Below are 144,179 nucleotides of genomic sequence, written 5' to 3' on the forward strand. Positions count from 1 at the left end.
ACATCAGCGAAGGATTCTTAGATTTTGTTATGTTTCCCTCAAACAACCAAAGGAAGATGAAACCATATGGTTTTGGCGGTACAGGGATGAGCGATTTTCAGGAAATTAGCATACAATAAAATAATCTATGTGTGAGGCAATGTTCAGATCTCAGATAAACAAATGCAGCCAATTAGGCAGAATAATCCAGTCTTAACCGACACAACCGTTTCCATGTAAGAAGCCACACCTGCCAAACTCAGAAAAACAGGTCCTTTGTGATGTTTCCTGGAGCCTTGGCATCAGGGAGCTGCCAGGGGAAAGGAAAGGAAGGCCCTTTTCAGCGCTCTTTAATTCCTTGGCCCCGCATCCATCAAGATACTGAACATTTTCAGAAGGGCTCGGCTGCTTCCCATCATTCTCTGCCCCAGACATTTTGCTCTCTAGAGTCTATTTAATGAGACATAACCAAGTTTCAATTTCCCCTGAAATAGCAACTGGCTTTGTCTTTGAGCTTCACTCCGAGCCTTAGCTCTCCAGTTTCTTGTTTAGTGTCATAATTAGAAGAATGTCCTGATTGAACAGATTTTGACCAGCCAACTAGGGAGGCATGTCTTGGCTTCATCCTTGGTCTCTCTGCATCCATGGGCTCCCATGGGAGACGAGGCTGGGACCTGGATAGATACCAAACTGGCTGGAAGAAAGCGTGTGACTTTTGCATGGGAAGGGCAGCTTATCCCTAAAAAATGAGGGTTTCCATGCTCTTCTTCATCAGCGGGAAGGATCTGCTCTCCCCTACTCCTTCTTGACTTTCCTCTTGCCTCGTCTCCATGTTTGTCCATTGAAAGACATGCAATGTGTAGCCCTCGACAGAACAAGGTCTGATCAGAAAGTGTGTGGGGCAGGGGAGGGGGCTTTGGATGTTGCTCAGTGGTAGAACATTTGCCTACCATGCCCAAGGCTTTAGGTTCAATCCCTAGTGTGTGTGTGTGTGTGCGTGCACACACACACACACACACACACACACACACACACACAGACTTTTAATTTTAAAATAATCAAAGTGACAAAAAAAAGTTCTGAAAAGGATAGAGGAAATCTCTTCTCAAGGAACTTCTCAAGACTTCAGAGATGTAGAAGGAGACAGGAAATTATTTCCAGTATGATTTTTCTACATTATTTTTCAGGTTGTTGTCAACATGGCTTGTCTTAATGGACAGGCATGTAAGTCTACTTTCCTGGAAATATCACATGGTTCCCCTAAACCCTTTGAATTCATGATTGATTCTTCTGTTTACCAAACACTGCACTTCCACAGTGTGCAATCTCTTAAGGAAACACAAGTGGGTATATGCATGCCTCTCAGAATGTTTAGGCTTACATGGAATCTGGTTCAGATCATGGGCATTTCCACTGGGTGGAAGTGACTTGCTTCACCTCCCATTACATCGTATAAGATAGAGCCTGGGCCTTATAATGTTTGGATTCAATACCACCTATTCTCATAGATAAAAACAAATAAAGACCTTATCAATACCTATTGTGTCATCTCGTTTGATAATACCAGAAGAATGCAGCCAAGGCTGCATGTAGTTACTGATGTAACTGAGTTTGTATCTGGTCATGTGTAACTATGCCTTTGCTTCACTTCTTTTTTTCTTTTCTCTTTCCATATGCTTCCTTACCTTATATTGGATCAATATGACAACTTTTATTGTTTTTCCTATGGTTGTGCTCTTTTAAAAGAGATAACTCTGGATATTATAGCCCGTGGCATTTGGTTGTTACAGTTAAAGACTAACAGACTCGGGATGGAGTTCAGTTGGTGGAGTGCTTTTCTAGCATGCAAGAAGCCCTGGGTTTGGTCTTTGGCACCACATATGCTGGCCATGGTGGCAATCACCTGTAATCCTAGCCCTTGGACTGCACCATAGGAGAATCAGAAGCTCAAGGTCATCTTTGGATACATAGTGAGTTTGGGGCCGGCTTATGTTTATAAATAAGCCAGCAAATAAATAAATAAACATGTTTTTTATTTTATATGAAGGGCTTAAAGATATAGCTCACTGGGAGATCATCTGTCTATCATGTAAGTAGCCTTGGGTTCAATGTCCAATACCACCACCACCACCACAAAAACAAAACAAAACAAAACAAAACAAAACAACACCCTCTTTATCACTGGGCTGGAACTGTAAGGCAATAGAAGAGAGGCTGCCTACTGTCTTTGAGGCCTTGGGTCTGATCCACAGCACAGGTAAACAAAACAAAACAATTGTTTTTACCATTCCCATGTAGCTAGACTGCCTTAAGTATTCACTTCTCTTTTGTGAAACATTAGTTTTATAATTAATTTTAAATATTTTTAGACTCCACAAACAATTACATTATTGTCTTTTAAAACAAAAAATTTGCCCTCACATTTGCCTTTTTTCAGTGTTCTTCATCTTTCCCCGAGTGTCCATGTTATCATCTGGGATGACTTTTCGCTGCGTGAGGAACACTGTTTGCTGCTTCCTTGGGATTGCCAAGTTCTACTCTCGTCTTTAAGTGTCTTTCCACTGAGTATAGACTTGTCTGATATTTCATTCTCTGAGTGCTGCATGTAGCCTGTATCTCCATTCTATTGTCTCTTGACTTTCATAGTGTCTGTTGGAAAGTCAGTTGTCATTTTTGTTGCTCTTTGGAAGGCACACAAACTGTCCCCATGCCCCCTTGTCATTGAGCTTTGCTTTTTATTCCCAGTTTAGATATCTATGCTTGGATATACTTTCCATTTGTGTTCTTCCAAATACATGCATATTTTAAAGCTCAATGTGGTTTTTTTCTGGTTATGAATATTTTTAGTCATTATTTTTCCCAACATTGCCATCTTCTCTATTATTTCTTCTGAAATTTCATTTGTATTTGTGTTCAGCCTTTTGGCAAAACTCAAATGCCTCTCACAGTTTTTCCTATCATTTGCCTTCCACCCCATACCTAAATCTGCACCTTCTTGAGTTACTACATTCAGACATGGTATCTTTAATTTCTAGAATACTTATTTGATGCTTTAAAAACACATATAATTTCGGATTGCTTCTATGTCTTATTTTCTGCTACCTCTTCCTTTGTTTTCTTGAAAACTTTGAGTACATTTATTTGAAGTGCTTCACTTTTAAATTCAGTGCTTGAATTATTTGTGGTTTTCCTGCTGTTATGGTGTATGCTCTGTGTATGAAGAACTGCAGATTCTCCACTTGAGATTCACATCTCTCGAGAGAGCTCTTCTTTCCTCTGTCTGGTAGAGCAGGAAGTGCTTGATCATCTCAGCACAGCTCAGTCTGGGTTAAGACCCGTCTGCCTGCATCTCTGTGAGCTGCCACGTGTGGCTCTTTGGCTTTTAACTAAGAGTCTTACCCTTGAAAATCGGAGATATTCCATTATGATCTTCAGATTTCCCATACAGTCTTGCTTCCAACAAACCTTCAAAATGGGGTGACTGTTGAGTTAGCCTTTCTCCTTTTCATTTCCCCTACCACTCTATCTTACTATATCTTTCTGCTTAATTCTCTGGAGTGTTTTTAGTAGGCATGGAGCTCATCGAATGTTTCATAAGCACGTGTCTTTAACATTCTAAGTGTTTAACAGGGACCTTCAGGCCCGAGTGCCCTCCAATGTGCCTGCTTCTCTTCCCTTCTGAAGTATTCTGTTTCTAGACAGGACAACCCACGTCCACGTCTCACAGAGACTTACCATCTGGTCCCAGTGCAAAGAAATGATGGGGTTGGGCAGATCAACTTGAAATGTGCTCCTGTCTCTGAAGCTGTCATTCTAAATTGTGATTTTTATGGTGTATGGGTTAGGCAGAGGGAACAAGGACCCAATGAATATACTTTATCCTGCCCAAAATTATAAACAAGATTCTGAGGCATGATATGATTGGTTGATTCTAGTCATTGTCCACCTTCCTTGTGAGCTACAATAATTACACAACATGACAAAATGTACAGAAACATCAAAATTGAACCTGCCCATTATTTCATCATCTTCTTTATTAAATTTATATTTAAATATAAATACTTATATATTTATATAACATTTATATTAATATATTTTATTTATATTGAATTATATATCCATATAAGAAATTAAAACTGAATATAAAATTATACATTTTAAAACATATATTTATGTATAATATATATAGTCTTCATTTATAGGCAGTCAATATTTAGTCAGTTTTTCTCTAAGAAAGAACATATATTCAATAGCTAACATAAATTATAGGATAAATTTGAACTTCAGTTGGTAATATCTCATAACTTATTATTGAACTCATAACATTCTGTCTAGGTTCATATATCTAGAAGAATATGACTACTTACAGATCTTTAGAAAATTTTAATCTACAGTTGATCTGTAATAGATACCATATATGAATCAAACCTTCATATGGTGTTTTTCCTCTTGAATCTTCATCCTTGGATCTTTATTCTATTTCAAAAAGTCAATATTGAGTGGAACCATGTGACAATACTGTACAATACTTTTGAAGGCTTCAATTTAGATTGTATTTAGGGCTGTGAGTTTAGTTTTCAATTTTATCAAATGACATCATATTGAAATAAATAAGATGTATGTACAGATACAGCAAAGAATAAAAATAACCTATGATTGTATAATATATTCTGATAATACTATTCCATTCTCAGAATTAACTTTAAAGCAGATATAAATTGCAATTTATGCAAAAAGACAAGTTCAAAACAGAAATATTTATGTGTGGCTGAACTTCTCATCAGTTTACAACAAAGTGTAGAGAAAAATAGTTAATCTTGGAATTCAGGGAAGCATATTTTGTAGCTATTTCAACTCAGTAGTGCTATTTCTAAGAGTTAGGAATTCCAAGTCAGTCACATCATTAAGTGTGCTCCCTCCACCCCCCCTCTCTCTGTGTGTGTGTGTGTGTGTGTGTGTGTGTGTGTGTAACAGACATGTTAAACAACCAGTTGGAATATTTTTCAATGCTAACAGTCTTCACACAAAACTTTGTGATGGAACATTTTGAGAAAACAAGTCCTTTTGAGTCCTGGGAGTGTTTATTTTAGAGACCTCTCCTTTGCGAGTAGTAGGCAAAACCCTGTGGAAATCTAGTCAATTCTTCTATGAAGATTTGGAGCTTACCCATTTGCTCAGAAAACCTCCAACCAGAACCAGCTACTAGAGATTGCTCTGTGAACATGACCTTGAGCTATGTTCTGTCAACATTTAGCAAAAGCTTCCCTCACAAGACAGGGTCTGAATTCTGTGTTTGATACAAATTTGTGTAGCTGGATCAATAGGTACGCTCACCCTTTCATCATTGTTTATTTAAAATTATGCCACCTTGGCTTCCTTTTGTACAAAGGAAGATTTTGTACAAAAATTTCTGAAACGAATTTGAAATAATTTGCTCCATTCATACTATTCTTTGTGATCTATAAATTTGGTTTTTTCTCCTTGTCATACTCTAGCTGTTTTGATTTGGTTTTTTTTGTCTTTGTTTTATCCAGTTTTTATGATATTGCTTATATTTATTTTGTAAGCTGCCTCAAATCCTACTGTGAAGTAACATATAATATGTAAAGAAACTAAGTGTGAATCTGTTCAGCAAACATTGAATCTATGTCAGCTTTGTCTACATCTCTGTATTGCAAGTCATTTAAGAGCTCTCTAAATGATCACAAAGACATTCTACATGTGTGTGTGTGTGCGTGTGTGTCTGTGTGTGTGTGTGTGTGTGTGTGTGTGTGCGTGTGTGCTTCTAGCTCTCGCAACTCTTCTTTCTCCTTTTCTCACAAAGTTTGCTTGTATGAACACTATGGTTTTGAGTTTGCATTAAAGCCTAATCCCTGAGCTCAGCTGTGGGTCCCTGCATCTGTTTCCATCTGCAGCTGGGTGGAGCCTTTCAGTAGACAGTTATGCTAGGCTCTTATCTGTAAGCATAGAGTATCATTGATAGTGTCAGGAGCTGGCTCACTCCCATTGGGTGGGTCTCAAGTTGGTCCAGTCATTGGTTTGTTGTTTCCTCAATCTCTGCTCCATCTTTCATCCTGGCACATTTTGTAGGCAGGACAAATTTAGGTCGAAGTTTTTATAAGTGGGTTGCTGTCACCCTTCCTCTGCTGGAAGTCTCATCTCAGGGAGCTTCATGGAAGAAGGACTGAGGGAGCCAGAGGGGTCAAGAACACCACAAGAAGACCTACAGAATAGTCCAACCTAGGCCTATGAGGGCTCACAGGGCCTGAGCCACCAACCAGAGAGCTTGCATGGGCTGTACCTAGTCCCCCTATACTTATGTAGCAGATGTGCACATGCTCATCATGAGGGTCCCCTAACAATGAGCAGAGGCTGTCTCTGACTCTGTTCCCTGCCTTTGGACACCTTTCCCCTAGCTGGTCTTCCTTATCTGGCATCAGTGGGAGAAGATGCACTTAGTCCACTGTGACTCAAGGTGCCAGAGTGGGTTGGTACCTTTTAGGGGTCTCCTTTTCTTTGAGAAACAAGGAGGGGTTGGGGGGAGGAGGACATAAGGAGTGGAGTAGGAGGAGAGGAGGAAGGGGGGATGGGATCAGACTGTAAAGTGATTAAATCAATAAAATTTAAAACAATTTTAAAGCCCAATCACACCTGACTGACAACTTGGCAGGGCCTAGACTCAGTTAGAGACAGACCTCTGTGGGAGAGTTTCTAGACAGGGCCAACTGAGGTAGGCATACTTACTTTAAATGTGTGCAGCAGAATAAGGTCCAGAACCAAATAAAGGGAAAGTAAGATGAGCTCTGGTATTTATTGCTCTCTGCTTTTTGTCTGCTGACACAGTGTGATCAGCTACCTCAAGCTCCTATGGCTTTACTGTCTGTGGCATGTTGGACTCCTCCTGAAACTGAGCTAAGATGAACCCATCTTTCCTTAAATCACTCCTCACTTAGTATTTGGTCACAGCAATGAGAAATGTAATGACTATATAAACTAATACAGTCACTAGTCAGTCAGTTTTCCATTGCTGTGACAAAACACCAGAGAGAAACACTTGAATGGAGAAAGGTTTGTTTTAGGTCACAGTTTCAGAAGTTTCAGTCTTTGTTTCTAAGCTATGGTATGGCAGGACACATGGATAGCAGGCAGTGGTAGAACAAAATATGGAAAGTAAATTGAAAAGAGTTAGGAAAGGGAATATCCTGGGAAAGAAATATCTTTCAAAGATGGCCTCCACTCACCTATTTCCTTCAAGGGGGCCCTATACTTCCTAAAAGTCCATCCAGCTCTGAACGGACGGATGAAATTCGTGCTCTCATAAGCTCATCTCCTCTTACTAACATTACCACAGCAACTGGCATCAAGCCTTCAAAACATGAAAACTTAGAGACATCCTATATCCAAGCTCATATTCACCAGTTTAATATAAATCAAATATATAGGCAAAATACATTAAACAAACCAGAGAAGACATTTGGGAATAATAACACTAACCAGGTTGCTTAAGTGCCTCTTTTAATGGTTGAAGAAAGAGAATTTAAAAAAAAAAAGTAAAACTCTAGAATGTACCAGAGTCATCTAAGCCTTGGAGAATCCACAGGATGGAGCCTGGCCAGATGCAGGAAGAAGGTGTTAGCTGATGTTGAGATGCTGTTTGGGTTGGAGCATCTTCCACTATGAAATCTTGGTCAAAAGAAATGATTCCTAAACCAGATGCCAAAATTCAGGCCAGAATTAACACAAGGACAAACTTTCCATTTCAATGCAACCCCCAGAGCAGTATGAAGGAGGTAGTATCACAGTGACCAGTGCTAGTTACTGGCATTCTCATTAGGGCCCATCTGTAATAGGGAAGTGATCCCTTGAGAGGCCGGTGGGCACTGCTTTGCCATGAGAGCCAGGAACAGGAAAAGGCTTGTTTCTGAGCATGAGAAAAAGGGCCAGTGAATGAACCAAGAAGCCATTGCTTTATGAGCACAGGTGAGGCCCAACTGGCCCTCATGGAAAGTTCCTTCAGACAAGCTTGGAGGGAGGTGTGGTGCAGCAGCAAGTGTGATGCTTCTCCTGTGGCCAAGTGTGTATGGAGCAACCTAGCATCTGCCTTCCTTCCAACTCCATAAAAACAGAGTCAAATCATACTAAAGCATCAGCATTGCTCTTCAGGTGACAGCTCTTGGGGACTAAGTGGGAGGCCAATGATAGGGTTCCAGGACTACTCATTCTTTCTGTTGATTGGTTCCCAGTGTGAAACTCTTCCCAGCCTGATTTCTTGCTCCAGAAACTAGTTATTTTTTTTTTTAAAGAAAAAAAAAAAAGAGACGAGCGAAGATTTCCTCCATTGTCTTCCACATGCAAATTTTCTGGGGAAAAGAACATTCATGGGTGGACAGGAAAACACAAAAGAGACAGTGTCTTTCCTTGAAGTAAAATTACTTTATTTATGAACACAAGCAATTGTATCCAAGTACTCACCAATTACATAAGAAGTTACTTCCCTTCTTCTTCTTCTTCTTCTTCTTCTTCTTCTTCTTCTTCTTCTTCTTCCTTCCTTCCTTCCTTCCTTCCTCTCATTCTCCTCCTCCTCTTCTTCCTCCTCCACCTCTTCTTGCCCTCCTTATCTTTCTCCTCTCTCTCTCTCTCTCTCTCTCTCTCTCTCTCTCTCTCTCTCTCTGTCTCTCTGTCTTTCCAGAAGAAAGCATTAAGAGGTAACAGAATTTCCTTTCTCAGAGAAGCCTTCCTCTGTGTAAAAAGAAAACTGGACACTGACTAGTGAGACATAGCAACATGGGGACTGTATACTGACAAAGGCAATCTTTTGATGCAAAATATCATTATTGAGAGTCATATCTGTGGAACCATAATTAGAAGCCATTTCCAAAATCACTAGGGTATGACAGGCCAAGCTATGAATGGTTCCCTGAAGGGCCACAGGCCACTTGGCTCTGGCCAAGAGGTCACAGTGGTTGAAATTGGAACCGAATGCCACTTTTCTTCTCAGGTGTGACATTTTCCAATCATGAGTCAGCCCTTGTGGTAAGAAGTCTCTGAGTTGTCAACACATCCCTCTCAAAGGGAGTGGCTCTTCAAGGTCACCCAATGGGATTGTTTTTGGGGACAAAAGCCTGCTGAAGCCATTGAGTGTGAGGGCAGGGAAGCATAAACTACAGAGCCAGGGCAGGGGTTGAGGGGACTGTAGGTGTCATAAAATGGGTCTGGACACTTGTTGTGGAGACTCAGGAGGCTTTAACAAAACCCACGCAAACTATGTTAGTGACTTCATTTTTAACTGCTGTTAGAGCTCTGGGCACAAAACCCTACAAAGAAGGTTACAAGTTGGAGTTGGTTCAAATACAATAAACTGACACCATGGTACTGGGGTTCAGAAGGAAGCTAGATGGCAATTCAAATACCTACCCTAGAAACAGTTCACACTACCTCGTCTCTTAGGGTCACTAGTAGGTAGATCCAAGCAGTGATGGTAGACTACACGTTGTCTTAATACTTGCTTCCTTGCTGTAACAGAGCACGCAGACAAAGGCAGTTTAAGGATGGAAAAGTTTACTTAAGCCCACACTTTCAGAGGACAGTCAGTCTTCCATGGCAGGGAAGCCATAGTGGTGGGTGCCTGAAGCAGCTGGTCCCAGTGTGTCCACAGTCAGAAAGAATGGAAGGATGAATGTCCACACTTAACTTCTTTTTTGTGCTGCCTAGGACCCCAGGCCCAGGGATGGTGCCACTCACTTTAAGGGCATGTCTTCCTAGCGTGATTAACCTAACCAAGATCACTTCTTGCAGGTGTGGCTGGAGGCCTGTCTCCTAGGCCATCCCAGATCCGGTCAAGTTGATGGGCAACATTAAGCATCACACCAATCAATCTCCATTTGGAACAAAGAAACAAAGTAGTGGACAGAAACAATATGTAGGGCAAGCATTGCCACTGTCAGAGAAAACAGATGTCAGTTGATTCTTCCTTCTTTTCAGAGCAATGGCTTCATCTAGAGACAGTAGGGAATCAGGAAAGGTCTTGAGGCAAGATCTCCACGAGGCCCCACTGGCTAGCCGATTGGCTGTGTGAGAACAGCTCTGACATTCATAAAGCAGAGGATGCAACAGCGACCAAATGAAATGCTTAAACTACATTAACAACAAAACTTATACCCCACAATACCTATCTTAAATTATTCATCAGTAGGGTGCAAACCCATGGGACAATGCCAAATATCCACACCAATGAAAAGAACAGGACTCAGGATGTAGCTCTGTGGTAAAGTGCTTGCTCAGCATGTGCAAAGCACTGAACTAACTCTCCAGTGCTGCCCAGTGAGAAGAACTGAAAGAATGAGCATTTAACTGCTGTGCTGCTGACTGGAACCCCAAATGTAAACCCGGCTGTCCCTGAGTGGCTCAGGTGCTCATCCAGTAGCCGCTTGGGTTGGATTTGGTTTATGTATGGAAGTATTTTGCTTTGGATTTGCTTTGCTTTGCTTTGCTCTGAGGCCACAGCCTGAGTTCACGCAGCCTGTTTCTCTCAGGCCACTCTCTCCACCTGGAACTCATCTTGCTAGGGCCTGTCTGATTGCCAGTGTGGGGCCCCAGAGGCCTGTCTCTGAACCATACAGAATCTGTTTTCTCTCCAAGAGAGCTAAGTGTTAACACTGTCCTGAGAGCATTAATCTTGCAGGAAGGTGGACAGAGTTCAGAGTGCAGCAGATAAGCTTGCCTGCGAGGAGCAGGAGAGGGGTGAGCAGTGGCAGCGGGACCTAGAGGCAGAGGGAACCCAAAAGATTACTCTGAGAATTTCTTCTCTTCCCTCCTAGCACCTTTTTTTTTTTTTTTTTACTTTAAATACAATTTGATGTCTGTATAGAAATGTCGAGATAGGGCTGGAGAGATGGCTCAGCCATTAAAGGCGAGGCTCTCAACCAAAACTATAAGAGATGTAGAGTTAGATGAAGAAGCTCAACCATACAAGATGCTAAAATGTACCTGGAAATGCCGCAAGATGGATAAAATTGCATTTCCCAGAGAGAGCACCCACGTTGTTGGCAGGGTGATGAGGACAGGGCATGCTCGGGGAGGAGTGCAGGTGCAGTTAGACAATCTTGAGAGCCTCAGGGGTCTGCTTGCGCAGTGACGACTGTTAGAATTCCTTTCCAAAGGAGGCTGAGTCTTGTTGACAATGTAATTCGTTTTCCTAAGAGAATGTGCAGCAAATTATTTTACAAAGTGATAGGCAGAGAACATCCACCGAGGGCCACTGGCTTCCATTATTTCTCTGTGTACGTTTACATAAGTCAGAAAGTAGACATTTGCAGGAACGCGGCAAAGCATTATACTGTTAGGAGCATCTGTGCCAAATTCTACCTCCAGTGGCTTTTCAACCTGGAAATCTTGCTTCTAAAGTGGATGGATCTTTCAGGCAGATGTTTCTACATTCCATATAAAATCTCTTGTGTTTTGTTGTTTTGTTTTGTTTTTGTTTTTGTTTTTTCATGCAGCCTGAAACACTTGAGGTGATATGCCCGCCTTTACAAATGCATTTTTATCAAGTTATCAACTGCAATTCGGTTAATTACTCATTGTTTCAGGAACGCCATGGACTGCCTATAATATCAGGTGCTATCTTTTCTTAATACTTCTGCCACCACTACTAGTGGTCACCATGACAATGACAGTGCTCAAAGAGAGAGCATTTAGAGGATTACTGAAGAGGCACAAAACAATTACCAAGCATCCAAAGCATTCTCCTATCAGAAAGTGCTGTCCGCCAATTCAGATTCTACCATTTGGGTAGCAAAGAGTTACATCATAAGGCAGAACCTGATAGGCAATAGAGAAAAGATGGTTTGTAAATTAATTTGCACTCAAAATGTCAGCCTCCCATGCGGCCCTATAACATGAACGGTTTTCAGAGAATGAATGAATGTTTGCCCATTTCCCCCTCATACTCTGAACTTAGCCTTTCTGCATGGGGCACTTGGGGGCTTATGTGATGAGGATGTGGCTCTGAAGCTAGGACTCATGCTCTTAGCAGAAGGAACCATCATTTGGAGATGTCTGCAGTTCAGAGTGACCTATGGAAGACAGCAGCAAAGCCAGCAGCGCAGCTTGAGCAGACAGTCTACCTCAGATCAACCTGATTCTCACCTGCCGCCCTCCAGAACTCTGAGGATTTAACGCTGGTGTTTAAGCCACCCACTCTGTGGCAGTAGTAGGCCAGGTGGACTATGATGATCATTTCATCCTGTACACTTTCCATAGCAAGATATTTGGACCGGTTAGAGGGTTTTCACCGCTGACTCTACAGCATAGGGTTTCTCCCCAACTCTTTGTTCCCCACACTCTGAGACACAAAGCTTGCTGCTTGGTTTAGGAGTTTTAGGCAAGTGGCTTTGCTTCCTCTGCCTCTCCTTCATATCCGTGTAGCCATGGATACGTGAAGGAACGAAGACATAAGCATCGCCCCAATCCATGCCAAGGGACTAGAAAGTTCCCAGCTGAGGATAAACCACAGACCAGGGGAATGAGGTTGCTGAGAATGAACTCACTCTAAGGAAGGGGCCACGGGGACTAACAAACAAGGCTCCGCCCCCGCAGTTAAATCATGAGAAAGCAGTACTGAAAACAAACACGGTGCTGCTTAAGCTGGAACTCACCCAGACCTAAATGAGCAGGTGTGTCCTGTGAATGAAGCGATGGAGCTATTTTGACTTAAGTAGGGCCACACGTTGGCATTCGAGACGTGACCTGGAACTCAGAGAAGACATATTTTGTTGTTGTTCACTGCATAGGGCTGGGAAATGGATCCATGTTTTTGTTATCTCAAGGTCACCTTCCCTTCACACATCATTGCTTGACTGCTTGGGAGATCACATGCATGCCTGGCTCCTCTGTGTCGGTCTTCTGCTGAATGGAGCAGCTGGGCTTCTTCCATGGTTATAGGCTGAGCAGGAAGGATCCATTCACAGTTCCAGCAGCATCTCTGGACTAGTGAGGCGAAAGAACACTGCAAAGAGCTAGAATTCCAGCTAGCATCGTGGCCGGGGTCATAGATATATCTGTAGCATCTGGTTTAGCAACTGCCATTTGAAGAAGTATACAACACAGTGTGACCAGGTCTATCCTAATTGTCTGGGACACATACTTATCATCTTAAAAGTGGAAATGGAACAAAAGCATAGCCATAGGCTGTTGTGATTTGAATGTGAAATGATGCTCACATGTTGAACCAGTCATGCCCAGTTTGGGAACCAGTTGTTTGGAGGAGGTCAGGAACATTTAGGACTGTGGCCTTGCTGGAAAGAATAAGTTTCTGGGGATGGACCTGGGAATCTGCCTTTATTCCAGCTAAACACTCTAGAGCTCCTGCTCCTGCAAGATACGAAAAAGTCATGCTATAACCTCTCAATGTCACCGAACGAGCTGCTTGAGCCCCACCATGCATTTCTTGCCATGATAAACTGATAACCTCTGAAAGACTAGTTTTCAACAAGTGGGCCAAGACCCCTTTGGGGTTCAAGGACCCTTCCGCAGGGGTCACATATCAGACATCCTACATATCAGATATTTACACTATGATTCGTAACAGTAGCAAAATTATAGTTATGAAGTAGCAACATAAATAATTTTCTGCTTGGGGGCGGTCACCACAACAGGAGGAACTGTATTAAAGGGCCAGAGCCTTAGGAAGGTTGAGCACAACTGCTCTAAAACATTATCATTGTGTCATAGTGTGACGCAATGATCAAGGTTAACTGGACCAGATCTGAACAACACAACACTCAAGTCAATCTGGGAAGGCTTGTCCCATTCTTTCACTCGTTGTGACTTACAAATTACATGTATTGAGAAAGCATCTACCCAGACTCCTAGCTAGGTTAGTCCATGGAGCTAACCCTGTTCAAGGACTTGGACATTTTTGTGAATCAGCTTTGAAAGGGATGGATTCTAAAGAGCAGAGAATAGAGTGCATTGTGTACGATCTCTAGCACCTGGCATTGGCCCCTCTCCTCCACTTCATACGTTTTCTCCCTTTAGACAGGTTATGGTGAAGGAGATTCTGTGCAAAGGGAGAGAGAGCAAGGCTTTCAAAGGAAACAGGTCCCTATTCAGGGAAATAAAAGCTTTTGAACCCTCTCTGCATTGCCCGTTAAGCAGCTCTCCAAGACGCAGGCTGGTTCTTGCCCTGTGGAAACTCCTCACCATGAAGGGTTAACGCAGGACCTTTTAAAAGTCCCTCTCATTTCCAAACTGAATAGTTTGTCTTGTAGGAGGGATCTTGTTTTCTTTTCATTCTGAACCTAAACTTGGCATCCTATGGACGTTTTATTGCATGGCATTCCATCAGAGCTCAGCCAAGTCCCCCAGTTCAGGAATAGTAGCCGAGGAGGGTAGAATGAATGGCCTATTTCACATCTTTGGTCCTTTCCTTACTTCCATATGTTTCTCAATTTCTCACTTATAAACTTAATTAGATAAATATTTTTAAATATGGAGGGTGGAGAACGTGAGAAGTGGATGGATCTGAAATAAACTCCTGTGGCTACGGCACTTTCCTGCCCTGCTGTGCATTTCGAGAAACAGGTATTGGAGAGCCTTTGTTAAGAAGATGGATCAGGGTTTACTGGAAGAAAAGAGAGACCTTCGTGCCTAACCATGGGGGTAGAGAAGCCATAGGAATGTGGATAGCCCTGGGAGATAACGCTCTTACAATAAGCGGGTAATTGTGTTTATGGGAATGGAGATATTTATGATTGGTTTCTTGGATTAACTTCGGGGAAATGAGAAAGCCCTCACTGAGTGTTTACTTGGAATTTCATTAGAGGTGTACTTTGTCTCCGTGTCAGTAGCAGAGCCTCAGGAATGAGAGTGCAGATGTCTTAGACAAGGTTTCAGGGAAATGCCTCAAAGCAAGCCAAGAGGGGAACAAGCCTCCAGCCTGATGCTTCAGGAGGCGCTAACTCGGTATTTGTTGACTGTGTGGCCTTCAGCCAGTAAGTGAACTGCCAATCGTTTCCTGGGCTTTTACAATGAGGCTTGCTTTTCATGGAGGTGTGGGCGGGATGGGCTTAGTGACTCTGAAGTTACCCTGTTAATGCTAGCACTGGATTCCCCTCACTTTCACAGATGATCATTCATTATGCACGTGTTCCTGATAAAGGGCAGAACGAATCCAGGGATATCAGGTTAGGGCGTGGCACTTTGAACACAGACCTCCAGAGGAGCTGACTGATGTGTCTGGTTATTAATACAGAGATGGATGCCTGAGGGCAGGCGTGTGCTCGTGTGTGTTTATATTCTAGTTCTGTCCTTTTAACGGGTCTAACACTAATGAGTCATGAAGGCAGTGAACATATCAGGCATCCCGTCTTGGTTCCTGAACACATTCTCTACTAAGAGGAATGTAAATTCTTTGAAGAAATGGTAGATTCTGTGGCCAGGGGAGAGAAAAAAAAAAGAGCCAAGCCTTCAGTATCTTTTCATTTTAAAAAGTATCAAGATGCCCAAAGAAAAAATCGAGGAAAAGACTGAGGTTGCAGCTTGTGGGAGCTTCTATTGGCCAACTCTGAGATAGATTAGATAAAAGAGTTAACTGTTTTTAAATATTATAGACTATTAACTAAAAGTTGTCAGACTACTGACAACTAATGGAGAGGGAAGGAAAGCCCATCTTTATGTTGAGAAGCCAACCAATAAATGAAGAAGGGATGGTAAAATTAGAAAGTTGCCATTTGGCAGAATAGAGAGCATGTGTCTAGACAGTGAGGTTTTCCAAGCCAGTTTATAGGGCCTCAGTGAAGCTGCTGACTGACCTTTGAGAAGCAAAGTATTTGAGGTTTTTGCAGCACTAATTATAAGCCTGGGCAGTGGCACGTCTCCCTAATGGGACTGTGTCAAAGCCTTCCATTTAGGATGATGGGCTGGGTGTGGATGTAGGGTCCCTGCCCTGCCATGAACACTGGTGATTTCACCCCACGTTCATACTGATCCTTAACATTGGAGACGAGTTCAAGAAGCCCTTTATAACTTAGTCAGGTCCTTTGGCCTCGCTCAGAGGCAGCAAGCACATACTGTCTCATCTATAGAACTTTGAGCTGTGTCATATTTATAGAATGAATTGGGGGGGGGGGGTGGGGGAATTGGATAAAGTAGTTTGGGAGATGGCTGAGTCATAAAAGTGCCTGTTATGCAAGCATGTGGTCTTGAGTTCAATTCCCCAGAACTCACATAAAAGTTGGTCACAGTAGAATGCACTTGTAAGTCTGACACTGGGAAAACAGAGACAAACAGATCCTTGGGTCTCTCTGGTCAGCTGGCCTCTCCAAATTGATGAGATCTAGGTCCCAGTGAGAGATTTGGTCTCAAGAGAAAAGACACCTGAGGTTGACTTGATAAATTAGTCATCAGGGAGACAGGAGAAATACTTGTTTCCATGTTGTAATCTAGTTTTACTACATGGTGAAAAGGTTGGGGATATTGATTCTTACAATCTAGAGAAATCTACAAGATCATTCAGCTCTGTTCAATTCTGTCTTCTCTCCTGTCTGTGAACGACAGGGAGTGTACTCTGTGAAATGGAACCCTCATAAAAGCTAACTGAATTTGAACAGTGTGTTGCTTGGGATTCTGAATGGCCCTAGGTAGACTACAGATGGGGCCAGGGTATCTGGAGAAAGGAGGGGACAAGGCACATACACATGGTATGTAAGCAGGTCAGCCAACAACATAGACACCTAACTAGAAACAGCCACGGAACCCTTTAGTGAAAGGTTAGGTGTCTGGAGCCATCAGATTGGGTGGGAAGGTGATTACCCCCTCTCCCAGGAGGCTTTCCTAAGGATTTGTTGAGATGACAAAACTGAGGTTGAGAAGTAGGGAGACTTGATAGCCTATGACCATAAAGTGGGGGAGAAGATCCCCCTCAGTCATGGACCAAGGGGAGGGGAATAGGGTGAGGGTGGGAGGGAGGGAGGAAAGGGAGGATACAAGTGATGGGATAGCAATTGAGTTGTGATCTGAGTAAATTAATAAAAAATTAAATTAAAAAAAAGTGGGGAGACAGAAGGCCTTATCCTGTCCTGAGTATTGAGTTCCTGCGGACTCTCAGAGTCTGCTTACTCTTGCAAAGTCACGCACTTTTCTTTATGTCACTTACAGTGAGACAGAAAGAAAGCTGGAGCGCTGAGGGGGGAGGTGGGCATACTAACCAGGAAGAAATACAAATCAGACTTGACCAGAGGGAAGAGAAGCCTCAGCCAGCTGCATGGGAACAGGAAGGATGTTACATGCTACTTTAGCTGGTCTCTTTCCTGCTGGGGAAAGTCAATGCGTAAATAATAAAATTTATAGTGCGTGGAGGGTTGAGAGCCAGACTCAAGGCGTTCAAGTCTGAGTTTCGGTCCTGAATAGAGTGCCTATTGTCTCCCCCAGATCCCCCACTTCCAGTGAATTGGTCTGCTGCTGAGCGGCATCACAGGGTCTTCTCACAGAGTAGGGCTTTGTTTTGAGAGTGAGAGACTGACACTGATTTTAGTTAAAATGATCTCTTCTCCGCAACGGTATGTCATGGCATCACACATTTCTAGAACAGAAAGGGTCTTAGAAAATGTGGAAACAGAAGGAAGAGATATGGCCGGGCAGGAAGGATTGTGTACAAGGGCTGGAAAAACCCAAATCCCGACCCTAAAGAGATCATATGACAGATGCAGCCTTGCCATGTATACACCTGGATCATCCATCTTTCATGTCAGTGTCAACTGTCAACTGAAAAATGCCCAGCTTGACCACTCACCCGAGTCACCTAACAGATCGGGAGCCAAATCCACTTTCTCTTTAGGTGTCACGGGATGGTGCGCCCATTCTGTCCCTTGACTTGGGCCTGCCAAGACTCTGTGGACTTGAGAAAAGGAATTCTAGAGAATTTCTTTTGTTTTTTTGTTTCTAAAACAATGGGGACTTTGTTTGGTCCAATCCTGAATCCTCAAAAGTAATGTGAGTGTAAGGGGTGATTGTGGACCATGTGACTTAAAATGGAGTCTGCATATTGGTCCTGCCTTTGAAGGAGGAGAAAATGAAATACTGGGAGCAAAGCACTCAGCACTGTTTTTAGACTAAAATAACCACCATTCATTTAAAATGCACTGATACTGCCTCATCACTTCTGTTTCTAGAATAAATCAAAGCCAGCATCTTGACAGCTGTTTAAAGACGCATATGCACATGTGGAGTGGGCAGAGGTCATCATTGGGTGTAATCCTCATCAGATTGCTTTCTACCTTGTTGTCTGGAGCAAGGTCTCTCTCAAAACCTGCAGTTCACTGACTGGACAAGATCAGCTGGCCAGTGGGATCTAGAGACACTTCTGTCTTTGCCTTCCCAGTGCTGAGAGACAAGCCTGTGCCACCTCGCCCAGCATTTTACATACTTAATGGGGAATCTCAACATTGGTCTTCCTGTTTATGTGGTAATTACTTTAACAACTGAGCCTTTTCCTTAGCTTTCCTCTGATAACATTAAAAGGCCAATATAAGGGCAAGGGAAATGGCTCAGCAAGTAAAGACATTTGCTTGTGCTGCCAAGCCTGATGATTTGAGTTTGATCTCCTGGGCCTACTTCTTGGAGAGAAGTGACTCCGGTAAGTTGTGCTCTGTCCTCTACATATGCACTGGGACACCTGTGCGTCCCCAAATAAAATAAATAGATGCTTGAGACAAGAATTATGCATACATTTCCCTCTCTTGGTGTCCTTGTGTCCTCTGCCATCAGTCCTGTGAATGAATGCAGGCAAATCTGTTGGAGAATTAGAGACACAAGTCCTGCGTTCCCCATTGCCCTGACTGGCAGTTGGTGATAGGCAGACAGTGAAGTGGGACCATCTCAGATCATCTAACCATCTGCTGATCCTCCCTCCAATTAAAGGTGCTCATGGAAACGTGGTAAAGACCCGCTAGGCTGGCCTACAACTGAACTGCTCAACCAATCTGTAAACATCGAGAGTTAAACGAGTCGTTGCTGTTTATGCCCTCAATCTTTAAGGTGGTTTGTTGTCAGCCCAAATTAACGATACAGAACCTTTATGTGTTCATAGCCCAAATAAGCGGGCAATGATATATAATAAAATGTTAAGAGACCTCCCTCTGTCTGGTCAAATTCTTTTTTCATCAGAGGAGGTAGATTTGTACAGTGTTAACTGTTATATTGTCCCTTCCCCTCCCATTTTCTGATGAGGACTGAAATTTGTGACCCTAGAAAGGAGGCCTTTCATTGGGTGGGGTAGGGAACTAGGATATGACCTGGCTGGTTAACAACATGCCCTAAGTGACTGAACCAATCAGCCTGTCTTTGCCCTCTTGGAAACTCTTACCACCCACTGTGTCCCAGACTAGAACACCCCACCCTCCCTAGTCCATCCTCCGAAACAAAGATGCATGTGAGCACGTAGTGGAAATGTCAGGCAATGAGACTTGGCAGAATCCGGGTTCCCGACACTCTGTGTCAGGGTTCCATGAGGGCAAAAGTGCCAAGATGGAGTCCCAGATGCCAGGAAGATCCCGCTTGTGGCTACCTCGCTTTCCTGTGAGTGGCTCTAGAGAAACTCCAGGCCTTCAGTTCACTTTTACCTTTCAACCTTCTTGCTCCTGTTGTTACTGTAACCTATTTTCTTTATCTCAGTCCCCCACCATATCCCTTGCCAATTTCACTGGTATTTAATAGTCAATGACAAAAATATTCTTTGATTCTAAGACATCAACCAAACTCTCCCATCCTCTTATTTCCACTATGTGAGAGTAAAAGAGGTCAAAGTTATGTCCTTGGGTAGGCTCGATTTCTGTCATTTTCCTTCACTGTTGTGTATCCCACATGCACCTGCCTGTGTCTCTCATTGGCATCTAAGAAAATGGCACCCACTGGAGAGGTGTGTGGCAGTTGTTCCAGGGTCACCCCTCCTGCCCTAACTTACTGCTGCCTGCCTCCTTCTGTTTCTCTGGTTTTAAGTTCTGACCACTGGCTGCCAACTATCCTCTTTGTTTTTATTGGTTTCAACTTTCTACTCTAGCTTTCCTAGGTCTATTTCTGTTGCTGTGATAGCACAGCCCTACAAGAGACAACTTAGAGGAGGAGGATTTATTTCAGCTCAGAGTTAACACTTATAGTCCATCATAAAGATAAATGGAAGATAAAATGGTAAGGAATTTGAAACAACTAGTCATGTCACATCCATGATTGAGATAAGAGAGAAATGGATGCCCATGCATGCTTGTTTGCTTGTGGTAAGCTCTATTTTTTTTTCTATCCAAGACTCCTGTCTAGGGAATGGCATCACCTACAGTAGGCTGGCTCCTCCTCCATCAACTAACTTAATAAGACAATTCTTCTGGACCTGCCCACAGGCCAGTGCAATATTGAAAGACTTTCTCTGCGTGATTCTATGCTACGTCAAGTTGACAAAGCTAACTGTTACACTGAGTTTAATATAGTCTTCCTTCTGATTTAATATTTCACCCTCAGCCAATCGAGAGCCCCTATTTCATAACTGATGTCCCTAACCTATTTGGGAATGCTTTGGTGTTTTACCATCTCAACTTCAAGTCAGGGTCCAGAAAATTTTCTCAATAAAGGGCTGGATGATAAATACTTTGGTCTTTAAAGATAGTGCCTGTTACCTACCCTTTGCCTGTGTTAAAGACTTAAACACCATTCTTTGCTTAGAGCTGTGCATTCTTTGCTTAGAAACAGAGGGAAAGGTGAGTTTGGCCTGTGGACCACACTTTGCCAACCCTTTCCTTTGAAAGCTGAGCTGATTCTTAAAACACAGGCTTCCTCTGCAAAGGAGAAGGATAAAAGCAACAACCTTGTGTGACTCATATACTAATATACTCATATACAACAACCAAGTATCTCATATACTTGTTTTCTAGTTTCAATTGGGTGGACTATGTTTTAAATAAAGGAGGGAAGAGATTCTTCAGGCCAAGTAATTATACCATGGACAGGCAGAATGACCTTCCCAGGGACCCCAGGCAAGCCAAAGAGAAAAATGACTCAATGATGCCGTATCAGAGGTTATTGCCAGGATGATAGTCAAAGTATTTAGCACCCAATAAAGCCCAGGTGCCCACATTCAAAGGTCACTGGAGCTTGGATGCCCGGTTGTAGCACATCTCCCATTGGGTTAATGCCCTCTTTTAAGGCAGGGAAAATAATTCAGCCTAGCTGGACTCACTCTTTAGATTACCTGGAGTTCTGTTTAAGTAAAATTTAGAGGCTTTCACTGAAGGCAGCCACAGGACTCCAAGCAGAAGCAGGCACCATGGAGAGCGGCCAAGCCAAAAAGTAAAGAAAGTGGACTTTGGTCAGGACTTCTGCTCTCACCCGCTGTGTGACCTCCCGCACGTCACGCCTCCCACTATAAAATGAGAACTTTGCAACAGATGATGGTGACGTGCAGCCTCGCCATCCTGCGGTTATGATGGAGGGTTGGGGCCTGACCTGGTCCTGACTTCCTTTCTAGGCAGTTGCTAAACAGGAAGTGAGCTCACAGGGAGGGAACCACGGGAAGGCTGAGGGTGGAGATCTCCTGTAACAGCCACCGGAAAGCCTAGCAGAGTCCTACCTTGCCAGAAAAAAGTTAGAGCCCTGTGACTGCAAGGAATCTCTTCAGCTCTTACCTCCGGGGCCTTCCAAACATTAGACAATTTCTCATCTTTAGCCTGAATAAAACCAAACCATGGTGATGTTCAGAGGATTCAATACGCAAAGAGAAATAAGGAGTGAACTCACAGATAAGCAAAAGTTTATCTAGAGGCAGTCAGTCATTTTTGCAGTTGTGAAAACGACATTTTATCTCTGATAGTATATACAAAGCCAAGAACCACAGTCTTCCTCCCACCACCACCCCTATTTTTTAAACTAGTTTTTAAAACTAGCATACACAGTAGCTTCATTATGGCATTTTTGCACACACTTTCTTCTTGTGGATCTCCCACTCCCCTGACCTTTCCTTCTGGTCCCTCCCCTGCCCGATAGCCCCTAATTTGCCTTCAGATCACATGTAATCCTCTTTTGTCCCTTTCACTTAAGACCTCATTCTCCTGGATGTAGGCTCTTTTAAATTTTATGATCTATATAGGCATACATACAAATATACACACATGCATGCACACACGCGAACACATCATAAATATGCACTCATGGAAAAATACACATACACACACATTAAAAATTAAAAGTACCCATATGAGAGAAAACATGCAGTATTTGTCTTTCTGAGTCTGGGTATCTTGCTTAATATAATTTTCATATTCATCCACTTTCTAAGAATAATATTTTTCTTTTTACAGTAGAATGACACTCCATTGTGAATATGTACCACGTTTTTTATTATCTATCAACCTGCTGATGAACATCTAGAGTGATGCGGCTTCCTTGCAGTTGTTATTAGAGTGGCAGTTAACGTGATGTGTAGGTGTGTCTGTGGCATGGTATGGAATCCTCTGGGGATATGCCCAGGAGTTGTTAGATGGTAATTCACTTCTCTTTTTGTTTTGTTTTGGTAGTTCTGTTTTTAAATTTTTGGAGAAACTTCCATACTGATTTCCATGATGGCCGTACCTATTTACTTCCTTTCGGCAGTGAGTAGGGGCTACTTTCCCCCATCATTTCATCAGCATTGGTTGCCCTTTGCTTTCCTGATAACAGTCATTTTCACTGGGATGAGGTGGACCCTCAAATTTCCCTTTGCATTTTTCCCGATGGCCAAAGACATTGAATATATATTTTTTTTTAAGTGCCTGGACATTTGTCTTCCTTTCATTTTTTTTCCATTTTGGAATTATCTAGTTAGTTCATTAGCCTATCTACTGATTAGAATATTTGAGGTTTTTAAAAATTATTTTTTAAATTCTCTGTATATTCTAGATGCTGACTCCTGTCTGAAGTACATGCTGTGGGCCTCCTCTTTCCTCTGGTGTTTTTTTCCTTTGCTGTAAAGAAGCCTTTGAACTTCATGGAATCCCACTTACAAAATCACAGAGCTATTTTTGTGTTTGCAATCCATTTCAGAAAGTTCTTACCTGTATCAGTATCTTAAAGTGCTTTCCCTGTAGTTTTAGTATTTTAGATCCTGCATTAAGGTATTTGATCCATTTTTTAGTTGCTTTTATTGTGAACAGGATGAAAGATGTTGACAGAATTTCATCCCTGGATGTGTGGATATCTTTTCCAAGCACTGGTATTTAAGGGGGTGCTCTTTTCCTCTGTAAATGGTTGACACACAGTTAGCTGGCTGTAGATGTGCGGATCTATTCCTAGAACTTCTATATTATCTTCATCATTAACTTGGGCCACATGTCTGCTTTTGTCACTATGGTTCTGTTGTATAGTTTGAGTTTAGGTATTATGAAACCTCTAGTATTATTCTTTTTGCTTAGATTTGTTTGGTTACTCAGATCTTTTGTATTTCCATATGAATTGTAGGGGTTTTTTTTCTAGTTCTGTGAAGAATATCATTGGAATTTTGACTGGGATTGTTTTGAGTTTTATAGGGCTTTTGGTGATATAGTTATTTTCACAGCTTAATTCTGCCAATCCATGGGCATGGAGGGTCTTTGTATCTTCTAACGTGTTTCTTAGTTTCTTTCTTCATCGTCTTAAATTTTTCATGATAGAGGGCTTTCATGTTTTTGGTTAGAAAACTTTGAACCTTAATCTGGACTATGAGAACACTATCTGAGAAATCACCTTTGAAAGACAGATGAAAGTAACTTTATGCCTCACCAATACTCTTAACACCATCAAGATCATCAAGAAGCACTGGGAGGTGAGAAATCCTACAGACAACAGTAACATAAAGTGTCACAATGATGAAATTTACTGTCAGTCTAGATAGTATCCTACAACAAGAAAAAAAAAAACCTGAGCAATTCAGACTGAGTTCCACTCACAGTTATGTATCAATATTGTATCATTAACTGTTAACAAATATATCTTACCTTTCTACCAATTTGAAACTATTATAAAGAAAAGTTTCCTGAAAAACAAAACAAAATGACAGCAGCAGTACCTTAGTCTGGAGAGATGGCTCAATGAGCAATGGTTGCTCTTGCAGAGGACCAGGGTTTGGTTCCCAGCAGGCATACAGTGGCTTACAACTCTCTTTAAATTTCAGTTCCAGGACCTCTTATGGCTTGTTCAAGCTTTGCAGACATCAAGCATACATGTAGTGCACAGACATACATTTGGGTACGTAGGCTTAAATTGTTCAAAACCCACTTTAGGCTTTTTAAACACTTCAACCTCACTTCTAACCCACTGGCCAGAGGAAGGGGAGAAAGAATGTAAACAGAAAAAGGGGGTTGTGAACCTGTTTAGATGTAGTTCCTTAGGCCAATTACACTCTGCGTTGTCAGGACACCAGCAGTCCAGTCCAATAATAGCCAACACCAAACAGCAACATGAATCCGAATTGTAGCATGATCCAGCAGAAACTGCAAGGCTCTGCCGAATTGGACAGGTCAGTGGAAGCAGCCAGAAGCAGCCGAAGCACCACGAGACCTTCCCTGTAGCACTTCTCACCGTGAGGTGAAGACCAGCGAAGGCCAACAAAGGCCAGCAAAGATAAGCAAAGAGCTGCACGGTGTAACAGTGTAGCAACGCAAAAAGCCTTGCCCCACTGTCCCGGGTTCTATTTATACTCCTTCCAGTCGTCACACACCCTCTCACGTGTCTGCTCCCAGCAAAACATCACATGCCCTCTCATAAGACATCGTGCAGAAAAACATCATGGGACACAACTGAGTCTTCAAAGAAACCAGCAAGTTCCACTTAACAGGAAAGAGATAGTTATGTAAATATAAGTATTCATATACATTATATATTATAAAGTAAATGTATTTTTAAAGGTACCTACTGCCAGACCTCGTCCTCTAGATACAACAGAGAAAATGTAACCATTAAATCTCAACAATATGATTACCTGAACAAGACCAGCGTAACAACAATGCTGGTTGGCGTGCCACAGTAGGACAGAGGAACTTCCATGTGGTTTCACTCCTAGAGTAAGAAGCATGGCTGCTGGGAGAGAAAGAAGCAATTTACACCAGGGACGAGGCTCTTTCATAGGTTCTCTAATCCCAAGTGGTCAGACCCGGGTGCACATACACATGAGAATGTATGTACCTGTGTGGGTGCATGCATGTACACACACTTGCATACATGTAACAATAATAATCAAAGGCGGGATGACGAATTTGGGAGGGAGCGGGTCGGACACGCAAGCAGTTTTGGAGGAGGGAAGGCAGGGGTGATATAGAAGCAGTGTCATGCATGAAGTGCTCAACACTAACATTTTTTAGTGCAAGGTAACATATCTTTTATATTTCATTTTCTGCTCCTTAAGGAAAATCATAAGGAAGAGGAGGAATAAACGTCTCTGGTAGAAGATGTTCTCATCTACAAAGCTGTAGAGGAACTGGGTACATTCTAAACACTGTTCTGCATGAATACATTACTTACTTTTAAAAATTAAATATTGAGAATATTAAGATTACAGTAAGAACAACTCTGTGACATTATAGGAAGAGGCAGGTGACTTTGGGGCTCCCTAAAGACTCGGGGCTCTGCAGCTTGACAGCAGCCATTTCCTACAAGAGGAAATCAACACATGGAGTGAGTCAGCGCCAAGAATGGTGACAGAGCTTCTGGGAGTTCATGGGATCAGGACACACGGGCCCCAGCATCTGGAGATGGGAATGGAGGAACCAGGAGGGAAGAAGGTGCACAGTGAGATCTGATCCAAGCAGTCAAAGGTCAGCGGCTGGTCCAGATGCTCCCACCTGTTTCCAGCCTGCCTCGCCGCCTCTGTCACTGGACGTGAAGGGACAAGAGTGTTAAATGGAAATAGGAGTCAGAATTAAGAAAAAAAATCTCGAGTCATTTCTCAGTCCTTAACGTGAAGCCTTGGGGGGGGGGGCACTAGAAGGGCTTCATGGGCTCTTTTTGTTTATTAGAGTTTTCATTCCTTTTTTGTTGTTGTTGTTATATTTTGTTAAGCTAGTTTGCCAGAATTTCCTGTGCTACAGCTGAGACTCCGTAGTCTGGAGAATTCTGCGGACAAAGTCGTATTTCTTCTTCCACCCCTACTGTGCATTTGGCCTTGATTAATTAAGCACTCTGCTACATCTGTGCACCTTCCTGCATTGCTCCCCGGAGACAGGGGAGCTTAAGCCTTGTGCCCTATACATAATCAGCAAGCTCCTCAGGGAGGAAGTGGGCCTAAGCACCTTGTACATGCTGCAGCCGGCTGAGGGGCAGGTGAACAGCTACCCCATCGTTGCACACCCCACCCACTCCACTGGTCTGCCCTTCCCCAAAAGTTCTGTGTGAGCGTTTGCATTTCATAGCGGAAGGGAGTATAGAATTTATTGTTTCGAGTCAGGCCACATTCAAGGGAGACAGCATGAGGCTGTGAATAATTCTGTGGGGTGTCCAGCATAAAGAGGAAATGCCTGGAGCAAATGAGAGTGTAAGGTCCCACCACCTGCCACCTGCTCAGGAGATGAGAACAGCAGCAGCAGCAGCAGCAGCAGCAACAACAACAACAACAACAAAAAGATGCACACAGCATGTCTTAGGGTCTAAAAGCTACACATTAAGCTAAGAAAGTATGCAGTAAATTTGCACCATGTTCATGGAACCTATGTGGGGAGCTGACCCCAGTCTTGCCTCTGGATCCTGACCCACCTTAATTTTCCCCCACACAGGCGCCTTCTCACACCACAAGGGCACCTCAGGGCGCACATGCACATGAACCAGCTGGCTTTCAGAGATCTGCTCATGGTCTTCAGAAATAGCTGTCTCTCAGCCGTCCATTGAGGAGGAGGCATAGACTTCCTCTGTGAAAAGAGTTCTGGGGCTGCAGGTCCCCTCCAGTTAGGCCGACTCTCTGCTGTAGGCAGGCATGACTGTGATCTTCAGATTCCTCACGCTCAAGAGGAGGGCAGCTAGAGGAAGTCTCTGAGTGGTTCCCCCCATGAAGTGTGGGGCTCAGGGACAGCTTCTCTTGCCTCGTGTTGTAAGCTGAACTCTCATTCTTTGCAGCTTTATTGGGTGACGTTGTAAATCCCAAGGTGACTGCGCTCGGAGGCCGGGCCTTGATGAGATAACTGAAGTTGAATGTAGTCGTGATGGGGGAACCTGGTACCACAGGACTGGTGTCCTGATACATGAAGAACACCAGAGACAAGCCCCCTCTCTGCATAGACAAAGGCCAAGAGAGTTCACACCCAGCCAAACACCATGGCATCCTCCTGCCTGCAGGCCGAGGAGAGACTTACCAGGACACTTGCGGGCACCTCCATCGATCATGGGCTTCTATACTCTAAAGTGGCAAATAAGCAAGTTTTGTCGTTTAAACCATCTCAGTTTGTAGTCCTTTGCTACAGCAGCCTGTGGAGATGGATACACCTGGGAGCAAGTACAGCCCGGAAAAAAGCTGTGTGCGCAGAGAGTGTATGATCTCCATCTTCCCAGTGTCAGGAAACAGAGAACGGGTCATGAGCAAGAGGTCCTGATTAAGAAAAACGGAGCAAAGGTACAAGAAAGTGAGGTGATGGGTGTCTGCCATATGTAGAACACTGTCAAGGCATTGCTCACTTATTCCCACATTTATGTAACAAGAGAGTGCTAAATCTCTACTTCTGCCAGGCATTGAGTGACAGGAAAGAGTCCTGCCCTCGGCAGGCCTACCTCCAAGCAGGGCTACTGCACGGTGGTGTTAGGACAGGCCCTTACATACTAAAGAGAGGGCTGGACAACAAACACCCTTCGGGGAGACTTTGTTGGCTCAGGGACTACTGTACCCTCCATGCGTTCTTCATCTCATATAAGGGGGAATTCCTCCTTAGTGATCACTCCGCTCCCATTTCTGCACTCCCCAGAGGAAGGATGCGAGCAGCCCCTCCAGCCTCTGAGCTCAGCTGGGTTCTGCAGGTGGCTCTGGAGCCACTGGGCTTGAGCAGTCATGGAGAGGTACCTCACACAGGCCTTCTAATCTCCAGTTCTGTGTGGAGAGAGGACAGGTCAGCACAGGGACTTCAGCTTTGGGTCAGGAGGTGTCGTGGGTGGACATGAGCACCACCAGCTCCCACCTCTCAGCCAGTAGTTTAGATTCCTGGATTCCCAAGCTACTTAATGCACCTGCGATGTGCCTTGTTTTTTTTTTTTTTTTTCACACACCCAAGGTGATGTTACAGCACTTTGCTTTGTTTTGAAGGAAGAAAAGAGAAAACTGGCATCCCCTCTCCTTCCTCTCCTTTCCACCCCTTTGCAAGCAGAGTGTGTGTGTCTCCTTATGCTCAGCTCAGTGTCCCACAATCCACTTTGCTCTGCATCAACTGTTCAGGCCCTGTGATTCTCAGGGCTGCAACATGAAGGTCCATCAGATTAGCATTGATTACCAACACAATTTTTACATTGATTTTTTTTTAACCAGGGGGAATTTTTATTTCTCCTATCTTACCTCTTTTTATTGTCAAACTCTGAGTGTACTAATTGGCTTCGTACCAGAACATACCTCTGGGTTTCATGGGGTGGAAATAAAAGGGAAATGAACCTAAAAGTTCTCAGTCATTATCTGCCAATGGTAGGAACGTGAGAACGGTACGCCCTGATCAGACTTGATCGTGAGGTGCTCTTTCAAAAAAAAAAAAAAATTTCTAACTATTGCCTTGAATATCTTCCCTCTAGACATTTTAAGCCAGCAAACTCCCAAACAAAACCGACTGGAAGGAAAACATTGCAGGAATTTTATATTTTCACAGCTGGTTTTAGCAGGAAGGTAGCGAGAAGTAACATGGAATTCTGAATGATCTGGTCAGTCCTTCGGTTCATGTTTAAGTTGTCTGTCTGTCCGTCTTTTTTCTTCAACTCCTTGGCTCAAGCAAGCTTTGTTTTTCTTATGTAAAAGGATTAGGACAAATGGGTCATACAAGCAGCTAATTCAGCTTGTGGAGATAGACTGGAGGGATGTCTCCATGGGCTAGACTAAAGACGGCTTTTCTGTTCGCCTAGGATAATTCCCCACACCTGTGCCTGCTAGTGCTGCCCCAGTGTGTCCTTCCCATGTGGCCTACCGTCTTCTACTTTCTAGCTCTTGTAGAGTCTTAGAGACCAGCATTTAGCTCGGAATCTTCAAGGTCTCCTACCCAAGATCCTCACCTTCAAATATGATTCCTGCTCAAGTGCCTCACCTAGAGCTCGTCCTTTTCCCAGTGTGCATCAGCCTGCTCTCGTTGCCTCTTCACTCACTCATTGGCTTAGGTTCTTGGTGGGCAGCACTGGTAACTTGTAGGACAGAGTATAGGATGGCACCAAACAGCCTTCACAAATTCCATAGGAGACCAGGCAGGGCACAAGAGTGTGGTGACGAGGACTTACCGCTACCAGAATACTGTCCTTTCTTGATTCAACTGACGGCCCCTGGAGTGTTCATGCTCAGCCTATAAAACATGCCCAGAAGTTCTTCTCCACAGAGTCTTCATAGATGAGTCACAGGGCAAAGCAGAGTGCGGGGTTCACGTCATTGAAATGTGGTTACTCTTAAAATAAATCGCGTTTATCATTGTGGGGGATCTGCCTGGCTGGCAAGACAGAGCATGTGTCACAAGGCACCAGGCTAATCAGCAAACAGAAAATAGAAAAACTAATCCCCAGTGAACGTTGGCATCATTTTACAATAAAAACACCTAGGGGGCACGTTTTTCCCACTTTGGTAAAACTTGCAATTTTGTCTTTCAAAAATGCAAATGTCACATTTATTTCCCCTGGATCTAGAGTCTCTTGTGTCTTATCTGACCCCCATATTGTGGAAACAACACAGGCCAGAGGTTCTTACACTTCCATATCCCTGATGGAAACATGACTTTGGTCACTGTCATGTGACTTTTTTGACCCTTTGTTTCTTTTGACATCAGATTTTTAAAAAATTAACTTTGATGTTTAAAACCTTATACAAAGGCTGAGGATATAGCTCAGTTGGTAGAGTCCTGGCTTAGCATCCCCCCAAATAATCCTAGCACTGCAGAGGGGAAGCAAAAAGATTACAAGTTAAATAGGGAGTTTGAGGCTAGCCTGGGCTACCTAAAGATCCTGTTTCCAAAAAACTTAAAAAATGGAAATCTTATTCCTGTGCTAGAACCAGCTAAGGACATGTCTGGATCTATTACTGTCATCCCGCTGGAAGAAGCCTGGAAGGTAGGGATGGTGTTATGATGTGTGTCTTTGAAGATTCCTGTGGGTGTGGCACACAACTGTGGCTTCGAGTAGGAGTAGAATATATCCTCCTAGAGACAAAGGACTCTAGTTAGACCTTAAGACAAGCTGGAAACCTCTGAGACACTTGTCCCCAAGAGAAAGGAAAACAGATACTAATGGAAACCATTGCAGCCGTCAGAATGCATGCACAGTTCCTGCTCAGCTTGCCAAACTGCTGTCTGTCACTGAGAGATCCAATGAGTTTCCCCTCCTCTCTTCCAGACCCAGGAAAATCCTGGCTGGTACCCACCTGGGCAGAGACCTATTGGGGAATTCAGCAAATCTACCCTACAGGTAATTTCCAGAAAGCCTCAAGTTTGGTGCCTCATGACTCCTGTGAGCCCCCAGGGATCTTTAGTTAAAAGGCTGATTTCCAGTGAATTAGCCACAGTTCTGCCTCAAATGGTGTGTCTCAGTCTTTATCTCTGCCCAGAGTAGGGCAGGGGCCATTCTTATAGCAGGAAAGGGCAGCATCTGCCTGGAGCAGAGCAGGGACCATTTCTGTAGTAGGAAAGGGAAACACCCTCACAGTGCGCCCATCTCTTATGAGGCAGGGAGAAGGAATGTGCTGTTTCCATGGAGATCATCAAGAAGGTATCTTAGAGGAGGTTGGAGGCTGTGAGAGGAGGCAGCTTGGTAGAGTTGAGATTAAAGAGTGGTCTCAACACAGGCAAAAGCAAACTGATTGGATGCTTAAGCTCTAGAGGTCATGACATCTGTGTATTGCCACCACAGGTGGTCTGACTGCTGTGCAAGTGACCCACTGACCTCCAGGAGAAAGCTGTAGTTCTGGTACCCAGTTGATGGCTCCTTTGAGCAGGAAACTGCCAAGAGCTTCAGATGAGACCAGCAGTGCACAGGAAATATGGTGATAGAGTCTTAAAATGGAGTACGGTCGTTTCTACAGGTTGATTAGCTTCCCAGAAACATCTGCATGACTCACAGCCACCCTCCCTTCTTTACCTTACCTTCCTCTCCAAGGCCTCCAGAACAAGGTTTTTTGTTGTTGTTGTTGTTGTTGTTTTTCATGGATCTCTTTTCTCTTCTCCTTCCCTCTGCATCCTCTGTGGATGAAAGTGCTCCATTTCCAAGCCACAGATAGGCTAGATGCTTCACCCCATCCCCTCCAGGACATGATCCTCACAGAATCTCCTCATGCCCACCTTTCCAGCGCTCCCCTCAGTAAGACACCTACAAACTCTCTTCCCAGAAGGTGCTTAGCAGCCTCCCAGAAGACACTAGCCAACAAGTCAGTTAGTCCTGAGGGCAACACGTTAGTGTTAGGGATCTTCTTTTTGTGTCTATCTCTTCATGTCTGTGTCTGTCTGTCTGTCTGTCTGTCTGTCTGTCTGTCTGTCTGTCTGTCTCTCTCTCTCTCTCTCTCTCTCTCTCTCTCCCCCTCTCTCTCTCTTACACACACACACACACATACACACACACACACATACACACACACACACTGAATCTGCCAGCCTATGATACTTTTTGTTGTCATCATTGAGACAGCTTTTCAGGTAGCCCAGGCTGATCTTAAACTGCTGGTCCTTCTCCCTCCACCTCCCGAGAGCTGGGACTACATCCTTCCATACCGTCACGCCCAGACAACTGGAGTTTTTGTCCATTGGCTTTGATGTTCTGTATTCTGGGCATCATGAGGCAAAGTGAAGATCTTTACGGAGAATAATGGAGTAGCACTCTTTCACTTTGTCACTAACCCACATGTTCTAGAACCCCAAGCCTGAGTATGAAAACAGGAAAATGCATTCTGTTCTGCAGGAATGTAAGCTTATCCTCAAGTTTTTCCAAGCAGTTTGGTTCTTTGTCTTCCTTGCTGTCTCACTATTAGACTCCAAGATTAGGGTCTTAAATGCCCCCCAAAGCCTATGTGCTAATGGCCAGCATGTTCCTATCAGGCGGTTGTGGCAACTAATAGATGAGTCCTAGAGGAATAGGGTTAAGGGATTCAGAGAGTAACTGAGAAGATATTCTGGGCCTTTGGTCTTTATCTCATCTCATTCCAGTTGTGAAAGCCTTTGCCCACCATGCAGACCACCCCTAAACTGTGAAGCTCCACTTTCCACAGTCTCACACCAACAATGCTAACTTTGAAACCATGAAGCAAAGTTAGCTCTTCCTCCCCGTAAGTTGCTTATCTCAGTCATTTTGTCACAGTGCTGGAAAACTGACTAGTGTGTGTGTGTGTGCGCGTGCGCTACAAAATCATGTGACTTCTTGTACCTTTATATTTTCCACCCGATTTATTAAGGATAGTCAATGGCTCAGTCCTTTTTGGAACTCTTTCACTGATGTCTACATAAGAATTCAGTTTCTTTATTTTTTTTTCTTTCCCCAGGGGTTCTCTGTGTAGCCTTGGCCATCTGGGAACTCACTCTGTAGACCAGGGTGTCCTTGAACTCACAGAGATCTGCCTGCCTCTGCCTCCCGAGTGCTGGGATTAAAAGTGTGCGCCACCACCACCTGGCAAGAATTCAGTTTCTGACTGTGTCCAGTGCTAAAGTTATTGGTATCTATGGTGGTACACCTGTGTCAACCACTACAGAACATTCTAGTATCCGTTCTGCAGATAATGTGCATGCTGATGTCTCAGACAAGAGTAAAGAATCTTTTCTTGCTCTCTTGCAGCCCTGACCCCCAATTACAGTAGCTGTTATCAAAGAGAGACCGGATTTTCCCTTTTTTCTAAAACCAGTAGTCCCTGTATTCTAGAAGCAACCATATGTATCCTGACTCCGATTTAATGAACAATGTCTATTGTTCTTTGTTTACCTGCCCCCCAGCTTGGTCTTCATGGGGGAGCAAGTGGAGTGGAGTCTCTTTCTGACATAGACTCTGTTCACTGCTTTGGCGTCCCCTTCCCTTACCTGGCCTACCTTGTCTGGCCTCAGCGGAAGAGGATGTGCTTAGCCCTGATGTGACTTGATGTGCTGGGGTGGGTTGGTAGGATGAGGGGAGCTCCCCTTTTCTGAGGAGGGGGGAAGGGGGAACGGGGGAAGAGAATGGAGAGGGTGGGACTGGGAGAAGAGGAAGGAGGGGTCTGTGATGAAGATGTAAAATGAATAAATGAATAAATAAATAAATACATAAATACATAAATAAATAAACACCTCCCCCATTCAATCTCTACACAGTCCACACTTTGTCTGATCATTTCAGGATCTCATCTGAATCCTAGCACCCTCTATTCAAAGTGAAACTGAAAAACTGACCAAGAATTCCTGAGGCAACAGTAGTTAAGTGCTTACGTTTGAATCCTTGATTCATCACTTACTGGCTCTCAGGCTCCTTCACCTGTAAACGGTTAACACTAGCTCCTGTATTCCAGAGCTGTGTTTAAAGACAGTGCGTGCAACTTTACCTAGGGTTTTACGTTGTCAACAGATAAACGTTCGTTGCTAAAATTGCTATGACTTAAAGAAACAGGGACTGCAGTTGACGGGAATGAGGTAATTCGTCTGAGAATACGGGGCCAGTCAGTGGCAAAGCTGAGACAGTCCATCTGCAGGCCTCTGACTGACGTTTGAGTCCTCTGAACAGCAGTGTTTTCTCATAGCTCCTCAGGTAAACTTCTACCTAAACTATACTTGCTTGACATTTTTTCCTGTTTATGTCACTGATGAATCTCCCAGCTGAAAGTAAACAGAGACCTTCAAAGGAAAAGGGGTTGGGCCCATCTGACACACCCAGACCTGGGTGGGGCTGGAGCTGGGACCCAGGTCTGGTGTCTGTTTTTGTATGGCCTTGGGCTGGAATGTGTCCCCCATAGCTCCAATGATGGGCCTTGAGAAGAGACATTTTCCCGTAGGCCATTCTCACAGCCTAGGCTGGAGGAGTAGCCTAAGAGCATCAGCTGCGGACTCCATAAAGGGAGCTAGGCGCCAACCGGGAGGCCCTCACTCTTCTGTTCTTCTGCTGTGTGTTCTGAGGTGTCGAGGTCTTGGTAAAAACGTCTTCCAACAAGCTCCCACGTTAATGAAATAGGAAGTTGCCCCACTGGTGGACACTTAAGGAGGCCAAGCAGTTCTTTGTGCTGGACATCTAGCAGCGTTAGAAGACTCTACAGAACTAAATGGCTTAAGCGATAAAAACCCTTCTGTGGATCGTGAATGTGACAGTAACTCAGGTGGGTGGTTCTCGCTAAGGGTCTCTGATGATCTGGCAGTGAAGATGATGGCCAGGGATAAGGCCACCTAAAGGCTAGCCTATGTCTGTGAGCTACGTGTCCATTGAGATGGACACAGGCAGGAGATCATCATACTCAAGAGATGATGTGTAAGACTGGCAGGGGATACTCCCACGAAGATCAAAAAAGACACACTAGGGCTGGGGGACATAGCTCCCCGATCAAAGTGCCTCTCGTGCAAGCATGAAGACCTTAGTCTGATCAGCAGAACCTATGTAATAAAACAGCATGGTGGCAAGTGCTTGCAATCTCAGCACTGGAGAGGCAGGGACTGGCAAATCACTGGCGACAGTGGCCAGCCAGCTTAACCTGATCAGGAAATTCTAGGAACCAGTAGGTGTCCTAGTTCTAATGAAAACATCCAATGAAACATTGTTTTCTAGCCCACACATGTATACACACAAAACTGCACGCACATCTTCATGCTTACACAAACCCCCATACACATGCATGCATACATGAAACAGAGACACACTAAGATGGAAACCACCGTGCCCTTTATGGTTTGCCTAGCCTCTGAAGCCACAAATGCCACTTCTGCCACATTCTAGTCTGTAGGTGTCTAGTTACTAAGTGCAGTTCACATCTAATGGGAGAAGAATTAAGCTCTATGTCTTAAGGGAAGAATTCCAGATAACCTGTGCACTTATAATGAAGCCATCAAATGCTCTGCCAGTCTCAGCACTACATGTTTGTATTCAATTACACCATAAAAAAATACACCAGTTTGACTTTCTAAACAATTTAAATTTGCATTAGTTCTAAGTGTATAGGACAGAAATGACCAGAAGTCTGAGGTTTAGATTCTATGTGTTTCTTCTTCTGGGCCTGCCTCGGCTCCTTCATTTAGGAAATGAAATGGTTGCCATATAAAGAAGTAATGCTGGAGAAACTAAGCATCTGTGTGCAAAAGGATAAAGCTGGATCTTGACCTACTCTTAGATGCAAAAATTAATTCAATATGTGTTAAAAACTTATGTGACCTAAAAAGTATAGAACTCTTAGGAAAGAAAGTAGGCCACGGGATTCATAATGTTGGATTTGGCAATGACTTTAATATGGCACAAAAAATATTGGTAAGAACAGGAAAAGTAGACAAATTGGACTTAATTGAAAAAAATTAAAACTACGTAATAAAAGGGAAAGTTAGTAAAAGTAGAATGTCAGCCCACAGAATGGAAGAAAGTATTTTCAAATCACCCAGCATGCGCAGAGATGTCTTAGAAGCCAACAACAGAAAAAAAATAATAGCTTAAAAATGGGCAAGAATCTTGAGCAGAAAATTCCCCCCGAAGAAGATGTGAAAATATCCAGTAAATGCAGAGAGAGATGGTTAACATTGGCACTAAGGAAGTGCACGTCAAAGCTACCATGAAATACCACCTCACTCTGGCTAGCATGGCTTTAATACAAACAAATGCCAGAGAACAGAACAAATGTTGCCAGGACACAAATGAAATAGAGCCCTTGTGCAATGTGGATGGGAACACAAAATGGTACTGCTGTTGGAGAAGACCATATTATGGCTTCAGTGAAAATTTAAAAAAAATTAGCGACTCTATTCCTGCATGTATATCTGAAAAGAGAATCTTGAAAATGTACCTATATACTATGTTCATCACAGCATAATTCATAAGACCCAGGCAAGCATACAGGCACAAACAGATAGATAAACACAATGTAGTGCAATGCATTACTACTGTCTTAGGTAGGGTTTCATTGCTACAAAGAGACAACATGACCATGGCTGCTCTTATAAAGGAAAACATTTAATTGGGGCTAGCTTACAACTTAGTTCATTATCATAGCAACACGTAGGCAGACTTAGTGATGGAGGAGCCATGAGTTCTCTATTTTGATCAGCAGGCAGTATAAGGAGACTGTGTTCCACACTGGGCATAGGTTGAGGATAGAAGACTTCAGAGCCTGCCCCCACAGTGACACACCTCCTCCAAGAAGACCACACCTCCTAATAGTGCCACTCCCTAGGCTAGAATTCAAACACACAAGTCTATGGGGGCCATACTTATTCAAACCACCACACATCCAAGGAAGTATCTTTCAGCCACAGAGAGGAAATTCTGATGTCCGTCACCTGAGGGCATTGTGTTGTATGCCATAGCCAGTCAAACAAAACAAAACAAAACAAAAAAACATAACCAAAAATAACTTGGGGAGGAAAGGGCTTATAAAAGCAGGTACACAAAGCAGAGACCAGGAAGGTATGTTGCTTACTGTCTTGCTTCAGAGCTCACCACCAGCTACCCATCCTATGCAATCAAGCTCATATGCCTGGCTCCACCCATAGTGGGCTGGGCCCTCTTATGTTAACCCACCAATCAAGAACATGCCCCCACAGACATGTCAGTGGGTGCTAATTTAATGGAGACAATTCTCTGATAATTTTCCTCTTCCCAGGTATGCCAAGTTGGCAACCAAGGTAAGCCATCACATGTAGTATAGTCACAGCCATAGAAGCAGAGAGTTACGTGATGGTTGCCAGGGGCTGGGGTTGATGAGAAATGGGAGGTTAAGTGTTTCATGGGTATACATGTTTTAGTTTTACAAGACACTGAGAGAGAGGGATGATGATAATAATTATACAAAAGTATGAATATATGAGACACCGTGGGACTATATGTTAAGATGAGTACTTTAATTTTGACTTCACATTCACTTTACCTTTCCAAGAGTCACTGGAAAACGAAGCAACAACTGATGAGGTGCCTGAACTCAGGAGCCCTCTGAGGTCCTTGGTGCCTCGGATGTTTTCTTCTCTAATATTATCTACCAGAAGATTCTAGAGCTGACATTTCATTGAGGACAATTGCTCTTCTGTACTTAGTCTCCCTGGCTGGCTGTGTGCTTAAATGTATGTTTAACATGTTTTTGCACGTGTCCTCGTGTTTCAAAGACCCACATAAGTAAATCTTTCATGGCCCCTCAGTCCTCAGAGGGAAGGTAAGGTTGTTTATGTTACAAGAACACATTTTATTTGCCCTCAACGGCCAGAGCTCTGCATGCTATTACTGTAAATGGGGCCTGGTGGACTTCTGTTATGAAATGCCACAGTCCAGTGACTTCCAAATATATCTCAGTCTACTGTAAAAAAAATAGCATGACAGGCCTTCTCATGGATGCAGGGTCTCTGTACATGTTCCCAGGAACTTGAGCCCATTTACTAAATCCAAACAGAGAAACAGTATTTTAATAGTTGTGGATGTGTCCACTCGGCTCCAAGCAAGGCGTCTCTCCCCAGGCTGTCAGCTCCTCATGCCTGAAGCCTGGGTAAAAAGAACGAAATAACTGAGTATTTTTCTAAGACGAGACACTGAACCTTCAAATTGTCCCACAGATTAGCCTGAGTATTCCTTATCTACCATCGAAAATACCCAGCTATATCAAACAGTCTTTCTTTCCCCTCAAAGACTTTTCATGCTTAAAGAAGAGTGGTTCTGGAAAAAAACACCCTCTTTTAAAAGTTGCAATTTCTCTTAGTTTTTTTTTTCAGGCCCTGGATTCTGAGTGCTTCCTTAGTTTAACCAGGAGCTCTTTGATCAGGGTACCGGGGAACAGCCTGCATAGGTTCCGAAGTGGGTTTTACTCAAGGTATTCGCAACATGTATGGTAGTTGGAGTTAAATGTTTTGTTGCCCCTTTGTAGGACATAACCAAGGAAAATATGGTAGAGGTACAGCCTGAGTGTGATACATGTGATGAGACGCATATTTGGTATCTAGGGCTGTGCAACAAAGTACATTAAATTCACTTCTAGAGTCAATACGTTTATTTTATCAACCTCTGTGGATCAGGAGCCAATATGACTTCTCGGGCTCCTTGGCTCAAGGTCTTCTATAATGCTGTAATCAAGTTTTGGCACTAGCCGTGCTCATCTCAAATCTCAACTGGGCTGGGGAGGATTTGCTTTCCAATTCAGCCACGAGGCCTGTTGGCATGATTCGGCTCCTTTCTGATATTGGGCAGAGGCCTCAGTTCCTTGCTGGCTATTGCCTGGAGGGCTTTGTCTGGTCCTTGATGTTAGGTTTTCCATAGGGCAATGTGCAGACATTCAGCTGGCTTCCATGAGAGTCAGCAAATGAGAGAGCAGAAGAGAAAGTCACAGTTTTATGATCTAGTAAAAAGGCAGCATCTCACGACTTTGGCTGCAGTTTTTCCATCAGAAGCATGATCAGTACCGAGTGACTCCACAAGGGACATGAGGACTAAGATGGCTGCTGTCACTGGGAGCCACCGTTCAGCTGCCTATCAACCACAAAGAGCAACAAAAATAAAGGCCCACACAGCATTAAATGCAATGCTCAACAGCAGAGTGAGTTTTGGAGGAAGCCCTATGGACAAATACAACTTGCTGAAATTAAAATACACGGGGCAACATGCTATTTAGTTTGCGAGGATACAAATCAACTCGAGAGTATGTAATGGTTACCCTTTAACGTTTGTTTTCTGGGGGCAGCATGCAGAGGAACTGAGAACAAATTACCATGTAAATCCAGGGTAAGGTGGTACAGGCACAGAATGAAACTCTGGAGTATGGAGGAAGGACCAAGTTAAACCTGCACATGAGTATTAAAAAAATAAAAAATAAAAAAGTAACAAGACAAACACGGTGGCGTCCCCCAGTGCTAAGCCCCACAGATTTTTCACTCAGACCATTATCTTTGGATGCTTTCCACCCACCCAGTGTCTCTCTGATCTCCACTTACATCACAGGCTCAGAGACTTTTACAAGCAAAAGTTATCTGTGACAGGGTGCCATGCTGTTGAGGAGAATACTGTGATGTTTACCACACATAAGGTACATCCACAGAGTCATTCACTGTCCCAGATCTCAAGGCTTTCCTTTACAAGGTGCCACCCATGTGATAGATAACTTGATCAGTTTGACACCTTGGCACCAAAAGAGCTTGTTAAAATACAGAATGAGATACCTACACAGAAAGTTCTGAATATCTAAACAACATCTGAAGCCCTTTTTAGGGGTTGGGGATACAATGTTTGACTTTGAATCATGGAGACCCAAGCCAATCTTCAGAACCTATAATAGATAGATAGATAGATAGATAGATAGAGAGAGAGAGAGAGAGAGAGAGAGAGAGAGAGAGAGAGAGAGAGACTGAACCTTATGGTGCATACTTGTAATCTTAGCATAGGGGAGGCAAAGACAAGAGGATCCATGGGCAGTGAAGGACTGGAAAAGAAAAAGAAAAGACAGATAGAAAGTATGAGGTTGCCCTCTGGGTTCCACATGCACACATAGACCTATAACACACACACACACACACACACACACACACACAGAGAGAGAGAGAGAGAGAGAGAGAGAGAGAGAGAGAGAGAGATGGGGGGATCTCTTTAATATAGGAGGTCCATGGGTCAAACTTTCAGAAAGTATCCCAGGGAAGGACAGGAAGGGACAGGCAGGGCTGTGAACACCAAAGACACCAGCCGTTCTCAAGAGCATGATGGTGGATCTTACCCAGCAGTTGCACCATCGCCTGCAGTTATCCCTACAGCTCTAGTCCATGCTAGTTCACAGTTCACTGACTCTAGAATTTCTCTTCCTCTTAAGACAGACCTCAAGATCCCAGCGGCAGAGTTCAGCAAGAGGTCATAGCAGGAACATGAGGAGGAAGAGTTCCCTGACTGGCTGTTACAAGAAACAACACCCCATGACGGCATCAGGCATCCAGTGTGTACCCCCCCCCACACACACACACCCACAGGGTGATCTGAAGAATGTGCTAATGCAATGAAGGTAAGAACCTTGAGGTCATCAGGAAATGGCACACCCCGACTGTAATCTCTGTGAAATATTTTCCGTATTTGAATAATAGAAACGGGTCACACAAGAACATTGACCTGAGACAGTAGTGATGAGGTAATGGCAAACATCTCCAGGAAGGCACCTGGAAGTAAGTGTAGGGTCTTGAGGCCAGGAGTAGTGAATCTGGAGTAGCTTCAGGTGTTAGGAAGTAGATCTGTCCCTAGAGGGGAAGGTGTATCTGGTGACTAATCAATAATAGTCTTTGCTCTATTTTTATGCTTGACCGATGAATGAGTTTTTGAACTCTTTCTTCATTTTTCCAGGACAGACTAAATAACTTGTCCGCCGCAGGTTCTGTGCTGGGCTTTGCTGGCATCTGGGTTGTGGTTTTAGTTTTTCTGTGAACTTTGAAGCACTTTTCAGGGTGAACACTGATTACCAGAAGACTGTGGCAACAAAGCACCAAGATGGCGGGCTCAAGGAAAGGGAGCCACTGCTGGCATCAAGCTTTGTCATGGGCTTAGATTCATCTTCTTTCTGAGGCGAGAGAAGACAAATACAAGTGGTGTCCTTGGTACGTGATCTCTGGTACCATGATAGGAGAGTGAGAGTAAGTGAGCCCAGGCAGGCAAGCTGATAACAGGGGCCTAGCTTTCCCGTTAGTGGTGTTAGAGCCGCTGTCGGACTCTGGGAGACAACAGAGTATACACTGGCAGTGGTATGGAATGTGCTTCAGAGTTACTGCAGATAAGGAGCATCCATCCATTAACTGTCCATCTGTCATTGACTGAGGGTGGCTTCTTGGGAGATTATGTCTCAGACACTTCTGGTCTGTCCTGTATGAGGACTCAGCATATTCTCCTGGCTATTTAGAGAGTTACACATGTTTTCCACGAGCAGCTTTGAGGATGAGGATGTGGGTGGGCTATCAATAGCATCTGCCAGAATTCCCCAAATTTCCTACATGCTTGAATGTTTCAGGCACCAGATTAAATGTATATTATCTCATTTACTAACTGATTAACAACCCAGGGGGTAGACGTGGAATGAGAAGTGAGTTGCCTGTGATCTCACAGGCAGCTAATGAAGACTTCGGGTTTGAACCTAAAAAAAAAAAAAACCAACCTCCTGGGCACTGTACTGGCTCCTCAAAGAGTTTATAACCAGTTGAGGGAATAAAGATAGGGTTTTAGTTCTAAGTGTCAAGTCTAGATGTTCCACGAAGTGTGGGCCAGATTTCAACTTGGGATTCAATAGTGGTGTTGAAGGGCAGGGGTATGGTGATGTTTAAGGAGGATCAAGGGCGGAGAGTGGGGAGATGGCTCAGTACAAGCCTGGGGGACCTGAATCCAGATCTCCAAGATCCATGTGATCCCAGTGCTGGGTAGGGAGGAGGCAAGTGGATCCCACGGGCTAGGCAGCCGGTCTACCCCAAATGAGTTCCAGCTTCAGGAGGACCTCATCTCATTTTGAGACCCTCATCTCAAAATATAATGTGGAAAGCAGTAGGCGAAGATGCCCAATGCCAACCTCCAGTCTCCATGCTCGTGTGTGGGGCAAGCTACCCTCCTCTTATATGCACTCATGTATCTCCAGGAATTATTTTGCTCCTTGAACACTGATATCTAATTGTTTGGTCCCACTACTAGTATATTCTGCTAAGGACCTCAAATGCAGTGTGGCCCAAACCGAGCCCATAACATCCTCCCTCCCACAAATGTATGGTTTTCCTGACTTCACAGTTTATTTATGATTCCATCCTTGGTCCATCCAGCAAGATTCAACACTTGGACTGATCTTTGGTCTCCTTCTCTTCATCTGGACACTTCATCTTTCGAGTACCAGAATCTTGTTGATTATATGCCACAGCGATGTCTCTTAATGTTGGTGAGGTCTTCTTTCTTTATATGTAACCTACAGCATAGTGTGTTGAGAAGAGCATAACAGAGGGTCAAAGGGCAAATTCACAGCATTTCCTGTATGTGAGTGTCCATGCTCTTTGTTCAGGTGGCCAGTTATTTCTGCTCCTGTAAAGCTAGCCACTGAGCTCGTCATAGTCCCTGCCACCTCTAAAGGTGAAGCAAGCTGCAGAGTCCTGACTCCCCAAGATTGTCTACTACTATTAGCCGGAACGCCAGAGCTTGTTTTCCTGAAAGGGCAGAGAGTCTAGCCTCTTTCTCACCCATGTTTTCCTCAATGCGTGGCCTGTGTCCTTGAGCGCTTTAATGAAGCAGCTTCGGAGAAAGGTTCAGATAGTGTCTGTATTTTTTTTTTCCAAGACACCCTCAACTCCAAATCCATTTATCTCCCCCATAAAGTGCTTATTGACAGAAGACTTTGAGTGCTCAGACCCTGCCAACTGATGACAGGCCTCTCCAAACAGAGCAGGCATGCCCCCGCCGCCCCCGCCCCTCTCCTCCCCAGCCTGATCCAAAGCAGCCGTGTTTCTGCCTCAATCTCCAAGATTAGCTCAGGGACCCCACCCCTTCCCACCACCAAATGCTTTTTGGGGTCACTGATTTTTCAGAGAGAAAATGTTTGCAATGGAGGCATGAAAATGCCACTGCTCAGACGCAAGACGACGGGGTCTATAAGATCCTTCAGCCAAAAAGTAATTTTATCAGGGCTTGCAGATAAGCACCAATTCCATTTATCCCGCCCATGTCTGCAAACACTCCTTACTATGTGCACTCCGCTTTTCCATCTCCTGTGCTGATGCACCTTCTGTGCTGACACTCCTTTTGTTAGGCCTGCAGGAGTGCATGGTTACAGGTATGTGACAAAGAAAGTCTATTAACAATAAAACAGAAGGGAAAGGCAGAGAGCGTGCTTTGGAGCCCGAGGGATTTTCTGTAGTCTGTAACATCATTTCTCCTAGGTCATTTCTGCTCTTGTTGGGCCCTCCCTCAGTGATCTGGTCTGGTCCAAGTTTATCATTCGGAAATGGGTCGGCATTGTTTCCCTTCTACAGCAACAACAGGCCTTCTTTCCACCCACCCTCCCCAGTCCTACCATCAAGTGGAATTCTCACTCACTTTAGCACAGTGCAAGGACTGTCCTAAAGGAAAGTTTGGGAATGCACAGCAGTATAGGCACCGTGGAAGACAATGTGTAGTATACTTGAAAACGTAAAAACTCATGATCCCGTGTACCAGTACGTTTCTAAAGGAAATAAAACTAGTGTGTACACAGACACATTTGTGCACTCTGCCCACTGCAGAATCATTCACCATCTATGAGATAAGCCATTAGTGAAAGTGTTGGTCATTAGATGGGTGAATAAAGATGTGCAATAAAAAACGTTCTCACCTTCAGACACGTGGAACCCTGACATTTGGGACAGCCTGGTGAATGAGCTCAGCAAGGAAGCAAACACAGCAGGACCTCACCTGTATGTAAGATTTTTCAAAGAACCCACAGAAGCAGAGTACAAATTTGGGTCACCAGGAGCTGGACTTGAAGGTGTGGTGGTGTTCTGGCGAGATGCTCGGCAAAGGAGACAAGGCCACATTGGAGAATCCTGCTGGGTGCGGCAGTGAATATGGTTAGTAGCCACTTACTGCACTGCTGAAAGTTTCTAAGACAACAATTTTCAAGTAGCTTATTAAGCACAAAAGAAGGTATGCAGGATAATGGGTGTCTGAAAACGAATTTATCCAACATGGCTTCTTCAAGGAGAACAGGCTTAGCAGTGGGGTACTGGAGTTTTGATGTAGAAAATGTGCCACAGGAAATGATGCATGCATACAGCTACATTTCCTTTCTCCACATCCCAGGTGTTACCAAACCCTGTACAAGAGCCTTGATACCGTCATTTAGTCTATTATTTTAATCTTCAATACACATGTGGATGAATGAATGAATGAATGAATGAATGAGTGGCTCCTATTTATATTTCACTACACGAAGCATTGCCCCGATTCTAGTACATTCTCTCTCAAAACGCGTTTTGTTCATGCTACTCATGGACACCCTGTTTTGTTGTTCTCACCATCTGGAAACTTCTAAATAGTTTATTATTTATTATATAGACAGGAGGGCTCACAGCATGGCTGTCAGAGCATTTCCTTGGTTTTTCACGTGATTGACAGTGCCTCTGACTCACCCAGAAAGCATAGATGATCCTGACTTACCTGATGGGGCCCTTATAATTTCTCCCTTCTCAAGAGAAAAATTCTCTTCAGACAACAAAATTCCCTCCCTTTCCCAGAAAGAACTCCTAAGCTGTCAGCCACTACTCTCTAACACCACTCAGTCACAGTGTGTTGTTATTTTTGTTCCCATGTGAGGCCTCTGGGGTCTTTTTCTCTGTAATTAAAGGTTACTTAATGCTAAATATATATATATAGCCTTTGGGTTTCCTGGAGCTAAGCAAATATGCTCGCAGCCTATCAGAGAAACACAGATGTTTAGGTATGACCATTACATACCTGTAGTCTGTATGCACACAGACCTACAGATACGTTGTACATGTTAAAGTGTAAAGTAGAAATACAATTTTTTCTTCCATGCCTTGGTTTTCCATCTACTCTTGTCTCTGGTACAAAAGCTTTGCCGCCCTTCTCTCCCACTCACATCTCTCCTCTTCCTCCCTCTTCCAGTAAGTTCTTTACACCAGGGTTTATGTGGCTCTTCTGGAATTGCTCTGTGATTCTGAGCACAGAGACCCAGCCTCCGGGCTAAGCTCTGCTGTGCCTTTTAGTTACCAAGGACATAAATCCTCCCTTCACTTCTCTCTCGGGGATTATTTAAATTGGTCAGATTGAGAATCCATCTATTTCTTTAAAGCTGAGCCCATGAATTGCTGTTAACACAAAGCAAGAGTTTAAGGCATTAAGCATGTACCTGCAAGTACTTCTCAGGCCCTCCTTTCCTTCCCCCAGGGAGTGCTTTCCAGTGGGCGGGGCTACGGGATGTGAGCCTGGCGCTAGTAAGCTGATTTATCTGGGAACGCTCTCCTCTCTGTCTTTGCCACTTTAATAACACTCAGCTCAGGGAGGGATTTGGTGTCCTTCAGGAGCCCGGGCTGTTAAAACAATCCAGGAGTGTGTCACCCGCAGCTCAGGCGCTGCACCTCGTCTTCAAACTGATGTCACCTCATAAATCCACAGGCGCAGCCCGGACCCATCAGCGAGCTGCTTTTTCAGGAGAGTCGTTATTTGGTCAGCCTGGGGTCAGGTGGAGGGGTTTTTGAAAGATTCCTTTAGTATTTGCCCCCCCCCCCCTTCTCAGGCTCAAAATGGAATTCTGCTGAGGTGGCTGGCGGTGGGGGTGGGGTGGGGGGTGGAAAAGAGTGCTGAGTGGAATAAAGCCAGCTCTCTGATTCAGAAGGGAGCAGGGCATCACTTGGCCCACTGTGCCCAAAGAAGAGAGGAGAGGTTATAGTCAGTGATTTCCTGTCGCACTTTGAAATCAGGGCTGATGAGTAAAGTAAGCAGCGCCTTCTCTTAGAGAGAGACAGTTCTTAAAGGCCCACAACCCACTGCTTCTAGTTTTATATAGAAGGGCTCTGGGGTAGGCCTTTGGCCTTGCTGTGTTAAAATTATGGGTCTCTCCCAAGGGCTGCCTTGGAGAAAGTTGCAGGTTAGAGGAAGCTAGCTGACAGGGACAGCCAGGAGATGCCTGCCTCTAAGGAGACACAGACCAGACCAGGAAGTGCTGTGGTTTGCACATCAGCATCAGCGACCTGGATGGCTGTACTTTAAAGATACTTACAGAGAATAGTCTGCTAACAAAGAGGAGAGAGATGGGGGCGGGGCTGGGATTGCGGACTACATGAGGGTTTCCAAAAGAGTGCTGTGCTGTGTTGTAAATGGAGTCCTCTTGCTTGATTAAATGGAGCGGCTCAGAAAATCGCTTAACTCTCATTTTCATATATTAGGGGGACTATAAGCAGTGGATTGTGGGTGTTTAAAAAAACTCTCTTTAAGAGAAGGTGGAAATCCCTGCTTGTTTTACTCACCAGCTACTGACCACACTGTTCTGTGGTTGAAAGAGTCCCACAGCCCTGATTTCAAATGGGACAGGAAGTCACTGAGTGTGGGGCTCCAAGGGGTTGTGAAAACAGACTTTTCTGAGCAGGTGTGAGCTGGCCCCAGCTTGTTCCCAGTAAACATACTGAAGGACTGTTGAGGAAGGACCTTAGTTATTGAGCCCCAAGATACTGCAGACATAGGAGAACAGGAGCCCCAGAGCCAAGGGCTATTCTTTTGTTGTTGTTGTTGTTGTTGTGTGTGTGTGTGTTTTTTTACCATCTATGCTCCTTTACACACATGTATATAAAGTGTTTCAACAAAACTTGAAATATCAGCCAGGCAGTTGGTGGTGCACACCTTTAGTCCCAGCATTCAGGAGGCAGAGGCAGCTGAAGCTCTGTAGGTTTGAAGCCAGCCTGGTCTACAGAGCGAGTTCCAGGGCAAAGCTACACAGAGAAACCATGTCTTGACAAACCTAACATTCCCCCACCCCAAAAAAAAACCACTCCAAAACCTTGAAATATTGAACTTTAAAATAAAAAAAAATATGAACTTTGGTATTTTAAATCTCTAATCTTTTTTTTTCCTCAAAAACTTCTCATCTTTGGTAAAGTCTAAGACTAGACTGAATTATAGCCTTATAACTAGTGGGCGGTTCCCTTTGAGAAGCACTGGAAAAGAGAGGGCCCAACTCTTCTTCCAGGTAAAAGGCTTGCTTGATTGACAGTCCTACAGGGATCATGGAGAGTTCTGGAATGTAGCTCTTTTCATAGCCCTTGGCTCCTCTGCGTGCCACAAATAAACACAGATTGCAGATGGTGGTTTGAGATGAATCCTACAGCAAGTACTGGCACAGCTGGCTGGGGCCACCACAGACCTTATCTTCCAGGGCAGGTCAGAGAACAAGGCTGCCATGCTGAGGTAGGGGAGGAGGGTGGTGGGGGTGGAGTCCTTGAAAGTCAATTGCAGGATCTTCCTGCCTTGGCAGCCAGCCTGGATGCCTGAGGCCTTCTGGGGGAAAGCCAAGAAGAGAGGACAAAGGGTAGGGGTGGGGGAAGGGGTTGGGGTGGAGAAGGGGACTGGCTTCCACTGGCTGGGTGACTGCTGCTGCATGTGCCTGTGTGCCCAACTGATGGCTTTTCCTAGAATGGCCTTCTGCATACAGACAACAGGAAAGTAAAGTCAGGTGCACTGGGCATATTCACAGTTGCCAACCTCACAACAACCCATAACGCAGACTTTCTGCAAAGTTTCTCCCTAGTGAAACTGAGATCCAGAACAACAGAGGCAGGCCTCGCATCACACAAATAAACACTTATCACCAAAGGCGACAGATGAGTCCACCCCTTTCTGTACCCCTACTGCTTCTTTTTAGCACCTCTAAGTCCATATTTTTTTGGGGAGGTAAACCAGCCAAATCTAATTCAGTATCTCTGATTTTCTTCTGTTTTAGTCTTTGTCTTATAAACCGACTGCTTGGTTGGAGATGTAGCTGACAAAGCTGACCATGGTGGCAGAGGCGATCATGGAAGAAGCAAGTTATAGTTCAAAGTCCAGGCGCTTCTCTGAAGGCAGTGCCCAAGAAGCTTAGCAACTGGGCAATCCTCCTTCCGGGAGATTACTACTCTTCCACTTCCACTTCTGGATCTAGATTCCAGTGGGCTGGGTTAAATCCATGGCGTGTCCCCAGCATGAGCCGGCACTGCTCAGTTGCTGGCTTATAAATCTAGGCATGTCTATTTCTATATCAGTCTCCGTGGCCGTGCTGCCCTTCAGGCACAGATGCAAAACTCAACACTGATTCTTCACAAGGGCACTCACGGAAGCCATCTCCAGACTGGAAAGCCCCGCCCCAAGGTGAGGGCAGCCATGGGGACCCCCTGTCGCCTGCAGTCCTGCCCTCAAACTTCTCCTTGACATTTAGCTTTTCTTTTTGAAATAGACATAAAGTTCTCACTGTTTTCTTTTTTATTAACTGAGGTTTATCTTTTGTTTTTGATTGGCAGATTTAGCTTTGTCATTTTACAAATGGGGATATATATTTATGGATTTTTATAGAAGCAAGGATGATACCTCAAAACAATATTGCATCCTTAGCGTGCTGGGCAATGTATGGAAATTCTAGATGAAGATTCAACTTTTGATTCTCCTGACTCCACGAATTATGAATTACCTTCATTTTCATATGGGTGCAATGAGGTTCAGGGAATGAAGTTAAAATTCACTTAGGCTTTCAAAAATGAAAAGCCTGGTGAGGCTGAGGCAGGAGAGTCACTAGAACTCAGTTGTTCAATATCACCCTAAACAACAGTGAAATTTGGTCTCAACAAATTCTCAAAATGCAAAAATAGTAAGTTTGGTTCTAGAATGGTACACCTCACAACTATATTGCTGTGGGTCTCAAAATATGTTTATGGGCATGAAAAACAATGTCAAACCACATTAAAAAAATAGCCAGTCTGGAAGCCAAACATGATCCTATACCAATTTATAAAGTTCAACCTAAAATACTCAACCCAGATTCCCAGAGTTTAGGGCACTGGCTCTCAGCCTGTGGCTTGTGACCTCCCTGAATAGCAGATATCAGACATATCAGGTATTTACAATTTTATTTATAACAGTAGCAAAATTCCAGTTATAGAGTAGCAAGAAAGTAATTTTGTGTTTGGGTCTCACTACAACATGAGAACCAGTATTAAAGGGTTGCAGCATTGGGAAGGTCGAAAACTACTGGTTTAGGGCTTTCTGAAGAAGACGGTCAGTTGAGTAAATGTTTTGTGGCACATAAAAGTGTAGGACTGGTTGTGAACCTAGCCTTTAAAATGGCTGAGCCATATCTGGACACTAGCCCAAGGGGCATGTCCCATGAAAGTCTTCACTTACCAGGAAAGTGGGACAGAGGGGAGGACATCCTATTAGGACTCTAGGTGAGAGAACTATGGGAGAATGGGGAAATAGAAGGACCCAGAGGGCACTACAAACCTACAAGAAGAACATTATGATGGGCAGATCTCGGCCCATGGGTCCTGCTCAAACTATGGCACCAGCCAAGGACAATACGTGCAGTAAACTTTGAACCCCTACCCAGATCTAGCCAATGGACAGGACAATCCCCACTGTTGAGTGGAGAGTGGGGTCTGACTTTCACATGAACTCTGGTGCCCCATATTTGACCACATCCTCTTGATGGGGAGGCCTGGTGGCACTCAGAGAAAGGATAGCAGGCTACCAAGAAGAGACTTGATACCCTATGAGTATGCACAGGGGGAGGAAGTCCCCCTCAGTCACAGTTATAGGGGAGGGGAGTAGGGGGCAAATGGGAGGGAGGAATGGGAGGATACAAGAGATAGGGTAACAATTTAGATGTAATATGAATAAATTAATAAAATATATTTTAAAAAGTGTAGGACTGAGTGAGTGAATTAGTGGGAGAGGTATATAATTTCTGTGAGCATACGCACATTGCAAAATGAGCAAGGTAGGTGTGTGTGTGTGTGTGTGTGTGTGTGTGTGTGTGTGTGTGTGTGTGTGTGTGTTCCCCAGGACTTTGGTCTGATGGATAGGGAACAAGCCCCTCAAGAAGTTGCACCCTCTCATCTTCCTCTGTGACATATGTGGCCATTCTTGCTTCCACTGCAGAGTTCTCATGGCTGTTATTGATGTCTTTTTACTAAACAGTCAATGTGTTACCTTTGAAAGAAATGCTTGAGTAGATGTTCCTTTAAAGAAAGTGTAGTAGTTATAACCATCACCACCACCACCATCACTACCACCACTACCATTACCACCACCACCATCACCACCACCACCACCACCTCCACCACCATCACCACCACCACCTCCACCACCACCACCACCACCACCACCACCACCACCATCACCACCACCACCATCACCACCACCACCATCATCACCACCACCATCACCACCACCACCACCACCATCACCACCACCACCATTACCACCACCACCATTACCACCACCACCACCACCATCACCACCACCACCATTACCACCACCACCATTACCACTATCACCACCGTCACCACCACATTCACCACAATCTCCCCACACCCCACACCATCACAACCACCACCACCACAATTCCTTTTCCAAACCAATTATCAATGCTGAAAGCATATTGATTTCCAATTGAATTAATATTTTCTCACATCTCATTTTTGCTTTCTCTTTTGTACTTTCTGCCTCTGAAGTCAGACACAGTAAGGAGGAGGAAGTACTGGGAGTGCCTTAAGGTGCCATGTGGGCAGAACTGGACTCTAAGAAGACATGCCAGAGAGTCCAGAATCTCTGGTCTTAACAGAGAGAATGTTCAAGGCATCTCATGAACGAGGACATTGTCTTAATTTAGTGTATTTCTGTTGCTGTATCAGAATATCCGACGTGGAGTACTTTATAAGGAATAAAGGTTTATTTCGACTGCGTTCTGGAGGGGCTAAGCCTGAGAGCATGACAAGAGCATCTGCCTTAGACTGAGTCAGCTCGTGGAGGCGGGGGATGTGGCCATGTGATTGGGACAAAGCATAGAGGAGCCTTGCTTTCTGTTTCTATGACTGTCCATCCCAGGCAGAGCAAGAAACCATCAGTAGAAGGAGAGCATTAATCCCTCTTAAGTTACCCTGAAAGTCTCCCTCCACATCTTAACGATGCCACTTGGGGAGCCAGATGTCAACAGGGGCTTTAGTGGAAACAATCCATGCCCATGTCATGGCAGACATCAGACTATAAGAGGCAGAAATGGGCACAGGAACACTTCACAGCTCCTTTCTTCCTGCTCAGGTAATCGCCGAACAAGTCTTGGGAGAGAAAGGAAGTGATTATAAATGTTTTAAAATCCTCCCCCAATGCTCACTCAGCAAGCATTACACACATTTGCTTCCATGTACATACCTTAAGTACAGCATAAGACTCTCACAAAGATGTAAATAAAATGAGAGGAGCAAGTTAAGCATTATTTTCCATATCCTTGAAAAATAGGTTTTTTGGACCCTGGTATATAGGCAGGTCATCTGGGATGCTTTTGGGTCTTGGCCATGCTACTAATCAAAACAGAATGAGAATCACAACTGCAATTTGTAGTTTTCAAGTGGTTTCATTTTTTTTTAAGTGTAAAAAATAAACTGACAAAATTAGTTCTAACAATACAGTGTATCTGACATACCCCAACCACTGTCATTTCAATGGGTGGTGTAAAATTGTTAAGAGGAGATTGAAAATTCTTTATTTTGCAACTAAATTTTCATATTCAAGTGTGGTGACATATAATGAATGGCACATCTCCGTTCTGACAAGACAGAATGGAGAAACCGCATGTGACTAGTGACAGTTGTGTTGTAGGAGTTGAAGGATTATAAAACTCCACGGGGCTAATGGAGTCCATAGGGGACACAAGGTAGCTCAACATTACATCAGTTTATCTCAACAATAGAATTAAGTGCCGTTATAAGAGCCAAAAGATGGAAAGAAAAGCTGCAAAATTCTCACAAATTCTCAACACCTATGGGTGATTTTACTGAATCTGCACAAGAATGGGCCCATTAACAGCCACACAAGGATGAGAAGAGATTCAAGGGTCCTATCCCTTCCTGCTGAGCTGTTTTGCACAGACAGACTCCAGGAAAGGAGCGGTTCTTTCCTTTAGCTGTGTATCCACTCCAAGCTCCAAAGGGTAGCCCTACTCCAATAGCATACAGAGGGTCCTGGTTAAAATAAGCCACTCACCCAATAAACCCAAAAGTCATCAATCTGGGAGAGGTACAGGCCAGGGAAAAATGGGGATGAATATAGGTGGGGGGGGGGTGGTTAGAGAAGTTATGGGGAGAGAGTAATCAGAATGTATTATATTCATGTATTAAATTGTCAAAGAACCAACTTAATAAAAAATTAATAAGTGAAGTGTGCATAATTACATAAATGGATAATCACAGTGGAGACATTTGCACTGACATCAACTGTGAATATTGATTACTTTGAAGCCACAGGATGGGAGCACAATGAGTAAAAGGGGATTACAGTTTTCATTGTATGTATCCACAGAGTCTAGGCTGTCAAAACATGTATATTTATTTTAAAATATTTTTCCCAATGACAATTGTAAGCATATGCATCATTTTTTTCAGAGGATACAGTTTGATAGTCATTGATAAAATAATGCTTTCTGTTATAGACAGCCACATTTTATGTGCAATTAGAGGAAAGGGGTTTTCTTTGTTTCTTCCTTCCTTTCCAACAGGAAGTCTGGAAGAGGAGTACTGGGCTTAGGGTTGCCAGAAAAACACAGGACACACAATAAATTAGAATTTGAGATGATGATAAGGAGTAGTTAAGCTTTAGAATGAGCATCCCCCCCCCCCCCCACGTAACATGTCCTTTAAATGATACAGGAATAACCTCAGCTTTTGCACGGGCCATACATATTTATCCCTAAAACATTATTCAGTGTTTATCTGAGATTCAAATTTCACGGGACATCCTGCCTTTTTGTTTGCCAAACCCAGCCAGCCTGCTTGGACTGCCATTATCGCAAGTGGGCAGCTGAGGTGATGGATGGCTGCTTTCCCCTGTTGCTGGAGGACCTGCTGCTCCCAAGGGATTCTGGCCTTTAGTGGTTCCCAGTGGGGATGTAGTTGGGAGGGGCTTCCAATTTGTCCTGCCAGAGACAGTCATCAGAAAAGTAGACTCCGGAAAGTAGACTCGTCTCCCTGTCTCTAGACCTCTTGGCTTGATTTTCCCTAAGTAAGTCTTGGTGTCTCCAGTTTGAGTTCTTTCCCTATTGCTATTTTTTTCAGAAACTTGAGAAGAGATTTAAGAATTATGAAATGAGGCAGAGGCAGGTGGATCACTGTGAGTTGGAGGCCAGCCTGGTCTACAAAGTGAGTCCAGGACAGCCAAGGCTACACAGAGAAACTCTGTCTCGAAAAAATAAAAAAAATAAAAAATAGAATTAAATTAAATTTAAAAAGAAAGAAATGACCCCTAAAACATGTTGTTCACCAGACAAAAATAGGTGTTTTGTTCTTCTCTCTCAAAGAATGTATAGTACTTAGTACGGAAAATAGCCCACCAGTTTTCTGTATGCCTGTATGTAGGCGCGCGCATGTGTGTGTGTGTGTGTGTGTGTGTGTGTGTGTGTGTGTGTGTGTGTGTACCCGCAAGTCCTCACTCTGCACCAAAGGTAATTCCACTGCCTGCCACTAATTGCTGGTGATCAGATGGGCATTGACTTAGAGCAGACTTGCAGAAAACCAAGAGCATAGAAAACTCAAGTCATCAAATGTGAGTTTCTGGCCTTACCAGTCAGGTGTTTGTTTTTTTCCTTTAAGTGATTTAGAGATAAATTCAGCTTCAAATAGCGAACTTGCCAATCTTTCTCCAAATGCAAATCCTTGAGAAATTAACCTGGGCACCTGGCACAAGAAGCCGCAGTACTCCTTTCCAGGCATTCTAAGATGAAAGAATCCTTTGATCCAGAGTCTTCTAATGGTTAATCCATTAGCAGAATTGCTTTTTCCACCGTAGAGCTCTTTACGAGACTCAAGCAGCTCTGACTATGGCTGTAGCGCAGATTAAAAGATGAGTGCACAACTGGCTCTCCAAACATCTCTCTATTTGTAATGAGTGCTAGCGTTCAACAAACAAGGCATACATATAGAAATCGAAGGGCAAAAAGAAACTAGGATTATAGAGTATAGAAGAGGTACAACTTTACCAACATTCAGGAAATGAGCTAAATTGAAATAACATATTTCAGCTGTGTATAAATTAGGCCTCAGCCTTGATAGTCTTTACCAGATCAGTTACCCTCTCTGCTTCAACATTAAGCCTGCAGTCCCTGAATGTCAGCGCATCTGAAATCACACACTGCCACAGGCTCTTATTACATAGTGAACACAAAGACGTCAGTGAGATGAACAGTGTCTGTTCATTTGTAAAATCAGACAAGCCATCTAGTTTAAACCCTCAGTGGTGATGTTAGAATTATGTTTTGCTCAAAGTAGACACATATCTCATCTATTCAAGAGTAAAATGTCATAGTGATTATGTAAGATGTTAATTTCATAAAAGTCAAACAATTACTAATAATTCCCAATTTGCCAAGTAAAAAGGAATATCCATTTCTGGTAACATTAATACAAACAGTTCCTGACGTGATTGACTTACAGGCTTTTAAAAAAATGACAGTTTATTTATTCTTTATATATATATATATATATATATATATATATATATATTTTTTTTTTTTTCTGAGACAGAGTTTCTCTGTGTGGCTCTCGCTGCTCTGGAACTTACTTTGTAGACCAGGCTGGCCTCTAACTCACAGAGATGCGCCTGTCTCTTCCTCCCAAGTGCTGGGATCACAGGCATGTGCCACCACTGCCCAGCTTACATTTATAATTCAATTCAATATATCTTGGCCATATTCATGCCCTTCCCCTAACTTTTTCTAGATGCTTCCCCTACCTATGCACTTCATGTTCTCCTCTCCCTCTCTCTCCCCTCCCTTTCCCTTCTTTCTTCCTCCATCCTTCTTTTCTCCCTCTTCTCCTTTGTAGTTTGTCTCATCTATTTCTGGGAATGGGACCTGCCCTGAAACAGTCCACATACCAAGTGTGTCACTCTACTGAACCCAGCGGTAATCAAATGCCAATAGATCCTTGGCTGAGATTTTTGTCAGCCTTGAGCTCAAGCAGGTCTTACATGTGCTTTCACAGTCTCTGTGAGCTCATATGTACATCAGCCCAGTTGCCCTGTCTTGCTCATTAAAACATGTTTTCCTTGAAATCATCTACCTCTTGTGGCTTAAAGTCTTTTCATTACAGCTTCCACATAGACCCTCGAGCACTGAAGGGAGGGATATAATAAAGACATCTCACGCAGGGATGAGAATCCCAAAGTCTATCTTGGATTCTGTGCATTGTCCAGTTGTGGGGCTCCACGGTGGGCGCCACCAACTGCAAGAAGAAGCTTCTCTGAGGAGGTTTGAGTGATGCGCTGATCTGTGAGTGTAGCCATACGCCATTAGGAATCACGCTACTATTGCGTCCGTTAATGAGAACGTTCATGGTAGGTTTTCCGCTAGGACATATTGCCTAGCTAGCCTTGGGTTCTCGGCCTCATTGACAGTGTCAGGTATGGGTTCCAGCTCCTGAAGCAGGTCTTAAGGCCAATCAAAAAGTGGCTGGTTATTCTCATAACATTCATGCAACTGCCGCTCCAAACCGGCACATCTTACCAGGCTGGACATGGTTGCAGCTCTGTGAGTTCATAACGAGGTGAGATAATGAGACTCAGTAAAAGATTATACACTATTTTAGTAAAAGAGTAAAAACAATGTTATACTATCTTAGATTTGGATCTTTTCCAGAGCTGTGATGGTTGGTTTTACATCAACTTGACACACAACTTGACTCTAGAGCCATCAGAAAGGAAGGATCCTCAATTGAAAAGTGCCTCCATAATATCAGGCTGTGTGCAAGCCTGCTAGGCATTTTCTTAGTTAGTGCTTGATGGAGGAGGGCCCACAGTCCATTGTGCCCAATGCCATCCCTTGTCTGGTGTTTTATAACAAAGCAGGCTGAGCAAGCTATGAGGAGCAAGCCAATGAGCAGCACCCCTCCATGGCATCTGCATCAGCTCCTACCTCCAGGTTCCTGCTCTGTTTGAGTTCCTGTCTTGACTTCCTTCAATGACGTGCAAGTGTAAGCTGAATAAACCCTTTCTCCACAACTTGCTTTTGGTCATGGTGTTTCATTGCAGCAATAATAAGCCTAATTAGGACAGGAGTCACTGGCATGTGGCACAATGCTCTCTAATGATGCTGAGCAGATGCCGAGAGCCCTGAAAATGCTGGGATAAGCAGCTCACATTCCACATGTTTGCTAGGTTAAGTGTATTCAATTATTTTCAGATTGTTATATTTCCAGTTTATACTGTATTTTAACAGAGTGTGTGTATGTTTGTGTGTGTGTGTGTGTGTGTAGGTGTGTGTAGGTGTGTGCATGCCATGATTCATAAGTGGAGCTCAGAGGACAGTATCAGGTGTTGTTCCTCACCTTCCACTTCGTTTGATACATGGTTTGTTGTTCATTGCTGCATATACCAGGCTAGCCGGCCCACAAGCTTCCTGTGTGTCTCCTGCCTCTACTTCCTATCTTTTTGTAGGAGTTCTGAGAGTGAAGACATGAGCCACCACACTGGGCTTAACATCACTTCTACAGATCCAAACTCAGGTCCTCACACTGGTGTGGCAAGCACTTTACTCACTGAGACTAGTAGTGGCTTTATCAGGACATAATACAGCATACATCATACATCCAAAAAAATGGGGACAGGTAAATCTAGGAAGAGCATTATTCAGCTTTAGGAAGTGTATTTTCAAACTTTCAATAATAGAACAAGATATGTCTTCATGAAAAAGGTACACTCACTTACTTTGGATTTTTTGGATGACCTTACATTTCTAAAGTAAAATTATCATAAGGCAAATTAACCTTTAAATGCTGTATTTAATATGTCCTTGAATTTCATTCACTACAAAATCACAATCTAGTCATTTTTATGCACTGTGAGGCTGGAGTGAAAGCAGAATGCGCACATTGCTACTTCAGAATGTAGGAGGAAAGACCATCCTTGAAGATCTTATATTATACTACCTCTATCTATATATTGATGAAAACATTAAGTAGAACCAAACATGGAAGTATTAGTGCAAAGTAAGTTCTCCAAGAGACTGCTCATTATCCACAATCACAGATTCAAGATTCTATTTAATACCATAAACCCCAGATAAGGACTATCCCTGCAGTGCAAGTCCAAGCACCTTGACACAAGGACACCCTTGGAGTGTGAGTCAGGATTTAACAGCATGCAATAGCTCCAGAAGTTCATAACTACACCTCACATATAAATTATATGCATATTTTTGTCCTTGAGTCTATTTTGTGAAGATAATAATATTTTGCTTTTATTCCAGACAGCTCTCTTTAGGGGGTGGGTGGATAGCATTTTCTCATTTGTTATTTAACAAAAACAGTTTTTCAGCACTTGTCTAAATTTGAAAGATTAAAATCACACCATTCTTCTAGCAAGATTAACGAAAGGAAACTTCTCATTTACTTGTAGCAGTGTGTATGACGAGTTCTGGGAATAAGCATCTGTGTAAAAAAACAAAACAAACAAAACAAAACAAAACAAAAAACCCACCAAAAAAAAAAACCCAAAAAAACAAAAAACCCAAGACATTAGAAAGTCTTAATTGTTAAATAGCTAATAGCTGACTCAGTAGTCCCGAATTCCCAGTGAAACTTAAACCACACTCAAGAGAAAATATAATTAATATAAAGTTTATATGCCACCATAACTAAACGGAAAACTTAGAATTAGTCTAAGAATGCACTCAATGTAGTTCTTATATAGAGAGATATAAGCACCAAGTTTTAGTAAGCTATTTCCAAAATCACACTTGCAAGTCTTCTCAGAAGTCAAGAAGCATTCAGGGCTGAGCATATGAATTGAAGAATCAAACAAGAACAACAACAAAAACAGCAAGAAAAGAGTCTCCCCCATGGGTGAACTCCTGCATGTGTGGGGTTGTGCTGCTAGCTTAAAGCTCTGACTTCGGATAGGGAGAACAGTTAGTGGGGAAGGGGGATGGAGCCAGGCAGTCTTGGGAAGGTAATTCTTCAAGGGTAAGACTGACAAAAAAAAGTGGAAAACCTGAGATTCTTGCACTCAAAAGAAAAACCAACCCATTAATTAAATAAATTATGACATGGCATTTGATGCATTACTATAATTATATGCAAAGTTCTATATGTAATTTTAATTTAAAAATAAATAAAATTCAAATTAAACTCCATTGTGTTAACTTTTAGTCAACACCACTCGCTATCATTCCACCCCCTCCCCCAACAAAAATCATTCAGGATAAAAACCATATTTTATTACACTGACATATGAGACTGTTCTCTAATGTATCTGATAAACCCTACCCCCTCACCCCCATCCCAGAAATGCAGAGACACAAACAAGCTTTGTGCATACAAATTCTTATCAAAAGAAACCAGAATGAGTGTCAGCGCACAGCGGCCGATGAAAGTTGGTCTGAAACCAAACAACGATGAAGCCGAAGAAAAATGTAAGACAATACCCCAAGCTGAATGAGAGATCCTCAAACAGCACACAGTATTTGTAACACGCCACATTGAATCTGAAATGTAACACACACATAAACAAAAAACCCCTGAGACATGAAAAGAGAGGAAATCAAAAGAAAACAGTTGGATTGACTGCATGCAGGAAGGGCAGAAGACAAAGAGGAAATCCATATACAGAATAGACGAAATTACAAGGTGCCAAAGGAAGACCAAATTTGAATGATAGCATAATAAGGGGCATTAAGGCAGTACAGAAAAGTAACCAAGAGAATAAAATTTATCCTATCAAAACTATTAGATTTCAAAGGTAAGCAAAAAAAAAATCCTTTAAATATTGAACCTGTTGAAGAATACCTTAAAAACAGAGAAGCCCAAGAAACCTTGTGCCCATGAGCCTTATTGGGAATGTGCTTCAAAGATGAAATTTAACTGAAAAACAAGATTAACAGTGCAACTTAACAATGGTGAATGTTTAAGTATACTGGGTTTTGACATAGGATAAAATAGGAGACTTGCATGGGAGAATGAAGCATTACAGTATATATTCCCTAGGGCCTGGATTGTAAGTTTAAACAAAGTAAAAACAAAACAAACTTTGAATAGAGCATATCAATTGTATCAATAAATGTAAATGTGATTAATTCAACCATTAAGGTTTTATTTAACTGGAAAAAAAAACCCTCCAAAACAAAATGAATCAAAGAAGGTAAGTGAGGAGGAAGAGACAGCATTCCAATAAATGGAAGCACTTAGTAAGCCTAGAGAAAGGCCAGACCAAAAAAATTTATAACAGCAAATTCAGTGTGACAAGCAAGGTCACATTCATTGCTTCTCAGCCTCTTGACTAAGATCAAGTGTGACGATCACTTTTTAAGTGTGGAAAAGACACAATTAATAACTGATAATGACTATAGATTTCTATCCACCAAAACAACACAGTTCAGAGTCAAATTATAAGAGCTATAAGGATATAAGGACAATGGAAAGTGACTTTAGTGCAAATTGAGTAGGTAAAGTAAGTGTGTTGGGTAGAGTTGAGCAGATGAATGGGGCTATAGAGTGTATAAATAATTGTAAGGGAGTATTAATTGGGGTGACTCAGATGATAGTCATCTGCAATCTGGAGAGCCAGGGATGCCTCAGAGCTCCTCTGGCAAAGAATTCAAATGCCTTAAAACAAGATGATAGCAATGTGGCCCCAGTCGGAAGCTACAGGCATGGAAGCATGCGTAAGTCATCGGTGGGCGGGTTTAAAGGCTGAAGAAGCTAGAGGCAATGACAACAGCAAAACAAATGCCTGTTTCAAGAAAACCCTCCGTTCCCAGGAGTGCAAGCTTCCGTGTCTTGCTCCCAGCTCACCAGATGGTGCCCTCACCTTAAGAATGGCTCTTCATCATAAATAAGATGATTTTGTCATGTGGATGCAATAGAAGAAAGAGCAAAATGAAAACGAAAAAAGAAAGGACACAAAAGAGCCAACAATAGAAAGACAACAGATCTAATTAAATCCAAAATATTCTACACTCTGATTTGTGAAGAAATTAACAACCAAGATTAATCAGACATTAACTTTCAATAGGAAATGAAAAATCTTCTATGTTTACAATAGGAAGAGGATGTTCCTGTAACCAAAACAAAATTTAAAACACTTTGTAGTCCTTTATGTAAATAATCTTGAAAATCTAGACAAACTGTATCATTCTGCATGGACATGTACAGTTTATAGAGATGGAAGGTTTGAGTACACATGTTCCCTTGGATGCACCGGAGAAAGTTACCGAAGGTAAGTTGTAGCATGGGACTCAGATTCTCCTTTGGGGAAATAGCCAGGGAAGACTCTATCATACCTGCAAAAAACCAGGGGGGCTACAATATCCCCTACATTGTTCCAGAAAGTTAAAGCTAAAAGAAAAACACCAATACTTCCCTGAAGCAGACATGACATTGAAATCTATACTGAATAGGGAAAAGAATGTGTACAGAAATTTCCCAGCCACTGTCCCTTACGACAATGGGCATGAAGTTTCTAGGAAAGATTATAACTACTAGAATCTTCTTCCATGCAGAAAACACACCCTATGATAAAGTAAGATTTATTGAGGAGATTCAAACCGAACAATTAAAGGATTAGAAGTTAGAAGATGCAAAATATATGTATATTAAAACTTTAAGAAAAAATACTACAGCCTCTATAAATGGTAAAAATAACTTTCCAAATAAGTGATTGCTTTGTCTTAATTAAATGCACAAAATCATGAATTTGTGATTAATTTAACATAATAAAATAAGTTATATATCCCTAAATACAGGATCATAGTTAATGAAGAAACACTGAAGGAATTGCTGCTAATGCCAGGAAGAAAACAAAGGCAGTCAATGTTTCTTACTAGTCCTTTTTGTACTAGAAGTATAAGCTATAGACTATACAGTACTAGACTATAGAAGTGTACTATAGTCACAAGAGAAGTAGACTAGAGCCCTCTCTTAGAAAGTTAGATAGAAAAGCAAATCTGTTTCTACCTGTAGATTATATGATTTTACATGTATAATGCCTTGGAACCAATGACAAAGCTAACTCCAACCCCAATGGTGATTATGGTGTGAAAGCAGCTCAAACTAACTCCAACCCCACAATCACGGTGTGAAAGCAGCTCACAGAAAAGCTATCCAGAAGATGACAATGACAGAAAGTCGTGACAGTGGACCCCAAAAATATATATAATGAAGTTATATAAAAATTCAAAGTCTTTATGATAAAAAATATCAAAATGTGCCTTAAAGACACAAAAATTGGCTTGAACAAAAGGAAAGACATGCCCATGGATAGAATAATAGAATGATTCTACGTCAGGAAAAATATGTCTATCAAGGCTAGTTAAATATATATATATTCCATCTATATCTATACATCTATATATCTAGATATACAATGTCAGTTCATAGATCTCTACTTTTCTCCCAGCTAATGAATACCCAAGGTCAAGGAACTTGATTGTGAGTCCTATAAGACAAGACCAACCTCAAGTATATTCATAGTGAAAAGAGGATTAGTCTTATGACCAGTAAGAAAATTCCATACTTGTATCAGAGACCGGACAATCCTAAGGCACTCAGGCTGTGACTGGCCAGATAACAGAAGTGAAAGTAGGAAGAAAACCTAGCTTCCTCCCTTTGCAGGCAAAGGTAATGTCACTTCCTGGCAAAGCATGTCCCCATCACATAATCACAGTGACTCACTGCCTTGGTTTTAGTTCATTGCTCTCATTAAGGCCTCCAAGAGGTGATCCCAGGAAGTTAAGCTAATCTGAAGAGGCTGGGAGAGGCATACTGAAGTGCTCTAATGATGACAGTTACCGCAGCGGGTAGTGAAGGCCTCGCAAGCCTGAAGGCCTATAAGGAATATAACAGGATGTTTGTTCTTTCAAAAGATGATAGGCAGAAGAATGGTGCCACAGGACTCCTGTACCACTTGCTGCTATGGCAACCAATCAGATTAGCAACTCTTTTGCTTTGCACCCAGTGAAAGGATAGACATGGATACTGATTTTCATATCCAGTCATCAAGGACATGAAATTATTTCTGGTACTATTGTATGTGCCTAAAAAAAAAAAAATAAGATGTCTATAAAAATTAAGTACATTCAATTTATTTTTCTTCACATGCCCTTTTTTTTGAGTAGAGCCTTTTCTCTGCCCATTTCAATTATCTCTGCAGATGCCCAGGATAGCTCCTTGGTATGTTTTTAGATTGTTTTGGATTGTGTCAAGATTATAGGCCTACTTGTAAATAGTGGTAGATTAGTCATCTCTTGCTGTGTAGCCAACTGTCCCCAAGGTAAGAGGCTTAAAGCAACAAACACTTGCTCAGGATGTCTGAGTCAGGAACGCAGGAGCAGTTGAACTGGGAGGCCATGGCTCAAAGTCTCCATGAAGCTGCAGTTTGGATCTGTGTGAACTGCAGTGGCTCTGAGGACCAGTTTACAAGATGGCTCACTCCTGTAGCCTGTGGATCCCGCTGCAAGATGTCCCAGTCACTGTGCCTTATAAAGCATCTGTATTTTATCTTTTCCTGGCACAGAAGCAAGATATCAGAGCAAGTGAGCCAAGAAGAAAAGGAGAGAAGATTCAAGATTTTTCACAGGTCATTCCCTATCATTTTATCCCATTATATTTGTTAGGAGTAAGTCACTACACACAGTTCATTTTTAGGAAGGCATGAACTCCTGCTCTCTTAGCTGGTATTGTAGCTGGTATTGAATCCAAGAGCTAGACCCGAAACACAGGCCTGAGCTCCGTCTCTTAAAGGAAAGAATTTTACATAATTTGCAGACACCTTTTAAAACTGTGCGCTGCAAGTAGGACATGCAGAGTGAAGTCTGAAAGGTTAACATTATGGTGTCCTGCATTCAGGTGGAGTTAACACAGTGTAGAGTAGGCGTGGTGAGCTTGGCTCATACGGACTCAAGCATGGGTCCTGGCCAGGGCCAGCTTTACACAGCTGTGTGCAGTGCTGCGTCAAGGGCTCCACACTGAAGAAGGCTTCCTGTTCGCTTTAATCCTGTGCTGTTGCCATCTCGAAATTGAACATCTTAGTCATTCTTAGTGCTTTTGTTCTTATCTTTGTGTTTTGTATCTGAAGTCTGAAGCAGCAAAGGAGATAGCCACAGCACAAGCCTTTATTCAGTACTGTTTTTGGATGCTTTGTTTACATATATGACTTTTGGGAGATCCCATGAGCGCAGGAGTCTGATGGACCCACTAGAACTCAAAGCCAAGTACAAGCAAGTGTGTTATGTCTACAGCTGAACGGTCCCAAGGGGTCAGGTTTTCTGTTAAAACTAGAACTTGCTTTGCCTGTACAGAATTGGCAACAGTATTCTAAAAACTTAGAATGGTACAAGCCCAATCATAGGCTTCATAACTCATATCCTCCCCTGTGTCCTTCCATCAAAAGTGATGGTGTGGACCGAAAGCGAGAGATATGAGGCCCTTGGCGATTCTTCTTCATAGCAGTCCTGTTTTGCTCATCGTTAAGTCAAGGTAGAGGCTGTTCATAGAGTACACATGCATTAAAGCGACCTAAAATGTTCTGCTTATATTTTAATGACGACTAGTTTTAATGATTTAAATGATGTGCATGCACGGGCGTATCCTAGGAAGTATAAATAGCTCTGTCTTAATGGTTCCTGATAGAGTGAAATGGTTTCACTGTTTCTGTCTAAAAGTGCCACTTACAATCCAGTTTTCTTTATACAGAGAACTGCCTCCCGAGCATTTTCATGAGTACCAACCTTGGTAGATGCTCACCTCTCTTACACAGAATGGTTTAGGATCTGAATCGAGGCTGTATAGTCCTCCTCTGCCCTTTAGATACATGCTGTGCTCCTTATATCATAATGTGATGTAAATGTCATTGAGTAACTATTAGACTATTGTTTAGGGGATTATGATAAAGTAAATATGTATAAACACATTTTTAGGACAAACACATTTTTTTCAAGAATATTTTCAATTTGTAGTTGGCTGGATCCACAGATACAGAACCGGCAGATATGGAGGGCCAAGTATATTAAACAAAAAGGTGAAGTCAATGATAATAATAATCTATAATATTAATTTTTAAAACTTAGAATGACATTTAATGCCAGAAATAAGATGAAGTAAATAATAAACATACTGTGACAAGTCAAGAAAGAGCTGGAAAAAAAAGTTTTATATTTTATTAGTGTGCCATGTTTTCTGAACAGAAGGTCCCATGTTTATGCTTTTCATAAAGTGTGAAGACCATGAAAATAAACACCTGGCTCACTCTTTCACTGGATTCTCCATGAAGACGCTCCAAATGATCACTTCCTCAAGCTTCAGTGAACTTGAATAGGGATCTCAGCAGTGCGCAACTTACTCACAGTGTGTAACTTATATTAGGGGTGTGTAATGACAAGATGCTTAAAAGATGTTCAGCATCCTGTCTGCCTGGCATAAACCTGGTACACACAGGATTAGTTAAGCACTGGGTGAGAGGAGGGATAGAAGGCAGGAGCAGAACAGAAGATGAGACCCAGACCCCAGATCAAATAGTATTGTAGTTTGAACCACAGCATGGTGCAGGTTGGATTTAACTTCCCTCAAGAGAAGGGCTGCTCTTAGTTTGTTGGGGGAGAAAGAGTGTTGCCTAGTTCCAGACTGGGATGTCGCTCCAATGACTTACTACTCAGGGCCATTCATTGTTGGAAGTTTACAATCTGTCATCACTAGCTCTCGAATGAAAGCTTCTTCCTTCCGGATAAGGAAGACCCTGGAAAGGAGGCGTTACAGCCATGTTGCTTCCTTGGAATCTCATTGTCTAAGCCAGCTTCTCCAACATCGGCTATTCATTTTCTTTGTGTGTTTGGCTAGGCAGGAGGGGCAGTGTCCCACCCATGGGTGCCCTTGCTACACCTCAGACACACACCTCCTAGTCTTAACAAGGACATCTTGTGTAATCCTATCCCCAGAGAACACTGTTTCTCACACCTCCCAGAGAGATTGGAGCAGGAGAAAACACCATGAAACCAAATAATAATAAAATGGTTTAATCATCGTCTCTGCTGCTGTAACCCTGTAAATGTCTCCTAAAAACCTGGCTTTCTCAAAGATCAAACTGTAAAAACACTATTTTTATGGGAAAGTGCAAGTTCTGGGCAAGAGAGTTTAAAATTTGAAAGACCCCTTTTTCCTTTGAAAATAAGTATGAAAATCAAATTGGCTTTATGAGTTTATTTTGTTATGACTAAACTAAACTGAGTGTAACAATTTGGTTATCAAGTGACCACAGCAAATCTAAATATTGCTGAGAAAATTTTCATGGGAGTAACAAAACACCAAATCTGAAAAGGCCTAGGAAAATGTTAGAGCCGTTCTCAGCCATTAATGTTAAATACAAATTTAATCTGTCAAATGAATAGCAGGCACCCAGACAAAGCAATTATGGATTTCTAGAATGTCTTTGAAGTGCTTTTTCCCTCACCGTATGCCTACGTGTTATGCTATCAATCAGTTGTGGATGCACTGTGACCAACAATGATGGGCATCATGCCAAGGCCACTTATTGGGGTCTGTTTGAAATGCTGAAATACTAGAGCAGAATTCTGTAGACTGTGTGACTTGTAAACAACAGAAGTTCAAGTTCTAACGCCTGAGGAGTCTAAGACCAAGACTCCTTCTTATGTCCTCCCATACAGAAAGTGGAGATAGCAAGCCACTTGACCCAGGCATCTACCCTCAGGCTGTGACTTTCTCCCAAAAGCCCAGAAACTGCCACACTGGGTTCTAGGATTCAGTATCAGAACTACAGGGGCATACAAGGATTCAGGTGCACATGATGATGTCACACGATCTTGAATGGTAATAGAAATAACTGAAATCTGAAAAGAGGTCAACTTAAAGAGGACTGAGTACAAACTTTAAAACTTAGACTGGCCTGGTGGCACAGGTCTATGGTCCTATGTACTTAGGAGGCTAAGGCAAAAGGATTGAGACTTCAAAAATGCCTGGGTTACAGTATAAGTTCTAGGCTAGCCATGGCTGCGTATCTCAAACAGTAAAAAGATGGCTGGAGATTTGGCTTAGTGTACAGTGTTTGTCTACCACACATGCACAAAGCTCTAGGTGCAATCCCTAGTACCACAAAAACAAATTCAAAACAAAATAAAATAAAAATTAGCTTGACGGGTTTTATGGAAGTTCATGGCTGCTGTTGTGACATGGAGACGGTAAAGCTTTAAAGGAGATAAACTCACAGGAGAAAAATGTGGTATGAACAGAGGAGAGAAGTGGGAAGTTATCAGTCAACTCAGGAGGACATAAGCCCAGTACAAGGGGATCACTGTATGAAGCTCACTGCCTAGCTAGCCTCAATTCATTGGTAAATTCTAGGACAGTGAGAGACCCTGTCTCCCAAATAATGTGCACTGTTCCGGTAGGAACAACACCCAAGGTTGACCTTTGTCTTACACACATGCACACATGTATGCATGCACCCACACATGCATGAATACACACATGCACAAATATGAATGATACTGTATAGTATGCATACATGTGTACAGTGGTAAAATTCAGCTTCAAGGAAGATTTGAAAGTCAGATGTGGGCATCATTCACATAGCACAGTGTTTATTACACTGCAGTAGGTGAGGGCAAAGAAAGGACTTTTTGTTGTTTGTTTGTTTGCTTTCAGACAGAGGTTTCTCTGTATAGCCTTGGCTGTCCTAGACTCTCTCTTGTAGACCAGCCTGGCCTCAAATTCAGAGCAATCTGCCTGCCTCTGTTGCCCTGAGTGCTGGGATTACAGGCATGCACCACTACACCTGGCTAAGAAAGGTTTTTGAATAGACCAGGGACTAGTTATGGTTTTAATGACATTATTCAGAAACTGGCTGCCCGTGTGATCCAGCAGCAGAGCTCTGGAAGCGTTGAACTGCCCAGGGAGTGGGAGAAGATGGGCCATGGTCAGGAGGCTCCTCAGGACCCCTCAAATCATTAGATACCATGAAGAAGGTAGAGACAGAACTTTCCAGCAACCTCTGTTCATGTTACTTATCCTGCCAGGACACTAACAAAGCAACAGCTGACATTTCACTAGAATGGGAAGTGATTCCTAAAGGTTCGGCTTGTGGGGAAAGCAACAGTTAGTTTCTTACTTGGTCGAACAGGCTGTATAGGAAAGAGGGAAATGTGATCTTGGCGATGGCCAAACCAAACTATTTTGGTGACAAAACAGTGGGGCAGGTTGCTTATATTCTTCGTAGAGAGCAGTTCTCATCTGCCTGGGTGCCTGCTTCAGAGAAGCAGAGATTTCTAGTATGTTGGCTGGGCAAGGGTGGCCTGGTGAGTAAGCTCATAGGAAGGTTTGAAGGGGACGGTCCAGAAACCAGTGTGCAGGCCTGGGAAGGGTGAGGTGCCAGAATTTTTTAGGGGCCAGAGAGAATAAGATGAACCAGGAGATGGAGCCTAGACAACTCCCGTTCTCTTGCCACAGATAATGAAGAAACCACACAGGTGGGGAAAGGGAGCAGAGGTATAGACAGGAGGCAGCCAGCTCCCTGCCCTTGGTCAGGACAAAGTCCTGTCCGTGTTTGGGTTTCACAATTACCTCAGAAGCTTGTTTCAAACTAAGTCCCTGGAGGTGAAGATCCATGCTCTTCCTCCCTCTCTCATCTACAGATCAGGTTTGTTGCTTTTATTTTCCAGCACAGTGAACAGAGAAAGATGGGTCCAGGGTCCAGGGAGGAAACCAGGAGAGGAGACACACTGCTAGCCTATGAATGGACCAGCCAGTTTGTGAGGTGCTTTATCAGTTCACTTTCTCACGCAGCGCTCACAATTCAGAGGACCTGTTTTGTAGTCGTGGCTGTCATACAAAAGGGCTAGTGACTATGGACAAGTCACCTGACTTTTGTGTGTGAAGTGTGTCTGAAATGACCCACTGTGACTTCCACAGCTACTCAGGAGTGTTGTTAGAATCAAAGAATAATGAGTTTAAAAAAAATACCTGATGAACTTTGCAAAGGTATTATATAAAAGGGACGATTATGTATGCAAGAAATAGTTTTGCAAGACACAGTGTCTGAGATTTTCCTACTCCAGACTTGTATTCCCTTTCCATTTACTTTAAACATGCATTCTGATTCCATTCCAACATCACTCGGAAACTATTCTCAAAACTCTGACCATATCTTTGGCATGAAACAGCCAGACAACCCTCTTTTCCTGCCCATTGTCATCACTTGCAGTTTGGCTTTCAAAGCAAGAAGTCAAATCTCAAGCTCCATCAATAATGAAAATAAGAGGCTCAAAACTCTGACATCCTAACATTGGGTTTAACATAGGAGGAAGTATCACCTGATAATGAGTTTGAGTGCAAGTGCAGAGTAAAGGAGAGTTGCTTTAGGAAAGGAGCCTATTCCTGACCACAGTGGTTGGATGCTCAGGGATGTCTTTTAGGAAGCATCATTTCTAATGGACTTTCAGTCATGTAAAGCATTCCCAGACAAAGAGGAATACATTAGAGAAAGAAGCTATGAAAAACTTGCAGTGGGGGCTGGAGAGATAGCTCAGAGGTTAAGAGCATTGGCTGTTCTTCCAAAGGTCCTGAGTTCGATTCTGAGCAACCACATGGTGGCTCATAGCCATCTATAATGTGATCTGATGCCCTCTTGTGGCCTTCAGGTGTACATGTAGGCAAAGCACTGTATACATAATAAATAATTTTTTTTTAAAAGAAAAACTTGCAGGAAGAAATCTGTATGTGTTGGACAGGTACGTGTGTGTGTGTGTGTGTGTGTGTGTGTGTGTGTGTGTGTGTGTGTGTGTGTAAATAAATACACACAGGGACCAGAAGTCAACTTTGGTTTTGCTCAGGTGCCATCTATGGTTTTTGTTGTTGTAGTGGTGGTCATTTTGAGTCAGGGTCTCTCTCTCATTAGCCTAGAACTCCCAGAGTAGGCTGAAATGGCTGGCCTGAGCTAGAGGGATCCATCTATCTTTGTCTTCCCAACATTAGTGACTGTAAGTGCTTTTTTGTCTTGTTTTATTTTGTTTTGTTTGTTTGTTTTGTTTGTTTGTTTTTGCATAGGTTCTGGGGAATCAAACTCCAGTCCTCATGATTGTAAGGCATGCACTTTATTAAATGAGCCATTTTCCAACTCAGGAAGAAGTATTTTTAAAAAGAGAAACACCAACTCATTTATAGCCTGCTACGTGCCAAAGTCTATATACTCAGTTACACATGTGTCTGTGACCTCACTTCCTCCTGTCCGTTTCTGGCCTCCTTGCTGCTGGTGTGGATGTCACTGGGGGAGGGGACAGCCCTGGGTGGTTATGTTGTTGTAGCACAAACCCTTTAGGAATCCAGACAGTACCCACCCATCGACTGCTAGAATTAAAAAAATATGGGTCAAGAGATGCAAATTGTCACAGAGAAGGCAAGATAGATGGAGTTTAGGCTGGTGGCAATGGTAGAATTACATCTCTTGGGAAAAAGGATGCTGTACCACTCAGATTTTTCTAGTTTCACCATGGCCCTTTGCTCCCTCCCTCCCCAGCTCACGTCTTTACAGCATCTGACAATACTGGGGCTTGACCAAGAATCATGGCGTTCTGTCAGAGAGGTAAAGGCTGAGATAAACTTGGAATCAACAACAGTTCCCTACTTATTAGCTGTGTGGCCATACTCTGTCTGTTAAACAGCGCCCCCCCCCAACCTTGTTCTTCTACATGGGACAGCTGTACCCTCTAAATGCTTAGAAAAGCTAAGGTGGGCTTCTAAAGTACTAACTCCCATGCTTAGTTCTATACCCCCTGTCCTTTTTATTACTTTAGTATTAATGGGCCAGGTGCCATCTCCTGGTTAGCATCACTTTCTGCAGGACAAGTATTTGTTAAAACTGGTTGCTGTAGTGTTGGTCACTGAGACCTTGAAGATGTGAAAGAGTCATGTCTTCCAACCCCAAAGAGTAAGCTATCCTTGGCAAATCAATATAGTGATGCTCAGACTTCAGGGAGTCATTCTTGCTTCTTGCTCTAGTCCTCCGTGAGTAGTATGTCCAGGGGTGCAAGGGGGGTCCTCTGATAGACTATGGGCATGGAGGAAGGTCTTAAAGGTACTGAGTATTTTGATGGATGAACAGAGTCAGGGACCTGCAGAGGTGACCACTGCTGGATCTGCTGAGCCGTATGTGGTTCTCAAACTATACTTCCTGCCGATGAGGCCAGGGCTTTGAGAGCGATCTTAGAGGCCTTTGGATGGAGGGGAATGGACAAAGAAAGTGGGTCTTCAGCCCACTTTTGGGATTCTGCCCAAAGCAACTTGGCGTGTATCTGTTTGATGGACCTGAAATCAGACTTGGATTTAAAGAAAAAACAAAACCATCAAACGGTTGTGACCGCTAGGAAGTCATACAATTAAATGATTCTAAAATCTTTCAAGGTGCCATCCTTCTCTGCAGTATGTCTCAGAGCAGAGAGAGCTGCATGCTCATCCATACTTGGCCTCAGGTTCCAAATAGCCCGTGCCTTCCAGTGCAGTGTGCATCAGTCCCAGCAGACTCTTCACACCCGTTTCCTACTGCATCTAAACTGCCTCGATCCTTCACCATTGTCACACCCACATAGCTCACTCTCACCAATGCAGGAGTTCCAGAAGAGGCCATTTGATGCAAAGAAAGGCTCACCCTGTTGGAGATGATTAGTAAGCCCAGCTCCCTGTTTGCCCAGGAACCGCATGCAAACACAGGAGGTCAGACAACTGTTGTCTTTTATTTACACTGAACCCCATTTCATTAGCCGAAGTCTTGACCTCCAGGTTGCAGGTCAGGCTGGCAGAAATTTTCAGAAATAAGCCTCTGCATTAATGGGAGTCTGTTTTTTCTATAAAGTGAAATTCCCAGGGTCTGGAAGAAGACACTCTCACAAGCAGTAGAGACTGCTGTGGATTTTTTTATTGTGTGAGAACACTTCTACATTAGACGGTGTTCAATATCAATGTGAAAATTTATGCAGCACCACCATTGCTTTATTGCTTTATGACAAAGGGAAAAGTCTTTTGTTTTTCCAAAATGGGAGAAAAGATGACAAAGGGGCAAGGAGAAAGGGAACAAGAGGAAAATTTAGAGAACAAATAAAGGAGACTTAATACGGTATGGGAATTCCAATGAACCTCCTCAACTTAGAAGCCTGGAATACAATCCTGGCTTTAGAACTTTTAAGTAATTTTAGTGGATCGTGACCTTGAAATAGAATGTAAGGTTGTCAAGATCTATTCCCAACCCTGCTTTAGAAGCAGCTGACCAATTGGTTTAACCACTGTATACGTTCCAAGTGTTTCCATACAAAATAGACCCGCTGTGTCAAATGTCATGGTCACATGTTAAGGAAAACACTCATCTTTCTGTGAAAGGGGCCAGAGGCGACAACATGAAACAATTACGCTGCAAACTTTTCTAATTTCAATGATCTGGATTTCATTAAGCAAATGTCAAAACCCATTTTATACATTTAGTCATCCATCTCCCTGAGTAGAGTGGGCTGGCATTAAAGTTCTACACTGACCCACTTGTTTATAAGAAAGGGTCCGGACTCAGAAGCTCAAGTCTCACTCCTGTGTAAAGGAGTTTGTCTGATAGTCAAGCTGGCCCATAACCTGCCTGGCTGGAAAGATGTTTGGAGTACATTTTCCAGAAGCAAAGTCAGGTGGCAGTGTGCAAACAAGCTAGTACAGAGCCCTAATTACATAGAAAGGAGTGAGGCAAAGGTCTGCAGAGCATCCCCTTAACCCGCGGCTGGCTTCTACTTGAAGCCCATGCAGAACAGAACCCTGGGATGCAACTCTCTTGTGTCCTGATGCTGCTGCTCTCTGTCCAGTCAGTTCCCCACCATTTATTCTGGTCTGGGTGTTCATCACTGTCAACTGTTCAACTGGGCCTGTAAGTGGCTTCTGACCTGATGGTTTATAGTAAAAAGCTGGTACAAAGACCCCTGCAGTATACAACGATGGCCGATTTTCAGGTCAACTTACACCCTCACTCTTCAGAGTCCCACACTGAGATCTAGACCCAAGAATGCACTAGAGACCATCTGATTAGATGCTTATGCAGTGGAACTGGAGAATATACTGGATCTAGAGACAAGCAGATGGGAGCCCTCACCCTTTCTCTGAAGTTGGAACTGCGGAACCTTGAGCTGAGTCTGGCTTGCAGAATCTGTGCTTACTCAGCCAGCCACGAGGGAAACTGAAGCTTCACTGTGTCCAAGGCAGAGAGCCTTCTGGGCTGGAGTGGGGTGGAGAATAAAGCCTATGTGTTCTGACCTTTTGCTTTGCTGACAGCCGTCAAGAAGGAACACAGAACAATGGGTGATGAGCCCCATGCCTCCAGATTCTTCTTTAACTTTCCTCCTTTGGGAGGAGTCAAGAGTAGGAAGTGGAAGGCTGAGAAGTTCTCCCTAGCAATCCTACCAGGGTAGAAGGCTGTGGGCAATATGGAGGGAAGGAAACTTCACTGGCTCTGCACCCTTTGACCTCAGAGTCACAGAGAGTAGACCCCAGATGCTTGCTCTCTGCTTGTGTTTCAATTCTTCCTTCATCACTGGTTGGGTGACTTTAGAAAGGTTGATGTAGTCATTTTATAAGCTTCATTTACTTTGAGTACACATAGGGGATATTTATAATTGTGATGGATCATGATATAGTTTGAGAGAAGGAATAAAGAAGCCATGAATTAAAGTAACCTTTAGCACACTTCCTGGGCAGCAAAATAGCTGTGTTCACTATTGGTTGTATTTGAGTCCATTAGAGAGAAATTTACGCTTTGTTGATGCTTTTAGATCAATCATTGCTTTTAATCAATGTTCATATTTAAATATGCCTGTGTTGTTGCTGTTTTCCATGGTCTTTTATTGAGATGTAATGACAACAAGGTACATTTATTTCATGTGTACCCTCCGATGAGTTTGGATGTATGCACAGGATGAGGTCTGAAAAGAGATTTCCTTTTCATTTTGCATCCATTCATGCATCTCTTGCTTCACGCCCATATGTCAATGCTTCTGTGATGGACAAAGCTAGAAGAAGCCATATCTGTGCAAACAGGACAGTGTGACCAAAGATGCGTCACTGTCTGTGGTGGACTCAAACACTGATCAACCTTTGAAAGGAGCTTGGGAAAATCACCCAAGCTTATGTCCCTAGACCAAACTCCTTTCTTGCAACAACTGTGTTTCCTCGGAGGACTGAGGAGGCTAGTGTCAGAGAGAGACTGCATGGTGCGGCTTTCAGAAGCATCCTCACTGTGAGTGAGCAAAGCCAAAATCAGCCCTTGAACACAATAGAGCACGCCTTTCCTCTGCTAATGGATCCTCTGCTAAAGATGAGCATCATCTTTACTCCATCAGCCCACAGCTCACCGTCCCCCTCTCCGACCTCCATCTCTCCTTAATCCATTGCAGATGGAACTGGAGAAAACTCACAGCTGACTGGCACTAGCAGGAAGGCACTTCTCTGTGGGCTGCTTTGTTGGCATCCTCTGCTTGGTGCCCATGGGCCCAGTTTAGAAAGTCCTAATGAACTGGTTAGGAGAGGGGCCAGAGGTTTTTGAATGACACTGAAGGGCAGATAATGAGAATTTAAGTGAATGAGCACACACACACACACACACACACACACACACACACACACACACACACGCACGCACACACACACGCACACACACGACAGATAGATGGTATAAAAATAAATAAGAAAGGGTAATACTTTTTTTAAAAATTGAAAATAAATGATGACAAGGAGAAGAAAAACAATAGGAAAAGAGATTAAGAGGAGAAAGCACACTCCCGTTCTTCTACTTTAGAGTTCTGCCCAGGGAGGCATAGAACTAATTGTTAAGTAACGCAGTTCACGCCAGGCTTCCACACTCTAGCCTGACCACTGATCTCCCCACTCTGTTCCTGTTGGCGAGGGAGACAGAATTAGCATCTCTTCGATTTAATTCCATCCTGTTTGTTCTGGTTCTACCATCCCATGGATACTGCCCCCCTTAAATTATAATTTTCCCTCTCTATTTTTATAGGAGGTAATAACTGAAAACCACAGATAATACAGGAGGGGAGTGTTTTCCTTTCAATCCTAGAGGCTCCCCTGCACATGGGGATGTAAGTATCATGAGTCCTCCATATAAGCCCATGGTCTGCAGCAGGACACACTCCTTTCTTGGGCAGTGGGAAACAGGTGTTTCCTCTTGCTCAATGCCCCATTACCACACACACATTACCATGGAGTAAGGATAACTATAAGGGCTTGGGTTTGTCTCGACTTCAATCCTGCCTCCCCCTCAAGTGATGAGCCTCCCCCTCAAGTGATGAGCCTCCCCCTCAAGTGATGAGCCTCCCTTCTAGCCTATCTGTGCACTTCATCTACCTGAGAGCCTCACTCCTTCTCCGTTTTGCCCAGCCTGCAGAGGCAGCCCTTCTTTCGGTGTCACTGTGATTTGCAACAAGGCACATGGGCTGTAGGACTCAAGCTCCTGAAGACAGGCACACCAGCGCTTTGCTTTGACTGGCAGAAGTCCTTATGAAAGCAGACAGGAGGGAGGCCTCGAGGACCGGCAGGCTCGATTACAAGAGCACGCTGGCTACACTATGGCTTCTTGCCCATGTGTAAGATGAGCACAGGAATTACAATACACAGTGGGCAGTGGAGAGTTAATGAATCTGCATTTGGCGTGAGGTTGGCGCCCCTATCAGCTCTTCATAGTATTCTGTTTCCACAAGGCCTTGCTCTCTGATAATTCCTCCCCATCTCCTTGCCTGTGTCTCCAGCTAAACCTGAAGTGCTGCTTAATAGGAGGGTCAGGTAACAGTGGTCGCCTTCTGAGACATGACTCTTGCCTTTGTTATCTGACCTAGGAGAGGCAGTGATGGAGAGAGAGGCAAATACTCACAGATTTGTGGACACTGCCAGGCACCAGCTATCTGAGACAACAGAAGTCTTCAACTCGGCCTGGAGGGGAATCTCTCATCACCTCTCCACGATCTGATCTGATCTCCTCTCTGTCTCCCCTACCAAAAAGGAATGCTGTCTCCCCCAGCCTTTTCACCAAGGCCATTAGCAGGCAGATGGATGTTACAATCCATCCCTTGAGCATCAGTCTCCAGGGGCTCTTCACTTAAGCCCCTGTCTGGTGGGTGACAGTCTCCCTATGAAGAAAGGGACCAGGAACAGAGGTTTATAGCAGGAAAAAGACCCTCAAGGAAACTGAAATCTGGTGAGATATAAGATGAAGAGCATGGCACAGATGTGTTACTGTTTCCTTGGGTCTAGGGGTCCAAGGTTGAAAGCTGGAGGTTCCTTTCTTCTTGGATGAGTCTCTGCTATTTTGATGTTAAACAAGGCTTGTGGAAGAGGAGGCAGGAGTACAGGATTGAGCTGGATGAGGTCAGGCACATGTTTGAGTGGTTTCCTCCTGAGTCTGGGCTCATCCAAGCTAATTATAAATTATTACGCTTCATTATTTTTATTGTGTGTGCATGCATGCACATGTGCAGGTGTGCACCATGATGCACATTTGAGGGTGGAAGTCAGAGAACAAATTGTGAGAATTTATTTTCTCTTTCCATCATGCAGATCCCAGGGAATCCAACTCACATTGTCAGCCTAGGTAATTGCCTTTACTCACTGAACATTCTTGGCAGTCTTTATGAGGCTAAATGACCATTCCTTATTTGCCTAGCATTACGCTCTTTAAAGGTTGTCTCTCTGGCCTTTTAGAGATCATCTCTGTGACCTAATGTGTGTGTGTGTGTGTGTGTGTGTGTGTGTGTGTGTGTGTGTGTGTGTATGCGTATATAATATACATATGTATAATATACATATATATGTACACATACCACTGTATTGAGACAGAATTTCTCTGTGTAGCACCCTCTGTCCTGGATCTCACTATGTAAATCAGGCTGGCCTTGAACTCACAGAGATCAGCTTGCCTCTGCCTTCCAAATGCTGGGAATAAAGGTGAGCACCACCACCACACTCATCTCACCTCAACAGCAAGCTTTGGGAGTGGCAGTTGTAGAATGGGGCTGCAAGGCAGCTGTGAGCCTAAGCTAACACAGCTGGCGTCTGGACTGTCCCCCATAGCGCCTTTTCAGTGTCAGTTCACAGTGTGAACCCTTTCTGACTGACTCTCTTGCTCCTTCTCCGCATAGGAAGAGGATGAAGAAGTGTCCTCTAGTTCCCACCTAACTCCATCTCTTTACTCTTCTCTACTGCAAGTGAAGAGCCTAGCGCAACCCAACCTTTCAGTTCCTGGAAAAACAGTGAGGTTCCGCATACAAAGTAAAACATCTAAAGATTTGATGGTGTCCCCATTGCCTCAAACCAGGATTTTCCCTACAGTTTTATTGTCCCAGCCCAGCCCAGGACAGCCCACCATTTTCCCACCGTTCAACCTTGGCATAAATCAGAGCTGTGTCATGCTCCAAGCAGAAGAATATTCCACTCTGCTATGACTCCCTGGGGGCTATAGTCCTGTCTGTCTCTAAGCTTTGAAATACTTTTCCTTGGATTCACTTTCTCCATGTGTCCTAGCTCCAGCATCCCACTTCTGTGATGCCCACAGACGATAAGAAAGCACCACCAGCAACCATCACTCACACCATTACCACTGTCACTGCTACCACCACCACCACCACTACCACCACCACCACCACTACCACCACCACCACCCCACCACCATCACTACCACTATCACCACCACCACCATCACTACCACTATCACCACCACCACCATCACCACCACCATCATCACCACCACCACCACCACTACCACCATCACTACCACCACCACTACCACCATCACCACCACCATCATCACCACCACCACCATCACTACCACCATCACCACCACCACCACCACCATCATCACCACCACCACCACTACCACCATCACCACCACCATCATCACCACCACCACCACCACTACCACCATCACCACCACCACCACCATCACCACCACCACCACCACTACCACCACCACCACCACCACCACCACTACCACCACCACTACCACCACCACCACCATCATCACCACCACCACCACTACCACCATCACTACCACCACCACTACCACCATCACCACCACCATCATCACCACCACCACCACCACTACCACCATCACTACCACCACCACCACCACCACCACCACCACCACTACCACCACCACCACCATCATCACCAAGTCACATTTATAAAGGTGATATTCATTCCCTGCCTCACATCCAAAGAGAAAAATAAGGAAAACAACTTAGGCTGAACATGGAAAATAAAATTAAACATAAATCCTCTAGTTCCAAAGACCTAAACCAATACCCCATGTTCTGTTGTGCTGCAGGGAGCTGAACGGAAAGGGAATTTTACCTTTCTGTAAAGCACTGAGGAAAAGCGCAGAGATACAGCCAGACTCTGAGGTCTGTGGAAAAAAAAATCCAATAGCTTTATTCAACGGGATGGCGGGCTAATATTAGATCCTCAGCCGAAATAAGTGGCTATTTAAGGGGAGAAAAGGCCGCTTATTATAGAGAGGATTCTCATTCCTTCGGTGGGCAACTCCCAGAAAGAATACGGCAAAGAATCTGCAGCCAACATACACAGCCTTAAATATTACTTGAAATTCAATTTTTAAAAAGGGGGATTTAGCAGGCCTTGATGGATGTCTCTGGTCTCTGAATGTGCAAACACAGAAATGTGGGATTCAGCCATATATCATGGGATTTAGACAGCTACTAACCTTTCAGCTGCCTTTGGCTGTTTAAAGACATGTGCGCCTGTTCCTCTTCCAAAAATGTACACCCTGGCTTTAACAGGCAGAGGACAGACATATTTTAGTATAGGTTAGGAAGATGGGGGAGAATTTAGTTTTAAAAGAAACTTGTTGTGGATTCTTGTTATTGGCTCATGACCCAGTGAGGATTACAGACAGGCCTAATTCTAAATGGCGTAGGTAAGGGCGCTCTACCACTCCCATTTACACAGGACAAGACTTTCAAAGTTAGCCATTACTTTAAATTGATTTATTTAGAGGCTCTAACATATGGTTACACTCTGCCTTCATCTCTGCTTTGTGATCATTGGCTGTTGGTGTTGACCACAGTCTTTTCCCTCTTAGGGTCACAGTCTGGCTGCTAAAGTTCCATACATCACCTACAGATGTCACAGCTTCCAGAGACAGCATCTGCCTTATTTTCCTGAGGTTTTTTGTTGTTGTTGTTTGGTTTTATTTTGAGATTATAATATAATCACATCATTTCCCCTTTCCCTTCCCTCTCTCTGAACCAAACCATTTACCCCTCCTTGTTTTCCTTCAACATCATGGTCTCCTTTTTCATTATTACTGCATGCACATAGGTAGATGCATACATGTATGTAAATACATATACAAATACATACACATATGTATATATTTCCTACATTTAACCCATTCCATTTAAATAATGTCACTTGTATCTATGTTTTCAAGGCTGACACTCGGCCCTGGATAACCCCTCAGGGGAAGACCACCTGTCCAGCTCCTGGATTTCCGCTGTTGCGTATAGTACTTGGTGTAGGGTTGAGGCCTTATAGACTTTACCCCATCCACTTCGGCCTGTCCACTGGTGCCTGTAATGAACATTTTGGTTTCCTGTATATGTTTTTTTGTTTTGGTCCTAAGTATGGGATGTACGAGTGTTTCTTTTTCCCCACATCTGAAGATAGTCTCGTGAACTTTATTGGTGAAAAACAGACCCGAGAGAGGGCACTTGATGTTTTGATGGAAACTGTCTCGTGAGAGGGCATGTGATGTTTATCTGGTAGCTGTCTTGTGAGAGGGCACGTGACATTTAGAAAGAGTGTAAATAGGACCCCACAGACAGTGAGATGACACTCTTGCATTGCTACGTCATGCAACAGTTTACCTTACTTTGATTTGCGGAGAGAAATATTCCAAAGAATTTCTTGTGGTACTGCAGCTGAGCCTGGCTGCTTCTGTGGACTCATGCTGAATCGACAGAGTCTTGATGTTTCTGATGGATCACGCCGCCACTACTGATTCGTATTGTTGTTTGGTGTAGTTTGCTATTGGACTGGACTGCTGGTATCCTGACAACGCAGAGTAGGAGTGGCCCAAGAAACTATGTCTAAAAAGGTCCATATCCCCCATCTCTATTTACTTTCATCCTCTCCTACATCTGGTCAGTGCGTTGGAAGGGAGGTAGAAGTGTTTAAGAACCCTAAATGAAGTAGGTTTTTGAAAAATCTAAGCCTACATGTGCCATCCTTTTCATCTCACATTTGAGCAGTCATGGTTTTAACATAGATACAAAGTAATCCTGTACCTAAGGCTCTGAGAACCTTGTGGAGGAGGGAAGGAAAGACTAAGAGCCAAAAGACTGGGGAGTTTGCTATGAGCTTTTTTTTTTTTAGTAATGTCAGAAGCTACACCCATAAATTCTCTCCAACACGACTGCCTATGCGTTTACAAGCTAGGAACACTTTCTCAGTAGTCTCTACTATACAGTCTCCATGCTGTGTAGACCCAAGCTTTGTCATATTTTTACTGTACCATCAAAGGCACGCGACCCTATAAGAACCGAAGCTATAGCAACCTTCCTCACGAAGCAAAGGATTTTACAGTAGAGGGTGGAGACCCCCTGAATTACCAGTTCTCTTGGTAATTGGAAATTAGGGAAGGAAAGACAAATATTGAAAAAGGCAATCTGTAGCATCTACAGTATTCTAAAGTGTGAATTATACCTTCTCAGCCCCTGAAGCCATGGTGCTGTGTGTGGACCACACCCAGGCTCTCCCTCAAAGCAGCTGCCAAGTTCAGGCGAGTTCTTCCACTTCATCATCTCATCATTGATTTTTGTCAGGGAACAGAGGAGCTCATATGAGTACAGGGCTGATTAGAACAGCACCTGACATAAAAAAAAATTGCTGTAAAGTTATTAGCTTGATCCATGCCTCATAAACGCCTTATCTCTCTACATAAAAACAAATCTTTTGGGACCTTCATCTTCAAGGCCAATGTGAGTTCAAGAATATTTGCTGAACTACCAAGACATATTAAATACACACACACACACACACACACACACACACACACACACACACACACACACACACACACCACTCAAAACCCTTTCCCAACTTTTAACTGCATTGTGTTTATTTCAATGAAAAAAAGAAAAATAATAATATTTTTTGTTAGTTCTTTAGTAGTCCAGTCAATACTTTAAGCAGATAGATGGACTCTGAATTTCCATGAAAATTAAAACCCCACATGGGCTGGGAGCATCCCTGCCTTCTGCCTCTACTCTATCTGTGGCTAGTAGGCTCAGGTCTGGCACATGCAAATACTCAGCATTTTGCTTTGTTTCATATAAGAGAGCAGATGACTCTAAGAGCCCTATGTGTCTTTTAGGTCACTTGCAATCAATATCATCCACAGCCCAGCCTGTTGCCCTCCAGAGACCCTTAGGCCTCTAGGTGTGATCCATTAGCTCAGTCCTTACCAGCTACTACCCCCATCCTCCATCCTTCCTTCACCCACCTGACTCCCAGAACTATTGAACTTGAGAAAATCTATAGCTGATTGACTCTGATGGAGAACTCTGAAGGATGCCTTTGGCTTCTAAACATGAAGCCACTCGAAGTCTCACTCATTTTGGGGGCTGACTGGCATCTGTAAAATGATGCCGAAGTCCTGACTCTTAGCCCCGTTGAATGTGACCTATTTAGGGTGAGGTCTTTGTAGAAGATGAAGTTACTGTGAGGCCATTTAAGGTGTCCCCTTCATCTAGCATAATTGAGTGGCAACCACGGAAGCAGGAATACTCACGGAATAAGTTAAAAACCAAGGATGGTCTGAGCTACCAGAATCCAGAGGAAGAGCAGGGAATGGATCTTTCTTCACAGTCCTTGGAATGAGCCAAGCATGCCTACTACTTCATCTTGGCCTTCCAGTGACCAGAGCTGTAGGACAAGTTTATGTCAGTGAAGCCACCCACTTTGCGCTGTCTTGTTATGAAAGTCCAGCAAATGACAGACCATCAGTGGAAACAGCCATTAAGATGAGATGGAATCTGGAAGGAAAAAAAAAAACTACTTTTAGGTATTTGGCAATGACCAGTGCTGGGTTGTGATTCTTGAGAAAAAAAAACATGGAAAACATGAAGAAGGAAAGAAATAATCCTTCTGGATTTGACTTAAGGGACATCTTGAAGGCCCTGCCCGACCTCCCTTCCTCGGCCTAAAACACCTCTCAAATAAGAATTGAACCAGAGGGAAGAATGCATCTCCAGGCATTATAGAGCATGCTTGTAAATCTCCACACCCGGGCAGCAAAAAGATCTCCAAATCTTGGGGCTAACCTGAACTACATAGAGTTTGAGGTCAACTTGTGTGACATCATGAGAACTTTGTCTCAAGAAACCCAAAGTGAAAAGTTCTACAGAGGAGAAACCCAAAACCTTTACTTGAGTTACTTGAAAGACTACAAGCTACTTGAGCAAAAATGCTACTTAATTATAGTGTTTCTTGTGTGGGTAGATGTAAAATAGACAGTAAAAGCAGCTAAAAGTAAGGGAGTAGGACAGAGGGAATTTTACAGTTATGTTAATGAGCTCTTTACACTTCATGTGAGGTGTGGATCAAGTATAGACACCTTGTGGTAAGTTAGTTTCATATTATAATGCTTAGGAGTTCGAAGTAGTTAAAAATGCAAAAAGTCTACAATTTATAAGCTATTGAAGTACAAAAAAAAATGCTTTTAAAAAACCATTTCAATTAACTCAGTAGAAAGAAGAAAAAAATTAGTAGTGCCAGTGAAGGAAAGGAGGAACGGTGGAGCAAAGAGTGGTGGAATAGAAGAAGGAATAGCAGGAGAGAAATGAACTCAAGAACACCAATAGTTACATTAATTATCAATGCATAAATAATTCAATTAAAAGGTGAGATTATCAGCTGGGTAAAAAGACAAGGGATGCATGTTAGTGCAAAGGCGGATGTGTTGAACATAAGACAGTGGAAGATTTGCCATATAAAGAACAGGCACCGATTGCTGTAGGGGTGGGCGGGGTGGTGGTTAATATTTAGGCTTGAGAGTGGTCTCTTTAGCATAAGAGTGTTGTCAAAGACAAAAACCAATTCATCAGTTTCGGTATGGTGAATCATGGCTACGGAAGACAAAAGTACGCTAATGTCAGTGTTCCTAAAGTGTCGTTTAAAATAAGAGGGGCAAACAGAGCAGCACCAGGGGTAGAAACAAATGAATCCCTGACTGCGATGCAAAATTTCTAGCACTTCCTTCTCATTCACTGAGAGATCAAGTGGGTATGAAGTCATCAGGCATCTAGATGTTTTTGAACTTCACTGTCAAACAGGCAACGTTCACTGAAGCCTGCAGACTATTCCACCACCAGCAGCACAGCAGACTACATTTAAGTGAATGCAGAGCCAAGATAGACCAAACACTGGTCCACACGTCTCCACTGCTTCCAGTGGATTTTAGTTTACGGAGGCAGACCTGGGGCAGGTTATCAAAGAACCATTGGAGAGATCACACAACACATTTTTAGGCAAGGAATGAATGAAATTGGTAACTAAAATGTTGTAAACCGGCAGTAAAATGCACTGGACAGGGCTAGCAGAGTGGCTCAGCTGCTACAGGGCTTGTCATTCAAGCATGAAGACCCAGTACCCATGTAATAGGCTAGGCAGATGCTTGCAGAGGCAGTGTTGGGGAGGGGCAGGGCCAGGAGAATCCCTGGTGCTTGCTGGCCAGCTGGTCTTGCTGAGATAACGTGCTCCAACTTCAATGAGAGGTTCTTCCTCAAAAAGTAAGGTGAAGAAGCATGCACACATGTGTCCATGCACCCCCATAGTGCACATGTGCAGAAACACACACACAAGCACCATTACTAAATGTGTACAAGATGTAATTAGCATAGTGCTTTATAGGATCTTTTTAAACCATCAAATGCTCATACTGGAAAAGGAGGAGATTTTTAAACTAATAATTTAATTGCCCACTCTAAGGAGCTGGGGTGGGGGAGGCCAATTTCATTTAAACGGAGGAAACAAAATATTTCTCATGGATTACTTACATTGGCTTAATTTAAAGCAAAAATAACCAGTAGTGTAACAGATAATCAATTACCAATATCAGAAATAAAGAGGAGATGGCACAGAAAGACATGGACAAGGAGAAATTTAAAGAAAAAAATAAAGCAAATATATTTAAAATAAAATATCTAGAAAACCTTGTTGAACTGCAAAAATAAAAGTTATGAGGGTTAACAAAAAATGAAAAAAATGTATTAAAAATATCTGAATGATCTTCCTTCTATCTATTAAAAATGCTACCTTGCCATCAGACTCTCTCCCCAAAAGACAATGTTGGGGTTGATTATTTTGCTGGTGAAATCTATAAAATATTCACCAAACCCTATAAGACATAACACCAAATATTTAGAAACAACCCGAAAAAATATGTTTAATATAACTAATCCTGAATAAAACACAGATCAAAATCTCCTGTTGTAGACACCACTTCATGAACATTAGAAAGGTTAAAGTTCACAAGAGCATTGATGCCAACAAATGCCCACCAGTGTGCAGAGCAGAGGGACTCCTCATGCAGAACTGATGCACTGCACATGCGGGAAATGGTCTGGCACTAGAAAGTCAGAGATGCAAATTTACTATGTCCAGTGTCACTCTTGGCTTCCCATCCAAGAGAAAAGAAATACCCTCCATCTAAACAAACAAACAAACAAACAAAATTAGACTAGCAAGCCCATTCCCCCAAGCAACCCAATAGAATGGAGCCATTAAAAACAGACAGGAAAGTGGGAGTAGGCTGACTGAAAAGAGGAGGGCAGAGTGGGAATGGGAGGGAGACAAGGGAGGGAAATAGGCATGAATATGATAAAAAACACATTTTGTGCCAGGTTCAATTCCCAGAAGCCACATGACAGCTCACAACTGTCTGTAACTGCAGTTGTAGAGGACCCGACACCCTCACACAGACACACATGCAGGCAAAACACCAATGCACATGGAAAATTGTTAAAAATACATTTTGAACATTATGGAAATGTCATAATGAAGTCATTATTATATATAATTACATAAGCAAATGAAACAATTAAAAACATACTCAAGCACAAGGCCAAGGCTTGGACCCATGGGTTGGATGAGGACCATGCAGGCGATGACTCGTTCTTGCTATGTGCTATGGGAACTAGGTATTTGCTTACATTACCCTATGCATTTCTCATGGCTGTAATATATTTCATTGCTAGTGAAATGCTAGCGTAGCCTTTTATGTTAAAAGAGGATTTTCATTGATATATTATGAAACATTTTATACATTTTTACTGAGAGTGAGATCTTTATTATTTTTTAAGACAATTTTTTAATCTAATGTAGGTCCCCTAAGCAATTGGAGTGGAGGCTGTGTCTGACATGGGTACAGTTGCCTGCTTTTTGATCCCTTACCCCTAGCTGGAGCTGGGCACCCCTGTCTGGCCTTAGTGGATGAGGATACGCTTAGTCCTGATGCTTCTTGATGTGTTGGGGGCGGGCTCCCCTTTTCTGAAGAGAAAGGGAGGGTGGAATGGGGGAAGAAGGTAGGACCAGAAGGAGAGGAGGGAGGGGGCTGTGATGGGGATGTAAATGAAAAAAGCTAATGAGAAAAAAATTTAAATATATTTTGATCATATCTGTCCACTCTCCCAAGTTCTTCCAGATCCTCTCTCCTTCCCTTCCCACCTAACTTTAAGTTCTTTCTCAAGTCATGAAAGACTCAAAATGGCGTGTTATCTCTGACCATTCATTCAATAAATAGCAGCATTGAGATTAAAACCATCCTAACTCCAAAGCTTGTTGGCTAACATGATCATCTTTAACTGTGAACAAAGTAGACAGGAGGGAGAGGGACAGGGAGGGAGGGAGGGAGGGAGGGAGGGAGGGAGGAAGAGGGAAGGAGGGAGAATCATAGGGAAAAAGAGATGGTCTTTCAGGCAAAGACAAAAGTAAATCTCTGTTGGTTTGTCTCTGTGGGGCTTGGGTATTGACTGAACAAAGCATGGCTAAGGTTACTAGGGTTACTAAACCCGGCTCTCCTGTGGGAGTGTGGGGGAGGATGCCAGATCACCACCAGTTATGCTGGTGATTTCTGGTGAAGCCACCAACACGGGGCCACTGAGAAAAGACTCCAGAGTAGAGGTGCGGCAGTCTGAGCAGAAGCAGAGGTAACACATGACTGGCCTCAGGGAACTTTCTGGGGAAGATGAGCGTGTTCTGCAGCTGCGAGGGATGGCGGTTACCTTATACCTGCCAAAACCCTGCCCTGGGTAATTAAGACCTACGTGGTTCACTGTCTGTACATTTTGGCTCAATGAAAGAAAGAAAGAAGTAAGAAAGAAAGAAAGAAAGAAAGAAAGAAAGAAAGAAAGAAAGAAAGAAAGAAAGATCATTCAAAGGCTAGCCTCAGCCTATAAGGTATTTAAAATACGGAGACACTCTCAAACCTTTGGGGTGTCTTTCTCTGGAAGGTAGCATAAGAAGGTGACTGAGGCTGCAGTGGGTCAACTATATGTGCAGTGCCTCTGTAGGTGCCTTCCACTTCCTGATTATAACCCCATCATTTTCACTGTAGGTGGCATGAAAAACTCACCTCAAAAATTAAGCTTGGCCCATCTCTATGCTGAAGAGGTATAGGAGGTCAGGTCTCCAATCCAACAAATAAGTCAGTGTTCTGGGGAAATTCCTCATTCTGGTTTGACTGTTACTGTTCTCTGGATCTCCTCGCCACATTTTTTTTAAAACCTTAGTCTTTGTCTTCTAGGCACACAAAGTTGTTTGGGTGCATTTATTTATTCCTTCTTAATTATCTTGTTGTTTTGTTTGTTTTTGGTTTTTCAGGGCAGGGCTTCTTTATGTAGCCTTGGCTGTCCTGGACTCACTTTGTAGATTAGGCTGGGCTAGAACTCACAGAGATCAGCCTGCCTCTGCCTCCCTGACTGCTGGGATTAAAGGCGTGTGCCACCACGGCCGGTTTATTCTCTAGATAGTTATAGGATGCCATGCAGAGCTCAGTCATCCATACCCACTAATGATGGTGTTAATGACCAGCCACACATAGTCAAATCCTCCTCCTTAGCTGGATGATTCTGGAAGAGAACCTAAGCCATGTTCCTATCCCATGAGATCTCTCTGTTCTGGGAGTAATTGCCTCTTGACACAGCATCGTCATGGAGGAGAAAAAACCCTCCCTTCTAATTTGTTGGAATTGTTGTTGGGCCGAAGACTTCAAAGGCTCATATCTCTTTTACTCCCATCTGTAAAATCCCCGTATTCTTTCCATATAGATCTGTCATCAATACTGGCCTATAGAAAGCCCAAGGCTTTCTTTTTGTAGACACACAATATATGTACCTGATCACTATCTCTGTGCACACCAGGCTTATATAGTTAGAGAGAACTCTAGAGAGCCAAATTTGATGCAGTGTAGAGGTAGCTGGCCTTGGTGGGGTAGGGGTCCTTGGTAATCGTTACAGGAGGACTGAGGGAGGCATGGCTACTGATTGTGCTAAGGGATCCTAGAGGTGGGAAGGCTGGTGATGTAGGGAAGAAATGGAAGAAGAGAGGGAAAAGGAAAAACACTCACATGTACATGTGTACACACACACACACACACACACACACACACACACACACACACACACACATCCTCATTTGTTTGGCTTTGCTACCAGTAAGAACATGCTCAATGTGAAAAATGCCTCCACAGAGGGACCTCACAGCCTCCCTTTGCCAGACAATTGTCTCCTGACTGTCTGAGAGAGTCACTAGCCCCCTAAAACAGCCTAAAGACTAACGGGGTTGGGGGAGAGAATAATTAAACTAAATTAGAGGGCTAGTGGGGGAGGGGAGATCATGCCTGGTCCTGTTGCTTTGCCTGAGGCTCTGAGGCCTGAAAGGACAGGGCTGGGCAGGACCATTCTGAGAAGCCGGTCTTTGTCAAGCCATGCCTCTAACAACAGTGATGCACACAGAGCCCCGCCCCCACGCTAAGTTCCTGCTGCTGTCCCTGCACAAAGCCCTCTCAGACTTGGTATCTTTCCAGGTAAGTGGCCACAGTCACTGGTGCAGATTTTTCCAAACCGTTCCATGTTTGGTTTCTGAATCCTTCCACTTTTATGAGAAATTTTATTTGTTTAAGTTAGTTGATTCTCCTTGCTGGGTGGCTTCGTCTCCCAGGGGATATCTGGTGATACGGTAGGCATAGTTTTCTCACCCACATGCGGTTGGCATCTGGCGTCGGAGTGACAAATGAAACATAATACACCATCTAGGTTTAAATTTCAGGTTATACAAAGTATAAATTTTGGGGTGTTAGAAGGTGCAAAAATTTTGCCTGGACTTTTTTCATTCTAAAAAGTTATTCATTATGCATGTGAAATTCTACTCTAACTAGGGTTCTTATATTTTGCCAATCATATGCCAACGCACAGAACAGCCCTTCCCTGACGCAACAAGAACCTTCCAGCTCCAACTGCCAAGGATCCTAAAGGCTTAAGGAGCTCTAAAAATGTTAATATAAGTAAAGTTCAGGTGCTGGAGAAAATGGGCTTAAAATTTGCACATACATGCAAATTCAAGCTTGTCAGAAAAATGGATGTCCCTTCACACAATTATTAGCACACATGAGGCAGAAACAGCCCACAAAATGGTGTTTACGGTAAGCTAAATTATGGTTCTTGAAAATATCAAGTCCTTATTTCCAGAGCCTATCAATGTTCTTTTATTTGCAAAGGTGTCTTTGCAGTCAAGACAGGATTACGCCTCTCGAGAGGATCAGGTTATTTTAGATTTTCTAATGGGTCCTAAATTCCATCACAGATGTCCCTGTAATGAAGAGGTAAGATTAGGGATGAAACTCAGTGGGACATAGTATGCACAAAGTCCTGGTTTCAATGGCCAGCTAAAAAAAATTTTTAAGATTTATTTCTTCTCTCTCTCTCTCTCTCTCTCTCTCTCTCTCTCTCTCTCTCTCTCTCTCTCTCTGCGCGCATGTCTGTCTCTCTGTCTGTGCATGTGCATGTGCGTGTGTGCAGTGCTTGAGGAAGCTAGAAGCATTGGCTTCCCCTGCAGATGGACAGGCACTTGGGGGCGGAACTCAGGTCCTCTGCAAAAGCAGTACACACTCTTAACCTTTGAGTTATCTCTACGGCCCCAATCCCCTGGCTAGAAAGACGGAGTGAAAGGCTCTGGGCTATTGAGATAGCTCAGTTGCTAAAGTGCTTGCCTTGCAAGCATGAAGAAATTAATTTGATTTCCAGACCCACTTAAAACAATATGTGGTGCATATGCTTGATGCATTTGATATGGAGATACCAAGACGGACAGATCCCTGGGGCTCGTTAGTCATCCGGCCTCATTTACTCAGAGAGTTCCAGGTGAATGGGAGACTTTTAAAACCAAGGTTGTTAGATGATGCTTGAGGAGCCAGGTTGCCCTCTGGCCTCCGCAGGCATGTGCACACATAAACACGTACACATAGCCATCCTCTCCAACACTCATACAAAGAAAAAAAGAGCTGGAGCACAGAAGACCTTGTGGCAGAAACAAGAGGGACGTAGGGAGGTATCAGCATGATGCAGGCACACACTGAGGAATGGTGGCAGCCACCAGAAGGGGCAAATGGCCGATCCTCCCCCTAAGAACCTCCATGGATGGTGCACCCTGCAGACACATTGACTTATAACCTCCAGAATGGCAGGGGGGACAAATGTCTGTTGTTTCATGCCAGCACACATGCAATCATTTGCTACAACAGCCATGGGGCCATGAATGCAGCGTTCTCATGAGAAGGGAGGTTAGGACACACTCTGACTTTCATGGGTACCAGGGGTGAAGTGAGTATGACTTCCTGGGTCCAAATAGGGAACCAGTGGCAAGGGGGAATCCCTTGATCATTGCCTCAGTATCTCCATTGGGTCAGTGTCTTCATTGCCCTGGTCTGTGTCTCCATGCAAGGTATTTCTAGTGTGGATTTCAAGCTTCATTGTTTATAACTTGAAAGCAGTTATATGAGGTCCCCATTTCATGTGAAATAGAAACAAATAGATGTCTCCAGGCATCATAATGTCCAGGTCTAGAATTTTGGAAGGAAGTTGCCTACATAGCGGTTTGGACCAGCATGCCTCCAGCCCCCTGAAGCTGTGACTCCACTCAGCACTGCGTGGTGAGCTCACTCTTAGATGACCCAAGGCTACCCATCACGTGGTCTCATCTAGGCCTTAGGCCATGAGAACTAGGCAACTGAATTCTTGATTGAGAAGGAAAAATATCCTATTACATCTGGTATGTATGTGTTTTCTGGCAGGCTAGTCATTTGAGTGCTTCTGAAAATATCTTGTGAAGAGATGAATCCCAGTGGACTTTTGCACATGCTTTCAAAAGCCTTGAGACGTTTGGCTATGCTCTTGGGATAAGTTGCCAAATACAGGAAAAGTTGCATGCTTTCCAAACAGGAAGACATGTGAAAGTGCCGAGGTTGATAAGAAGTCCTTATCTGTAGAGTGGCTAGAAAACATCCCGTGGTCCTGACAGGGAACAAACAGTGCCTTGGGTTCTCTTCTGGGTCTCTAACTCTGGCAAAGCTACACTTTTCTATGATTGAACTGAAGGCTCGAGTGTCAAAACAACCTACAGGCTTTATGAACTTGACAAAGGGAATTCTACAGTCATCTCTGGACAGAGATGCCAATCACCCACTGTAGATTGATATCAAGAAAACAGTGGTGACGATGGCATGAAGTGTGTGTGTGTGTGTGTGTGTGTGTGTGTGTGTGTGTGTGTGTGTGTGTGTACCAAAAGCCAGACAAGTGAATCCTGGCCCTGAGTATTCCTTGATCAACATGGAGATGGCTACCATTCAAAGAGTGTCATACTTATTCCAAGAGGCAAGATGTTCAGTGGCTACCTTGCTCCAGATGGCCTCTTGAATTGCCCACTCCTGTTGACTAGTAATAAGCTCTAGAGGTCAAGTTCAGGAGTCTTGAGAGGATATGTCATTGTTGGATTAAAATCTAGATTAAAAAGAATCAGCTACTTTAGATTCACTACCCAAATGAACAACAGTCTTCTTGAGTGTAAAACTGGAGGGGGAAAAAAGTTGCCTTACTATTGTGAGGACTTTGTGAGAAAATACATTTAAAACACCCAGTCCAGGGCATTAAGTAGCAGCTATAAATAGATGGTTTATTCAGGGCATTGGAAGTGAGCAGGGAAGAGGTGGATAGGGGGCCATTCTCTTAGATCCGCCCTGCACTAAAGAGACTTCCGTAAATATGTGTGTATACAAACCCACCCAAAATACTGTCCTTAATAATAGAGACTACCGCTCTTTCTAAGTTGGGCTGACATTATGGATCATATCATTATGGTGAGCAGCTGTCTGTTGTTCAATTATAGACCCTCCACCTGTTACAAGGAAGCCAAGGCATGCTCCACAAATATGTGGGGTCATGTTCCCAGTGTGCGTGCGTGCATGCGTGCGTGAGTGCGTGAGTGCGTGCGTGCGTGCGTGCGTGCGTGCGTGCGTGCGTGCGTGCGTGTGTGTGTGTGTGTGTTTAAAATAACACACCACAGTTTCGTGTGAAAGTTAGCTAACACTTGAATCCAAAATCTTTATGCAGGAGAATCATGATACATGTGGAAGCAAACTGGACAGTTATCTCCCCTCTTTTTTTTTTTCATATCCATCCCCAATCAAGAGAAAGTGGTGCCTGTAAAGTCCCATGGTGACCCTTTCATTCTGATATCCTGTTGACATCAAGTCTATAGCAGGGCCACTGGCTAAAATTTGGAGATGTTTATGTCTCATCTCTTTCCTTTGTAACCAAAACAAATACTTTCTCCTATCTCGTACTCTCTCTAACATATTCCGCTGCCTCAACCCTGAGTGACATTATAAGCTGGCCTGATTTGGCTACCCCCTATTCCGTGCTTCTCACTGAGCGAGAGCAAGATTGGGCTTCTGGACCTTAGTACAGTGACCTTGGAGGCATAACACTGGAGATGCTTTTGTGCACGTGGTAGGTGAGCAGCACCTCGGCTGCCATCCTTAGGTTACATGGCAGGACCAACTGTGATTTGTGGCACTACAAAATGATCTGTCGCTGAGGGACCGCTGATTTTTGTTCTTGTCTCTCAGGGTGCCCCATTCTTCCTTTGCCATCCTTTTCTGCAGGCTTCTTTCTATGCACCTCTCCTCTGCTCTGGAAGCAGACAAGTAGAAGTCATTTCAGAGCCTTTGTGGTGGCTCTTTCACTCTGCATTCTCTCTCTGTGGAGCTCTTTCCAATTCTGCTATTGCATCTTGCTCCACAGCAGTCCCGAGTCTCAGGCCTGGAGACTTTTCCTGTCAGATCATTTACAATGGCTCATGTATTTTTCTGTATTATGCTTCCCTCCCAACACCATCCCAGGTGCCTGTGAATCCTGTGAGGATGGAGACACCATCCCTCTTGCTCACCTTGACATGCTAGAGGTCAGCACAATGCTCAGCATAGCACACATGTTCAATAAATAGCTATTTAATTGGCTGCTTAAAATTTACCCTTTGGAAGAAAGGAATCTTACCTTGGAGCCCTTTAATTTGTGAAGGCCAAAAGTGGGACTCCCTAACCTGCTGTGGCCATACATTAGTGGTCCTTAATTATAGGATGGGTGTCTTGGATTTTGAGACTTATTTCATCCATCGGTCCCCCGACTTGATGCAAGTTCATGCTTGAGCATTCCTAGCAGACAATTGTCATTAGTTCTCAACATATGGTCATTAGAATAATTTTAAGAGGAAGAAAAGGGGACCCAAATCCAAAAAGTCCCAATGCTAGTGTCTGAACTCTCAGGAGCAAAGCCATGGAATGAAGCAGTAAAAAGCTGCTGCTCGGTGCAGAAATGGTTAACATTGGTGCTGTAGAGTTTAAAAAGTGCTGACAAAATCAGGACTATTAGTCTAGGGGAGAAGATTGAGAAGCAATCTGATAGTGGCATTTAAACTACCTGTAGCCCGGGGCCACAGCAAACAGTGTAGATGGATGGCCTGTTTGAGGTGAGTGGACAGGCCCAAACTTGTGTCTACAGAAAGGGGTTGCTTGTTAAAGGAATTTAAGTGGGCACTCTCTAGGCTGTAATTTCAGCTAAGCTTTCAGAGTGAGTCTGAAAGTAAAAAGTAAAACAAACTTGCTAAGGGACTGTCTCGAAAGTTCCCACTGATGGGTTGCTTGCCAGGGATCTCAGTGAAGTGAGCGAAGCTTGCAGACCATTTGCTGTCTCCTTTGCCTCCAGACAAGGGAGTAGTAAAATGGATGCAGAAGTGTGTTGCTCTTTAAATACACACCCCTGAATCTGCACACAGTTTTTTTGTACACTGGATCATGATATTCATGTTATCCATAAAGTTAGATTCTACTTTTTTTCCACAGCTCTTTTTTTAAAAAACACCATTTATTTTTAAATCTGTATGTATATGATATGTTCACAGCATGTGTCTGTGTGTGTGTACATGTTCACACATGCGTCCTGTGAGTGTGACTACAAACATATGGGTGCCACGGCACATATATGGTCAGACGACAACCTCAGGTGTCTGAACTCACCTTGTATCTTGTTTGAGACAGGCTCTTCTGGTCGCCGCTGGGTACAGCAGGCCAGCTGGCCTGAGAACCCCTGAGAATTGTGTCTCTGCCTCTCATCCTGCGGCAGGAGCATGCTACGCAGAGGCATACTAAGGTGTTCAGCTTTTCTTGAGTTCTGGAGATCTATGTGCACATCTCACACTTGTGCAACAAGCACTTTATCCTCTGAGCCATTCCCCTAAGCCTCCCTTTCACTAGTATTTATGCATCTGGTTGATTTTTATCTTCCTTCAGATGGCTTATTAATTATTGAAGAGAATTTGCAAAGCCTAGCTCACACACACACACACACACACACACACACACACACACAGAGAGAGAGAGAGAGAGAGAGAGAGAGAGAGAGAGAGAGAGAGAGAGAGAGAGAGTTTCTAAATCTCAGAGTGCCTGGGAGTATACAGAAGCTTCCGTCCTCTCTTCAGTCAATTCCCTACAGCCTTCTTTATGTAACTATCATAAACAGCCGATGTAGAGAAGCAGAGGGTTCTAGAGAATTAGGCTAGAAAGCAATGTGTGGAGCATTTAGAATTCTTCATGTTCAGTCTTTCTCAACTAAAATGTCATGCAAATACTAAGCCCTACAGAAAGTGTTATTTTCCAATTCTTCCAGGGGTAGTATAATTCCAGAAGTATAAAAATTAATTATGTACAATGGATCTCTCAGAACACTGGGGACTCACTTTCTGGGTTATCAGACTATTTTCTGTAAATACTTTGAGTTTTGAGGGCCAGATGACTGCGGATAAAACCTCTCCACTTTGCCTTTGAGGTAGGAAAGCTGTGTAGACATCACATAATGAATTGATGTATCTATTTTTTAGCAGAACTTGGCATACTGAGATAGTCACTGAATTTTATCTGCAGGCATATTTGTCCACTCCTATTACAGTCGACTCCTAAGGAAGAGAGTTGGGCACGTTCAACAGATACATGCATTGGCTCATATTGACTCACATTGACTAAAGAGGAAGACTGGCGTAAAGGCTCATATGCTGACTCAGGAGAAAGTCTTTGGGAAGATCTGGGGATCCATTTATAGTTTCCCCAGGGTGTTCAAAATCTTTAACTCAGGAAATCCTAAAAGGCAGGTCCATGGGTCTAAGTAGCTCACATGCCTGTCACTTGGTGGAAAGTCTCACCATAAAGACATGGCATAAAAGAGTGTTAATTCTCCACATGCCAAGTAAGAAGCTCTAAGAAGAAAGGAAAGTACATGTCACTGCAAGGCCTTTCTGATTAAGAAGTAGGATGTTCTTTCTCAATCTTAGCACCAGAGCACTATGGAAAACATTAGAAAACAAAACAAAGTGACAATCGTAGAGTCAGTCCTGATTTCAGCAGTGTCAAAGCCTTGAACAGTGCTTCTCAACCTGTGGGCTGAGAACCCCTTTGGAGGGGGTGTTACATATTGGGTATCCTATGTATCAGATATTTACAGAGTCATAACATAGCAAAATCACAGTTAGGCAGTAGCAATGAAATGCTTTTATGGTTGGAGTTATCACAACATGAGAAACTGTGTTATAAGGTCACAGCATCAGGAAGGTTGAGAGCCACTGGCTAGCCGTTAATCACCGGTAGCGTGATAAAGTGTCATGGAAGAGCTGGGGGAAATCTGTACATAACACAACAGTCACATCCTGATTTCTCAGTTTTCATTCTTAGCCAGAACTAAACCAGAAGATCCACAAGGGTAGGAAGCAGATCTAGATTGTTCATGTCTATGAGAGCAAGACCCAGTCCAATGATAGTGTGTATAATGTTCTTTCAATTGCTTGTTTTCTCATTTATTCAGTGATCAAGTGTTTGAGGGTATCTCTGTATAGCACTTAGCTGGGACTGAGAACTGGTTGCTTAAAACAAAACAAAACAAAAACAAAAGCCTTATCTTCATTCAACTTGGCATATGGGGAGGGGAAGTAAAGGAGGGGAGCCAGGCTAATTCCAACAAGTAAAAAAAAAATGTAAAAGTGGGGGATGAGATGATAGCTTAGTCAATCAAATGCTCGACATACAAACATAAGGAGCCGAGTTCAATCCCTAGAACATACATGAAAAAGGGGCAGCTGGAAGTATGAGAAGGGCTCAACTCTGGCAGAAGTGGATTAAAATGTCACCATGTAGCCTAAGATTCTTGATACACAGAATGGATGACACCATTCAGTCCTAGCCTCAAAGTTACATCCCTAATTATAGAGGAGAAAGTGGGTTGGCAGGTAGCAAGGGTGGTGGCAGTGATGGAGATGAAGGGAAAGGGAAGGATGGGAGGGGCAAAGTATAAGAGAATGGGGTACTTCATGGATTGCATGAAGGGATGGAGAAGAAGGTTATAAATAATAACACCCTGGATTAGTGGTACCTAGCATCCACGTGTTGAAATAATTAATAAACATTTGCCCTTAGGTCCAAATGCATAAACATTCTTTACATATTCCTTGTGGAGATATTCACCAGCATCCTGGCAAGGCTTCTCATGCCAGAATCTCTGGAGAACTCTCATAACTTCCTCTCCTCCCCCTCCCCCAGACACTGTGTGTGTGTGTGTGTTGTGTGTGTAACACTTTGTTCACAGAATCATCATTCAGTCACCTCATGAAGTGGGAAAAGAGCCATGGAAGCCGAGGGAGGGGCTGAGCATTCCCAAGGGCGTGCCTCATTCTCTTTGCTCTGCTGATTGCTACTGTGCTCCGTTGACACACACAGGGGCCAGGACAGCTTGTTCAGTTGTAATGGAGGTCTATGTCTTTCCTCTCAGAGCTTCTACTCCACAGATAAGGGAAGCAAGAAAACGTGAGAAGATAAATCAAATCTGGACAAATTCATGGTCTAGAACGCATGGGTGAATCAGTGCTCTCTGTGGTCCCAAATTGCCAGACAGTATTTTAGGACCACATCATTGATGGATAGGATCGTGACAGTGTTGTGAGTGGCTGCATACACACCTTGGATCACCCTGATATTCTATGTGAGTGTGTATTATGTAGAAGGATTAGGTAGGTTGAGAAAACAGCATTAGTAAAGTTGGGGAGAAAGGAGAAGTATGTGCCAGGACAGGTCTTGAGAGTTCTGTTCACTGGAGCTGAGGGGGGTTATGAGTTATAGAGAAAGGAGCCACAAGAGACCTTGAATAGCTTTAATCTTGAGTTTATCTCTTATTCAGCTAGGTGCCCTGAGGCACGTTGCTCAGTTTCTTTCAACTTCAGGTTCTTCTGTTATTAAATGGGCTGATCCTGATAGCATGCACAACTGTATAGTATGTGTGTGAATCAAAGAAGAGAATGCCCTTGCAAGTGTGTGTTGTAGAGCGCTGGGCAGTGCTCCCTGTCTTGCTGCTGGGGTTTCCTACAGGGAAAAAAAAATAAGTCACAGTCTCTTGGGGTGGAGGAACGTAGCTGTGTTTTTAAAAACCCATGAGTTTAGTCTGATGCGTCACCACTTTGGGAGACTACATTTGAGTCTCTAAGAAAGAAAGATGGTGTGTGAGGTTGTTGTGAGAAGCTGCAGAAGGAAATTAGAGGCTCCTTTAGAAGGTTTTCATTCTTGTAGTGCTAGGGACCGAACCCAGGACCTCATACATGTTAGGTGAGCACCCCACCCATGAATCCGGTCTACAGCCCTTGAGCTAGAGGGCTTAAAGAGGAAAGAAATGAGGCAGATTTCTCAGTGACTTCTTTCTTTCCTTCTTGATGCTCAGTGGCCCCTCCAGGGGGGGAGGATCTAGCCATATAATGCTCTTTATTTGCAGCCCAGGCTTTCAGTCTCCCTGCTCAGCACAATCTCCCTGTGGCAGACCAGGCTCTACAGGAAAAGACAGTAAAGAGTGAGTTTGATTGTGGCAGATGCTGAAAAGCAAAGAAAGGGCCCCTGGTGACCTAGTGTTTAGACTTGAACAGGCTTCCAATAAGATGTTCCCCATTTCCAGATTCAAGAGTCTGGGAAGAGGACTATGGCACTAGGCAGAGAATTCTAGAAATCGATTGCCTTTTCTCAGGTACTAATGTTTAGTCTTGGAAGCCAGAAGCATTAGCACTGCAGCCCTCCGAAGAGTGACACACATCAGGGCCTCACATCCTAGGCTATGTTGTGACCTCAGGGCCCCTCAGAGTCCTGATGCCACTCAAAACTTTCTCCAGCATCCCTGTTGTCCACTAAAGTGGCTGGCACTGAGCTCTGCTCACCTCTTTCTTGTATATTCCTTTTGTTCCAGCCCAAATGGCCGCTACCATTTTTTATACCTTATTTACGCTTCCCTTGAGTCTCATATCAGTGGGAGCCTTCATTCCTTCTGCCATTAATTTCTCACCGTTCTTCAGAGAACATGTAATGAATAATTTAAACATTTTTGGCGGTCTGTAAATTCTTCTTTTCTACTAATAATGTCTGCTTGTCCACTGTTTTTTTCTTCCTCCAGCACCCACTCTGTGTCTATTTATGTGTGTGTGTCTATTTATCTCTAGGTCTCTGTCTCTGTTTCTCTCTTACACACACACACACACACACACACACACACACACACACACACACACACACACAGAGCTTTCTGTTTTATGCATGGGATACCTTGGCTAGAGGCACTAGCATATGACAGGATTCTAATCAATTGTGAACACATCAAAAAGATGTATTTACCTAGAAGACAAAGACCCTTTTTAAAGATATTTTACAGTGTATGTATTTTTAATTAATTAATCAACTCACTTTACATCCCAATCATAGCCCCCTCCCTCCTCTTCTCTGGGTCCCTGCATCCCTTTTCCCTGCATCCCCCCCCTTATCCCTCAGAAAAGGGGAGCCCTCCCCAACTCCATCTACCCATCCCATCCCATCAAGTCACATAAGCACTGAGCTCTTTTTTTTTTTTTTTAACCAAGGTGGCCTGGCAAAGCAGCCCCACCAGGAAGAAATGATCGAAAAGCATGTAAGAAATACCTTGTCAGAGACAGCCGCTGCTCCCATTACTAAGGGACCCACGTGAAGACCAAAGTGCCATTGAGTATTTATGTGTAGGGGTCCTAGGTCCAGTCCATACATGGCCCTTGACTGGTGTTTCAGTCTCTGCTTGCTCCCCTAGGCCCAAGTTAATTGGCTCTGTTGGTTTTCTTGTGGAGATCCTATTCCCTCCTGATCCTTCTATTCTTTGTCCCCACTCTTCCACAAGGCTCTCGACACTCCTTCCAATGTTTGGCTGTGAGTCTCAGCATCTGTTACCATTGTTGCTGGGTAAGGCCTCTCAGAGGACAGCGATGCTATGCGCCCATCTGCAAGCAGAGCAGAGTGTCATCAACAGTGTCAGGGTTGACGCTCTTACATGGTGTGGCCAGGCACTAGTTGGCCATCCCCTCATTCTCTGCTCTTTCTTTATCCTCGCACATCTTGTAGGCAGGGTAAATTGAGAGTGGAAGTCTTTGTGGGTAAAATGATGTTGCCTTCCCTCTCCTAGGAGTTCCATCTGCTTAGAGGGTGGCCTCTTCAGTCTCCACGTTTGCTGCTAATAGAGGTCTCAGCTAGAGTCACCCCCCCATATCCTCCTAAGGGCCTACCCTGTTGTAGGCCTTGTCTCGGAGATGCTCCAGGCCATGGTTTCTCTTCTCTCTGCAAGCCTTCTGTCGCCCACCCCAATCCCTCCTCTGTTCTCCCTACATCATCTCACCTTCATTTCCCTCAGCACCCCCTCTCCTATCCTGTTCCCTCTCTTCGAGCACTTCCTGTCTATTCCTTTTCCCCTTCTCAGTGAGATTCGTGCATCCTCCTTTGGGTCCTCCTTGTTAGTTAGCTTCTTTGTGATTGTGAATTGTAGTGTGGTTAGCCTGTACTATATGGCTAATTCTGTTTATAAGTGAGTACATACCATGTGTAAAAGACAAACGCTTTTAAAGTCCTATGCAAACAATGCAAAGGTTGAGGGTTTAAGACATTAGGTCTCTCAGCTCAATTCCCAATCTGCTCATGCCCCTCGTTCTTAACAGATCTCTAGTCCAGAAACGCAAAGTCAAATGTTCTTGAGGTTTCAAAGTCTCTTACAAAGCAAAATAACTAGACTGTGACAAGAATGCTGGACTTGGAGCTGGTGACAGAATCCTAGGTTGTGTGTACTCCTATTTGAAAATGTTTAACTTTTGATGTGTCACCTTTCACCTTTGGTCCTCAGTCTCTTCTCATCTCATGAGGGAAGGCGATGGTTAGGCACGTCCCTTTCAACTCATGACTGTAAGAACTGACAGAGGAAATAGGAGCCACCCGCATGACTATTGCTTTCCAGTCTCCTATCCTCTGTGCTACAGGCTATTATCTTGAACTTGCCTAGGGCCTCAGATTAGATGTGTTCCCTTGTACCAAGCCTTGACTACCCTCTCTGTTTCCTGTCTTTATGCTCTTCCCCGCCCCACCTCCACCCCTCTCTCTTACTTGGTGTATGCATGAGCCTCTGTGTGGTGTGGGGGAGGGCATACATGTGCAGTGTGACTTTCTCTGAGGGAACTTCTTCCTTGGTTTCTTGGAGTAGGCTAGAAGTCTATGCTGCGAGCTTGTTACATTTTGTACTTGGATAGTCACACACAAGTCAATTCACACACTTGTTCATTTAATTGTCTGCATCACCACTTGCACTCCACAAGTCTGCAAGCTCCAAGGAAACAGACATAAATACTGATGATGGATTGACTGATTTATATTTTGATGAACAAATACGACAGGGAACCGCATCTGAGGCATGATTATTTATCTCCTTCCCACTTTGGGGCAGATGTTCACATCCAAGCCTTGAACTGAGTGAGAAAGGTCACTACTAACTCTGCTGGGAGAAATCAACGCCGACCGCTGGCCTGACCATCCAGGCTTTCCAAGAATTGCTATAAGTACATTCTGTTTTCAAAGATCCTCTGCTCTCCTGCTTCCAAAAGCCTGGCCTGGCCTGCTTGCCTCCTCCCTGGCCTTGAGAAGGGGGGGTTTTGGTAAAGTCCAGAAACTTTGGAGCCAGTTCTAATGGAAAAGCAGATTGTTGGGGGTGGGTGTGGGAGAGAGCGGGACCTTGGCCTCTGTGTGACACTGATGATTATTTTTTTAATAGTCTGAGAACAGAGTGCGGTGGAGCAGATGAGGGAGAGGCATGAGATGGGAGCAATGACTGGGCCTCCCCTGCTGCAGGCATTCCCTTGAGGAATGATTCGGGACAAACGGTGGTAGGACTTGGGCCTGCTGAGTGCAGAAGGGGCAGAACCAAGTGTTGCCAAGGAGGGACATTTCTCTTCTCTTTGTGCAAGTTAATAAAAGCATGGGCAGGGGCTGAGGAGACAGCTTATGCAGTAGCGTGCTTCCCACGAAAACATGAGGACCTGGGGTTGAGCACCAGAGCCCAGGTGAAAATGCCTGGCCTGGCAGTGCAGGCTTGTAAGCCAGTGCTGGCAAGTGTGGGTGGGACTCCTCTGGGTCTTTAACCAGCAAACCTAGGCAAGGAGTGAGTTCTAGGCCAGGGAAGAAAATCAGTCTCAAAAGCCACGGTGAGGGTTGAGGGCAATGACAAGGTTCAGTGGGAAAAAGGAGTAGTAGTAAGAATTGCATTCAATCCCAAGATGCCACAGAACCTATTTGTCTAATCGCCACATGTGCTCCATGGGACATGGATGCCTGTGCAAACACATACACTCATACACACACACATACACACACACACACACACACACACATCACACACACCCCATACACACTTACACACATACACACCACACACACACACATACACACACACACACACACATCACACACACCCCATACACACTTACACACATACACACCACACACACCACACACTCACACACACCACACACACACATACATGCATACACCACATACATACACACACACCACATATATATACACACACATACTACATACAGCACACAGACACACTCATACACACACACATACAATACAACACATACACACATACACACACACATCACACACATTAGACACATCACACACACACACACCCCACATGTATATACATCATACCCACATACCACATACATATGTACACACCAAATACACACACTCTCTCACACACTAGGCTACACATGTAAAAGAAGGAGTATGAATGTGAACTGACCACTCACCACCTCTGTACACTTGACATTTTTATCCTTTACTTTATGTACTTAGATTTCTCTTCTAGAATCATGAAAAATGCTACATTCAGCGCAAAACTGGGGTGATTTTAACTCTTAGAATCCCAAATGAAAGTTTGGAATTTAGGATAGTGAAAGTTGAAATCCGATTGGTCATTGTCTTACAATGTGCCATAAGGGACACCTCTCTTAGCTCATAAGATTGAGGTTAGTGCTAAGCGTCATCAAATCTGGAAGAGTCTGGTTCTTCGACTACTGCATGGTTTTCAGGGAAAGCTCAGTCACTCAGCCATTTAACGGTCTCTAAGGGACAGGGCTGACAAGGAGCAGCCACAAAGGTAGCCTGTTACTTAGCATGCTTCACAGTGTCCCGTGGAAATGATTGATTCTGTGGTTACCTTTGTTATGACTCAGAATGCAATAGATCACATTCCCGAGTCGTTTGCTGGAGGGTTTCTCTGAGCCCTGTATCTAGTGTACATTTACACTTAGTAGCTCCTCATCTTTGCCTCCTTCCTCCTTTTCTTAAGCCATATATGTATGTGTGTGTGTGTGTGTGTGTGTGTGTGTGTGTATACACTAGTCCATACATGCACATAATACGTTGCTGCCACATTCATCTCTAGACTCTCTTATTTTCCTCCCCAACCTATCCTCAGTCTCCATTGCACTTTCAGATGTTTTTGCTTCTGTTTTGTGACCATGTCCAATTGTTTGGCCTGGATGTGTAACTATTTATTGGCGCTTATGTAACTTCCCGGTGGCTACATCACATCACCATCTATGACTGTGCGTTCATGGGTTAGCTCTTGAACAAGTTCTACGCAGTCAACCACATTGGTGTCAGTGCACGAGTGCAACAGCCATGTCACGCCTATAGGATGGTGAAGAAACGCAAGCACAGGATGTCAACACTACCTGCATCTATTAACAACATTGAGCCGACTTTTGCTTGCCCCATATTTTGATCCCTTAAAATAAATATCAGGACATTAAAGAGTGTTGAGGGGTGTCACAGGAGAAAAAGCATGCAGACACCATGTTCCTAGAGAGCTCAACATGGCATGGTATGCAACATGATGTCATGGCTGCATGAAAGACAATCAGCAATTGGAGGAGAAATTCTCACCTTTGAGCAGCATCTATACCATCTAGTCTCACTTGCAAAACATGGAAGATTCGACACTTGGGAGAATTAGGCTGAGTAGCAGGGCCAAACACTGTGTTCTGACAGAGAAAGTGGGGGCATTATAAGCACTGTGGTGACTTTTGGACTCCATGGCTAGATATGAAACTGTGTTGTTTTAGCTTTCAATGCTACTACCTTTGTCTCTGTCTCTACCTCTCTCTGTCTCTTTCTCTCTGTGTCTATTTCTTTGTCTCTTTGTCTCTCTGTGTCTCTGTCTCTTTTTCTCTGTCTCTCTCTCCCTGTCTCTCTGTGTCTCAGTGTCTGTCTGTCTGTCTGTCTCTCTCTCTCTTTCTCTCTCTCTCTCTCTCTCTCTCTCTCTCTCTCTCTCTCTCTCTCTCTGTGTGTGTGTGTGTGTGTGTGTGTGTGTGTAAGTCAGATAGTAACTTCAGGTACTATTCCTCAAATATCTTCCACATTCTTCATTTTTTAAAAGGGGTCTTTTATTGTTCTGAAACTCACTAGGCAGATTTAAAAATCTGGCTGAACAGAGAGCCCCAGAGATGGGCCTATCTCCACCTCCCAGGGCTGTGATTCCAACCACATTCAGCCATACCCAGTGTTTTGGGTTTTTTGTTTTGTTTTGTTTTGTTTTGTTGTTTTATATTTGTTCTAAAAATTGAACTCGGGATCTTGTTTTTGAGGTGAGGTCTTTACTTAGCAAGTTATCTCTCCAGTCCTTTCATATTTTTTATTTGGACTCAGATTTCTATGATCTGCCCGATGGAGTGCAGGGTCCAGTCTCTGTCAGTGAGCTCTCCTACTCAAAGTCTGGTTCATGACCTTGGACAACTTGGCTTTTGACCCTATCCTGAGCAGTACATTACTGGGAGCATCCAGAGTGCTGCCCCACACTAAAGTCACTGTCCCTCTGACACCTCTGTGAGGTGGACACAAGTACCTGACTCTCTGTGCTTCTCCAGATGTTCAACCAGGAGACAACTGTTACTCGTGATTAAAAGTATTAGTCATGATGGTAGAAACCTACCAACATTGTCTACAAAGAGCAGGCCCAGCTCAGGGTGTGATGTTTTCTAAGCAAGGGGAAGGGAAAGAGGGAGAGAAGTACACACCCAAGAATAACATCTGACTTGTTGCTACCAGCTCATTCCAGGTCTGGAATAAAAAAAAAATGGGAGCTGTATCCAGTGCGGTTTCGGAAAGGCAGGGCAAGGAGATCTGGTACTTGCTTGCAGATGGAATAGGAAGTGTCTGCTGCCAGGGTGGTGGCCTGTGGCATTCCGTGGGGCAGTCATTTGAATGACTCCTGCAGCTGTGCTCTCCTGGGGAGCTGAAGAAGGCAGGAAAATCTGCCTTCTACTAAACTGGAGGCTCTGGCAACTCAGAGCTCGGGGTGAATAAGAACTCTCAGAGGTGAGACTCAGTGAAGCTGATGGCGCTGAGGAGAATGGAGCTTGGCTGGACCTTGGCCATGTGGAAGTGGCCAGGGAGTGATTAGACCAAAGAAGGGGGAAAAAACACTGATCTGAATGTGTGCAACACATAAGTCCAGAGGTCTGTGGGCTCATAGGATGTGCCAAAAAACCTTCCGGCTTTGAATTCCTTGGAACTCTTCATTCATCTTACTCAGGCTTAACTCTCATCTCACATGCATAACTCAGTGTCACATGGGTCAGCCCCTCCTGCAGAGATAGACTTTTCCTCTACATAGGAGCAAAAGGATCCTCTCTTTGTCCAGTATCTATTACTGAATACCCAGACCAGAAGTGGGAAAGCTGGTTGGTGCCTTTGATAATCTAACATGTGTTTTTCTAATCCCCAGTACTAAGTGAGCCATTCAATTAACTGGAAGAAATGTAAAGGAAGTACATATTGCCAGATTCTTTTGGTCTCTCTTGGACATCTGCCCATTGATCAGTCTCCTGCATGAATCCCCTACTTTCTCCTCTAATTCCTCCTCACCTGACTGGCAGGAAGTCCAGCCCTATTCTCTCCCCTGCTCAGTGATTGGCTGTAAGATGCTTTATTGGCATACCAGGGGACAATTGGAGAGCAGTGTTTACACAACACTGAGACAAGAGATTCTCAGAACAAGGATTGCAAACAGATATAGGGAGGATGTATAGAAATCAGCATTTGAATTACACAATATTGTATGCCTATTGAGCATATGCTAAAATGCAACTAAGAGTTATGATTTTGGGGTAGCCTAAGTCTTGGTTTATCATTAACTCAGAAGGTTCACATTTTAAAATATTCAAAAATAATAAAGGAATTGAGCTTCCTCATTTCTTTCTTTAACCCACTCTCCCAGCCTTCCAGGACAATTTCTTCAGTGTACATTCTATTTTGCGGTCTCTTTGGAAATTGGAAAAACAAAGAAGAAGTTAAGTTTTAGCTGTGAGATGAACATCTTGACTCTAGCTGGAAGGGGAAATGTCTGTTTCCATCAAACAATCCCAGTTTTCAAGTGCTTCATTGGAGCCATGAGCCGTCCTTGTCTACTTGGGAGGCAGAGAAACAAATCCTGACAGGAGACGGAAACTCAAGGGGTTGGCACTTCACAAACACTCTTTATTTTCAAAGCCTATGGTCTGAATTGGATGGGCAAGCTGGAGTCAAGTGCAAGTGTGTATGGTTGCCTGGTGTTCAGTTTCAGTACAAATACTATGATGAAAAAAACAGGAAAGCAATTTTCAGTTTCCCAGCAACTTTCAAGGGAAAGCGTGGGTGATTTCAGAAAAGGGAACACACACCAAGATGCAAAGGAAAAAAGACAGAATGTATACACTCGTTGTATGTATATACGTACAGTTTGGGTTTAGCGACTTGATAGTCATAACTGGTACTTTTGCTGTTTTTCCTTCCAGTGTTCACCCCTTCATTTGTTTCTAATAGGACCCAACTATAGATCAGGAGCCACACTCTTGCCTACAGTCATGAGCTCCACCTCACAAGCACACATCCTGTTGCCTTGTCACCGATTAGTTTTTGAGTAGTGTCCTTACTTTTGAGACACTAACTATGGAGTGTCTTCTGGGAGGTTCATCGGGAAACACCTATTTCTTTTCAGACATATTGTTTTAAGATATATTGTTCTGCTAGAAGGTGTTGTGCTTGAACAAAGGCAGCCTTCTCATGACCTTGAGAGGAGGCAGCCTGAGTACAGGGTTAAGAGCTGTGAAAACCCTGTATGTGTATATACACGATATGTGTATACAAGCCTCATAGTGCTGAGTGGCTGAAGGGTCAAGCTTCTAAACACTCCCACCTCTGAATTTCTTTTTCTTTGTTCTACAAACAGCCCTGTCGATCACTTCATTTGAGTTGGGAGTCTTTGACAGTTGAAAGTCACTGTTGTCCTAGCTGATTCTTTGCCAATTCACACGAACATTTGCTGCTGACCTTGCTGTGGCACTGAATGCATGTGAGAGCACTGGGCTGAGATGGTACTGGGCACCATCCAACAGATTGCCAAAGGGATTAAACACACCCTTGTCCTAGGCACCATGTTAGGGCCTTTGAGCTAAAAACCCACTGCTGTCCCCAGATGTTCCAACATGGAATATGTTAATGAATTCAAACACATGGCACAACAAGGAAGTTTACACATTGCCTCGAGCCATCATTTTCCCTCAAAAGAACCTCTGATGTTTTGAGGAACACGTTGTTTATTTGTGGCAAGTACTTGCTTGCCTACATAGCTTTCCCAACCCACTTAAAATAAAAATGATTGTTTTAAAGTAAAGCATCTTGGCTCAATTATGCTCTGCTAAGTGGGTTATTGTTTTGCATAAAGCACCTGTGGCTTTAGGTGATATAAACTTGTAAAAGATGATCCTTGTCTCCAAACGGACTACAGTTTAAGAGGTAAGGTGAATAGTTACCATCTGAGAGCACATATACCATGTCAACAACACAAATGATAAACTGGCATGGAGTTGACCAAGGGTCAGATCACTGGCAGTGGGAGTCATGAGACACTGCTCCATAAGAGACATGGGACATATAAAGTTTTTTTTTTGTTTTTTTTTTGTGTGTGTGTGAGCAGGGGTTAGAGCAACGTGTGAATACCACAGGTAGTAAAAGTCCTAGAAGTCCATTTGGGATCTGTTGATAACTCATAATGGGGAGGGGTTGTCTGGACCACTTAATGACAGAAACAAGATTCCAAAATGTCTTGACAGGCTGCAGGGATAAATTGTAGCTAATGGGATCAAAAGGAACCAGCTTCAACATACCGTTTTGTATTTGCTTAGTAAAGGGGGAAGTGCGCACAATCACAGTTGCTGATGTGAAAAGGATACTGTGTTTTGGCGAATGTAAACTGTGTGTATCTGCAGTCTAGCTACCCAGGAAGGCATGGCTTGCCCATTTCTTTCCAAAGCTGTGGTGCCTTATATTATTGTTCACCAGCAGTCATAACAGATTACATTCATTGAGAGACCTCACCAGTGCCAGCAGTCTCACCTGGCTTAGTGCAATACGGATATCTACTCCAAGATTCAGGAGTTAAATAAGTTTTTACAAACACATAAGTATTGGGATGATTTGTGATGAAACAAAAGTAACTAATATTCCTGCCTCAATGGTGTGTGTGTGTGTGTGTGTGTGTGTGTGTGTGTGTGTGTGTGTGTGTGTACAGGTCTAAGCTAACTGATAAACCTGTCCAAGATAAATGCTACCTCTATCTTGCTGTTTATGTACATGAGTGTGTGTTTGTACATTGGTCCAAGGATACTTTGAGCTACTTGCTCTACAAACCACACTTTATTTTTCTTCACCTTTGAATGGGGAAAAAGGACATTGAAGTCCACAAATCTTTTCAGATTTCCTTTCAGCATCATGCGTGATCTAACGTGCTGCTTCATCGGTGTGCCCATGTAAATGCCCGTTCCCAGATAACTCAAGTGTGTAGAACAGCTTTAGTCCTGTTGATATCGAGTTCATGTGCCTTTTAAAAATTAAAAAAAAAAAGTAAATTGTAGTTAAACTGGTATCTATATTGGTAATTAAAAACAGACGATGTAAACTAAGAACACGCTTGAAACAGGTGAAAATATACAAGACAGTGAAACGGAAGGCCGAAATCCCCTAAACACTGCAACAGGGCTTTGATGGACACAGCGAAGCTTCAGGCCACTGTATGGAAGTTAACAAAGAACATGAAATGACTTCCTGTGATGGGAAATCTTGAATGTCATCTTGTTAGAATTTAGACTCAGCATGGACACACACAACACCTTATTGAAAATTTTTGGTTGAAAAAAATTTTACATGAAAAGATACAGATTATAAAGTCAAAGATAAGTATTAAGATTCAGAGTAAGCCGACGCTGGTGAATTGAGATTTGCTGTGGATGCTTGGTATTACAGCAATTAAACAAGGCAAATGGATAAACCTGTGGGAGACATTTGTTGTTCAAGCCACTAATACCCTACAAGCATACTTTATACATACATATCTTTTAAAACAGATAACCCTATGAGATGGGTACTATTACTTTTTCATTTTTAGATGAGAAAATGAATGAGGAAAATTATTAATAATTGATAAATAAAAGTACATGTTATTTATAGTGTACCACAACTCTCAGATACATGTATCTGGAATGGTAAATGGTAAATAAACTAGTCTATTTATTATCTCACATAGTTAGCAATGTTTATGTTAAGATTACTTGTTTAACTAAACTGGACACTTGTTCCAGAATTCTCTCGATTAGAAAAGCTAACATAGTGAGAACGATATGATGCCATTCTGCGCTGTGGCAAATCACAAGCTACTTCAGATAAGAAGAAATGTCTATGACAGAAACTATATGGCTATGAAGTGACACACCTCTATATTCCAGAAAGCTGCAGTGAAGGGACTGAGAGTGGGGTAGGTCATGTCCTGCAATGTCTTGTAAGTGGATGAGTCTTAGTGGGCAGACTCTCCCACTCAAGGCTTTTCTTTCTAAAGTGAGTTCACTTATAATAAACACGTGTGTAAATGGATAAACTCTGTGCTGTGGAAAAATCAGGGATGCTATCCACAGAGCCATCTAATCTTTGAAAATATCCTCTGAGACCTCACATGGCACTCTGTCTCCTGTGCTCTCTTCTGTCAGGAACTGTCCCAGATGTTGTCCAGCTCTTCCTTTGATTTACTCTTCACACATATCCTGCGAGATGGGTGGCATTTTAATATATATATATATATATATATATATATATATATATATATATATATAAACGAAATGAGCTCTGAGAGGGTAGGTGGTGTGCAGAAGTTGTCACAGGTGGAAAGAGATGGAACCGGTGTTTTCATGTTTTTACATGTGTACCCTTCTGCTCGAAAGGTACAAACAGTAATGTCAATAAAAAGAAATGGCATCGTGTAACTCTCGGGACTTTAGAGTGTAGGGGACCATCAACCATAGACAGCTGACACTCTGCCTCCAGTCTGTGTTTGATCTCTATGCAATTAGACATTTGAGAAATGCTATTTTGGAGCATGTTTCTCCGTGATTCCCTGTATTTTTTGTAGGGGACAGGGTGTGTTTAAAAGCTGGATTCCAGACAAACTGTCTTTCCATTCCTCCCCTGCTATTAGCTATCTATTCATCCTGACTTGGTTAATGGATCTTCTCTGGCCACTGATTATCATACTGTTTTCTTTGTGGACAGCAAGGAAGACAGCCCCGGATACGCACTGCAGCATGGAGTGAGGTGTGTGGCCTTATACACAGTCTCTCTCTTAACCTTTCTAAACTCCAGTTTCAAAAGTGAGAGAGGCAGAGATAACTTGAAAAATTGGGTCCTGGAATTTTATCATTCTCTCAGTGAGGGGCTGTTTTTACTTTCTAAATCAAAGCATTGCTTGACTGGGGGCTGTGTTTCCACCACTACCACATCCTGCTAATAAGAGTATCATGCATGACACCAAACCCTTGGTCCACTTCAGCCACTTAAATTTCCCTGTCAATTGCAATAAAGGAGTGACACACAGTATCAATAGTGTGATTGGTTTGATCCCTGAAACCTAGAGCAAAAAAATGAAAACCAATTCCCAAAAATTGTTCTCTCTTTCAAGCTCATGCTATAGCATGTGGGTAACCCTCATGCATGTGATGACATTTCTTAAAAGTATAAGTTTTACACACACACACACACACACACACACACACACACACACACACACACCACCCCTAACTCCTGGAGACCCAAACTCATGAGACTCAAATTGTATTTACAAATACCTAGGTCATATAGCTAGGCTCTTCTCTCATTAGCTCATAGCTTAAAATAACCCATCTATACTAATCTCCACTCTGCCATGTGGCTGGTTACCTCTGCTCAAGTACCATATGAGTCTGTCCTCTTTACATCCTCCCAAGAAAATCCTGACTCTGTCCCAGAATTCTATCTTCCTGCTAGATGTCCCACCTTCTATTTCCTACCTCTGCTATAGGCCATTGACTTTTTATTGACTGGTGATGCTTCCATACCAGCACAAGAGATTTCTTCTATACTTTTATCTCCAGAGTAATCAACAACTGCCTAATTGGATTTAAGTTTTGATCAATAGGAGAAAACTCATGTCTGGTACTAAAAATCCAGCCAACTACTCATGGCTAGAGAGGTCATAGACCACAAAGAGAACCTGCTCCTGCCGTTTTCCTAAATGGATATAATTTCTAACTGTATTCTAAGTAGTTACACCCATAGACAAGTATAACTCTCACCCCTCATCAAGAAGCTCCTTTTTTGTAAAAGATGGAGTCTACAAAGGTCTACAACTGCTCATAATACAGAGAGGACGTCACACTGAGGGGGAGGGGTGTCTAGCCCCAGTTGGTAACTCTACAATGCAACCCTTACACATAAGGCTTGGAGAACATCAGCGAAAGGAGGATAGAAAGATTTGGAGAGGCAGAGGACCAGGAGAGGTATAGCATTCTATACACATAGAGAAACAAAGGAACAGATACAGATCCTTTGTCTTAGAACACGTTCTTTCCATTATTAGTTTAAAAGAAGCTTCCTATATCATTTGATGGAGAATTGAGGCATGGGATGCAGGTCTTTGCTGCCCATTTAAAGCTTTGTTTTCCTGTTCCATATTCTAACTTCAGAGTGATGAATAAATCTGTTTGTAGGCAAAAGAGAGTTAGGAGTTGGATACAAGTTTTCACAGAGGGAAAGATAGCAAGGAATTTGTTCACCAGATTTGTGCACATGGGTGGGAAACGTAGCAATGATACAGTGGTGAGGGGAGCATCAGAGGAAAGAGCAGAGGGCGAGAATTTGAAGAGATCTGGAACCAAGTCCTATGGGCTGCAACACATCTCAGTGCTCAGGAATAAATCACTCTCAGCTCAGTTGTCACATGGAAAATTAGGCCGTGTGTGTGTGTGTGTGTGTGTGTGTGTGTGTGTGTGTGAGAGAGAGAGAGAGAGAGAGAGAGAGAGACAGAGAGAGAGAGAGAGAGAGAGAGACAGAGACAGAGACAGAGAGACAGAGAGAGACAGAGACAGAGAGACAGAGAGACAGAGAGACAGAGAGAGAGTTGGGGGTGATTTCTAAGAATCTTTCCTGTTCAGGCTTTTTGTTTCTGTGGCTATGCCACAAGAAGGCAGTTACAACCTATGCTTTCTCTAGAACTTTAAAGTATCTTCTCTTTAAAGAAACTAGCATTTTCCCGGTGAGGCAGGGGTGGTATGAGACAGCATAGTTTGAGTTTGGATTCATTTGACAGAGTTTGTATCTAGTTCCCCAGGATGTTATAAGCCAAGCTCATCTCTCATGTGTTTCAGGACAGTCCTGGCATTTGGCTGAGACAGGGAGCAAATGCCTCCTATTAATGTGTGGCAGACCCATATGGAGAGGACAACTTTCCCGCTTCCCATATGGCACAGCTGAATAGGGCTGGAGTTCCTGGCTGTGAAATGATTCCATGACCAGGTAGGTGGTTTATGTCACAGGTCGGTGACAATCTTGTGTGACTTTCCCATGGAGAGGAACTGGAGTGAGGAGAATTCTTCTTTTATAGCCCAGGGCTGGGAGCAGAGGTCTATGGCATGGACTATTGATTCTTCTGCCAATAAAAAGATAGGTGAGCTACTGTGAGGAAAACGAGCACAAATTCACAACATTCCCTTAAGTCCAAGTTTCAGCCTTGTAAGCACGAATCAGCATTTATGAAAAAAGCCTGGCACCCCAATCCCACCTCAGTCTGAATGGAGTAGGTGTGGTGCAGCTTTTTGTGAGGAAGCAGAGCAAAGAAACCAACCAGTTCTATGCCCTAAAGAGAATGTCACTGTCCTTACAACTAGGGAGTAAGAAACCAATGCTCTTACACTCTATGAATGCTCTTCCCAAATTTTGACTTCTCATTTCTCCGAGCTGTGAGTAATGGACTTTAGTAAATGTGATTGTGGGCCTTTTATATGTCATATAATCAGAATTAGGCAAATGTACACAGCTCTTCAGTATATGAGCTGATGTCCTATGCAACTAGGCATGGAGTTATAAAATATTTACTGTGATGAGAAGCCATTAACTGACAGAATACCAGGGAAGGCAGACTGCACCAAAGGTACCATTACAATCTAGAAATTCAGAAGCAGAAAAGTTAGTAAGATGGGTTCACACATGTCATGCAACTTCACACGTGCATGTGCACACACAAGCACACAAATTACACTTTCCTAGAGATAAGTATAATAGTTATGAACATGCAATGTACCAAGGACTGGACTTATTTGATCAGTAAAACAAAATTGTTCTTAGATAAACCTGTGAAACCCCTAATCATTCTAAAAATTAAGTAACTTTACTAAAGATAACTTATTCCAATGGGAAAAAAAAGTCCTTGTACTATTTACTTACCTAAACCAACCCGTCTTTTCTTGACTGTCAAAGGACCAGAAGCCCCCCATCATACAATGTTAACATACTTTTCTTTATAGAAAACCAATATCTCTAGCATTCCTTTGTGTTTCCCCAGAGCCATTGAGCATTTGTTCACAGGGTAATTGTTTTCAGCTTTTGAGATCACATGTTCTGTTATGCCAATTTTCTTGCTTTTAGATTAAAGATGTGAAATTACTTGAAGCCAAGTCAGACTGGGAGTAGCTGCATGAGTGCGTTCAGGTGAGAGTGCATAGAAAAACTGTAAGTTATCATCCAGGAGGTGAAGAGATTTTGAGCATTTTATTTGGCTTAGACTGTGTATGCAGAGTGCATTTGTTCCAATGGTCCTATTCAGCTCCCACACCTAGCCGATATCTACACTCCAACGGGTCCTTCATGGCTCAGAGTGGATTTATCACCACTGAGTAAGCTCCACCAGAGCACTGTCCTACAATTAATGGAAGAAGGTAGATATTATTCTCATGTGTCCTAGCAGCATTTTGAAATCTGTGATCCTACTACAGTAGCTCCAAAGCTCAAAACTTTCAGTCTGAAGGCCACAAGAGGGCACTAGACCACTGTATGGGTCTTGCTCGCCTTAGTACCTGGAACACAAAGCCAAGGGTTAGTGTTGGCATTGCACCGAATTTGATAGTAGTTGAAGCCACATTAGTCATCTGTGTTGGAGATACTCTGTAATCATGGATGGTGTACGAAGCTGACTGCAAAACACACACTCAGTTGGCGTGTGTGGTTTATGCTAAGTACAGTAGAATTCACATACTATTTGAAAAAGCATGAAATAGATTAAGGTTCACCCTGGAGTTCTAAGAAAACCTAGGGTGATACTTTAGATTGCAAGTTTAGAAAGACACTGTGGACAACAAGGTAGTGGGGAGAAACATTAGGACTTAGACAGATGGGAGCCTTCTACATCTGCTTTTGAAAAGCCTCATAGTCAGCAGGACTCTTGTTGGCCACAAGATTCTCTCTTGTCTAAGATTTATACTGGGCATCACCCAAGCTATTCATTTTCTCTACTCCTGAAGTGCTGTAACCTCGAAAGCCTTCCAGAAAACTGGTCTTAGGCTGATGAATGTACACTTACAAACCTCTTATAAACACACACTGAGGCTGTGCAATTAGCATTCCACTTGAAAACAAGGGCCAGCAATTCAGTCAATAGATTAGTTTGAGTAAAATCAGCAAGCAGATTATTTGGGTCAGTGAAAAAAATGTCTTTCCAAAATCAAAAGAGTCCATCATGTTAGTTCAGCCAAATGTGAATTAACATGGGGGAAAAGAATCAGTGAAGATGTTGCTTGGGATTATGGAAATCACATCTAGGAATGAAGAGTTAGACCTTCTTCTTCTTCTTCTTCTTCTTCTTCTTCTTCTTCTTCTTCTTCTTCTTCTTCTTCTTCTTCTTCTTCTTCTGTTACATTAATACTGTAGAGAAAATGATTCTTTTGATACCATGATCATGTACAAGATATTCTTTCCACTAAAAATGAGTGGATAGAAAAATGGAGATTAGTAGACTCAGACTGGGGCTTACAGAAATAAATTATCTAAAAGGTCAAATCAGAGTCTCTTGTAGCATCAACGCACAGGCGTCATTTTTCTGAAGTGTGTTTCTGTTGTTTATCTCTATGTGTAGTCTTTGCAATGAATGCATGAATCATCTCATGTAGTCACTTGAAATCATTCAGAAATATGCTCCTCATCCCTAGTTTTCATTAACTTATCTTTCCTCTCAGTTCTTAGACCACTGGCCTCCAGTTTGTTTGTTTGGTTGGTTTTCATTTTTAAAAAATTGCATATATTTTATATTTGGGGACACAATGTGTTATTTTGATATGTGTTTACTTTGAATAACCCCTGGGTCTGTGGCCAACAGGGCCTGATTTTAATTTTGGTGCTTCTCCTCTCTTCCTATCTCCCTAAGTGTTGACCCCAGGCTGTGTGAGCTATGACTCCATTCCATTGTCCCACTATCAACTTTTGCTTTCTGGCTCCATGCGCATCCTTCTCCCGGAGAGTTGATCTCCTTCTGGTGTTGCTGCTGGGATAATGTTCTTTCCAGTGTTGTGTATGCTGAGTCTGATAACACTATCTTGGATTGTTAACTTGGCTTCAGCCAACCATCTTCATGATCATTTTCAAAATCTCATTTTTCCTGAAGTCTAGTCAATTTCTTTATATTTCCTATTTCTTGACTCTTTTTAGTGTCTTAGTGGTGGACATCACCCCATGACACACTCTCTCTCTCTGTCTCTCTCTCTCTCTCTCTCTCTGTCTCTCTCTCTGTCTCTCTCTCTCTCTCTCTCTCTCTCTCTCTCTCTCTCTCTCTCTCTCTCCTGGCTCTGTTTTCAGGGATATGCCTTGGGGTAGTAGTGATGATCCATCATCTTTGAATCCTCCCAAAGACTCCAGTGGAGGTGACCCAGGGCTGTCTCCCCTATGGTGGCACTGTGAAGCTTCCTGTCTGGCTTGTCTTCCCTCTGTTACCAAGGACACACTTTAAAAAATAATAATAAGTAAAAATGATGACCATAATCCCTGCCAGAAGCTCATCTAGTGTGTACTCCAAGGGAAATGTGGTTGGCAGAGCTGATGTCTGTGCCAAGGGATGGAAGCTTATGGGGAATTTTAGAGACACACCAGGTGCCATGGCTTATGCTCAGGTGAACTCTGTGGGATGTTAGACCTAACAGAGGCCCCTACATGTAGCCAGGGGCCTTGCCAGGAAACATACTTCTAAGAGATGCATGGTAGCATGGAAGGTCTCCCAGCTTTTGTTTGCAAAGAGAGCCAACCTAAATGACCTTGGTCCACAAGAACCTGTAAGCAGGTAGGCTAGGCAGATAAGTGTCCCTGCCACCTGTGTTAGGTGGAGAACAGCAATAGATCCTTTCTCTCACTACCATGGAGACTGATTTGAAAGTCATTTTTGAGTTTGTGGTCCTGTGCATAATAGTCCTTCAAGATGAGGCCGCGGGGTGGGTAGAAGAAAGGAAAGTGTGGGAATTTGAGCCCTTCTTTGTCTAAGCTCAGACCTGAGGGTAGGAAAATTCCATATGATCTTGGCTAAACAGTGGTTTTCTGCTTCTGTCAACGTTGAAATTAGTCTGATTGTGGGAAATATTCAAAAGCTGTAACTGTGTAATTTGGTTTCATCTGCAATTCAGATGCCAAAGACTGATGACACAAGATCCACTGGCCATGCTGCACACTGCTGTAATGTCAGGCGACACTTAGGTGCTCATTACTTTGTCGCCTTTAATCTACCACTGCCGAAATCTTACACACACCCAGCCCAACCAAGGCCACTGCTTCCATGAGATCTCCCTCATCCTGTTTCATCCATCTCTGGTGCTCTGAGTACATTGGTGTGGCTCCTGAGGCTCAACTTAGCATGTTTCCTTTCTCACTGAAGTCTATAACACTGCCATCAGGAATTGGCACTGCCACAAGATGCTCGCATAAGACTGGGCCTCCAGCTTTTCTGATGGATGGAGGAGGTTCCCCACCCCCCCCCCACCCCGCACCCCACAGCTCTCATCTCTTCCTGAGGAGCTAATGACTGTCGATGATTGTTCGGAGATGGAGTTTTATTTTCTCTAATGGTGTAGACACCGGGGCACTAGGTTGGAAAAGGAAAGGGCTCAGAGTGAAAGAGAAGGTCAAACAAAAGGGTAATAGGGTGAATATAAAGGTAATACATTATATAGATATGTATCGAGCTGTCAAAAACAAAGAAAAAGCTCTTTACCAGTGAGTCCTGGAAAATAAACAGACAAAACAAAAGGGGTTCTCAAAAGCTATCATTACACTTTCAAAAAGGAGAACCCCACAGTTGCTATGTGTCCCAGGTACAGTAAGGACCCCGAAAGAAATGAGGTTTGCGTCTGAGTAATAAAATGTATCACTTTCAATTAGGTGATCTCATTTGATCCCTGCATAGAATCTTTTTCTCCTTTGTTAAGCGGAGGCTGCTCTGCTCGCTCGGAGGCGAAGAGGGGGAATCACTCTGCATAGAAATGAGAGATCAGAATGACGACCTGGATTTCATGTTTCTTTCTCTCCACCGTGTGACCTCCCGGTATGCTCCCGCATCCTTCCTGAGAACGAGCCCCGGGAAGCACAAAGGGACCTTCTATTTTCATCTCTTCGTTCTAACAAGATGAGAATGGGCAGGCCAGCAGACACACTTGGGAATAATGGCTATGCTCTCTCAACAGGCTCCCTGCCCCCAGTGCCTTTATCCCCGCTCACAGTGACCTAGACAGAACAAGCTCGCTCTGTAATGACCACTTCGTCAGCAGGGGCTGTGCATTTATTAGCAGGAAATATAAGCTTTTGTGGTCAGCGTGACGTCATCCCACCCACTAAACAGGCCTTTATAACTTGACCACAAAAAGGCTTGAAAGGAATAGACACACACACACAGGGAGAGAGGCCATGGGGCCAGGAACAGTTGTCTGTCCTGAAAGGAGCATTGTGTCTTCCAAATGTTTCCCCAAAGCCTGATGTTTGGGATGCTGTAGACAAACATCTGGGTGATATATGGTGTTTTCTCTACACTGTCCAGCGCCCCAGCTCCTCTTCTCCCTCTCCATTTTTAATTTTCTTTCTTGTTCATTCTCTTCATCCTTTGCTTCAGTTTTTAAAAACTATCCCTTAGTCTAAAAATATACATGGATACATTTTAAAATCTTTTCGTTGTTTTTAAATTTGGAGGTATATGATACATATTCACATACATACATTTTACTGTGTTTTTTTTTTTTTTTCTGGATTGCTTGCTGTTAGAAAGAAAAAAGAGAAATGCACAGTGGGAGGAGGTAAGGGAAAGAGAATGAAGGAGAGAGAGTAGGCAAGCACACAAATATTTAAAAAGATACAGCTGACATAGTGACAGAACAAAGATTTGCAAGTCACGAGTATCTTAGCTTTCTCGTTGGTTTCAGAGGAGCTCAGCTAATTGACTCAGTAGCTTTAGGGATTGTTAACATACAAGTTCACAGCAGTATTCCACCCCAAGTCCGGCTCTATCTTTTACTTTACTTTTGAGTGAAGAAGGTTGAATATGGGACGGGGATACTAACGTTCACATTAAGTACGAAAAGAAAAAAAAAAAATGAAGATTTATTGACTTGACCAAGTTTGTTTTGGTTTTGGTTTATCTTGTTTAGTTTGGGGAATTTGTTTGTTTGTGGTTTGTTTTTTGTTTTTTTGTTTTGTTTTTGTTTTTGTTTTTGTTTTTTTTTCTCTCTGTGTAGCCTTGGCTGTCCTGGACTCGCTTTGTAGACCAGGCTGGCCTCGAACTCACAGCAATCCACCAGCCTCTGCCTCCCGAGTGCTGGGATTAAAGGCATGAGCCACCACGCCCAGCCTTTGTGGTCTGTTTTTTTTTTTAAAGCAGATGAGACATGGGCTATGGGGAAACTGAAAAGCCCTAACAGTGACTCCTGGAAAATAAATAGACAAAACAAAAAGAACTCTCAAAACCCCAAAGCTACCTTCTACACATTCAAAAAGGAGACTCCACAGTTGCTATGTGTCCCAGGTTCAGGAAGGACCCCGAAGAAGGGGCATTTCACTTGTCTCTCACAGCTTTGAGGCTGGGGAAATGGTCAGAGAAAAAGAGGAAGGGGAGAGAGAGAGGGAGTGATGACTATGTCTGACCACTAAATTAGGCTGATGGAAAAGTATGGCTTCCTCAATTTGCAGAGTGTGGAAAACGCCCTCCCAGGGCTGAACTTTCCTCTGAGGAATAGACAGCAGGAAACACCTGCTAAACTCTCCCTGGCTTTTTCCCCTTTAGGAATTCTGGATCCCCTCTCACTCTCTGTGTTGCACAACGGACAAGCAGATTGCCACACATCCCCCTTTAAGAGAGGGAGTGAGTCTGGAATCATCTATTAGCAATACACACCCTTTGGTGGCTACATGCCTCTCATTCTCCAGTCTTCCAACTGGCTCCTGATATTTCATCCTCAAGCCTGCTCCCCTGACCATTAGGCTAATCATATATTCCTCCTAGAATAAGTGAAGAGTAAGAAGCCAACCTGGAACGTCCAGAGGCAAGTGTACGTTCTGTTCATCGGGATTCCTAAGTTTAGAGTTTTGCCTTTCCCCTTCTTGCAACCAAGGGGGATACAAATGCAACTCCCGCTTTGGGAAGGCAGGAAAAAAAAACGCATCTGACTAAGATAGCAGCTTTCAAACTTCCTTTCAAAGGAGGGGCTCTGAGCTTTTAGCAGCTTCCTGGGGGTGCCCTCATTCACCATGGAAAACATCAGCCCATAAACCATGTGCACAGTTTTGCACAAAATGGGGAAATGTTTTTGGCAGACAAAAACATCCAGGAGACCCAGAAAACTCCCATCAGGCTTAGGAAGGACTATGAAAGGTCACCAGATCCAATGTCCTCTCTCTAATACGATGAGCACCCCCCCCCCCAGTGACGTTTGTGAAACTAGATTCTCCTCCCTGCCAGTTCCATCTTCTGTTGGAAACAAGGAAAATTTTGCACAGAAAAGGCGGGGAGAAAAACAAGCAACTGAAAGCATGGGAAGAGCTCCATGCTACATGCCTCTGGTCAACAGAGAGGGTACTTTGCCTTTGAAGAGATCTATATTGGGCACGTGTGTTAGACACAAGCCTTAACAAATCACTGTATGTTTCAGGACTGTAACCTTGGCACTGGCTGAGACATTCCATCTCTAACAACCTGTAAAGTTAGGGCATTGGGATGAAAGATCTTTGAGGTTGTTTCTGTCCAAAGGTCACGGTGTATCTGACAATACTGAGCATTGTCAGCAATACTGACAATACTGTATGTCTTATTCATACAGAAAACCAAAAAAGAAATGAGGAAGACAAGGGAACAAAATTTACAAAAGTAATACTAAATACTAGTCAGTGAGGAGTTCAAGAAATTCAACCTAGTTGGTGACCTCCCCCTCCCCCCAAAAAAATTATATATAAATGGAAACCTAGATGTACATAGCTACATCTTCGCTTGACCAGAATGAAAAAGAAAAAAATGCCATCATTTTTAAAATGTATCAATGCTTACAATGGCAACACTTTGGAAATGATGTATATATCCCATTATGATCCAGAAGTCCCTTGGTCTATTTCACTTTGTGCAGTTTCAATTTGACCTAAAATATGAAATGGAAATTTTCTACAAAGGAGCAGCTCACAATTTTTAATGTGTGTCTTTCCAAGCGCCTGGATGAAATCATGTAACCCTCTCTATCCCACCCAGGATGTCAATCATTCCTTTGTCTAGAGCACCTTTTCTGTAATGCAGCCCCGCCCCCATTAATCACTTAGGCATCTCTGGTACCAAGGTGTCTGTGGTCAGTTCACCTCACTCTATTTAATAATGGACCCAAAGCACAAAGGTAGTAATGCTGGCAACTCAGATACGCCAAGAGGCTGTAAAGTGCATCCTTTGGGTAAAAAGAGAAAAGCTACAGGCTTAATAAAAAATGGCGGAAAAGTGTGCTGAGGTTGCTGAAATCTGTGGTAAGGACAAATCTTCTACCTATGAAATTGTGAAGGAGCAGCAAGGAACTCCTGTTAGCTTTGTTATCACACCTCACACTGTACAAGTGAAGGCTACAGAATTTGGTATGTGGAAAAGGCATTGGTTAAAGTGTTCCTGGGAGTTCTTGGAAAGTCTTCCTCTCGTGAGGAGATACAACTACACATCTAGTCATTCAAATAATACAAACCATAAAAAGTGATCTGGGTTCTAAAATGCCTTAACACTGAGAATAAGGCTGGATTATGTTCTAGCTTTATTTGATGTGATAAAACAACATCCTTAACAAAATCAACTTAGGGGACAAAAAGATTAATTGGCTTACATTTGCAGGTCATAGTCCATCACATGGTTAAGTCACAGAGGTTCAAGACATATAGTCTTAGTCAAGAACAGAAGGAAACAAATGAGCTCGTGTTGCCTAGCCTGCTTCTTAGTTAGTTTTCATTTTTTACATAGTCCAAAGCCCAGCCTAGGGAATGGTGCCGCTCAAAATGGTAATGGGTCATCCTCTATCAATTAACAATCAAGACAATCCTCCACAGACACGCCCACAGGCAAACCTGACGTAGATCATCCTTCAGTTGAAATTATGTTCCTAGGGGATTCTAAATTGTGCTAAGTTGACTAACCAGTACAGATAAAAAGATAATGAAATATATATGTACATATATATATACACATATGTGTGTGTATTCCACTTAGAGAAGACATAGATATGCATGTATGCATATGCATGGATAAATTGTTAGTGGGATACCCATCACAGCACTGGCAATGCTTATCTTAAGGTTCTGAAAGCATTTGTAACAGTCTTACTTTTCAACATTGTTGGACTGCTTCATGGTGAACATAAGCTACTTAACCTGTATGGCAGGGATAGTATTACAAAATGGTGAAAAGGAAGAGCTATCAGGACATACATATAGGATTTTTTGGTTTGGTTTCGTTTTGTTTGGTTTTGTGTTTCGAGACAGGGTTTCTCTGTGTAGCCTCGGCTGTCCTGGACTCACTTTGTAGACCAGGCTGGCCTTGAACTCACAGAGATCTGTCTGCCTCTGCCTCCCAGCATGCTAGGATTATAGGTGTGCACTACCACGTCCGGCTATATGGCCAAGATTCATCTGGTGACTTCACATAGACTGGGGCAGTGGGAAGTAGGATAACAGAGACAGAAGTAGAAATGGGGCCTTCTCCCCTGGCTCTCACTGTAAGAGGCTGTTAGAAGCTGGGCAGGACTTCCAGAACGGACCTGAGTCTATGATGCTTTCACTGTAAAATGGAGAATGTGGAGTGTTGACTCCTTCAACTCACCAACCACATCTGGTTATGGCATGGGATTCCTAGTTGGTGGATTTGGTGAGATCCAGTCTCTAAGTTGTGCAGGGCTTGGATAAGGACAGATGTGTAGGGAAGACTGTATTGGAGTCCTCAGTGAACTCATTTCAGTGACCTGAGAGAGGATCAAGAGTAGCAGGAGGGTCAGTAAGATGAGTTTAAGAGCAAGCTGAGAAAATATGACACCATGGGAGAGTGCTGGGAAAGAGCAGTCACCAGCCAAAAACTCTGGCACCTAATTCCCACCAGTAAATAGCCAACTTGGAAGCAAGCTGCAGCCTTCCATGCTGAGCTCAAAGCAAGAGCTGGCTAGGACAAAGAGGTCCTGGGGTGCAGAGCTGAGAAGAGGAGGAGGTGGAAGGGCCCAGCCTGGCCGGCAGCACTCAAGACTGCAGACTCCTGCTGCCTAGACTCCTTCCCTGCCTTCTGCCCGCAGCCTGACATGTCCTTATCTTCCTCCTGCCTGAATGCCAGCGCTGATGAGGTCAACGGTTCTGCCATGTTAAGGAGCTCCATTGCTGGCTGGGCCAGTGGTAATCATATGTAAAAAGAGATAGCCCATGCCTTACCTCACTCACAGAGTTTTGAGAGAAAGCAAATTAATGTGCAAATGCCTTACAATGTCCAAAAGTACTCTATGTCCTAAGACTATAAATGCTGTCATATCAGAGCCTCATTAATCATAGCTTTCATGTTCACTGCAAGCCAAGGTACACTGGAACCTCAAACTACAAAGACCAGGCTATCTGGTTTCATTATGTGTTCTTACTCATATCCATTGGATGTCTTAACTGGCATTGTGTTTTAAATATTGCAAAAACATTAGGAAGTGGAGGCTGGCAAAATGGCTCAGCAGGTAAAAGCACTTGCCACATAAGCTAATGACATCCCCAGCCCTTACCATGCTCCTCCCAAAACAACTGTGCAGTGTAGTACTGAGCACCTGGACTCCCTTCCCTCCTGTGGTCAGGTGGGAGATGGAGATGGGAAAGCTGCCCAGACACTGAAGGGCCTAGAGTGGGCAACACAGCAGCAACGAAAGCAAGCAGAGAGACCTTTTCTCAGCAAGACGAAAGATGTCTGCAGAACTCCACTCACGTCAAAGCAAAAGTTATGCTCACAGTCTCCACACAGATCATACACATAGTCTCGGAGAGGGTGGGGCAGGGACGACACACAAAGACAGACATAGAGGATAGATAGATAGATAGATAGATAGATAGATAGATAGATAGATAGATGGGTGGATAGATAGATGGATAGATAGATAGATAGATAGATGGGTGGATAGATAGATGGATAGATAGATAGATAGATAGATGGGTGGATAGATAGATAGATAGATAGATAGATAGATAAAATTTGAAGTTAAAACATACATTAGGAAGGGTTTAAAAGTACATAAAAGGGACTGGAGAGATGGCTCAGCAGTTAAGAGTACTGACTGCTCTTCCAGAGGAGCCATGTTCAATTAATTCCCAGCACCCACATGGCAGCTCACAACTGTCTGTAACTCCAAGATCTGACACCCTCACACAGACACTCATGCAGTCAAAACACCAATGCGTGTAAAATTAAAAATAATACATTTCTACTCAGAACAAGAAGCCACTACATCTGAGACTATTTGTATCCCTATTCACCTTAGATGTGCTGTCTGGAAAATGTGCTTATGCGGGGAGTCCTATTAGGTGAACTGGCACTCAAGGGCTCTATCTTCAGTCTCCTTGTCCTGTGTCTCAATACAACTCTGTTTTGTAAAGTAAGAAAGGTCTGAAGGCCTGTACCATCTCTCATCACTGAGCATGCTCAACATCTCGAGCGCATCATGCTTTTACTAAGCTGTAAGAGGCTGGGAGGTGGCAAGCTATGGGAAAATGTGTGCGTTACAGTCTTAACCTTCAGCATCTTAGGCAGTTGAGAAAGTGAGATGTGTGTAGTGGTATGAATAGCAAACACATCTTCCTGTCATCTCTTGTACCCATCAGGTGTTTGACTCATTTGCATATGACTAAGCATATTGGTCCAGAAGCAGGCTGTGAGGTGGGAAGGGATAGGAGATTTAGGGGGTGGATTTCCACGTACACTTTCTAAGTGCTGAGGAACCCTAAGAGGAATTGGGTAGTGGGCTAGAATAAAGAATCCTACAGTGTGTCCAGGTAATGAAGACAGTTTAGCTTAGGAAGACGCATGTCTGTGAAGACAGGGCTATGTAAGCATCTCCCTTCTGTTACAGTCAGGGTGAGATGGCACCTAGGACTCCCACCCTAGGGTTTGCATGAGATTGTGGTAAGTATTTAAAAGAGAGGCTGTACACACCAAGTGTTTTGCAATGTGCCTGGCATTTGGTAGGTGGAAGGATGGGAGGTAGCCGACGCTGAGCTCTTCTGGCAGACTCAAGTCTAAAGGCTTCTGGGAAGGAAGTTCTACCACTTTCTAGTGTGTTATCCTTTTTCTCCATCTTAGGGATGTTGCTTGGAGTCCTGGGTATGTTACTAGTGCCATCAGCAAGGCCAGCCTATCCAGAAACATTCAACTGTACTTAGCCGTGGTGTTCTACCTGCCTGGCGGGCATGATGGGTGAAGGGTAAGTACAGGTCTTGGCTTTCTGAAAGGAAGAGGCTGAGCTTGTAGAACATGGCTTCTATCTGGGGCCCTGAAACCTTCTTGACCCTACTACTACTCTGTGTTCATTTCTCCACTGTGCAGAGGAAATAGGAAGATGAGGGAAGGAGAAAAATCTTACTTTTGTCCTTGTCAGTCTTGAATGCACAGTGAGGCTTCAACTGAGCACATCTGGACCATGGGGCCTCCTCCTTGCTGCTTCAACCAATATTCATTCTGTATTTTGCTGAATTTATGCGCTGGAAAGTGTCCGGAGGTGAGAAGATGACGTAACATTATCAAACCAGAGAAACCAAGTCTTGGCTTAATTATTTACTAGCATTTACTACTACGGTCTGTTACCTTACTTCTGTGAGTTTTTTTTTAAACTACAAAATGAATATAGTAATTCATAGCTTGTAATATGAATAGGCATACTAAAATAAAAACGGACGCCTAGAATAGTATAAGAGCTGAATAAGTGATAGTTGTAGCTGCAATTATTATTATTATTATGTGATGCAAACCACAAGGCAAACTGGGTTGCCAACTCAAATAGAGGAGTTATTAGGATCTAAAATTGTCTTAGTACTTCCTGGTCACCATTAGGTCAGCAGTCTTTTGTTCCACCCACCTGCCACCATGATGTTCTGCCTCATCAGAGGCTGGCAGGTGAACGTTTTGGATGCTTCAATAGATCCTTGAGATCTAGAGAAGACCTTTGCTGACGGTGCAGAGAGAAGATGGAGTAAGGAGAACCTAAGCCAGTGAGGTAAAGGACACATGAATACAGAGACCTCAAAAGGAAGGTTATGGGAAACGTGGTCAGAAGGGTGAGAGTGGGAAGAAGTCCCTGGTGAAGGTGGTGGCTCTTACTCTGGGCGAGATGGAGAGTCCATGCAGAGTGATCACACCTGGTGTGACCTAAATCATGTCCTGAAATTTCCTCTGTTAGGAATCAACAATAGTTATGAAGTGACATAACCACTTTGTTTGAAAATTAATAAAACACTAGGATCACTGTTTCTGAATAGTTACAATGTGCCATACTTTATGCTAAACATTTTAAAAGCAAGGTCTCAGTTAAAAGACAATAAAGTTTGAAGAAGGAATTATGGTACCAAGAAGCATTTAAAGTAACTGGTTTAGAAAGTTTACAAAACTCACCCATAGATACACAGCCCATGAATGATAAGAAAGGACACTACAATAGTGTCAGGGTTTGGGTATAAAGTGTTCCTGGAAAAGACTCCTTTGCTTAAGGTCTAGTCTCCAGCTGTTTGCTCTACTGGCACGTAATCCTAAGGGCCATGATTTCATCCACACACTAATCTGACAAGGTCATACGGACTGGGCTAATGGGAGTTAGAATCTAGTTGGAGGAAACTGGTCACTGGGAACATGGTCTTGAAGGCTATATCTTGTTCCTGGCACCTTGTAGTGTCTCTCTTTCTCTCTGATTTCTGGCTACCATGATGTGGGCAACTGGCCCCCTATTTACTTATTGCCATGATCCTCTAAGCATTCCATGCCAATGGAGCAAACAAACCAAGAGATGACCCCTCTGAAACCCTGAACAAAAGCAAAGCCTCACTCCTTTCAACTTGTTGCCTTGGCTATTTGCTAAGCAACAAAAGCTTGCTGTTGTAGCAGGTAAGCATCCAGAGGACTCTTTGGTCTCACAACCTGAGTCCCGACCACCCTGTACCAAATCAGGTTGTATTTTACCCTTCCATATTGACATCTCAAATTTTGGAAACCAAAAACTGGGGAGAGCCTGGAGAGGTCTCCTACAGAAGCTCTGTTGTTAAGTAGGGTTCTTTTCAAAATGTTTGATGAAAAGAAATGGGCAGATGAGGTGCTCACTGGGTTGTTTGTTCATCTGAGTCATGCGGGGGCTTCTAGAATAAGACTGTCCTAGAGGTTACACCTCCACACTCATCTGCCATTGGGTCCTGGAAGGAACATTGAAATGTTTGTACATGAACACAGGTTCCTGTGTGATAGTGGTCACAGAAGTAGGAGTTGCTCCTCTTCAAGGGCAAAGGATTATTCCTGCCTAACTCTGACCACAAAGCCAGTCAGGATTAATCAAGCTGGCCTCTGCATCCGTGGGGTTATATTTGACCAGTGAGAGATTCCTTGAGTGGAAATAATTTCTTGTTTAAGTTTTATATGGATCCGACTGGCATTGTTCACTCAGCAATCAGCCCCAATGAAGAAGAGATGAACTACTGGGGTGAAATTATCCATGTAGATTAAGATCCACAGAAAATGCTGTTGCCATGGAGGAAAAGTCAAGATGAAAAAAAAAAAGAAAAAGAAAAAGGAAAAGGAAAAGAAAAGGGGCAAGAGTGCAAACTAACATGAGTATAGAGAATCCCTAGTAAAGCTTCTACATTGGAGGCCAGCATGATGCCTCTCATCTCATCCAAGCTAAGTCATTTATACCTCTGCTTTAGAATTAAATGTAGCTAAATATTTAAAACTCTTCAAGTCTGCAAATGGGCCTCTTCCTAAAGAAACAGAGACACTCAAATGCACAAAGAGGAGCAAAGAGTGGCACCTATCAGAAAGAGAAGCATCGCTGGACTGCTCTCTTGTCTATTCATGACTCATTTCCTAATCCACTGGATGGTTCTCGAGTTACTTTGAAACCATCACAGTTGATAACTCTGCGTCAGTTTTCTTGGAACTCATCTCCTTGGCTTATCACTAAGATGTGTTTAAAGAAAAGTCAACACTCCCCACATCACACTGACTTTACAAGGGTCAATTGTCATTCTTTCTAATGTAAATATTTATGCCTTCAAGTTCTTGGTGTTTGTGTGAATACCTGAAATAGTAACCACTCGTCTTTTTCTTTAAAGAAACCGCACTCCGATCCCTGTCCAGGAGAATTAAGCAAAAAGCAAAAGATAACTCCAAAAATCACACCGAGAAACCTTCTGGACTTTCTTGGTCAGGAATGGGGGTTAAATTAAATACTGTCAGGCTGTAATGCAAGAACCGTGCATGAATTTGTTCATTCTTCTCCTTCTGGGTCACACCACATTTATACTTGGTCAGACAGATGTGTCTGGTGGCCTCCAGAGAAGGGCATGTCACCTCACTCACGGAGCACTTGGTCAATGGTTCCAGTGTCCAAGGAGCTTGTCAGTTGTGAAATTCATTGTGTGCCCTGATCCCCTCTGCCACATTATTAACCATCATCCCCTTGCCCACTCCCCAGCCAACACAGAGAACAGATGGCCATTATCTTCTCAAGGTCGGACCATGCAGAAGTATGAGAGTCTGAGGCAAAGCTCATCAACAACTTCCTTCCATCCGTCATCACTCCTCATAATACCCTCCCCTGCCCCCATCCTGTATCCACACACCATAAATTCCCATTGAAATAATAGATAAAAGCATAGAGCCTGCTGGGTCCCTCTAAGACCTGCTGTGGCTAAAATGATTCTCGCTGTTTATCGCTACTAATCCGCTCAATCTGATTGTCCTCCGAAATAACAGGTGACACCGAAGAGAGTCAGAAAAGTGACAGATGACAGCAGCGGTGATTATGTGTGTGAAATCACAATTAGAGCTTATATGAAAGCCAGGATTTATCTTGCAGCATAAGGCAGCCCCCAATGACATCCAGTGTATTCATCTAGGTTATTCTAAGAAATATACACAGACAAAGGGTCACTGTTGCTACAACTGATGCTAAACATCACAGCAAGCAGGTAGAGTAAATGATTTAGCTTCAGCCTGTGGGACTGCTCTTAAAGCCTTGATGACACAAAGCAGGGAGTCACATAGACAGAGAAACAAAAGGACGAGGTGTACCCTGGTGTGCCCTTTCCTTTCCTAATCATCCTGAAAGACAGCCTTTAGGGGAAGGGTCTCTTCCTGCAAGTAGCTGGAATTATGGAAGACATCAGGTTTTAGAGAGAAAAGAGAGGATATATGCATTTCTGCCTGGAAAAAAGTGTACAGCGGTGATTCCCAACCTGTGGGTCGTGATTCCCTACAGGGCTCACATATCAGGTATCCTGTGTATCAGATATTTACCCTGTGATTCATAGCAGTGGGAAAATTACAGTCATGAGGTACCAACAAAATAATCTTATGGTTGGGGGAGGTCATCGCAACGTGAAGAGCTGTGTTAAAGGGTCGTAGCAGCATTAGGGAGGTTGAGAACCACTGGTTTAGAGACAGGACAGACGTGGACACTGAGCTGGGAAACTAGGCATGGGCACCCAAAGGAAGCAGAAGTGGGAGGGGCTGGGAAGAGGACGGAAGTGAGTGGGAATGAAGAGCTAGTGGCTGCAGCTGAGGGCTGATGGCAGAGGCTGGCGGTGATGAGCCTTTAGATTGAGGCTAGTTTCTTCCTCAGCGTACAACTCGTAGCTTCTGAATCCCAAATCAGAACGTGAGAAAATGGAGGTAAACAAGTGCTAACTTCCTTTTTTAAAAAATATATATTTTATTAATTTATTCATATTACATCTTGATTGTTATCCCATCCCTTGTATCCTCCCATTCCTCCCTCCCTCCCATTTTCCCCTTGCTCCCTTCCCCTATGACTGTGACTGAGGGGGACCTCCTCCCCCTGTATATGCTCATAGGGTATCAAGTCTCTTCTTGGTAGGCTGCTATCCTTCCTCTAAGTGCCACCAGGTCTCCCCATCCAGGGGACATGGTCAAATATGGGGCACCAGAGTACGTGTGAAAGTCATACCCCACTCTCCACTCAACTGTGAAGAACGTCCTGCCCAGTGGCTAGATCTGGGTAGGGGTTCGAAGTTTACTGCATGTATTGTCCTTGGCTGGTACAAGTGCTAACTTCTTATCTTCCCAATAGACACCTCTGTCATTTCTCCAGTATCCCTACCAAGTCTGTCCCAAGCCACCTTGAACATCACCATGTTTCAGCTTTCAGAAACTGAAGCTTCCAACCTGTCATTCCACGTGGAAGATGACACTGCTTCAAGTTCATACCTTCTTTTTCTTTCGATTGTTTCACATACACTTGGGAGGCAGAAACAAGTAGATTTCTGTGAGTCCCACAGAGTAAGCTTCAGGCCAGCCAGGCACTCCCACTGAGACCATGACTACTAACCGAACAAACAAAAATTATCTTTATACCCAGATCTTGATACGAATTTATTTCTGAATGGGAGAAAAGCTTTTAAAACTGTGACTTTTTTTCATAGGCTATTTGGGGACGAGGAGCTCGAGACAGGGTTTCTTTTTGTCCCCTTGTTTGTCCTGGACTCACTTTGTAGACCAGGCTGGCCTTGAACTCACAGAGATCCTCCTGCCTCTGCTTCCCTGGGTGCTGGGATTACAGACGTGCACCACCATGCCTGGCTGGCGATTTTTTTCATGAAAGTAATAGGACAACTTTTTTCATATGCTACTGGGAAGGGTAAGGATGAAGAGTGCAGGAGAAGGGAGGGAGAGAGAGGGAGAGGAGAGGAAGGGAAAGAGATAGAGAGAGGGATAGTGAGGGGCAGCGAGTCTTAAAATCCTGAAATCCTGTCTTACCTTGGTACCCAGGCTTGGCTGTCTCCTTCCTCTTTTGCTTTCACTCACACTTCCTTCACCAAACTGAAATACCCCGTGACCTCATTCCACAAGCATCTGCATCTTGGGAGGTGCTAGGATCTCAGCTGCTGCACAGTGGGCATGAAGTCTAGGTGGCAACCCTGAATTCTCTCTGGGTTCTGGTTGGAGATGAGGGGATTACTTTAAGACTATCTCAGAGCCCAAGAAAAGTCACAAACTGAGGCTGGTAAATAGCTTCTGATAATGGAAGTTGCTAAGGATGAAGCAAGATGTTTCTTACTACAAATTTCATTTATTATGTATTTTTTCTGTGCGTGCTTACATGATCTATGTGGGGGTGGACGAAGAGTCAGTGGAAGTCGAAGGACAACTCTATAGAGTCAGCTCTCTCTTTATACTTTGATGTGAGTTCCAGAGCTCAAACTTGGGTTGCCAGGCTTACATAGCAAGCACCGTTTACTTACAGAGCTGTCTTAGCACATACAATTTAGGTCTGGGAAGAACCCCTACTGTGCCCCTATACACTACTAAGCCCCTTTGAGACAGACGGCTGGGATTCCCCATCCAAAGCAAACTCCCACATTTCTGTACATTTTAGTACTTGAACTTCGTTTGTTTGTTTTACTGCAAGATCATTTTACTATCTAGTCTATTCTTTCTTGTTCCATTCACAGTACATAATGTGGCAATTCTCTTGCCCAGGCAGTATTAATCTGAAGACGTAGCTCAGAGTGTTGGATCTCATTGGTGCTTTGTGTGTATATGTTTAGCACAGCAAGGTACAACCAGGCTAATACCCCTTACAGACATAGACCCTAAGCATCCTCTGAGAGTTCTTCTCCTTTTGTTGTCATCCAAAAATAAAGATGGTGTAACAATTTGCAGCTGAACCCCATCAAGTGGCCTGTTTCCTACCTCTGCAAATCAAGTGTCTTGCTTTCACAAATTAATCTGCAGGGCCATAGAAAGAAATAACGCACCAGATTTACACAAGCTAAAAAAAGAACATAAAAATCCATGTCTCTGATGGATATTGATTATAAAACCCTCAAGAAAACACACACACACACACACACATACACACACACACAAATAGAATTCAAATGTGTACAGAAAGAATAATTCACCATGACTGAGTATGATTTATCCCAGAATTCAAGTTTGATGTAGCATAAATATCAATCAATGTAACCCAGGACAGTAGGAGGAGAATTAAGAACCAAACTCATACATCATTGTGCTAAATGCAGACAGCCGTTTGACATAAGCCACACACTTTCATGATACAAAACAAAAAACACTTGAGCTAAGAATAGACGGGCATTAATAAGAACCCAACGCTAACATCATGCCTTGGAATGAGAGATCACAAGCTTTTCTTCAACACACTAGTGACAGAAACAGATTCGACTCCTACTACTTCAAAACCACATTGTTCTGGAGTAGCTACTCAGTAAATTCTGCAGCAATAAGAACAGATATTCACACTGAATAGAAAAGGGAAAACTGTGTATATCTTAGCATTGTTTTTCTATCTTTAAAAAAAAATCCTAAATCCTCTCCCTCAACACACAAGAGTGCTCGTTCATAGTCATGCAAACATACAAACATGATTATGATGCAAGGTCAATATACAAAAATCAATGAAAATAAGCAATAAGTATCCTAAAATAAAATTAAGAAGTTCAGTGCATGATAGCAGTCACAAATTGTATGATGTTAGTGTGTGTGTGTGTGTGTGTGTGTATGTATGTGCGCGCACATATGCCCTATTATAAGGATGCTCACAGAGAGCATTGGATTTCCTGGAGCTGGAGTTATAGAAGTCTGAGCCACCTGACATTAGTATAAAAAACCAAATCCAGGCCCTCTGGAAGATGCAGAAACTTGTACTCTTAACCACTGAGCCATCTCTCGGGGTCCTCATGTGTTCATGTACAAACTGGGTGTGTAAAGAACTTTTACAGTAACTCAACAATTAAGATGTAACCCAATTAAAAATAGTGTGTTGAACATAATTTTCTCTAAAGAAAGCCTATAAATGACCAATTAGCATGTGACAAGGCGTCCATTGGGGAATGGTAAAACCTAAGCAAGGAGCTATCACTTCTCATTTAATAGGCTCACTCTTATCAAAAATTCAGGCAATAATGAGATTTGAGGAAAAACATGGAGCAATACACTCAACCATTACCAACAGAAGAGCAAGAAGGTATGGTTGTCTTCAAATTTATTTTTTAGTTCCTCAAAAATATTAAGCAGAAATCATACTTATAATTCTATTTAGTTACACATCCAAGACCAATAAAAATATATATTTATCAAAAACCTTGTAAATAATATATAGCAATATTCTTCATAACTGCCCAAAATGGTAGAAAGAACCCAATTGTTCATTACACAAGTGATGTGACTAAATATGGAACATTCATATAATGAAACATTACTTGGTGATTAAAAGGGATGGAGTACCACACATGACACCACGGATGAACTATGAAAGCACTATCATTATTAAAAGAACACACAGAGACACAGAATACCACACATTACATCATTCCAATTGTACAAAACATTCAGAAAAGGTAAATATAGAGAGGTAGAGGGTAGATTGCATTTGCTCAGGATTCTGGGTTGATGATAGGCATGGAGCTGATGAGACCTTTATGGAATTAGAAAGCAATGGCCACTGGACAGCCTGGCAGATAAACTAGACCTACAGAGGTGTTTGACGTGGAACTGCAAAGCTCACTGGGGCAATCAGTGCTTTTGTATTCCCAGCATCAATACCTAAGGGTTCTAATTTTCCCCAACCCTTTCTGCTGCTCATCTTTTTTGGTAAAAGCCAGTTTACTAGGTACTAAGTGATATTTTCTTGTATTTTTGGATTTGTATTTTCTTGGTGACTAAGAGGTATATTAAGTAACATGAGAGAAACAATACAAAAGTTATCTATATTGTTTTTCAGTGCAGATCTGTTAAAGCCGCGTAGTCTCTGAGTGATGGGCCCCCAGACAGAGCTTTTTGTTTCAGTTGGTTCAAGGATAGGACCTGTCAGAAAACCATGATTAAAAACTTGGGATTTTTTTAGTTCCATTTCCTATCCTCCATGAGAGGAGCTGGAGATTGAGTTTATAAATGACCACACTTCTGTGATGAAATCTCTGTCTAAAGAAAAAGTCCCACAGCCCCAACTCCATGGGAAGCAAGCTTCTGTGCTTTGGACCCTTCCAGATCTCACCCTAAGTACCTATCCCCCTTCACCTGGATGCTCATGGGCAAACTTTATCATGTCCTCCACAAGAAGCAGAAAGCATAAGTATTTTCTTGAGTTCACCAAAATTATTGAAGCTAAGGAGAAAAGCTTGGTAACCTCCAATCTAGGGCAAAGTCATACAGACTGTGGACCACTTGGGGACTTGCCATTTTGATTGATATTTAAGGTGGGGGGAGGGGCAGTTTTATGGACTAGGGATCTTAAACCCGTAGGGTCTGCAATAATTACAAGTAGTGCAGTAATTTTGAATTGCAGGATGCTTAGCTTGTGATGGAGAACTAGTTGATGTCATGAAACACCCACCCACAAGTCTAGTGTGAATAGTGAAGTCTGAGAAAGGGTCTTTTTTCATTAGTGCATGCTTATATCTGAAACAAAATGTTCACTCTCCTGAACATTGAAGTGATGCTCTCAGATATTTATCTAAGAGAAATAAAGCAAACAGCTGCAGAGAGATTTACATAAGGCTGTTTAGGTCCACTTTGAGTTTGAAATGGTTCAGTGTTCATGCACGGAAGAGCGAATAAACAAATTGTAGGTTATTCATACAATGCTACGCAATTTCTCAGTAGAAAAGCATCAATGGTAGGAGCACGTGTAACTCTCAGAACCACAAAATTAAATGGAAGAACAGGCCCCAAACAGCTTAGTGTACTCTTCAACTTTTTGGTGTTTTAAAAGAAGAAAGATGAGGACATCCATCGGGAAAATCAGGAAAAAAAGTTTAAGCTTACAATCATCTATAACTACAGTTCTGGGAAATCTGACACCTTCACACAGACATCAATGCAGATAAAGCACCAATGCACATAAAATAAGATAAAATTAAATGATTTTTAAGAAATGTTAAGGTGATTAAGATCTCCTATATGGATCCCGTATGAATGAATGTATTTATTAAAAGGTAGTCAATTTTATTATGGAGCAAGCTGTGTGTCTCACCGGTTAGTTTCTTAAATCCCAAGGAGTGGGCTTGGGAGATGGTCACAAAAACATGGCGATGTGAGTTCAGAACCCCAGCACCCATGTCAAAAAAGGCTGGTGTAGTAGTATGCATCTGTAATATGTGGGAGAGCTGGGGATCAGCGAGTCTCTGAAACTCAGTGGTCACTGCGCCTCTCTGAATCAGCAAGCAAGGTTGAAAATATTGGTGTGTACCTCTGGCCTCCACATATTTGTACACATAGATATATAAACACATGCACACATGTAGCTCCCTCTCCCACCTCTCAGAAGTATGTAATTATAATAAAAAGTTAAGCCAGGTGGTGATGGTGTACACCTTTAATCCCAGCACTTGGGAGGCAGAGGCAGGTGGATCGCTGTAAGTTCGAGGCCAGCCTGGTCTCCAAAAGTTAGTCCAGGACAGCCAAGGCTACACAGAGAAATCTTGTCTCAAAAAACAAAAACAAAAACAAAAACAAAAAACCAACAAAACAAAACAAAAAGTTAAGGGTTTTGTTTTACAAGCCAGTGTCATTGAGACTCAACTGACATTACAGCAAAGACGAGACTTATGGTATACAGTGTGAGGTTTAAGGGAAAAACAACCTTTTGAGTAAAAGGCCATCGGGACAACTGGGGGTGCGGGGGGGGGGGCGGCGGCGGTGTCTTGTTATGGAATCACTTAAGCGTAGAGACCCAGCAGCTTTAACAGAGAACGTTCTAGAAGGAAAGAAGTAGCATTAGTAACTGCTAGACCATTTTGTTTTTACTTTCCTGGTCTTCCTTAACCCCGGGAGAATCCAGCTTCACTTCTTTGCCTTCCATTTTCAGTGACTTGTTGTTGGTGGCATTGGGGTCAGAGTTGATGATGGAGCAGCAGAAGAAAACTTCCAAAACGAGATCTTTAGCCAGATCCCATAGTTGTTTCCCGAGAGAAGGTCAACGAGTTCTTTGCCTGCATTTCTTTCCGGGCTTTCTCTCCACGCCCTTTTCACAGTCCCTGGATCTAGTGTGTTTACTCTATACTGTAAGAGTGACATATAATAAGAACGTGTGGGTTGAAAACAGCCCAGCAAGCTGGTCCACTTGGGTTTTACTGCATACCCACAGAGCTAGCTGATCCATAGCCTGGACATTGTGGTCCTGGGAGAGAGGACCAAAGAGCCAGAAGCCACCCTCACCCTGAGTTCATTTGAAGCATCCACATGACCTGCAGCCAGTATGGAGTATTCTTCCAGTAGCAGCTTTGGCTTCTGGATCTTTGAGCTGCCAGTGACCAATCAGATCGGTTGATAGTGTATCGCCCACCTCCTCTGTTCTAGCAGCAAAAGCTCCGCTCACCTACTCGCACTGTACTTAGCACAAGGCAGTACAAAATGGAAAGCAGCAAGAAGCATGAAGTGAAAAGAAAAGAAAAGAAAAAAAAAAAAAAGCAAGCTTCTGGGCTTCAAGTGCCACTTTCCCAACAGCTCCGCCCTTCATCTCAGCCCCAAACCAGCACGTTTATTCCAAGTCTCACCACATCGGCTGCAAGGAGGACCCTCCCTCTGGAAGCTGCCTGAGGTTTGCTGAGGCCCTGCTCCTACCCCAGGGGACCATCCACTCTCCCCCTCACCCCACCCCCTGCTCCAGAAGAAGCCATTATGAAATTAACTGGCGATAAAACCAGCCACAGGGGGACTGTGGGGGCATTTATCTTTTTCAAACGCCTTGTTGTTTTTGTCCCATCTGGTTGCAGTTAGCGCAGAGGTATAATTTTCAGTGCTGTTCTTTTCTGGTAGACCATACAATTAAGGTATTTGAAAAACAAACAGCTCTTAACCACCGCACGGTGAGGAGCCCCTTCAGCAATCTGTGACCCGTTTTCCCTGAGCAAATACAGCCCTGTATCCAAGGCAGTCAGAAAGCGCGAGCCAAACGTGCGACTTATTATTTAGTACTGTAATAACTTAGCCCCTCCTGGCGCTTCTCGGAGGAGAGAAAAGGGCTGTGGGGAGACAGAGAAGAGACTGGCGAGGCAGCCCTTGTGCCTCAAGTGTGGGTCCTTAGCATTTGGCTTAATGCTTTCAAGGCAGGATTTCGTATGTAGAGACTCTCAGAAGGGAGAGAGGCTCCGTGTAGACAGGCATTTTGTCAATGCTGCTAGATATATCGAGGCGCCAACATGCAAATGCACACACACGTCTCGCTTAAGTGGGAAAAATTATTGACGCTGTGGTCGAACTGGGCCGTGACAGTAATTTTATCTTTAGTAATGTATTCACACAAATAAAAGTCATGCTCCATGCGCATGAAGAAAGCCTCACGCATCCTCCATGGCTCAACCCAGTCTTAAAATTTTTCTGAGGATTTTACTGGAGTGTGAGATGACTATTTTTTTCATAAAAAATGCTTCTCACAGCCCTGTCATTAATATTATTCAGCACCTTTGATTCTTGATGTCAGCCTGCTTCAAAAAACAAAAACTAAATAAAACTAAGTTGAGCCCCCCAAAGATGAAGGTATTCCACTCACGAAGAAACGCTGAAGAATTGATTTAGGGAAAGAATACGAGTTCTAAACCAGACCCAGACATGGAAGAAGTCATGATCACTAGTACCAACTCAACCCCTAAAGGGAACCTTACCTATGTAAGGACATGGTCTCTTGCCCTGGAAGGCCCTGTCATTCTGAGTCTGGTCCAAACTCAGTGAAAAGAGACAAATTTCCTACTTCCTCTTCAGAAACAGAAGGAAAGGCCCTCTTGACAATGACAGGACCCTCCATACTGAGGAGGCACGTGGACAGGTTGGAGGTTGGAAGTTCTTAAGAGCAAAGAATGCGTGCTTGGGATTCTTATTCAGAGGGAGGCTGTACTGTATTGGCCTTGTTTTCCTCTGCTTTTGGGGAGTCCCGATGAGAGGGAGTGAATGTGACAATGCATTTAGAAAATGGTGTTATGCATTATGAAACCAAGAATACAATAACTACGCTCTCTAACCTTGAGCCTACCCTCCAGCCATACCCACTGATTCCTTTATAACACACTCATGATGCTCAAGTGGCTGGGTCCTGGGTAAGCAACAGCCCTGCCTTCAAGGGGCTCCAGCTCTACTGTCCTTGACCTGAGTGATCATCCCCAGATCCTCACTGTGTCACATAAGCTGTGAAGAATGAACATCTGTGTAGAAAATTGGTTCGGAGGATGTACACAACTCTGCTCCTGTTTTCCAAAAAGTGTATTTATTATCCTGAAGAGAAAAAAAAAACTAGAATGATTATGGCAATGGGAAACAGATTTGGCTGGAATAAAAGGGAAAATCCCACGAATTTGTTAATTTTGAAAAGTCATGGAAGCAAAATCAATTTTCTCCAACTAGAGAGCCTTCTTTCCCATGTCAATTGAGTGTGGCTTAAGGAGAGGTTCTAAAGAAAAAAAAAGTGACCTAAAGGCTGGGTTTGCTGGATGTGGTAACACTCAGCTGCGTCCCTAGCATTTCACAGACTGAGGCAGGAAGGCAGCAAATGGGAAGCTAGCCTGGGCTATCTAGTGACACCCTGTCTCAACCCAAAGAGAAACAAAAACCATTTCCAAGCTTCGCTCACCTCTCTCACTCCCCATAGCAACTGCTCTTCCTCCCACAGCGCAGAATCAGTTCCAAGGTCCCCTCCCCAACCCCCACTAGTGCAGCTGATTTCCTCACACCTCTCAGCCAGCTGCTGAGTGAAGTCACAAGGTATTTTTGGTCTGCATGACAGAGGTGTGAATGGCAGCTTCCATCCAGCTCAGATGAGCTCATGCATGCAAATGCTCTTTGCAATTTATAAATGCCTGATTAGATAAATGCAAGTGGTGGTTACATTACGGTTGAAACCCTGTGACCTGTGTAATGGCAGGCATGCCATAAGGCAAGGACCCTGCAATCAATACCTTTCCAGATGTGGTCTATTTCCATCTTCTGTTGACAACAATCCTACTCGCCTTTCTATTGGGATAGGTTAAGTTCATAGCCTCAGGACACAAAGGCAGGTGGGTGTATTTGTTGACTAGCCTTTGTTGCAGGATGTAAAGGGCTAGCCTTGTGCTCTTAGAGAGCCATGAGGGTATCTCAAAAGATGAGAGCAACAAGACTTCCTCTCTAATGAGTGAGTCTATGTATAGTCATGTGTTATGTAACAATATGTCTGCCTACAGTAGACTACAAATAGTGGTGCCATAAAATGATAGTGGATCTAAACATACCTATCACCTAGTGACCTCACAGCCATTATGGTATCTCAACATGGTGCATTATTGCTCATGTGTCCATAGTGATGCTTGTGTAAATAAGACCAGAGTGTTGCCAGTCCTATAAAGTTCAGTACATATAGTCATGTGCTGTTTATAATGCTTGAAAGTGACAGACAGCTCGGTCACTTCTCTATGAGTTTAGTGACTGCATGACATCATTATTTACTGTATTCATGTTTGTAAAAAGTTTACCATAAAACAGTATGTCATAGCCATAGCATACTGGCAGCAGCTTCATACAGCTCATGTTTAGTGTCTCTCTCCATTGCACTGGAGACCACATGAACTGACTGACCTCTGCCATAGAGGTTTATGGACATGCGCTCCATGAGGTTACATGGTGACCATGTTACCTGGTGATTTCTCAGCATGGATCCTCATGTTAAGCAGCATGTCACTGTATTTGGGGAATCCACAAGATATCTGCAATGGCGATGTGAACAGAGCATTGAAGGCACAAAACTGTCTAATGGAGAGAAAGGTAGAAAGTGAGGCGGGCATGTTATTTCGGTCCCCTAACTTACCCCAGGTTTGCTTATCTTAGCACAGATACAGACTCAGATACTGATAGCTAGAGTCATCTTGCCTCAGATATTTTCTTGGGCAACTTCTCACTTTATCAAGCAAATATTATGGTTTAGAGACCAATTTTACCATTTACTCCCCGCCCCCCCCCCCCATGTAAAATCATTGCCAGGATCCAATGTCCGAATTCCAAATTCCAACTTCCAACTATTTACTGAAACAGATTTCGTTTTCCACCCTCTGCCCTTGCTGTTCCATTCTCTTTTGGCTCAACACTGACTCAAGTGACAAGGAAAGCATCCCCTGTCATGGACTCCCTTTGTAAACTTTGGGAACCCTCAAAAATCCGGAGGTCCAGCAGCAGACCCCACCTCCAGACTTCCCTAAATGTCATCCCAGCCAGAGGTGGGAGACTGCTCAGACCCCAAGTTACAAGAAAAACCTCACAAATCCCTGAACAGAAAAACCCACCAATCCCCGAACTCCCCCCAAGCCCAGGACTTGAAATCCCACCAATCCTCATTTGGAAAATCTCTGCCTTGGAAAGCTCCATGCACTAAGAAATCCTATATAAAGGCTGTGACTGCTAGGTTCCCTGCTGCCTTCTCCCGGGAGCAGATGCAGTCACTCCTGGATTCATCCCGCCAAACCCTGGATTTGTCCTTCCCAATAGGTCTTGTTTATGAGATTTGCTGCCTGGTATGACTCTCTCATCAGAAGAAACCAAGGAGCAAAGAAGAGAAGAAGAGAAGAAATGGAGCTGGCTGAGGCTCCTGAGCTGCTCAGCTCAGCTGGGAACACCCTCCCCTAGGAGCTGCTAATTGAAGAAGAGGGGCAGGGAAGCCGGGCTGGTACACTGTAGCATTCCAGTCAGTCCTCCCACAGGGCTGAACTGCCTCTGCTGAGGAGGCTTCCTCTCAGAGCTCTGTGGTTCCCTGTTCCTGTGTCTCAGGATGCCCTTCCCTTTGGGTCACTGAACCACTTCAGTGCTGTGTGGTTCTTGGTTAAGGAACTGGTTAAACTGGCTGCAGGGAGCTACTGAAAACATCCTAAGAGCAGCCAGGGGAAGCGTTCCGTAAAGGTGCATCTACGGATGGCAAGACAAGACGACTCTAAAGCAGGGCCATTTGAGATCCCCTAAAAGGATACTGTTCTAGAACCCAGATTCGCCAGGAGAATCTCTTGAGGGTTCTCCCTCTCTGCGCTTTATTATATCTTCTCTCCTCCCCATCCTCTTTCTTTCTCTCTCTTCCTGTAGAAGACAAGGAAGGATGGAGAAGTTTCTCTGGTTTCACTGAATGTCCAGTACAGAAATCTCTGCCGATAGGACCTGACATGCACACATGTTGAGACGGTAGGTAGAGAATGTGTATCTTTCCTAAGATGTATGTGTGTTCTGTTTTTTTATTCCTTTCTTTGGGCAAGGATGTTCATAAAGTTCTGGAGGGTAATGGATAGAAGAGTAAATTGCATCCGCAACGATCAATTTTCCCTAACAACAATGGAGATGCTTGCTGCCTTTGTCCTAGTTCCTAGATCCCTACTTTACAAAACCCAGGCTTTCCAACATGGACAATAGGATCTGATTGTCTAAGGAGCCAGGAATGCAAATTAAAGAACAAATTCAGCCACAGTGTCAGTCGCCTCCGAGTGAAGCTCCATGACACGCCACACCCGTGCCTCTGCCTCCCTGCAAGACAACACTAATGGTCCACAGTATATTTGTCGAATTCTGGGTGGTTCTCCCCTTTCCATCTTCACATGTGTGTCTGGCATGCATGCTTTCACGTATGTGGGCAGATGTGAGGAAGCTGCATGTGTGTGCATGCATGTGGAAGCCCAAGGTGATGTCATCCTTCACCATTCCATCACCTTGTTTATTGACACGCTGTCTCTCTGTCAAACCCAGAAATGGTCATTATGTATATGCTGGACAACAGCATGTTCTGTGAATCCCTGTCTGTGAGGCTGGAGTTACAGGTGGGCTGTCCCACCTCTGTGACATTTTACCTATGTTCTGGATATCCCAACTCCAGTCTTCAGGCTTATGGGTGCAACCACTTAAAAAAAATGAGCTATCTCCCTAGCCCTTGGTGGTTCTTTCTTAAATTATCCCACTTCTCAACCAGTTTGAGGACCTGCCTTCCTAACTCCATATGCCACAGTTTTCTTTCTAGCACAAGAACATGAGATAATTATTTAAATAATTCAGCTGTGAGAAACTCATTAGGAAAAAAAAAAGATCTACAAATGTACAAAGAGGAGCAGCGGCTTCTGTATTTGGGTGTTGCACAGATAACTATTTGGAGAGGGCCATCCCTCAGCAATATCCAAATTGCTGCCTTGCAGAACTGTTTGCATCCATTGGAAGCACCAGCACTGTGGGTTGGTACTCTTGAGTAGGAGGGAGGTTCGTAGTTTCTAGCAAATTCAGGCATTCTTCAAAAGGCATCCTACTAAACAAAATGGGGTGGATACTGGGATGTATCTGTCAGGTTCTCTTTTATTTAAAATAATTTTTTAATATAGATTCCTAAGTCTCCTTATTTTGTACTTTCTCAGAGAAATCTAACCACTGATTACCACTCAAGATCACCAGGAGTATAGATAAAGCATTTTAAGTAAGTGGGGGAAAACAGACAACCTGCAGCTAGGGGTTCAGATGATAGAAAATGTCCAAAGGGTTTCAGTGGCAACATTTGAAAGCCATTTTACTTCATCATTTTCCATACCTAAAAGTCAGAAGAGTATGAATAAGGAAAGTAAGTTCAAGAGAAATGTGTGTGTGTATACTCTCATATGCGTGCATGTGTGGGTGCATGCATATATATGTAGGTATGTATACACAACACTCACCTTTGTGAACAAAGCCAGATGGTTTTTAACTATAAAGCAATAAATGTTATAAAAAGAATTGGTAAAATAAATAAATAAATAAATAAATAAATAAATAAATAAATAGAACCTAAAAGACAGAAAGAAGCCATGCCCTCTCAATACCCATTTGGATAAAAAGCAATAAAAATGAATCTTGGACTAAGAGAGAACAGTGACACTTTCAGAATCATTTTCTCCTTCCTTATAGATGACAGACATTTGCTGACTGACCTTCCCGCACTCCATAAGTACTAAGCTGCCCATTAGGAAGTGTTGCATAGCCTGACTCAGTCTTATTTTGTTGGTTGAACAATGTTTGTTATCTCATACATTTTCTTTTTTCTTTTTTCATAGGTATATAAACAATTTATTAACAGCAAAGGGCCAGAGACTCATTTCTTCTTGGGTATATCCACAGTACACCCTGGAGGCCAGTGGTCTTGGTGTGCTGACCTCAGACACAAAGGCCCTAAAAGTGGTGCAGAACCCCATGGGCTCTGATCTTCTTCAGTTGCTCCAAATCCTCAGGCAGCTTGTTGCCTAGACCATTGGCCAGAGCCTGGCTGCACTTTCCGTCCTTCGCATCCTTCTGTCTGTTCAAGCACCAGTCTGGGATCTTGTACTGTTGTAGATTCTGCATGATGAGGATCACACGCTCCATCTCAGCTCTCATGCCTTTTCTGAGAATCTGAGTGCCTGGCCAATAGGGTCAAATGAATACTCAACACCCTACCTGGTGAAAGAGAGTCTACTATGGCCTCCTCCCTTGGGTGCTTTCAAAATGTGATCAGAATAAAATAAATCCCCAAATAGGGAACACAAATATGGAGATAGAGAGATAGGGGTTTGTGAGAATGATCTCAATAGTTGGGTGACACCATACACTATGTATGCAAAAGGGAAAATTACACTGTTACACTGAAAAATGAATTGGGAGATTCCACAAGGCCTGGCAGCTGGCAGCCATCCCTACAGGAGGAAGTCAGCTTTATGATGACCCTGTTCCAATCCCACCCCAAGATCTAGATAAAAGAACCTATAATTTGGTTTTACTCTTTCACTCTTTTCATTGGGCGAATGCAAACAGGGAATTAGGATATGCACGACATATTATCCCAGCCTATGTTTAGACATGCAAGATGCATGTGTTCCCTGCTGCCCATGAAGGCCTGAGGTAGAAAGAAAAGAACTAATGCCTTTGAGTCAAAGGATGCCCAGGACCTCAGAAAACTCTCTGAAGTAAATTGGAAGGAGCCAGCCTCCCCTAGCACAATCAAAGAAAGCATGGCGGCTCCCATGGCAGCACTTTACTTCTGCATCTCTAGCCTTCCAAATGATGAGATGCTACATGTGTGGGTTTGCTTTCATTAAGATGCATTGGTGTTCATGTTGTGTATCTGCGTGCTTTGCCTGCATGTGTGTACATCCACTGTGTATGTGCTTTGTGCCCATAGAGAACAGAGGAGGCCATTGGATGCCCCGAAACTGCAGTACCAGATGATTGTGAGCTGCCATGAGGATGCTGGGAAATGAACCTGAGTCTTCTGCAAGAACAGCAAGTGCTCTGGAGCACTGAGCCATCTCTCCAGCCCCCATTTCTACTGCTTTTGACTACTCAGTTTTGTTTAATTGGTCATGGAATCCCGTCAACAAATTGAAAACTAACTTTTTTTTCCGATGTCTTGTGGAAATCTCTCAAAACCCAGAGCATTGCCAGCTTGCATGTCCCTGCCTGAAACAGCACAGAAGCTTACAAGGGAGCAACTTCAAGGCAGGACCAGGCCTAAGACAGGAAAGAGGGGCTCTACTGGAATGGCCCTTTCCCAGCAAGATACACAGGTCAGGCCACTCTGTGCTTTACCAACCTTGAAACTGCTCTGTGAAAACCAGGGCCAGCCCCCTCCCAGCAAATCAGGAAAGGCAAGGCAAGGGTACATACACATGACATTACCTGAGAGTGCACTGTGTGTAGGTGCCAGCCAACTGCTTCCCATGTGATAGCTCATCTCATCTGAAGTAGGGGTGACTGGTGGACCCATTTCATGGATATAGTTATCTCAAGGAAATTACTTGTTGGGAAACGCTGCCGCGAGGGTTGCAGTCCGCTGTGACCAGAAAGCCCTGAGCTTGGCATATAATAGAGGACTCCCTTTTTCTGGGAGGTCTCTTCTTCTCTACCCTGGGGGTCCTGGACCCCCCTCACCCTCTGCCTGAGGAATGCCACATAGTCTTTAAGGAAAGGTACAGGTCCATCTCCCTTTGTCCCAATAAGAACCTTTCCACAAACACCTAGGATTCCTAGAGTGCCTCTCCATGTAAAAGAGGCATCTCAGTAGCTTAGCTCTGCAGCCACCCTGGATATCCCTACCCCCTGCCCCAAAGTTCTATACAACCCTTGCTCGCCCCAGATAAAACTGATCTGCCTCCCTGAAGCTAGTGCTGGAAGTTGTCATTTCTGTCCCTGTCCCTCTGTCACCGATGCTCCTTTTGCACTCACGGTCTGATATTGCCGATGACTCAGCTATTTTAGTGGTAGAACTAGAATTTGCCTCAGACAGTCTTCAAAGGACTACACCAAGTTCAAAGACCAGAGGATTTAGGGTATTTTGGGGGTCCAATTCGACATTTACATAGGAACAGCTTCCATTAGGCCCTGAACGTATGATGTGCCAAGAGCAAAACCATATCTTAGCCATAGAAGGTCCTCCTTCTGTGGAACGATCTGAGCTGGTGGTCTCAACTTGAATGCCTTCGGGAATCAGGTATTAGTGAGGGACAGTCGACAAGGTGGCTTATGGCTGGATAGGAAAGCTATCAGCGGGCACCCACAATCAAATTAACCAAAGAGCCAACACTGATAGAAACAATGATTTCAGCTTCTAAACTGGCCTAGTCTGGGAAGACATCTGGGAATTGGGGACCAGGGGGTGGGGTAGGAGATGGCAGTGTTCAGATTTCATCTCAAAGAATCAAGATCCAGAGCTGTGAGCTAGCTGTACTGATGGAGTTGGAGTTGAAGCAGCCGTGGTGGCTTATTCTAAAATGCCTCAGGAAAACAGAAAAAGAGACAGGAGGAAGGACATCAGAAAACACCATGCTGAGCTCAGGTCTCTGGCCGTTCTGGTTATTGACATGGGACAACTTGTGGTTGGAGGACGCCATGCAGAGTGTGCCTCTCGGGTCCTTCTGGATAGCGGCATGGGACAGCCTGAGGTTGTACTTTGTTTGTCCTCTCTGGGATTTCTTGTTGGCCTCACAACATTCAGGCACATAGAGGATGTTGTGGGCATCTGTTTTAGATGGAATACTCAGGAGAGTTTTCATGCCATTGTCTCCAGAAGCTAGGTCCA

At 43.4% G+C, this 144,179-nt stretch overlaps 3 long non-coding RNA genes across 4 annotated transcripts; 1 reads left to right on the forward strand and 2 right to left on the reverse strand.

Moving 5' to 3' along the window:
• Positions 1-9,459: 9,459 nt before the first annotated feature.
• Positions 9,460-13,069, reverse strand: LOC311596919. The gene is made up of 3 exons (XR_014779035.1): positions 12,636-13,069; positions 10,966-11,173; positions 9,460-9,974 (listed from the first exon to the last, which is right to left on the reverse strand). It is a non-coding gene; the product is annotated as an uncharacterized lncRNA (long non-coding RNA).
• Positions 13,070-37,661: 24,592 nt separating this feature from the next.
• Positions 37,662-45,209, reverse strand: LOC311595691. Its single transcript, XR_014778545.1, has 3 exons — positions 45,119-45,209; positions 43,663-43,793; positions 37,662-37,773 (listed from the first exon to the last, which is right to left on the reverse strand). It is a non-coding gene; the product is annotated as an uncharacterized lncRNA (long non-coding RNA).
• Positions 40,122-110,916, forward strand: LOC311595690. 2 transcript variants are annotated; one of them, XR_014778543.1, is made up of 3 exons: positions 40,122-40,198; positions 43,589-43,817; positions 110,775-110,916. It is a non-coding gene; the product is annotated as an uncharacterized lncRNA (long non-coding RNA). The 2 variants fall into 2 exon arrangements; XR_014778544.1 differs by lacking the exon at positions 110,775-110,916 and adding an exon at positions 50,463-50,511.
• The last annotated feature ends 33,263 nt before the right edge of the window (positions 110,917-144,179 follow it).

The sequence above is a fragment of the Acomys minous genome, assembly GCF_964271855.1.
Source record: "Acomys minous genome assembly, chromosome: 4".
NCBI lineage: Eukaryota > Metazoa > Chordata > Mammalia > Rodentia > Muridae > Acomys > Acomys minous.